General features: G+C 37.2%; 1 protein-coding gene and 1 non-coding gene across 2 annotated transcripts; one reads left to right on the forward strand and one right to left on the reverse strand.

The window, feature by feature from the left end:
• Nucleotides 1-31,775: 31,775 nt before the first annotated feature.
• On the reverse strand, nt 31,776-119,875 carry PPA2 (inorganic pyrophosphatase 2). Its single transcript, XM_049630953.1, has 12 exons — nt 119,665-119,875; nt 106,414-106,478; nt 104,420-104,464; nt 99,774-99,827; nt 98,216-98,335; nt 89,892-89,978; nt 78,327-78,453; nt 59,955-60,082; nt 57,049-57,134; nt 49,223-49,292; nt 33,061-33,097; nt 31,776-31,992 (listed from the first exon to the last, which is right to left on the reverse strand). The coding sequence occupies exons 1-12, from the start codon at nt 119,837-119,839 to the stop codon at nt 31,958-31,960; spliced, it is 1,029 nt and encodes a 342-aa protein (XP_049486910.1). The 5' UTR covers nt 119,840-119,875; the 3' UTR covers nt 31,776-31,957.
• Nucleotides 61,057-61,160, forward strand: LOC125924115 (U6 spliceosomal RNA). The gene has a single exon (XR_007458296.1). It is a non-coding gene; the product is annotated as a U6 spliceosomal RNA (small nuclear RNA).
• Nucleotides 119,876-123,123: the final 3,248 nt, after the last annotated feature.

The raw sequence follows: 123,123 nt of genomic DNA on the forward strand, positions 1-123,123 counted from the left end.
TACACTATACACCAAAATAAATTCAATATGGATTAAAAAGACATATATGTGAGACCTGAAATAATGAAATTCCTAGAAGAAAATATAGGCAACAATTTGATATTGGTTATAGAAACATTTTTATAGATGTCTCCTCAACTAGGGGAAACAAAAGCAAAATTAAACTATTGGGACTACACCAAAATGAAAAACTTTTGTATAGTTGAATCCTTCAACAAAACCAAAAGGCAACCCACTGAACAGAAGATATTTGCAAATAATATATCTGATAAGGGCTTAATATTCAAAATACATGTGGAATTGTACTACTCAACACACAAACATACACACACACAACCCCAAATAATCCAATTAAAAAATGGGCAAAAGACCTTAATAGACATGTTCCCAAAGAAGATATACAATGGCAGACACATGAGAAGAGTCTCAACGTCATTAATCAACAAGGAAATGTAAATCAAAATCACAATGAGATATCACTTCACATCTGTCAGAATGGCTAAAATAAAAAAAGACAAGAAATACGTGTTGGTGAAGGAACACTCATGCACTGTTGGTGGGAATGCAAATTGGTACAGCCACTGTGGAAAACAGTATGGAGGTCCCTCAAAAAATTAAAGAAATACCATATCATCCAGTAATTCCACTACTGGATATAAACCCAAAGAAAATGAACAAACTAATTTGAAAAGATATATTCCCCTCTATATTTATTGCATCATTACTTACAATAGCTAAGATATGGAAACAACCCAGTGTCCATTCATAGATGAATGGTTAAGGAAGGCATGGTAAATATATACAATGGAATATTACTCAGCCATAGAAAAGATTGAGATCTTGCCATTTGCAATAACATAGATAAACCTGGAGGGCATAATGCTAAGTGAAATAAGTCAGACTAAGAAAAGCAAATAGCATATGATTTCACTTATATGTTGAATTTAAGAAAGAAAACAAAGAAAAACAGATTCTTAAATACAGAGAACAAACTGATGATTGCCAAAGGGAAGGTATGCTGGGGGGATGGATAAAATAGATAAAAGGGGTTAAGAATACACTCATTGTGAGGTGCCTGGGTGGCTCAGTTGGTTGAGTGTCTGACTTTGGCTCAGGTCATGATCTCGTGGTTGGGGAGTTCGAGCCCTGCACCATGCTCTGTGCTGGCAGCTCAGAGCCTGGAGCCTGCTTCGGATTCTGTGTCTCCCTCTCTCTGCCCCTTCCCACTCATGCTCTGTCTCTGTTTCTCAAAAGTGAATAAACATTAAATAAATAATTTTTTTAAAAAAGAGTACATTCATTGTGATGAGCACTGAGTAACATATAGAATTATTGAATCATTATATTATATATCTGAAACTAATACACCATTGCATGTTAATTGTACTTTGATTAAAAAACTCAGGCAACTGTCAATCGATGCAGAAAAGGCCTTTAACAAAATCCAGCACCCTTTCTTAATAAAAACCCTCGAGAAAGTCGGGATAGAAGGAACATACTTAAAGATCATAAAAGCCATTTATGAAAAGCCCACAGCTAACATCATCCTCAATGGGGAAAAACTGAGAGCTTTTTCCCTGAGATCAGGAACACGACAGGGATGCCCACTCTCACCGCTGTTGTTTAACATAGTGTTGGAAGTTCTAGCATCAGCAATCAGACAACAAAAGGAAGTCAAAGGCATCCAACTTAGCAAAGATGAAGTCAAGCTTTCACTTTTTGCAGATGACATGATATTATACATGGACAATCCGATAGACTCCACCAAAAGTCTGCTAGAACTGATACATGAATTCAGCAAAGTTGCAGGATACAAAATCAATGTACAGAAATCAGTTGCATTCTTATACACTAACAATGAAGCAACAGAAAGACATATAAACTGATCCCATTCACAATTGCACCAAGAAGCATAAAATACCTAGGAGTAAACCTAACCAAAGATGTAAAAGATCTGTATGCTGAAAACTATAGAAAGCTTATGAAGGTAATTGAAGAAGATATAAAGAAATGGAAAGACATTCCTGCTGATGGATTGGAAGAATAAATATTGTCAAAATGTCAATACTACCCAAAGCTATCTACACATTCAATGCAATCCCAATCAAAATTGCACCAGCATTCTTCTCGAAGCTAGAACAAGCAATCCTAAAATTCATATGGAAACACAAAAGGCCCTGAATAGCCAAAGTAATTCTGAAGAAGAAGACCAAAGCAGGAGGCATCACAATCCCAGACTTTAGCCTCTACTACAAAGCTGTCATCATCAAGACAGCATGGTATTGGCACAAAAACAGACACATAGACCAATGGAATAGAATAGAAACCCCAGAACTAGACCCACAAACGTATGGCCAACTCATCTTTGACAAAGCAGGAAAGAACATCCAATGGAAAAAAGACAGTCTCTTTAACAAATGGTGCTGGGAGAACTGGACAGCAACATGCAGAAGGTTGAAACTAGACCACTTTCTCACACCATTCACAAAAATAAACTCAAAATGGAGAAAGGACTTGAATATGAGACAGGAAACCATCAAAACCCTCGAGGAGAAAGCAGGAAAAGACCTCTCTGACCTCAGCCGTAGCAATCTCTTACTCGACACATCCCCAAAGGCAAGGGAATTAAAAGCAAAAGTGAATTACTGGGACCTTATGAAGATTAAAAGCTTCTGCACAGCAAAGGAAACAACCAACAAAACTAAAAGGCAACCAACGGAATGGGAAAAGATATTTGCAAATGACATATCGGACAAAGGGCTAGTATCCAAAATCTATAAAGAGCTCACCAAACTCCACACCCGAAAAACAAATAACCCAGTGAAGAAATGAGCAGAAAACATGAATAGACACTTCTCTAAAGAAGACATCCGGATGGCCAACAGGCACATGAAAAGATGCTCAACGTCACTCTTTATCAGGGAAATACAAATCAAAACCACACTCAGATATCACCTCATGCCAGTCAGAGTGGCCAAAATGAACAAATCAGGAGACTATAGATGCTGGAGAGGATGTGGAGAAACGGGAACCCTCTTGCATTGTTGGTGTGAATGCAAACTGGTGCAGCCACTCTGGAAAACAGTGTGGAGGTTCCTCAGAAAATTAAAAATAGACCTACCCTATGACCCAGCAATAACACTGCTAGGAATTTACCCAAGGGATACAGGAGTACTGATGCATAGGGGCACTTGTACCCCAATGTTTATAGCGGCACTCTCAACAATAGCCAAATTATGGAAAGAGCCTAAATATCCATCAACTGACGAATGGATAAAGAAATTGTGGTTTATATACACAATGGAGTACTACATGGCAATGAGAAAGAATGAAATATGGCCCTTTGTAGCAACGCGGATGGAACTGGAGAGTGTGATGCTAAGTGAAATAAGCCATACAGAGAAAGACAGATACCATATGGTTTCACTCTTATGTGGATCCTGAGAAACTTAACAGAAACCCATGGGGGAGGGGAAGGAAAAAAAAAAAAAAGAGGTTAGAGTGGGAGAGAGCCAAAGCATAAGAGACTGTTAAAAACTGAGAACAAACTGAGGGTTGATGGGGGGTTGGAGGGAGGGGAGGGTGGGTGATGGGTATTGAGGAGGGCACCTTTTGGGATGAGCACTGGGTGCTGTATGGAAACCAATTTGACAATAAATTTCATATATTGGAAAAAAAAGTAAAAAAATAAATAAATAAATGTCATGGACAGAATAAAAAAAAAAAAAACTCAGGCAACAACAGATGTTGGCGAGGATGTGGAGAAAGAGGATCTCTTTTGCGTTGTTGGTGGGAATGCAAGCTGGTGCAGCCACTCTGGAAAACAGTATGAAGGTTCCTCAAAAAACTAAAAATAGAAGTACCCTAGACCCAGCAATTGCACTACTAGGCATTTATCCACAGGATACAGGAGTGATGTTTCAAAGGGACATATGCACCCCCATTTCTATGGCAGCACTATCAACAATAGCCAAAGTATGTCCATTGATGGCTGAATGGATAAAGAAGATGTGGTATATATATATATATATATATATATATATATATATACACACACATACAATGAGTATTACTTGGCAATCAAAAAGAATGAAATCTTGCCATTTGCAACACGTGGATGGAATTAGGTGGTATTATGCTAAATGAAATTAGCCAGTCAGAGAAAGACAAAAATCATATGACTTCACTCATATGAGGACAGGATTTCTCAGTTGGTGAGTTTGAGCCCTACATCAGGCTCTGTGCTGACAGCATGGAGCCTGGAGCCTGTTTCAGATTCTCTGTCTCCCTCTCTGTCTGCCCCTCCCCTGCTCATGCTCTCACTCTCTCAAAAATAAATAAAACATTAAAAAATTAAAAGTTAAAAAAAAAAGTTGCCAAGAGAGTAGATCTTAAACGTTCTCATCACAAGAAAATAATTGTAACTATGTGTGGTGATGGATGTTAATTAAACTTATTATGGTAATCATATCATAATATATACATATATCAAAACATTATGTTGTATACCTCAAACTAATACAGTGTAATATGCCAATTATATCTCAATTTAACAAATAAGTTAAAAAACGATTATTCATTACATTTTCCAACTAATTATGGTTGATGTAGACAAAAGCTGTTGGCTTTTATATATTTTATAGCCAGTCTTTTAACTTATCTTCTATTGGTACTAATAGTTTTTCAGTTGATTAGTTTCAAATAATAGTCCTACATCTTTAATCTTCTTACATAACTGCAGTTAGGGCAACCAGATAAAAAAAAGGACTAAAAATCATTTGCTCAGTTAAACAACAGATAACTCTCAATTATCTCCCATCCAATATTTTAGAAATATCAATACTAAAAAATTACCTTTGTTTTTCTAAAATTCACATTTAACTGGATACTCTTTACTTTCATTTGCTACATCTAACCAATATAGTTGCATTGCTAGCACAAGAATCATGCCAAATCATAGTGATTATAGCATTGATGGACTTTTTCTGATTTTCCTAGGAATACTCTATAGTATTTCTCTAAGTACTTTAATTATTGCTGATTTTATAAACTCAGCAGGGGTAGGGACCACTCACAAATCTGTAAACTCAGTCCCAGGACAAAGCCTGCCATGTAGTAGCTGTTCAATAGATTCTCGCTCAATGAATGATACGCCTTATTATGTTAGCAAAGTTTGATAAAGACAAAATTAAATAGCTTAAACTTTATTCCTTTGTAAAACTATGTAGGAATGCTTAACTCGAGTGGTAAACAAGATATAAATGCATAATCAGATGTGAAGAAATATAAGAAATCAATAACAATTAGGAGTTTAGGCTCCACAGTCAAACTATGTTTACATATCACCTCCATTTTTTACTGACTGCCTGATTCTGGGCAAGTTTCCTCTGAACCTCAATTGGCATGTCTATAAAATAAGAACAATGACAGCATCTACGTCATAGAGTTAATAGGAGGACAGGTCAGGCACATTCATAGTAAATAATTAGTACAATGCCTGGCAAAGAGCATTGTAGTAAACGCTACCTACTCACGTAAGCTGTTATCATAGCTACTCATTATTGAATACTCAGCAAGGGCTAACACTCTTCTAATTTTTTTACATGTTATTTCATTTTAAATAACAAAAATAGCAACTTTCCTTTAGTAATTCATTCTCCGAAAAAAAAAAAAAAAAGGAAATGTTTAAACTTTTTCAGAAGTCTGTAAGTTGGTAATAAGACTTACAAAAGAGAAGCCCAGTGATTTTCCAATTGTGTTTCTGGAACCAGCAGCATCAGTATTACCATGTGTATCTATTTTCTACTCGATTGCCATTATAACAAATTATCACAAATTTAATGGTCAAAATAACAGAAATTTATTATCTCACAGTTTCTGAAGGTCTGGTGTCGACATAGTGTGGCTCAGCTGGTTCTCTGTTTAGTCTCACAAGGCCAAAATCAAGGTGTCATCAGGACGGTACTTCTTTCTAGAAGTTCTGGGAATGAATCCACTTTCCAGCTCATTCAAGTCATTGCCAGAATTCAGTTCCATGTAAGATGGAGGTCTCTGTTTCCTTAGGTGTTTGGGGCTGTTCTCCGTTTCCAGAAGCCAACCACATCCTTGGCTTGCAGCCCCCTTCCTTCTTCCTCAAAGCAAGCAAGGATGGTGTGAATGTTTCTCATGCTTGAACTTTCTCTGACCTCCCCTTTCACTTTTAAGGGCTCATGTGACTATCTTGGGTCCGCCCAGATAAACCAAGATAATCTCCTATTTTACAGTCATTTGATTAGCAACCTGGATCCCATTTGCAAAGACCATTCCCAGCAGTTCCCAGACTGGTATTTGATTGAATAACCAGGGGATGGGATTCCTGGTGGGACATCTTTAGAGTTGTGCCACCCCACCTGGGAACTTTTAGAAATTCAAATTCTCTGGTTCCAACCCAGCCTTATTGAATCAGGAACTCTCAGAGTGGGATCCACCAATCTGGGTTTTAACAAGCCCTTCAGCTGCTTCTGATTCATGCGCACCAACATTTGAGACCCATTGAGATAAGTGGAAGGGTTAAAGCATATGGTTTGATTTCAAATCTTAAAGCCAAGAAAATCTGTTCTCAATTTTAAAGTGAATCTCTGGAACTTACTTTAATAAATTATTTTAGAATACATGGCCGTATTAATTATATCACCTACTACTGATTCCAGTTTTATTCAATAGTGATGGATCTCAATTTAAGTTTTAATGGATACAAATGAAATTTTTATTTCCCCAAACAAAAAAAATTGTTTGCGTATACCTGCTTATAAGAGTGTGATTTATGGAGGGAAGTCCTTAAGCATGAGGATAATACATAATTAAGAACACATGATGAACCCCATACAGGAGCCTAGCAACCCCTTTACTATTTCTTAACTTCTTCTGAAATATCAGTTCCAATTCTCAGATGAAATGAGATTGATGCAGAAGAAATGGGGTGCAAGGGGCAAAAGGAGGAAAAAACACAAAATGCTCTCTCTAGAAAAATGAGTCTCCAAGTTGGTTTCTCAATTGGCCAGATTGCATGTACAGTTTGCAAATGTAGGCCACAGAGGAATTACTTCCTAGAATATGCTAAACAAACCCTTTTATCCAATATAACTATATTAAAGTTATATTAAATGCTGTAAAGACATTTTTAAATGAAAGAAGAAGAATGTGGCATAAAACATCTTTGCAAATGAAATGGCAAAAGATTGACTCACTGCTCTAGCCTATCATATAATACACTTGCCTAAATTTTAATGACTCATCTTCACTTAATTTTGCTTATAGTCTATAATATTTGGGGTGTGCAGTCACAGTATGTATTAAACTTGACATATAAATCATTATAGACTGTTTCCTTGAACTTCTTTCCGTACACCTTGAAAAATCTACCAAAACTTCAGTGGACTCTAAACATAAAATTGTTTTCTTTTACCATATCTCACACCATAGGTCCAGGTTCTGAATCAAGGTCAAAAGCCACCACATTAGCCTTCTAAGTCCATGATTGTAGTTGAGCTACTCTGTTATACTTGCCGGAGACTGAAGGTTTGTTTAACCCCAAGATTTGTAATATTAATCCCTAATGCCCAATATCACGGTCTTAGAAGGTGGAGACTTTGGGAAGTACTAGGTCACAAGGGTAGAGCCCTCACGAATTGGATTTGTATCCTCATAAAAGAGACCCCCAAACGTGAAAGCACTGAGAAGACAGTCATCTACGAAACAGGACTCTGGCTCTCATCAGACACTGAATTTGCTGGTACCTTGATCTCAGCCTTCCCAGCCTCCAGGTCTCTGAAATAAATTTCTGTTGTTTACAGGCACCCCGTCTGTGGCATTCTGTTAGAACACCCTGAATGGACTAAGACAAAAATGTTTTGTTTTGCTCATGTTTCAGTTTCTTAAATGCCCAAGACAATTCTCCACCACCAGCTCCCAAATCTCAAGAAAGCATTCATGTAAAACTCCCCACAGAATCAACTCTAACTGAGGGCATACATAGTGAGGACTTTGGGAATGAGGGGTCAGAAATATTATGAAATTGTCTAAACACACAATGGAACTTTTAAAAATATCCCCACTAAAAGCAATCTTCCAGCTGAACTTGTCACTTGGAGGGGGAGATTAGTTAAAATTATATAAAATGGTCGTTCCTGCTAACCTTTTCCTCTCCCTTGTGTGTTTCTGAAGCAGAAACAGTTACAATTCTATTTCAAGCTTAAAAAACTAAAAAGGCTCAACCTCATCCTCCTGGCATTGGACCTGGTTTATCACGTCCCCCCGCAGGCGTTTACGCGGGAGTATTGCCGTTAATGTGGCATGTCAGTAAATTGAGACTCTCAGAGTTAAGGGTTAATCAAAATAATTGAGGTGATAGCAGTTAACCCTCAGGAGAATCGGAGTCCTCATCAGGAACTGGCTGTACATGAGAGGGGAAGAAGAAAAAAAAATGTGAAAGCCACGGCTCTTTGAGTAGAAACCTCCAGGTCCCAGCTGGCGCACGGGCTCAATTATCGGCTTTTAGCTTAGTGGAAAGTCAAGCCTCCCCAAGCCCACTGGTGCTCCAGGCATTTTATTGGCTCATTAAATATAGGATTTTGCTTCTCAGCTCCAGCCAAATGTGATGTGCTATCCAAACAGAAAGTATGAAGACAACTGCAGTAGCTGCCATGTGCCCCTCCTTTTCACTTCTCTGCGCTTCTTTTTTTCCACCCACCTCCCATACACATTATTTGATTTATTTTTTTGGTCATTACTTTTTAAGTTTATTTATTTATTTATTTTGAGAGAGAGAGACAGCCAGTGAGGAAGCCAGGGACAGGTAGAGAGAAAGGAGAGAATCCCAAGCAGACTCATTGCTGTCAGCACAGAGCCCCAGGCGGGGTTCCAACTCACGAACCTTGAGATAATGACCTGGGCTAGAAACCAAGAATCAGACATGTAAGGGACTGAGCCACCCAAGCGCCCGAATCACTTTATTACCGTCCCAGGATTCATATACACGTAAACAGCAAGAGGGCTCCACTACAGATTCTGTTCGTTCGTAAAGATGCAAACCTCATTCAGTCACTCAGTAGGTATGCTGTCAGGGTGCATGTGCGATTAAGTCACTCAAATATATTCCCTACCCCAAATGGTTCACAAAGTTGAAAAGGACAGTGAGGAAAATAGACACTGGGGACTTCAATGTTACTAAATAAATATCACTGAAGCAAACTCAAATGTCTAAAAGTCAGAAATCATCCATGAACATGAGAAAACTATGGAGAGCTGCTTCATGAGATTTGGAAAAGTCAAAAAAGAGGTTTGCCTCAACTACTCATCCTAATAAAGAAGGACATATTCTCTAGATTAATCTCATATATAACGAAAGTTTGGCTCATTTTGGAGTGGTGACCTGTTCCACGCATGCCTAGGGTTGGACTTTTAACGCTCAAAATAAGTCAATATAATGGGAGTGGGGAACACTGAAGAAAAACGTACTGAAATTCCTGGAGACGATCCCAGCCGACCCTGGAGGGTCCTTCTTTGCACACTTCCAGATTCTTCCTTTCTCTTTTTGAAGTAAGCAGCTTAGAAAAACTGAAGAAATATATCTAAAAACAATCTGCCACACCATTTGCCACGCACATAATCCTCCCAGATTATTTTTAAAACTAATAAATATTAAAACCATCCAATGGATATAAATGAAGTTGTGGTAACATTGAATGCATTCATATGGTATGGCTGGCGTCCTAAAGTAGTGAAACACTTAACTGATGACACCCCGAGAGCAATCTGGTAACATGTATTAAGAACCAAAAATATGTTTATACCTTTTGGCCGAGGGATCCCACCTCGAAGAATTTATGAAAATGAATAAATAAATAGAAGAAAGAGGCGTACACTGAAATTTATGTAAAAAAACAAACTACCAAGCCCTGTCTGGCTCTGTGCAAAATACTCATCCCACAGAGATGAATGGGAAATTGCCTTCAGTTGCAAACATCAACCCCTTCAGGGTCTAGTGGGGGAAGACAGGGACATAAAAACTTGCAATATGATGGAAAAAATAACCTGAGATATGTTCTAGGTATAGTAGTTACACAGAGGAGGTAGGAGAAGAAATAAAGGGGCATTTATTCCACACATATTGTGTTGTGCTAATTCTGAGCATAGGCAGTAAGTGAAACAGATAGTCCTTGCAGTTTTAAAGGTGATTCGGTCGCTAGTGTGGAACATGAGTTGGGTCAGACCAGGTGTGGGCAGTAAGACCAAATGAGAGTTTACTGTAATAGTTCAGATGAGAAATAAAAACTTGAACCAGGTGAGTGTCAGAGGGGACAGAGAGAACACCAATTCAAAAGGTCTAGTACAGGGGTGCTTGGGTGGCTCAGTCAGTTAAGTGTCTGACTTTGGCTCAGGTCATGATCTCATGGTTAGTGAGTTCAAGCCCCCTGTTGGGCTCCATGCTGACAGCTCGGAGCCTGGAGCCTGTTTAGGACTCTGTGTCTCCCTCTCTCTTTGCCCTTCCCCAGCTCACACTCCCTATCTCTCTGTCAAAAATAAATGAACATTAAAAAAAATTTTTTTAAAGGTCTGGTACAGTAGGCCTTTGACATTCACAAGGGATTTGTCCTTATAAATCCCCGATCTGATGATCATGTCAGTGTCTATAGAAGTGCCTGGCTTTCTCCCAAATAACTTTCCATTTCCATTTAGAGCTTCCTATGCTGTACCTGTCTAAAGACCATAAATTTAATAATTTTAATTTTTCATTAAATCTTTCTTTTCCACTTGAGTAGTTTTGCACTTAAACTGGAAAGCCCATTGAAATTCTTTCACAATGATAAAGTTGGTTATGGTGCTGATCTGAACCACTGCCAAATATGACATGCCACTCACTAATCTATCCAAATGATTTTCTTACATTGTCTGCCTTCTCTTCATTTCTGTCATTAGCAATAAGTAGTTAAGTATTAAGTTCTATATGGAATAATGTTTCACAGGAAGTAAAGTTTTGTTTTTGTCACTGTAAATGCTGGGACAAATGACAACCACAAGCAAGAGGCAGGATGGTTTGGGGGAACAGCTCAGAGCAGTGGTTTGCTTCTACATTTTAGCCTGACATTTAATTCGGCTTCAGGATGTAAGGAAATAATGCTTGTAAAGCACTTGGTAGAGTATCTGGTATAGAGGAAGCATTCAGAACGTGTCAGCAATATAATGTAATTCAAGTCATGCAATTGATTAATTTTGCAGCTAATGAATATGAACCCTCCACCTCAGGCCAAAAGGACTTTAAGTACAATTTCAGAATACATAGAAATCTACAAAAGAAAGGGCTACTCAGGTATCAAAAAGCATATGCTAAAAACTACATATACCGGTACCCTAGGATGCCAAGATCATCACTAAGTGAAAAAAAGTGCAAGCTGGAGATACATATATGGCACGATCTTATCTATGTAATATAAATATACATTTATATATATAATATATATTGTATGTATATATATGTAATATAAATATAAATATATATATATATTCAGGAAAATATCAAATTCTACAACTCAAAGTATTTCTTTTAAAAAAAATTTTTTTTAACGTTTTTATTTATTTTTGAGGCAGAGAGAGACACAGCACGAACGGGGGAGGGGCAGAGAGAGAGGGAAACACAGAATCGGAAGCAGGCTCCAGGCTCTGAGCCATCAGCCCAGAGCCCGACGCGGGGCTCGAACTCGCGGACCGCAAGATCGTGACCTGAGCTGAAGTCGGACGCCCAACCGACTAAGCCACCCAGGCGCCCCAAGTATTTCTTTTTATTTTCAAAATAAAGTGATGAAAAACTTCGCAATTGTTATAGGGAAAATACTCATGTGTTACTTCCAGGATAACATGGTTTATATTGCCTGACAACATTTTTGGAGTCTTTTGCTGGCAACAGAAGCTCTCACGCTGAGCGTGGCTAAGGACGATGGAAAGTGATGTCTCAGTTGTTGTTGAGGGGTTTTACGTTCATACGCCATGAATACGTGTATTCTCAGAGTGTTGTTTTTCTTCTTTTTTAATCTTTTAAGAGTTTACATGTCTGTAAAATGTCATTTAATGCCACTGAGATTCATGCAAATTGAAGTTTTTACCTCCGGTGTAAAAAATAGAGGTTATGACCTACCATGAAAAAATCTGAATGGGTCATCTCTCTGAGGGACTTCTTCACCAGAGGGAAAGTATCAGCACGGCATCACCAATCTGTAAGAGCCAAGTCTGACCCCCCCACCCCAGTAAGATGGAGAATGATTTGGGGCAAGAATGCCTTGAAATGCAAGTGAATATAACTCACCGTTGACAGACTAAGGTCCTGCTACTGTAAGTGGCTTCTAATCAGCAACACAAGCTTCACTGTGGAGCTTAGACTCAGGCTCTATCCCAGACCAACTAGATCAGAATCTACATTTCATCAAGATCACCGGAGGACTTTAAGTGCATTAGAGTTTGAGGATAATGAAGCTTGATTTGGTGGCTTGTTGGGGCACTGTCATTAAAATTTTTCATTAAAAAAATACTTGATACATTAATTTTTTATTATTTACATTACTACAATACGGCTAGTCTAACTACTTGAATATATACCTCTGATGCTCCTGATTTCCTGACAGAAAATTCATTTGTATTTTTTAAAAATGACTCACTAACCATCACTTAATTGAGGGAAGAGATTACTCTAAATGATTTACTTAAAAAAGAGCCCAAGAATAGTGCAAACCACGAGATCACAGGTTTCCTGGGAGGTAGAATCGATCTAATTGGGTGAAACTAGATATGGAGGCAAATGGAAGAGGAATTACTAGGAGTAACTCCTGGGTTTCTGGCTTAAGCATGTGGGTGGAGGCTGAAACCCACTCACGAATGGAAGGTGTAAGTTTGGAAGGAAGAAACCATGAGTTCAATTTTGGGATATGCTGATGCCTGTGGATCTTCCAACTGGAGATGCCTATAAAGCAGCTAGATACACAGGTCAGGCTCAGGGAAGAAGTTGGAGTTGACAAGATAGTGGCCCACTGGTGCAAGGCCTAGGGCAGGCTCGTCCAGCATCAGGATTAAGGTCTGGTTCCTTCCCTCCATCTATTCTCAACCCTAGCCATTTAGTAACAAGGGCACCTCTGATGTTCTCCACAACGTCCATGCAATCCTGAACATGTCGGTGAGATGTGATGTACCCACCATGAAACCCTATGTCTTTACTCCCCAGCGGTGGGTGAGGGTCTTCTAAGTCCACTTGATCAAGGCCATTGAGGCAGGTTTCAGGAAGTCTGCACCAGAGGTGGCCTGGGTCCAAGAAGGACAGATATAGGTTCCCGATATTATCCAGACTGAAGACTGGACTCCTAGCCCAAGTTCTCCAGCCTAAACCCAGAGGTAGCCATAGCCACTTCAGTGACATGCTCAAGATGTGCATTCCTTTTCATAACTTGTGGGCCATGGTTTTCTATGAGATACTCCCTGACAACTGCACTGGCACCCTTGCTTCTAAAATAAATATTGACCTTAGTGGAACCTAAAGTGACCTAAAGTGGAACTTAGCCTCGCGGGGTCAAGTCTGGAAAGTTGCAAGTGAGAACAGACAGAAATGTATTAGGTAATGTCTCCTGCTATGTACTCATTAAAAAATCTTTCAGAGAAAAATTAACTTTTTGCCTTTACTTACATTTTTTTCTTTTGGTTTTTAAAACCTGACAGTCCAGCAAGTGAAGGCATTTCTTTAATTTGGTACAATAATACACTCAAATCATCTCAAAGAGAAACTACCCAGCGTGTTTGGGTTATTGAATTTTTCAAAAAGTTACCTGCTATAACAGTACCAATTATGGACACAAGTTTATTGGGATACTATTTCTTTTATAGACAGCACCACCTTGAGACAACCCAACTGCTGCATGTGCAGGAGAAAAAGTGCATTCATACCTATTTCATAATGTTTCTTTAATTAAGGGATATTTAAATTCTAAAAATAGACAGTCGATTTAAGCAGGAATGAAACAGCACATCTTGGGCCGTAGTTTGTGTTTGGTTCAGCTGAGCTTGGCTTTTTAGGGGACTGACTGCTTCTTTCTCCTTGGATGATACTTTCTCATAGCCCAAGAAGAGGGGCTTGTAAAGAGTAAATACTATTTCAATGTTAAAACAAGGCGCTTGCATTTGGACCCAATGTCTTGCTTCTGGTATTCTATAATCTCATCAAAATCAATGAAGGAAGAAAATGCTATTTAACAAAAAAACTTAGTCAAGAGTCTCATGTCTTTAATATAAATGTGAGGAAAATGTCCATATAATTTAGTCATTCTGATTGGTAGCTTTTTTTTTTTTTTTTTTTTATTTTTTTTTTTTTTTTTCAACGTTTTTTATTTATTTTTGGGACAGAGAGAGACAGAGCATGAACGGGGGAGGGGCAGAGAGAGAGGGAGACACAGAATCGGAAACAGGCTCCAGGCTCCGAGCCATCAGCCCAGAGCCTGATGCGGGGCTCGAACTCACGGACCGCGAGATCGTGACCTGGCTGAAGTCGGACGCTTAACCGACTGCGCCACCCAGGCGCCCCTGATTGGTAGCTTTTCAAATAGCTATCTACTATCAGTAAACATATATGGGAATTTCAAGTGAGACACAGATGAACGGCAGGATGTGAGTGTTTGCTGGGTTGGCAGAACTTGATCAGAGAAACATCAGCTACTGAGGTAGCTCCTCCTCGTAGTGGCGACTTTGTTCAAGAAAGACATTTTTCATAAACCTCACACGACAATGTTTCTGTGAGCTTCCTTCTCTGATGACAAGTACAGGAAAATATGATTTCAAAGATTAAGTGGATGAGATTTTACGGTGCTTGCCTGTCAGCAGTTATCTCACGGGCTCCATTTATTAAGCTACGTGCCAGGCACTATTCTAGATACTTCACTACATTATCTCATTGGATCCTTACATTATCCCTAGAAAGTTAAGTTTCAGTTATAGAGAAGCCTATCATTTTCTTTTTGCTTCCACACCTTTATTATTATGTTCCAGGAAGGGGTTGACCTTCATATGACAAGATCCTGATCCACCAGGTCACAATTGACTAGACCAGAGGTGGACACCTGACAGAAGGTGATCTGTGCCAATCAAATGCATATTGGTAGGAATTTGCAGTTGTATATGGATAAAACCAGCTTAATCTCCGCTGAACATTAGAACCAATAAATGTCCTACCAGGGAGGCCATGTTGAGTACATTTGCAAGTCTTTGGGGGAAATGAAGAATGATACAAAGACCATTTGGTCTTAATTGACTCAGAAGTCACATTGGTGCCAGACTGCATTTAAGTTCCTAGATTCATTTGCTTATGAAGCCCGCCAACTTCCTATCCTTGGGGGTTCATAAGACACCCCATATCCTTACAATTATTTCTCCTTTCTTCTTAAATTACCTTGAGTAGATTTCATTCAATACAACACAGTGGTCTCAAAGAGAGTATTCTTACCCCACTTTGATGATGAGGAAAAAGACTCAGAGAGTTTAAGCACATTGCCCACAATCGTGCAGATGGTAACAAGCAGAACTCAAGCCCAAGTCTGTAGGACTCTTAAGTCTGTGCTTTTCACCACTAGATTAATTCAGATCTCAAAATTTCAGCATACATTGAGGACTGTTAAAGCCGTCTAAATCTACTAAACTAGAGGCTTTGTGATTTTCAGAAGTTATTGCTGTGTCTTCTTGAAGTTTAATATGCAAAACAAATGTTCATTGGAAACAGACAGGCATAGAGTGTCCATATTTTTATCTACATCATTAAGTCAAGGGAAGTGAAACTTCCTGCTTTCTAGCTGAGTTGGCCTTCTTTCAAGGACCCCAATTCTAATTGCTTTTGCAGAATGTGCATACCTCCAGTAAGTTAGACCCATCTTCTCCCATGAACAAATTTCATTTTCTTCTGGTCAATTTTCTATGCACAATTTATCATCACTAGACCATCCTTATTGTTTATCTTCACGGATTGTTTCCCGAAAGAAACTGGCATATATATTTTTTCTCTTTGTAACTAGCCATGAACACAGTTACTCATATAACTTCTGAACAGCCCAGCTTCAGAATCTAGCTATTAGCCCTCCTTTATGGAGAAAGAAACTCACTTAAGTGATCCTATTACCCTTTCTGAGCTCTCTTGGCTCTTATCCTAGGATGTGAGGCCTCACCAATCTATCACCCCATATAACTGCTTGGCTCACAAGAATCTGGACGTGGGCCACTCTGATTCAGTGATTTTGTACATGGTTTAGGTTAAGATGTTTTTATTGTAGTTCAAGCAAAAAACCATCACTTGCTATAAATCCATCAACTTTCGTTACTTTAAATTTGTTACACTCATAATACTATAGCATCAACAAGAATTTTAAAAAAGTATCCAGATGCCCACCATGCTAATAAATCACCTTCCTCAGTTCGTCTACATTCTTTTGTGTTCTGTTTGCATAAATATACACTTTTTGCCCACTTTTAACCATAACAGATGCTTCTTTGTATTTACCTTCCCTTCACCCAACTTGTCAGGAAGCACTTTTCTGTACTGCTAATATTTAAAATTATCATTTGAATGGCCACATCCACCAATGTTAGATGTTAAACACTTCACGCTTCCAGTTACTTCTTTAAATAATTCTAAATCTGGTAACTACCTAGCTTTTTAGGTGACAGGTTCACCGTCATTCTCCTTACCATGAGCATTGTCAGGCATTGACCATATGCGAACAGAAGCCAAAATGGCAACAGGGGAGTTGATCCCAGGATACTCAGTTAATCATTTGCCTGGAAGGGGGTAATATGGGACTATCACTTCGTTGGCAGTAATCTTGGCAGAAGATTTTGAGAGTTTCCTTCATAATTAACTTAGAGTCCAAAAGCAACAGAAAAAGAAGCTGGGGAATCATGGCACTGATGCCTTTTGTCCTAAGGGCAACGCAGTTCAGGAGTGGGTATGCATTTCTAATTGAAATTCATATTTTCCATGAGCATTTAAAGTTGTGTGCCTCCACCTTCTGTCCAAATAGGTCCCAAATATGTTACAGAGAAATCTAGGAAGGTTTCTCCCCTCTGATCACAGCTGAGCCTCAGAAGGACTTGAGGTGTCTCTAGTACTATCAGTGGACATTTTAGTTTTTTTCATCTAGACCCTCAGTCAGTGCTTCTAGAAAGCCTGTGTGCCTCTTTTGGCTAGTAGAAAAGACACAGTGATTTAGGCCTAGAGAAATGTAAATCTAGGCAAGAAAAAAAACCTAGTGTTTATCCTAAAATACACACACACACACACACACACACACACACTTTTCAAAACAAATCAATTCATTTCCTTATCAAACACAAATACTTGCATCCACACAATAATAACAAAAAGGGGTAGGTCAGGGAATAAGAAGTATCCTCTGTTTCTTAATGTGTGTTTGCTGATCATCACTCAGCTTTACCTCCATAAGGGGATTCACTCTCATTTTACATCAAGACTCAGTGTTTAAAAAGCTAAACAATTTGCTACTTTGTTAGTCTGTTGCTGCAAGCTGCAATGTGCTCAATTAACCTGTTCTTTCTTCATCTTCAGAGAAGCTTGTCTCTGATCAGCTCCATTCTTCTGAGTCATACTTCTTTCTGACCTGGAGCCACTACATTCACTGAAGGTCTCCATTCTTGTCTTCCTGAAGCAGCCTGAAATGCCCCTCTTTCCCTGCCTTTTGGTAGTGGCCACGATGATGTCCCTTCCAGCTGTTTCTGAGCTGTTTCCTAAGCTCAAGACTAAGTGACTCAGCCTGGATCAGTAACCTTGCAATTAAAAGATCAGACTATTTGAGTCATAACCAATGTGGATTTAATGCAGTCAATCCCTTTACCCAACAATTCGAATTTAATATAGACACACAGAACATGTGTGCTAAGAAGACATAAAGGAGGAGACACTATTTGCCAAATTCCAAAAAGTTTTAGAAAGACATCTCATTACAAGTGATCTGTTGACAATGGTAGATATGTTTTAAGTTACCAGTGGCAACATCGAAAAGGTTAATTTTAATAAAGAGCTTTAATTAAAAGTAAAAACTAAGTTCAGTGGGCTCTCCCCCACCTCATTCTCCCTGACGACTCCAGCATTCGCACAGCTGGCCACCTACCCCTCCGGCCTGGCCACGGGCCCCATGGCACCCACCACACTGGCTTAGTTTTGCTCTCATTCTCACACACGTCTTCTGTTCCCTTCCCGGTTTCTTCCCATTCCTTCAGGAGGTTCAACACTCCAAATACTTGCAATTATCACCGACACATGGCTTCTTGGTATTAGTTGGGAGTTGCAAGTAATCTAACCTGAACCAGCATAAAAATTTTAAAGATATTTAACTAAAGGTTACAAACTGAGCGAACAAGAACGAACTGAGCCTTAGGAACACCTCGGATCAGGGACTTAAAACACATAGCCTTTATTACCTATTTTGTCTTCTTTTTCTGTACATCATTTTCATTTTCCGCCATGCAGTCTGAATTTACATTTCTTTTGTTACACAGAACAGGAAGACTGGGCTGTAATGTCTTAGTCTCAATTCCAAATCTCTAAGGAAACATAATGATTGGCTCAGCTTGAGGATAGGTCTTGAATAAATCTATTTTAGCAGGGATTCCATCATAGAAAGGCCTGGGTGCTTGCTTGGATGGGTCAACTATGACTGAGTGGTCATAAGAACATGGTATCTCTAATCGTCACCTCCGGACTTAAGCTCCTACCTGAACACATAAAGAATTGCTGGATATTGTCACGTGCTAACACTTCAAATTTCACAAGCCCGAAAGGGACCTCATCATTCCTCACCCAAACAATATGCCACCCTTGCCCCCACCCTCTCTCTTCATCAGTGAAGAGCACCAGTATTCTTCCCACGTCCGTGGCCAAAACCTTGAATCATCCTGTCCCATCTCTATCTCTTTCCTCTCTGGTACAGACATCTGTCCACATAATAGTAATAGCTAATATTGAGTGGACATTTACTGTGTGCATACATTATTGCATTTAATTCTCAAAGCAAACCCACAAGATAGATACTATTGATAAAACTATTTTACAAAGAAAGGAGACTGAGGCTCAAAAGAAAAAAATTAAACAACTTGCCCAAGATCAGACAGCTACTAAGTAATGGTGCTAACAAACAAATTTAAATTAGTTAGACTTCAGAATCAAAGCTTTTAACAACCATGCCATACTATCTCATTGCTTCTGAAACATGCTTGTTACTTAATATTTCTGATATCTCATACCCTACAGATCCCTCTCCAATCACCTTGTGCATCTACACAAATAGCTTTGGCACTTCCATTCCCCTACACCTGGGAGCCTGGAGTCAAATATGAGATGCCCAGACCATCAGCAGTTACAGTGTTCTGTTCCTTGACAGTTGCATGTTAAAATCTCTAATAGCTGTTCAAAGTTTGTTTTAATTTTTTTTAAGCAGTTAAATGTATTACTTGTTCTATCTTCCCTTTAAACCATTTATTCCTCTTATCCTCCATGTTTTTCATGACTTACCAGGAACCTTACAAAAATCCCAAAGCATAAAATGCTTTAGTTGGACATTATTGGTTGCTGACCTATGTGACAGATTTTACCTTTTCCTTGACTGGCTGTCCCTCACTTTGAGACTCCTACTACTATTTCTAAGAAAATCTTTTCCCACAATGTGCCTTAATTTTCGAGAATAATACTTTTCTGGAAATTCAACTCAGTCAAACCTCACAAATTCTTTGCCGGAGTCCATTTTCTCTTGGGACGTGGCGGTATTGAACTCCTGTCATGCACAACCTTCTGTGGGCCTATGTTGAACTTCCACTGGTTATGGTCAGTGGTTGTAGTGGTTATGGTAGGCAGACTTTAAAATGGTGCCCAATGATCCTTGCCTCCTAGTATCTACTCTCTTGTTTAATCCTCTTCCTCAAGTGTAGGCTGAACCCAGTGACTTGCTTCTAACCAATAGGATACGGCATGGTGATGTGATGTCACTTCCATGATTAGGTTACAAAAGACTGTGACAACCAGCTTGCTGGAGCACTATGTCCTTCCTGGTTTGTACATGGAAGAATTAAGCTGCCATGTTGGAGAGGCCCCCATGGTAGGGGACTGAACGTGGCCTCCAAACAATAGCCAGCAAGCACCTCCTAACAATCACGTGAGCCTCCTAACAATCACGTAAGCTTAGAAGCAAATCCTTCCCCAATCCTTAAGATGATCCTGAACTAGAGGACCCAGTTAAGCCCTGTGTGTTCCTGACCCACAGAAGCTGTGAGATGTGTGTTGTTACAGTCTACTAAATGTTGTGATAGTTTATTATGCAGAAACAGATTAGTAAGGTAACAACAGGGCTATTTTTGTTCATTCTCAGAGTGTTTGCAGCCAACGGCTCTCAGTTTGCTTTGCCAGAAACAGAGGAAGAATCAAAATGCAAATCTGAGGCTGTTTTTCCCCTGTCATGCTCCACCATTCAGGAAATGGGAGAAGGCACACCCCGAACACAGTCACGGGACACCTCAATCTAAAAGTAATCTCATGATTGTTATCTCATGTGAGTCTTTCAATATGACTTCTTGCCATGGTCACTCAGCTAACATTCTTTCTCCACCAACTTTTTGATGTAATATTCTTTTGCCGAAGTCCTACACGCTGACAATTTAAATTTCAAAGTGTAAAAATAGAGCATTTACTTCAGAGGTCTTGAATAAGTAAGAGTAGCAGGAAAGATTCTTTTTAAAATATGAAATGATTCTAATATTAATCCCAGAGTTAGTGCAAATCAGGCTGCCACATCACCAAATTACCAGTTGCAGTGAAGAAATTAAAGTTATCAACCCCTTCTTATGATGTTGTCACAACATTGGTGTTAATGACCATGTTCTCTGTGACAGTAAAGAGCAAAAAAGGGTAGCCCCTCCCTCAGGTAGGGGCTGAACGTGAAGTTATTGTACTCCTCTTTGCACCAAGTACAGGAAGATAATTGTTTTTGTGAATTATTTTCCTGAGAGCAGAATTTTTACGCTGATTCTGTCATCAAAGGTTTATGTCCTATTAAAGCAATAGTCAGATTTCTGTTTGTGGAGAAAATAAACACAGATTCATTGTTTCTCCCTTTTTTAGTCCAAGAGGTACCTACACCACACGTATGGGTACACACACCAAAACAGTCAAATACATGTTGTAATAACATAATAATATGCTATAATAACATATAGTAATATATGTTATAATAATGTTTGCCCATTCAAGTGGAGGAAAGGGGGGTAAGAAGCCAAATTCCATTTGCATGTACAAAGTATCTCCTTTCTCAAAGAAATTGGTACTCATCTAAACTGAAATTGCATTCTAAGCCGGCCACATTCATATGCATGTCAGTATCAGCAAATAATTGTTTGTCACAGCCCTCTAACTGTCCAACCCTGAGGCTAGCCCTTCACATTCCTCACATAATATGTTTCTTGTAATAAATTGCAAAGAGCTTTCATGGGGTGGACAATTGGTTAGAAAGGATGAATCTGCACCAGAGAGTATTTGGCCAACATCAATTCCAGCTCCCATGCCACCTGTTTTCTCTGGAATTCTGTCTGTTTTAAATCTTTCATTCAACGCACACTGGAAAAAAGCAGGAAGGAGTGGCAAACCTGATTTGTTGCACTTTTTGTTTTAGGCCATGGGAAAACATCCACCCAAACAGATGCTAATATAAAGACAGTATTTTTGGTGGCGCGGCCGGTTACTCTTCCTGCCATTTGCTCAAAGTACTGACACATTGTGAAAAACCTAAGACGGGCCCACAGTTTCGTGGCCCAGTGTAAACGTTAAGGGGAAAATAGCCATAGATTTGCATTCACCTCTTTCCTGTTCCTAGTATGGCATACTGGGAGCCACTGGCCAGAAACATGCCAAAGATGAGCAAAGAGCTTATTGTCAGACTCATACAGAAAAATTAAACATAATTTCGCCTGAAAAAGTGGCTATGAGTCAATCACAAGTGCTATTTTCCAATTTTCAATAACAATTTGGGCCGTGCTAAAAATCAAATTAGGGTTTGAGAGCCAACCAGGAAGTTCTTATTACAAAAAAGAAATCGCCATATGAAGAATAATGGTTTGTATTAAAACCACAAACATTTTATTTATTTATTTATTCTTTATTTTTATTTTTAAAAAAAATTTTTTAACGTTTATTTATTTTTGAGACAGAGAGAGACAGAGCATGAGCGGGGGATGGTCAGAGAGAGGGAGACACAGAATCCGAAACAGGTTCCAGGCTCCGAGCTGTCAGCACAGAGCCCGACGCGGGGCTCGAACTCCTGGACCGCGAGATCATGACCTGAGCCGAAGTCGGCCGCTCAACCGACTGAGCCACCCAGGCGCCCCCACAAACATTTTAAATAACCATTAGCTGGGAACAGATTTACAGCCAAGAGTGGCAAAATGTTGCATATGTTCATTTCCACAGTCATGACGATTATTTTTAAACACATACCTCATGAAGGGGCAAGTGAATACCTTCCTACTTTAAAGGTGGCAAAGTTCACCGGAAACTATGACAAATACTAAAAGCTAAATCAAAACACCAGCTTGGATGCAGAAGTCTAGTTTCGGGTCAGTCTCCCCACCTGGCCAGCTAGATGGCTGCAGGCAACTAACCCCTCTGGACTCTACTTACCTCATCTTACATGCAAGATTCTCTCCAGTTCCAAACTTTCCATGTTGTAAATCCTCCTTTGGATTCAGAAAAGCAACCTAGAGCCAATAGCTGTCATGCTTTTGGCAGATTGCCGAATTACATGAAATCTATCTGTGAGTGGTTAAGTATATTCTAGAGACAATACTAATACTACTGAAACCTCCATGTATAGTACTTGTTTTGAGGGCCAGGAGGATAGAGGCTGGGGTGGGTATTGATGAAAATCAAATTGTGGTTTGAGAACCTACCAGGATCTTCTAAAATCTTCATGAATAAATTAGCAATTTTAAACTGCTTTAAAAAAGTAAAGGAGAAATCAGAGGAGTAACATTTGATATTGGAGAAAGAAAAGGGAAAGCTAAATTTTCTGTGAGAAAATCATTCCCTGAAATACGGTTTAGGGTAAGTGGAGTTTTAAGTGTGACAGATGCCCTTTAAAACCATTTTTCATGAGAGTTCCTCAGTGAAACTATTTATATTAGATCCACATGGATTGCATTTTTCTAATTTCTCACTATATAGTTTTCTCATTTGTTCTATCCCTCTCAAGATTATTCAGATCTTCAACCATTGTATTCCTCACAACACTTCTATTTTGAAAATCAAAATGTGTTACTTCTACGTTCAAGTTTGGGATGTTTCAAACATGGATGCTATCATCAACAATTACACTGAAACCCATGTAGAAAGGAACAAGAAGTTTGGCCTTGGGGCCCTGAGCCTATTTTTATTTTTAAGTGTTTTATGTTTATTTTTGTCTACTCCACAAAAAAAGCAGCAGTAAACATGTGATGATCAGCCTTTAGTATTTCCACAATTAACGTATTGTTTTTATGTAAGTTAAACTTTTCTTCCCAGAGTATTAGAGGAATCTTATGTAAAAATTCTCAAAATGCCTTAAAAAGTAATAATAGGTAAGATCCCTTTCAGAGAATCTTTCTTTCTGGATATCATTTGTTCATTTGGGAGGGAAAAAAATAACACCAGTCGTTGCTTCTGAAACCACAAAATATTCTAGGCTGCATTAAAAATGTATATAGCACCTCACATCAATCAGAATGGCTAAAATTAACAACTCAGGCAACAACAGACATTGGCGAGGATGCAGAAAAAGAGGATTTCTTTTGCACTGCTGGTGGGAATGCAAACTGGTGCAGCCACTCTGGAAAACAGTATGGAGGTTCCTCAAAAATTTTAATACAGAGCTATCCTACAACCCAGCAATTGCACTACAAGGTTTTTATCCAATACAGGTGTGCTCTTTCAGAGGGGCACATGCAACCCAATGATTATAACAGCACAATTGACAACAGCCAAAGTATGGAAAGAGCCCAAATGTCCATCAACTGATGAGTGGATAAAGAAGATGTGGTATATATATACAATGGATTATACTTGGCAATCAAAAAGAATGAAATCTTGCCATTTGCAACAACATGGATGGAACTAGAGGGTATTACGCTAAGCAAAATTAATCAGAGAAAGACAAATATCACATGACTTCACTCATATGTGGAATTTAAGATACAAAACAGATGAACATAGGGGAAGGGAAGCAAAAATAATATAAAAACAGGGAGGGGTACAAAACAGAAGAGACTTAAATATAGAGAACAAACTGCGGGTTGCTGGAGGGGTTGTGGGTTGGGGGGATGGCTAAATGGGCACGGGCATTGAGGAAGACACTTGGGATGAGCACTAGGTATTATACGTAGGGGATGAATCACTGGATTGTATTCCTGAAATCATTATTGCACTATATGCTAGCTAACTTGGATATAAGTTTTTAAAAATTTAGTAAAAAAAAAAAAAAGTATATGGAATGCATAAAAACGAAGGATCCATTTTTTTCTTTTTCTTTTCTTTTTTTACACTAGGCAGATGTTTACTATATTCATTTGGGGGCTCCACAGCCAAAAAATAAAAAAAATATATCATACAATTTGGAAAGAATTTCAAGAAAAATCTCAATGAAGAGTACAATTTTAGGAACCAAGAATTGCACAACTTGGAACAAAAGAAATTTAATACTTAACTTTATACCTGAGATTTATGAGGAGTTCTCAAAGTACAGTGATCAGGACCATATATATCAAAAGTAAAACAAGCTGGGGCACCTGGGTGACTCAGTCGGTTAAGCGTCCGACTTTGACTCAGGTCATGATTTTGCAGTTTTTGAGTTCAAGCCCCAAATGGGTCCAGCTCAGAGCCTGGACCCAGTTTTGGATTCTGTGTGTCCCCCCTCTCTCCCCTCCTCTGCTCATTCTCTGTGTGTGTGTGTCTCTCTCTCAAAAATAAACAAACATTAAAAAAAATTTTTAATAAAAAAAATAAATCAAGCTAAATCAAAAGCACTATTAGGGTAGATATGTTAAATCTCCTCTTTTGGAGATCCCTAAAAGGAATAGATTCTTATATTTCAAAGATATTACGTGGGGTTTCATAACACAGCAGATATATCTCTCAAAATGCTTTCAACTGCAGTAATGGAACACTGAGTGCAGATGCTAAAGGCCTGTGATTTCCAGGCATCCACTTAACCTCTAAATTTACTTAGTGTAATAAGTATAATGGAAAGATGCTGTGTCAATATAATACAACAGACATGAATTGTTAATGTGCAAAACAAAAATGCCAAAATTGTCATGATACGATCTCTGCCCTGAGTTTGTAATCCAGTAGTAGAGACAGTATGAACAATTCTGATAGAAGCTGGAATGACCCAAATACTGGGAAGGAGGAATAAATCAATAGTGCTAGTCTCCCCTCACAGAGGAGAAAATGATTGATTTCAACACGAGGGTTTGGGAAGGTTTCACGGGAAAGGCAGCATTTAAGCTGGGCTGAGAGGGTAAGAGTGGGCTCGAGAAGCATCGCAATACGACGGAAAGGACATCACGCAGTCTCAGAGCCAAGAGCCCAAGTCCTGGTGCACTTGCGCCTGCCCTGGCACCGGAAGCTTGCGGGAATCTCCCGCACAGATGGGGCCCTGAGCAGGTGCCTTTGCCCACGTCCCTGTTGGTGGGGACAGAATGTGGGAACAGCAAAGTCTACTTGCTGATTTAACTGTGGACTCTCTGATTTTTATCCACCTGTACATAGCAAGGCTCCTGATGTATGAGATTCTGCCCTGAATCCTAGTACTTACGTTCTTCTCCCCAGGTGGGGAGAACGCTTACTGAAGGATGGTAATCCCTGATCTTGCCAACTGCTAAATTCTGGTCGAGGACCACAGAGGCACGTCTGCCATCAGGTGTTAGCTGCTTTGAGTGGATGAGTCTCGCTGTTTGGCACTTTTTCATGATTTCTTTTAAAACTGTACTGGTCCTACTAGATTTTATCCTTTTTTTTTTTTTTTTTTTAAATGTTTTTTTTTTCAATTTTTTTAACATTTATTTACTTTTGAGACAGAGAGAGAGCATGAATGGGGGAGGGTCAGAGAGAGAGGGAGACACAGAATCTGAAACAGGCTCCAGGCTCTGAGCTGTCAGCACAGAGCCCGACGCGGGGCTCGAACTCACAGACCGCGAGATCATGACCTGAGCCGAAGTCAGACGCTTAGCCGACTGAGCCACCCAGGCGCCCCTAGATTTTATCCATTTTTAATGTCGAGTGTTAGTCTTAAAACATTTATTTTACCGGGGTGCCTGGGTGGTTCAGTTGGTTAAGCGGCGGGCTCTTTATTTTGGCTCAGGTCATGATCTCACGGGTTCATGGATTTGAGCCTCGCATCGGGCTCTGCAGAGAGTGCGGAGCCTGCTTGGGATTCTCTCTCTCCCTGTCTCTGCTTCCCCCCACCCCCCCGACGCCGGTTGCTCACCTTCTCTCTCAAAATAAATAAGTTAAAAAAAAAAACAAATATTTATCTTACTTTTCATTTTTAACTTTGGGTAACAGAGATCAAGAAGCAATAACATAATGAAGATAGTCCGATAGTCCTATAGTTAGTCCTGCTTGAAACAAAGAAAGTTAGTAGATTTCACCCCTGCTTCCCCAGTTCACTCAGCATAAATATTTTTAGGGCCCAGGTTTAGATGTTTTTATCTCTTTAAACTTGGATGCAGTATTCAGGATCCAATTTTTGCACCTAAGACTAAAGACATCATATAAGTTGATAAAAACATTAAGATCCAGTAGATAAAATAGGTAAAGAAAATAAACAGAACGTTGATGACACTATTACTAGTCAATATGTAGGAAAAAATTTAAACCTATTTTGAATAACAACAAATATAACAACAACAAAATATCCTATCATAGGAAGGTAGGAAAAAAGAAATTAGAAATCTCATATATTGCCGGTGGCGATAGAACGTGGAATAACACTTATGAAAATCTATCTGGTCCCAAAATGTTCTTATTCTACGATTCTATCTTATGGAACTTATACGAAGAAAATGATCTCAAACAGGGACAATCTGCTTGCCAGTTTACTGGATTACTGTAGAAACCTAAGTGATCTTCCTGTTTCTATCCTTGCCCTGCACTGCCCCCACCCCCTCACTTCCAGCACAGTCTACTTTCAACACAGTGAGTAGTGACCCACTTCTCTGGAGGACCCTTCATGGCTCCTGATTTTATCAGAGTATGAGGCCAAGTCCTTACGTGTACAAGAGCCTGTATACTCTGTCACCTCTGGGTCCTCATCTCTGCTACTCCTGCTGTCCCTCTTGCAAGCCTGCTGTGCACCTGCACAAGGGCTTTTGTTCTTGGTATTCCCTCTGCCTCAGTGCTCTTCCCCCAGACCTCACGTGGGCTCACTTCTGCTTCTCCTCAACCTTTTGCCAGGCTGCCACCTTCCCAGTGTGGCCTGCCCTGACCTACTCAATTTAATATTTCAATTCACCCTCCTACCCCCGAACACAAGCTGGATTGCCAATTCCCCTTACCCTGTTCTTTCTCTTCTACATATGATATAAATTACTACAATGTTCCTGATCTGTCTTCCCCACACAAATGCAAGGCCCACAGGGGCAGGGATTTCTGTATTTATGTTTTGCACTGACATATCCTAAGAACTTGAGACAGTATCTGGCCCATATACAGGTAGTCAATAAATAATGGCTGAATTTTAAAATAGCAAAAAATGAGGAAGCATTTCTAGAAATAGAGGGTTGGCTAATTAAAAAATCATTGTAGTGGGATGCACTCAGGACTGGAGTAATTAACCCCCCTCTAATCTTTCTGTGCGATTCAACCCTTAGGAACCAGGTATTTTACAAGGGGAAACAGCCCTTGATGTATTGGGCATTCTGAAGAAAGAAGAGACGCTCTGACAGCTTTCCTCTTGGGGTGTACCAAGATACCTTTGGAGTCATGGCACTCAGGGTCTGACTGATGGATGCATTGTTGGTCCCGACACAAAGAGAGCTCAATAAATATTTTTTGACTGAAGGAAAGAACAGTTACGCCTTCCTCTCTAGCTGCCCTGGGCTGCTAGCTCCTTTTAAGTTGGGGAATAACCTGAGAAGTGGAGTCTGTTCTCAACAGGTCATCCAAATAGGGTAAATGTCAGGTCAGCTGCAGCAGCCCTGACCTCGGCTGGGGCTCACACGTTTTATAAAGCTCTTGTGTCTTGATGCCACCACGGTCTTCTGCTGCTCCTGTCAGAGCACAGCCACCTGTTGACGGTTTCAACTCCTCAGAGGCCGTCCCATCAGAAGCAGTGGCTCATCTCTCACTGTGCCTCAGGAAGACAGACGGCAGGTGTGGGGCAGGTGTCCAAGTCTTAGGGCATCGGGCTCTCTGCTGTCAGCACAGGGGCTGCTTGGATCCTCTGTTCCCCCTTTTTCTGCCCCTCCCCTGTTCACACTCACTCTCACTCAAAAATAAATAAACATTAAAAAAAAAAGCACAAGGATGATGAAAAAAGATGCTACTCAGAAATTATAGGTGTGATCCACTGTATAAGATAGTAATAAGTAATAAAGATAAATGAGCAGTCACAAGACATACCTTTATCAGGATGCCTGGGTAGCTCAGTCTGTTAAGCATCTGACTTCAGCTCAGGTCATGATCTCAGTTTGTGGGTTCAAGCCCCATGTTGGGCTCTGTTCTGACAGCTGAGAGCCTGGAGCCTGCTTCAGATTCTGTGTCTCCCTGTCTCTCTGCCCCTCTTCCACTTGCACTCTCTCTCTCTCTCTCTCTCTCAAAAATAAATAAACATTAAAAAAAGATGTTTTCTTTACCTATGACAATGCAATGAGCCCTCTTCCGGGGGCTATTAATAAGTACACAAACTGCTAAAAATACATGTAGTTCTTGATGGAGAAATGGATTTTATGAAATTCAATGCACTCCTTCTCTGGAACAGTGGTGTGATATTAAATATAACATGTATAAAGTAATTCTGTATTTAAAAAAAAACATAAAAATTTCAATTTCAGACATTTGTAATAACAGTAAGTTTGAGAACAATGAATCGATAGTCTACCCACTTTTTCATAGCCACGGGAACTGGTTGTGGGTGTTACCTAACCCATCCATGGATCACTTTTGGTTTCCTAATTAGTTTTAGGCAATTTTAACAATGATTCACTCTATTTTTTCCCAGGAGTTTTCCTTTGTAACTATACAGTATAACATCTATTCAATTTACTTGTTCTCTGGGAAAGGGCTGGCGAAGACCAGATTAGCTCATTTGGAAGACACTATGAAATAGCCATTCAATTAATATAACTCTCACCATTATAATGATGACCATGTAGCAATGCAGACATTTGAGAAAAATTAAAATTTAACATTATGTATTTTTTTAAAGTTTTTTAACGTTTATTTATTTTTGAGCGAGAGAGAGAGAGAACATCAAGGAGGGGCAGAGAGAGAGGGAGACACAGAATGCAAAGCAGGCTCCAGGCTCTGAGCTGTCAGCACAGAGCCCGACACGGGGCTCGAACTCACGGATCGTGAGATCACAACCCGAGCCTAAGTCAGACGCCCAACAGACTGAGTCACCCAGACGCCCCTAACATTATGTATTTTTTAAGACCATAACTATGCAAAATCATACACTATGAAGACAATTTTGATCAACCATACTGCAGTGAGCAAGGCTCACTAATCAGGCATCATCTAAGTGTCACGGACTTCCAGGAGAGGAGTAAAGCAGGTGTGAGCTACCCCACCAGACATGGCCTCTCTCTTCCAACTCTTGGGAGATTAATATGCCATATGCCAAGAGCCCAGTAATTTATCCTTTGATAATTTGGCTTATTGTTTACAACTACTGCAGTAATAGTTGTTCCTTATTTTCCCTTTTGGTGTTTTATTATTTCCACAACATAAAAAATCAATGTGTCAATAAATAAAATTAAAAACAACAGATTCCCTCACATTTTTTGATGTCCTTCGAAGAAGTTTACACATTCCCAAAGATGTCTCAGGTGAACATTACTATGTCACCTGGGCTAATCACTTAAACTGTCCACACCTGTTTCCTCATCTGTGACAGGCCATCCCACAGTGGCTGTATGTGAGAAGCAGCATGCACAGCAGGGTGGGAAAACACAGGATTTAATTTTTTTTTTAACGTTTATTTATTTTTGAGAAGAGAGAGAGCATGAGCGGGGGAGGAGAGAGAAAGAGGGAGCCACAGAATCCGAAGCAGGCTCCAGGCTCTGAGCTGTTAGCATAGAGCCCGACGTGGGGCTCGAACTCATGGACTGCAAGATCATGACCTGAGCCGAAATTGGACGCTTAACCGACTGAGCCACCCAGGTGCCCCGGGAAAACACAGGATTTAGAGCCATGTAGTCAAGAGTTCTAATTCTAGCTGTGAACCTTACTGTGTGACCTCAAGCAAGTTATAGAACTTCTCAGAGCCTCAGTATGAAGTGGGCACTTTCCACCTTACAAGGGCATATGCACACAGGGCCCCTAAAACAGCACCTGATACACAACAGACGCTCAAGAAATGGTAGCTATTAGAACAGTGCTTTGTAAACCTCAAAGCACACTGTGCAAATACAGCATGCTCATGATAACAGAAAGGAAGGGGGAGAAAAGATGTGAACAGGATCAGCAAGGGAAGTACAGAACAGGGAGTGTGAGAACACAGATGTGCTTGGGGAGGAGTGAGTGGCATGGCATGGTTGGAGGGTGGGACTCCTGAGGAAATCAGTCTGGTTTTTATTCTCCAGAACATGGAAACCCCATTGAAGGCTTTCCGAGAAAAATATAACTGGACAAGACCTATGCTTTAGGAAAATAACTGGAAATGTGGAGGATGGTATGAAAAGGAGAAAAGCCAGAGGCAGAACAACATGTTGAGGAGACAACAGGGCATGAAGTGGAGCTAGGCCAGTGAGGCTGAGGCAGAGGGCTCGGTTGGGGATGCATGGAGAAAAGCCGGGAAGCTGGTAAATGGAGCCAAGTGACCTGATGGGAAATCCAGCACAGTGTGGGTACAAAGGAATGGAGAGGGAAAAGCAACATTTAGATGATCTTCATCAACAAAGACAGGAGAAGGGAGGTTCAATATGATTCCAAGGGTTTGAGTGGGGGGCTAGGAGAATGTTAATTCCACTGTTGAAGGCCCCGGGAAGATAAGAGTACAGTTCCGGACCAGAGGGGTTGAAGGAATTTGAGAAGACATCCAACAGAGACCCCAGACGACAGACCTGGGTTTCTTTTGTAGATTTGGGTGTCATCACCAGAGGGATGAGAATTGAAACTAAGGTGCCTGAGATTCAGAGAGTTTAGGCCCTCCAAAATATTAAGTTACAGGAAAGAGCTTTCATAAATGTAAACACGTACACAGGACTAGTAAGAGGACACAGGTTGGCTAAAGAAAGGTTCCGCCAGCAACTTGCAAAAAGATAATATGGTGTGAAAATGAGAATAATATCTATACAACTCTATTAACTTACTAAATTTATAAATTCTACATTAACCCATAGAAATAAAGCTAATAAAATGGTTGGGTTCCTTTGGAACCCAGAAATTAGTATAGTCAAAACTCACTGCTTCTAAATTTCTGCTATGAAATTAAACAAAATCTTCTTTTCATACCAATATATATCCCAAATAATTCAAAAATTTCAGTTTATTTACATATTGTATATCTCAAAAGAAGTTGGGAAAAAAAATGAAGTTTTAACAGGAAGTCAGTGAATTCTCATAGCTCTGCTGGTCTCTAGCATTTGGGGAGAGGGAGTCGTGGAGTCCTCGGAGAGTGGAATCTTGATGACAGAACTTCAAATGTTCTAGTCACTTGCCAAGGAAGTGCCATACTTGCTCTGTGTCTGAAATGGTGGAAGGGGGTGTCAGGGAAGGGGTAAACAGCAAGGGAGAGAGGGAGAGATGGAGGGAAGAGAAATTTCAGTTACACCTTGAGGAAGTATTTAGGCAGATAAAAACAATCATGAGCTTGCTATGACACACTTCCCTATTTAAAGTTACTCCCCTTTAAATCCCAAGTTCTCTCATTTGGCTCAAGCCTTATATAAAACTGGGCTAAACACTCCGGAGCCTTCCCATTTTATTTCCTACATTTTTCTGGATCATTTTAGTCTCTACTGAATAACACAGAAGTTAGTGCCCTAGCGTCAGCATGAAAGGTCTAGGGAAAAAACCCTGTATGGTAAAATTTGACTGCTTGTCAAATATCCAAAAAATGGAATAGTATTGCAGAGAAACAATCTGTTAGTTTCCCATATGAGGAATATAGCTTGCTTTCCCATGAAATGTCTATGGATTTGTTCTTTTCTAAACACCGTAGAACTTGACAGAGTAAACAGTTCTCATTTTTCCTCCAATTTTGCAAGCTGAATGCTCTTCTAATGTTTTGTATTAAAACAAAGGGCCAAAAATTTTGCAAAGTTTCAAAGACAAATGATATGTGTCTATGCTTGTATTTTGAAATTTTTACTACAGAACATTTTTACTTGTTTCTCAAAACAGCTTCAAATAATGGCAACAAAAAATAAAGTTATTTTCCATCCTACGATAAACTATGATTTTAAGATATTTATTTAAAATGAATGATTCATTAAAGTGACAAGATAATTAAAAAAATCTTCCAAATTCAGATTACCTGGAGTCTCATTAAATTTATCAGAATTACCTGAAAATTTTCAGTACTTCACCAAAAGTCGCTAACATAATCAAACTACTGTCTAGCCTAAAAGCAGTAAATGTGCTCCTTCTCATTTTTTGAAATTACAAAATAAATGATTTCATTTGAAAATTTTAGTGACTATTTAAAAAGTTATTTTACTTGGTTTATATAACTTTCATTAATCTATTGTGCTTTTTTGTCTGGTTTCCACCACTATAAACACATCTAGCTCAAGAACCAAAATATACCATACCTTCTTCATTACTTTCCTTATTCGGTGACGAGGACACCTGAAAGATAAAGACAGAGATGAATCCCTGTTATGAATATTTAGATGTGGAAACTACACCCAGAACATTTGTTTTGTTTTGTATTTTTATGGAACTATACAACAAAGTTTACAAGCAACGGTTCTCTAACCTGAAAAAAGGAAGTACTTCTCTTTGCCTTTAATTATCACTGCTTCTTCTTTTGGATAAACAAACCACAGACTCAGAGTCAAACAGAAAAAGCATGCTTGAAAATATTTTTCTCATTAACCCATGGGAACTACTGAGAATGTGAAGAGAAGAGAGAGAGGTTTCCTTTCAGTTGTTTCTTTGGCCGAGGACTAGGGGACACAAACCCAACACACACATTCATGGATACGTGAGGCACACACACACATTGTGGAATTTATTTAGCTGTCTTCCAGAGCATTTAAATTAATTTTTCTGTTCATTTCCATGACTGGGCCAAGATTTTTAGAACAGATGCAGTATAATCTGTGATAGACAAGTTTGAAAGAAAAGCTTTTCTGAGATACCAGATTTTTTTCATAATTAAGAACAATACATTTTTTAGTTTTTTTTTTTTTTCTTTCATCTTGTTTTATTGAGAGATTCCCTCATCCACACAGAGGAATGCACAAAGCCCAAGGATAAACATCTATGCAGTCACCACCCAAGTCGAGAAATGGAATAGGCCAGGCCCTTCCCCAGTCATAACCTCTTTTCCCCTAGGGATAATCACTACCCAAATTTTGTAACACATTTCAGATTTCAAATTTAACAATCAACTTCTAATTCTAGTTCTCTGAATTTGCTCATCCTAAGTAGGAAAGATCTGCCTCTAACACTTGAGGTCTGGGGCAAAGGTACAAATGGAAGACCACATACCACACATGGTAATACTTAAAAGTTATAAATCAAGCTAACAAAATGATAAATTGAACATAAAGTATGTTCCATTCTATTATCTTGATAAATATACTTTTGTGATGACTTGGAAGCCTTGCTTGGCATTCTAGACACCTCAGAGACTGCCTGAACATAGCCGAGTAAGGAAGAGAGGCACAGGGCCCTCAGCCCACCCCACTTCTCTTCTTTCCTCAGGCTCCAGTCTGTATTGAGGGCCTCATTTGTGCAAGGGCAGAAACTCCAGGCCACAAACCTACACACTCCCTTCCTCCAAACAGCCACCCACTGGCCCCTGCAGAAATGATGCAAGCAAATGATTCACACAGGAATGAGCACAGAGCTGGGGAAATGCCCACAGAGGCTGTAGTAACAGGCTTGTAGCAACCTGGGCAAAGAATTCCAGGGTCTTGAGTAGCTAGAGGGTGGTATGGAACGGGCCGCTTGGCTCCTGGTGAATGCACAACTATGGTCCCCTGGTCTTGTGGGGAGGGATGTAACTGGATGAAGGCCAAAGCAGGACCCTCTACAAAGCAGAATGCAAAGTAGGGCTCTCCTTGCTTAGGTATAAGGGTACTATTAAGATCAAGTCAGTAAGGAAGAAAAACTTAAATTTCAGCAATATTAAAATAGTCCCTGTAATGATTAATGTGTTACCTTGGAGGGTGTTTTTAGCTGAGATTAACATTTAAATTGGTAAACTCTCAGTGAAGCAGACTGCCCTCTGTAATGTGGGTGGGCCTCAACTAATCAGTTGAAGGTATGAAGAGAACAAAAAGACCAGCCTCCCAAGCAAGAGGAAATTTTCCAGCGAACTGCCTTTGGACTTCCCCTGCATCACTGGCTCCCCTCTTGTCTCCAGCTTGCTGGCCTACTCAGATTTTGGACTTGTTAAGCCTCCATACTCACTTTTTACATATATCTACATATCCTATTGTTTCTTTGGAGAACCTTAATATATTCTCCTGAATCATAAATGGTTTCAAGTTATTTTTCCCTCTACTCTTTACGAAAAAGGCCAATCAAATATGCTTTATTTTCGGTCACAGAAAAATCAGGTAACAATGTAAATAAATAAAGAAGACCTCTGTATAATGTCATGTAAAACCTCCTTGAGATTTCCAAGTACTTCAAAAAAACAAAAATTCTATTCACCTTCCTAGCACAGAGAAAATGCTTAATCATGGTTGGTTTTGAGGATGATAGAACTTATGTAAAAATTGGGTATGAAAGCACCACCACAGTAATAAAAATTATACTGAGAGTAGGCCCTTGGGATTTGATGGCTCTGTTTTACTACACAGATTATAAAACAGAGTAACCTGTTTATTTCTTGGAAATTGGTATGCTCAGTCAACAGTGCAGGACATCTATCACAAAGTTTGTTGGAAAGTTAGCTGTTTATATTTCCTGTTTAGAATGGGCAGCTGTTTCTTGCTGGAGCTGCCAAACATTTCAGGGGAAGAAAACGTATGGTATACATACGTACATCAGAGACATGGAGAGTTTGGTTCCAAACCACTGCAATAAAGCAAATACTGCAATGAAGTGAGTCAAATGAATTTTTTGATTTCCTACTACGTAAGAAAGTATGTTTGCACTATAGTCTATTAAAATACAGTGTGCAATAGCATATCTAAAATAACAATGTACATACCTTAATTTAAAAATTACTGAGAAAAAATGCTAACTATCACCTAGGCTTTCAGCGAGTCAGTCTTTTTGTTGGTGGAAGGACCTGCCCTCACGTTACTGGCTGCTGACTGATCGTGGTGGTGGCTGCCGCAGGTTTGGGTGGCTGTAGCAATTTTTAAAACTAAGACAACAACGAAGTTTGCCACATTGATTGACTCCTCCGTTCACGAACAAGTTCTCTGTAGCATGTGATGCTGTTTGATAGCATATTACCTACAGTAGAACTTCTTTCAAAACAGGAGTCAGTATTCTCAAACCCTGCCCCTGGCTTTATCAACTGAATATATGTAATATTCTAAATCCTTTATTGTCATTTCAACCATCTTTAAAGCATCTTCAGCAGGAACAGATTCCATTCCAAGAAAACACTTTCTTGGCTCATCCATAAAAAGCAACTCATCCATTCAACTTTTATCATGAGATTGTAGCAATTCAGTCACATCTTCAAACTCCACTTATAATTCTAGCTCTCTTGCTATTTCTACCACATCTGTAGTTACTTCCTCCACTGAAGTCTTGAGCCCTCAAAGTCATCCATGAGGGTTGGAATCGACTTCTTCCAAATTATGACTTCTTCCTATGAATCATAATGTATTTAATGATGTCTAGAATGGTGAATCCTTTCCAGGTTTTCAATTTACTTTGCCCAGATCCGTCAGAGGAACCACTTATCTATGGCAGCTACAGCCTTATGAAATTTTTTTTTTAAGTTTTATTTTTGAGAGAGAGACAGCCTGAGTGGAGGAGGGGCAGAAAGACAGAATCCCAAGCAGGTCCCGGGCTGCCAGTGCAGAGCCAGATGTGGGGCTCAAACTCATGAAACTGTGAAATCATGACCCAAGCCGAAACCAAGAGTCGGACACTTAACTGACTGAGCCACCCAGGTCCCGTGAAATGTATTTCTTAAATGTTAAGACTTGAAAGTCGAAATTACTCCTTTGATCCATGCACTGCAGAGTGCATGTTGTGTCAGCAGACACAAAAACAACATGAATCTCACTGTATAGCTCTGTTGGCACTCTTGGGGGACCAGGTGCATTGTCAATGAGATAATACTTTGAAAAGTCTTTTTCTAAACAGTAGGTCTCAACAGTGGGCTAAAATATTCAGCAAACCATATTGTACACAGACGTGCTGTCATTCAGGCTTTGTTGTCCCATTTACAGAACACAGACAGAGTAGATTTAGCCTAATTCTTAAGGGCCGAAGGATGTGGGGGATGGCAATAAAGTCACCAGCTCCATTAGCCTATTCTTTGAAACTCTGAAAGCCAGGCACTGACTTCTCCTCTTTGGCTCTGACAGTTTTAGATGGCAGCACCTTCCAAAAGAAGGCTGTTTGATCCACACTGAAAATCCGTTGTTTAATGTAGCCACTCTCATATTTTAGCTAGACTTTCTGGGTAACATGTTGCAGCTGCCTTTACCTTTAACTTCTGTGTTATGGAGAGGCTTCTTTCCTAAAACCTCATGAAGCCACCCCCGCTAGCTTCCAACTTTTTTTCTGCAGCTTCCTCAGCTCTGAATTTACAAAATTCAGAAAAGTTAGGGCCTTGCCCTGGATCACGCTTTAGCTTAAGGGAATGTTGTGGCTGGTTTGATCTTCTATCCAGACCCCTCAAACTTTCTGTTTCATCAATAAGGCTGTTTTGCTTTATCATTTGGTTGTTCACGGGAGTAGCCTTCAAGAACTTTTCCTTTGTGCTCGCAATTAGGGTAATTTTATGAAACAAGAGGCCTACCTTTCGGCCTGTCTTGGCTTTCAACATGTGCATTCTCCGTGAAGCTTTATTGTTTTTAACTTCTGATTTAAAATGGAAGATGTGCGACTCTTCCTTTCACTGGAACACCTGGAGGCCACTGTAGGGTTATTAATTGGCCTAATTTCAATATTGTGTTTCAGGCAATAGAAAAGCCTCTCTATGGGCCAGATGGGAACAGCCAGACAGTGGAACAGTCAGAACGCAGATAACATTTATCCATTAAGTTCACCATTTCATATGAGTGTGGTTTGTGGCACCCCAAAACAATTACAAGAGTAATATCAGAGTTCACTAATCACAGATCACCATAACAAATGTAATAATAAAAAAGTCTGAAATATTGTGAGAATTACCAAAATATGACACAGACACAAAGTGAGCAAATGCTTTTAGAAAAACGGCACCAATACACTTGCTCAACACAGTTACCACAAACCTCAATATGAGTACGATGTAGTATCTGTGAAGCACAATAAAGTGAACTGCAATAAAAGGAGGTATGCCTGTACAAAATAGAACACTTGGGCAACTCCTCATTAGCCTCAGGAAAGAAATGGACAAACTACTCTAGCAGAAACATCATCCCATTTTATTTTAAAAATAATTTCTGGAATGTTCTTATAACTTCATTCTTTTTAAAAGATCATTTCTACTTTTAAGTAATCTCCACACCCAACATGGGGCTCGAAATCACAAACCCAAGATCAAGAGCCGCATGCTCTACCGACTGAGCCAGCCAGGTGCCCTCTTATTTCTTCATTCTTAAAATATATTTCTTGGTCCGTAAAAATATTCAGTATGCACAAAGCTTTGTATAAAAGAAAACAATCATGACAAGTCTAGAACTCAGAGATAAGAACTATTATAGTTTCAAGGTCATTTTTTTAACCTTTTTCCATGTTAACTCATGCCAAAAGAGAGATGGATATTTAAATTTGAAAACAACAAGGGGTGCATGATACACAGCCACTACTATTTCATTCTTCACCTAGTCAATGGCCTCCTGATTCATAAACATGACAACAAACTACACCTTCTTACAGGAAGTGGAGTAACTAAGAGAAACACCTAAAACTGACCCAATCCCAATTCTGTCAGGTGTCCCCATCACTACATCTTCATGGTTAGAAACATACAAAGGATTTTCAGTTACTTACTGGAAAAATGTGGGCACCCTCTAATAATCCAATACAAATTCTCCACAAAAGAGTATTATTTTATACTCTTATTTCAAAATACTATCTTCTCCCCTTTTCCCACTCCAAAAATACTTCCTCATGAATATTAGTATATTTGATTTCTTTCAAACTAATCTACAGTTTGCATTACCAAAGTATGTCTTTTTCTTTGACCCATCAAAGAAAGCTTACTCTAGCCTCTATCCCTATTCATGCATAAACTATATTTTGAGTTGATACGAACCATTAATAAAACTGCTCTGTACTTAGTGTTTCTCCTTCTAAAAAGCCCACTAGGTCCCTACGAGCATCTTTCACTCCAGGTTACATTTGTTCAAACTGACTAACACGATACACTGATTGAAACAATATAAAATTGTGCTTTTACTATATGAGTTGATATTCTTTCACTTTATTATTATAAGGGTTCAAAATTAAAGGGAAAAAAAGTTCCCGGTTTTTCATTCAGGTATAACAGGGTTTTTGGTTGAATTATATTTCCAAAGTTCATAGGGCAGTTGCTCTACATTAATTTTACTTTTATATTCCTTTTCTGATTTTTGCTTTAGAAATCCAGCAAAATATGACCAATTCTTAGTTATCCAGAGACAAAATGTAGAAGTATTTTAAGTCGTGTAAGTTTATTCTACTGCCTCTCCCTTTCAATAATGTATGCAATTGGCTAGAATCTAACAAAATGGTTGATTTTATTTTAATTTCTCTTGTCCAGGAGCACCTAGGTGGCTCAGTCAGTTGAGCATCCAACCTTGGGATCATGACCTGGGCCGGAATCAAGAGTTGAACACTCAACTGACTGAGCCATCCAAGTGCCCCACTTTTATTTTTTAGAGAGAATATATTTTTAAGTAAAGTAGAAAAATCCCCCTTTTCCTTCTCCTTCCAAGTACTACTCATTGTGCATCCATGAACCATCACCACTGCCATCTCTAAGCTTTGTGTGCTCCAGCTTTACCTGAGACTGCTTTTAGGGGAAACCTGGCCATGTGAAAGCAAAAACAAACACTGCAGCTGCTAAGACTTCTCTGAGAGGCACTCTCTCATCCCAGTTCCAGAAGTTTCTAGTGCCTTCCATCACTCCTATGAGCTAAAGATTCACAGTCTCATGAGATTGGGCCCCTGCAACTGAGCAGGAGTGTGCTTATTCTCCTTGCCCTGAATCCTAGATTCTAAGAATTTTAATCCCCATGGCTACCAGGGTGTAGAGGATCTGAGGCAGGTCTAGGAATTTCTTTAACAAAGAGTGTGGTTCTTTGTCGCCCTACATGTACTGAGTTTGTGTGTGCCACCTCACAAAGTTCTTTTTTTATTCCCCCAGTAAAATGACTAATTTCACCAAATATTTAAAAACCTTACAAATTACCCAATTCAGACATTCCCCAATCCATTTCCTCAGAGAGCAGATTACAAGGAAAGTGCTTAAATAAAAGCATGTGGGAGAATTCTGGGTAAAAATTCCCAGATGGGAAAAGTAGTTAAGTATTAGAATAAGTTGTTATATTGTGGAAACTAATTTCTTCTCTTTCCCTCTCCTCTTCTTCCTGTTTAAGTCTCTGAATATAAGACTAATTCTCATTGAATAATTTATATTAGTCACAATGACTTACAATACCCAACAATGGAATGGGCTATCCCATGAGGGAGTATAACACTGGAAATACTCAAGAGGCTGGAATAGAAGGGATTTTTCTCTATGTGGTCAATTTAACTCGACAACATTAATGCCAAGTAACAGTAAAATCAACGTTTATTGAATACTTTCTGTTTCACATTTTACCTGGATTATCTCATTCAGTTCTCTACACTAACTCTTGTAAGAAAGATATTATTATTAGCTCCATTTTATAAATAAAGAAACCAGCATAAACAAGTTAAATAATTTGCTTTAAGTTACAAGTGACAGACCTGGGATTTGGACCTAGACAGCCTGACTCCAGAACAAACCTTTTTTTTTTCCTGTTAAAAATTTCCTTGGACTAACTCTGACATGAAACAAACTGTGCATACTATATTTATAGCATGTAGTTCTGACACATGTACACACTCATAAAGTCATTATCACAATCAAGATAATAAATATATTCACCATCATCCCCAATTTCTTCCTGTCCCTGTAAGAGAAATTGTAAAATCTTTCCTTCCTGGCTCTCTCCCAAACTCTCCAACCAATGATGTTTTGTGTCATCATACATTAGCATTTACATTTCCTAAAATTGTATAAATGGTATGATATAATATATATATGTATGTCTGCCTTTTTTCACTCAACATTTTTTTTGAAACTCAGCCATGTTATAGCACAGATCAAATATTCATTTCTTTTTATTGCTGAGCAGTATTCCCATGCTTAACATACACTCTGAATATACCACAATTCATCCATCCATTCATCTGTTGATCGACATTTGGGCTGTTTCCAGTTTTTGTCTATTACAAATAAAGCTGATATAAACATTTGTGTATAAGTGTTTTTGTATGGACATATACTTCCATTTCTCTTGGGTAAATATCTAAAAGTGGAATGGCTAGATCATATGGTAGGTAGATATTTAACTTCTCAAGAAAATGCCAAACTGTTTTCCACAGTGGTTGTATCATTTTTCATTCCAACCAGCAGACTATGGAAGTACCTCCACATTCATGTCAACAACTGGGATGGCCAATCTCTTAAATTTTTAGCTATTCTAAAAAGTGTGCATAAGCATGTCACTGTGGTTTTTAATTTGCATTTTCTTAATGATTAGTCAAGTTAAGCATCATCTCATGTGTTTTCAGTATGTCTTCTTTGGTAAAGTGACCATTTGCACATTTCCTTTGGAGGTGAGGGGATGGTTTATTTTCTTATTAATGAATTGTGAGAGTTCTTTATTCTAATACAAGTCCCTTTATCAGGTATATGATTTTCAAATATTTTCTTATACTATGTGGCTTCTTTTCATTCTCTTAAGAGTATTTTTTACAGAACAGAAAACTTTAATTTTGGTGAAATCTAATTTACCATTTTAAAAAATAGGTTATGCTTTTAGTGCCATATCTAAAAAACTTTGCCTAACTACCCAAGATCAAAATAGGTTTATAGTTTTAGGTTTTAAATTTTGGTCTAGGATACATTTTAGACAATTATCATATAAAGTGCAAGGTATGGACTGAAGTGAGGTTTCTTTGGTACCCTATGGAATAACCAACTGTTCAAGTCCTACTTATTTAAAAGATTATCATTTTGAAAATCAGTTGTGCACATACATGTAGGTCTATTTCTGTATTTAATTCCATTCATTTCTTTGTCTAGTTTTACCCCATTACTCAGCTCTCTTGATCATTGTAGTTTTATAAAATATCTTGAAAAAAGGAAATTACTATTCCAACTTTCTTCTTCATAAGGTTGTTTATTCAAGGTCTCTGGTATTTATATATATATGAGTTTATTAATTTGTAAAAAAAAGTGTATTAGAATTTGATGTTGTACTGAATTTATAGATCAAAATTTGAGGAGAACTGACACAACAATGTTGCATCTTCCAACCTATATCTTTCCATTTATTTAGTTCTCCGATTTCTGTTGGCAATGCTTTATAGGTCACAGGTTCTTCACATATTTTTTCCAGTGTTTTCTCTAAGTGTTTCATATTTTTGATGCCATTATAAACAATGTATTTATTTTGTTTCCAATTGTGTATTGCCAGCATATACAAATATAATAGTTTGTTGTATAGTGATCTTGTATCCTGTAACAAACTTGCTAAAGTCACTTATTCTAGTAGCTTTCAGGTAGATTTTATTGAACATTCTACAGAGACATTCACCTCATCTTCCTTTACAAGTTGGATGCCTCTTCCTTCTTTTTAATGCACTGGCTAGAACCTATAATGCTGAATAAAAGTAGTGGGAGCTAACTAGGCCAAGCATTATGCTTATGGAAAGGTTTCTTAAGTACCCATTTAATTTGTTTATGCCTATTTCTTCTTCAGGGAATTTTGGTAGTCAGTGTATTTTGAGGAATCTGTCCATTTCATCAAAGTTGTCAAATTTACTGGTGTAAAGTTTTTCACAGTATTTTCCTTTTATTCTCCGAATGACTGTCACAATCAGCAGTGATGTCACTTGTCTCATTCCTGACAATGAAGACTTGTCTTCTCTCTTTTCTTTCCTGATCATTCTGGCCAAAGATGTATCAATTTTACTGATCATTTAAAAAAAAATAGCTTTTAGTTTTATTAATTTTTTCTATTGTTTTCCTAGGCATACAAATTTTTAAAGCTATGAATACCTCAAACATGCAAAAAATGAAGACATAACACATATCTACTCCCTACACTTTTAAAATAGTAACATTATTTCAGAAACTTTACAACTGAAGTCTTTTTCTCCGTACTCATCAGAAATAAAGATATTTATTTTCCTTCTCAGAAGTAACTTCTAACCACCATGCTAACACTGGTGTTTACTATTCTTATTTATGTTTCTAAAATGTGAAGACCATATCTGTCCGTATTCATTAAAAACATACGGTACTGCCTTGGGTGTTTTGCATACTATGAACTATGTATGCCTTGCTGCAAAAGCTTTTCTGCCCAACACCGCACTTTTAGGTTTTATCCATGTAGTCACATGGTTCTAATTTACCTATTTCACCTATGGCATGGTATTGCACCACAGAAATAAACTATAGTTTATTTACCCAGCTTTTATCCATAGACATTTATTCAGTTTCCAATTTTCCCACATCTGATCATATTAGTGTCTCTAAAGAATGTGTACACAGAAGGGTAATTTCTGATGGTGGATTATAAGTATCTTCAACTTCACTTACAATGACTTAATTGCTCTTCAAAGTGGCTGTACCAATTTATATTCCCATCAAACATATCAACAAGTATGAGAGGTCTCCTTTCCTCACTTGCTTAAAAACACTTGGAAAATAAGACTTCTAATAGTTTGCAAACCTGATAACCATGAAATTGTATTGTGTCTTAGCGTCATCTCATTGATTATTGGTGAGATACAGCAAATTTTTACAGGTTTACTGGCCATTTAAGAATCCTCTTTTGTGACCTGTCCATTAATATTGTTTGCCCATTTTTATCTGACTAGGTTATCTTTTTCTTGTTGATCTGAACAAGTTGTTAAATCTTTTGTCATTTATATGCAAAGATCTTCTCCCAATCAATGGCTTATGTTTTAACTTATTTTATGGTCTCTTATAACTGTTTACAGGGTTTTTTTTTTTTTAACTTCATTTAAATTTATCAATCCCTTCCACGTTATTGCTGGCCCTTTACTATTCCATATAAATTTCAGTATCATCCTGTCAAATTCAATTAAAAACCCAATTAGGATTCTGATTGAAAATAAACTGACTTCATTAACTAATATGGGAGAAATTGCCATTTTCATAATTAACTATTCTTTATAACTGTTATAAGTATATTCGTTTTCTAGTTTTTAACTCGTTACATATACTTTTCTATTTGCACTTTTCCATTGAATCTTGATTTAATATCGATAATTTATATGTTCAACAAAACTGTCAATTCATCTGTTTAGAAAGGTATTGCCAAAAGCATCTGATAGTATTCACATCTGATTATTTAAATATCTCCTATGTCCATAATTCTGTCTGTAATTCTTGATATATTTATTTGTGCTTCTCTTTCATCATTCTTCCTATAATAGTTTTGTTTATATTATTATTCTTTTAAAAATGTTTATTTTTGAGAGAGTGCAAGCAAGGGAGGGGCTGAGGTGGGGGGGCAGAGGATCTGAAGCAGGCTCCTCGCCAACAGCAGTGAGCCAATGTGGGGCTTGAACTCATGAACCATGAAATCATGACATGAGCCAAAGTCAGATGCTCAACCAACTGAGCCACCCAGGTGCCCCTATATTATTATTCTTAAAGAAAGAAACCCGGCTTTTAACTGATCCTTGCCATTATCTGTTTTCTTTCATTAAATATTTGCTCTACTCTGTAATTTCCTTTCTTATAATATTAAAAGATAAGAAAAAGAACAGAGTAACTATTGAGTTCAATGTTTAGTCTCTCAATTTTCTTCATTTCTGCTATATCATTTTACTGCTCTCAAAAACTATTTTTGCTGCATTGCACAAGCTTTGACATATACTGACCCATTTGTCATTCAACTTTAAGTATTTTATAATTTCTTATAATTCATTTCTTTGAGGCATGACTTATTCAGAAGTGGTTTTAGTTTCCAAACATATGGATTTGGATTTCTTTTCTTTTAATATTTTCATAGCTGATTGGTAACTTTACTGTAGACAGAGAATGTTGTCATTTTTTGCAACTTGCTTTGTGGGCTAATACTCAATTTTTAAAAGTGTCCACATGTACTATATATATGGACTGAGTAATAACATATGTCTGTTAGGTTAAGCTTGTAAACTTTGTTTCAATCTTCTCAACATATTTTCAAAAAATATTTACATAAAGGATCCTAAAAACAGTATCTTAAATCCCAGTAGTCAAATAAGCTGTCATTAATAGCAACTAATATTAGATATGAAAGACAAATTACATCATGTATGCATATACATATACAAACACACATCTGTTCCCTATAAATGTTCTGCACCTTGCTCCTGGAAACGAAACGAAGCCCCAATTGCTAGTCACATGGTCCTCAAGAATTGGGAAGGAATCCCATATTTTTTGGCTGTAAAGTCACATAAATGTTAAAAAACGCTTGACACAATATTCCAAAACACACAACTGGATGGTCTTGTGGTTGAACTGTGACAGGACGTTAGTCCTGTTGTCAGAGACCCACGTTGTGGCCTGGACACCCAGTAAGAGGGCAGTGCTCTCTGCCTCTGAAGATCCCCAGTGCAATGAGATCTGCACAACATCCTCATTCTGACACAGCTTGGCCTTTCATGATTGTAATACATTCAAACATCTATATTCATAAACAACATCCCATAATTCTTCTGATCATTTCTATTCTCATCTTCCTCAGAGCCACTACCCTTAAGATCTCTGCCCTAAGCATGGCAAACGACTGCTGTAGATATTTTCCAAGTTGTTTTTCAAATGCTTCCACATAATACTCATCAGGTTGTTGGCTTTTATTTTTTCTTGGTAATAATGACAATATTTTTTCTAACTGATCTGTACATATTGTCAAGTGACTACTTAATGGTCATTTTTTTTTTTTTTTCCTTTTTCGGTCTCAATGCTACTATATTAAATTGTGCTCAATACATATTCACAAGTATATACTTCCTGCAACAGTTCTGTTAATCACTCAAAAGTTTAATCCATGTTTTTTCTTTTTTGTATTTTAAAACTATCCATTCACCAAAGCAGTTAATTTATCCTAAAATATCACCTAATCAACTGATCCTGAATATTCTATCAACATAGATCTTGTTGATTAAACTTGTTAGAATGAGTTCATTCATTCTGAGCCCGCCAATAAACTCTGGAGTTACAATTTGATTCCACACAATTCCAGGACTGCTGTGGTCAGGATATGATGAAGTTTGATGGGTGACTTGAACATCTTAATTTTTTTGAGCAACCAAAGAAAAACTTGGTTTGACATCAGTGCAATGTTCAGTATATAGCAAAATAGAGAGATCTTGGAATATATACCGGAATAATTATGATTCAAACATCTCAGTGTGGTTCTGAAGAGATGAAATGCCAAGTCAAAATGCTTTGACTACAAAGAATTTCATTATTACAAATTAATAAAATCTTCACAAGAAAGTACTATCTAATCTCCTGAATCACTAGATGCTGCTAATAGAGCAATTCTTTGACTTCCACATTTAAAAAAAAATTTTTTTAATGTTTACTTATTTTTGACAGAGAGAGAGAGAGAGAGAGAGAGAGAGAGAGCATGAGCGGGGGAGGGGCAGAGAGAAATGAAGACACAGAATCCGAAGCAGGATCCAGGCTCTGAGCTGTCAGCACAGAGCCCGATGCGGGGCTTGAACTCATAGACCGCGAGATCATGACCTGAGCCGAAGTTGGACACTCAACCAACTGAGCCACCCAAGCGCCCCCTGACTTCCATGTTTTTAATGGTGAAATCCCATATATGATACGCTCCATTAGAGGTAGTGAAGAGAGACTGATTTCTTGCATTTTGATTGTCTACTGTGGTGATCTCAGTGAAAAATCAGTATAGCACTCTCTTTCTTCATTATTATGAAGCACAACAAATTTACCAGACCATGTAATTAAAGCTGGATGTTAATGTTTCTGAATTCTAATCTTGTTCCTCACACCTAACTATCTAGATCACATCCATATCCTCCGATTTTTTTTCCCAAAAGGATTGTTTTCCTACTAATATAGGAAACAATTAAAAAACAGGATGTAAGATAGAAACTTTAATCTTGCAGCTAATTTTAAGATAAGAATCTGTTATATCTATTATTTATAAATCCCAAACTAAAATGCAATTGACTTTGTTTTAATGTTCATTTATTTATTTTGAGAGAGAGTGTGCACTTGAGTGTGAGCAGGACAGAGGCAAAGAGCAAGGGAGAGACAGAATCCCAAGCAGGCTCCTAATTGACCTCAGTTGGTCAAGACCTGAGCCCAAATCAAGTCAGATGCTTCCGACTGAGCCACCCAGGTGCCCTAAAATCTGAGATGAGTGAGGGAGACTCCATGGACAAAGATAAAAAGTTTCTTGTTTTCCTTTATTTTTCTCATTAAAGAAGTATACTGATGAGAACTAAGTTCAGAATGCAATCTGTTTATATACAAAATTGAAAACTTGGAGAAAATAAATTGATATTGTGTCCTGCATTACTACAACGGCTTCCCTCATCTTCCCTTCCCTCACTCCAGTCTATTCTCACCCATGCAGCCCAAGTGATCTTGTCAAAATCTAAGTCAGATCCTATTATCCCTCTGCTTAAAACTAGCTAGTGGTTCCGTATGTGATTCAGAATAAGAAACACATTTCTTAAGATACTCTTTACAGACTATTTTACAGGGTCTTTCATAATAATTTACCACCACTTTCACCCCCAGAAGTAAACATTTCTGATCTCACCTCCTATCTCCCCTGAACTCACTCTATTCCACTAGTCACTGTGGTTCCTTGAGTAGTTCTTAAACATATCAGGCATCCTCTTGTCTCATGACCTTTGGGCCTATGGACTGTGATGCTCTTCCATCGGATGGTAACTCGGCACATTCTCTTACCTTCTACAAATCTTGACTCATGTCTGGCTTCTCCTAGTGAGGCTGTCCCTGTCTCTTTTTAATAACTCCAACTCCAATCTGCTCCTGGAACTTCATCCCCTCTGACCTGCTCATTTCATAATAGCATTTACTACATTCAGACACACTACAGTTGATCCTTGAACAATTAGGGGTTTGAACTGCGCAAGTCCACTTACACATAGATTCTTTTTTTCAATAAATTCAGTACAATACTGTAAATGCATATGTATTTTCCTTATGATTTTCTTAGTAATATTTTCTTTTCTCTGGCTTACTTTATTCTAAGAATACGGTATACAATTCATATAGCATACAAAACGCGTTAACAGACTAATCATGTTATCAGTAAGGCTTCTGGTCAAAAGTAGGCTCTTAGTAGCTAACTTTTTGGGGAGTCAAAAGTTATACATGAATTCTCAAGTATGCAGGGGGGTCAGCACTCCCAATACTCCCATACTGTTCAGGATCATTGTTCAGGATCAATACACAAGTATTTTACTTGTGCATTTATCTATTATCCATTTCCTCAACTAGAATATTAGCTACACAAGGGCAGACATTTTCACATCTTTTCTTTAATGCTGAATCCCCAGTACCTTGGATCTCACTGCACATAGCAGGTACTAATTAAATAGCTGATGAATTAGTGGGGAAAAAAATTCAAAGCAGCCACAGTAGGTAAACGTTTTTTGATGTTCCTGAAGTAAAGATCTAAATTCTCTAGTTTCTAGCTCATAAGTAGTTTAAGATTAAAAAAAGAAAAGCTTAGTTTATAAACCACTCCAGAACACACTTTATACAGCAATATTACTTAATTATCTGAATATGAATTTTCTTATTTAGTGGTCTCTAAATCAAGCCGTTATTTTCCTAATAAATTCAGTTGCCTCCAGGCAGCCTTATCAATGAGACAGACATGTAAAAATCCAAGATATCACCTTAGCTAGAGGGAAAGCTTGTAAGACGGCCTAACTAAATGGAAATAAAGGAAAAACAGTCTTGTTTCATCTTTCTTGAGCCAAAATGCACCTGTTCCCACAGCCAGTTGCAATTTAGACACTAGATGGTGGGTAACTCAAGGGAACAGAATGGTACAAGGAGAGCAAATACATATAAGCAATAAATTGGTGATATTAAGAAGAGTAGCATCATAGTAAATTGGTTAAGTGGTTAATGTACTTTAGAAAACAATTTAAAAACTAAGCTGAAAGATTTTCAGGTTTTTTATTTAAATTCCCTGGATTAAAAAAGATGGATTCTAATGTTATTTTTTAATTTTATATTTCCCAAAAGACTTGATACACTTCATTGCTAGAGTTTTCAGAACTTCTGCTAGACTTCCCCATGACATTTGTAAGATTAAAGGATGCTTTGCCCCTTACCAGTTCAACTATTGATCTCGCTTCCTCTTGAGTACAATGGAAAGGGCTGTCGCATATCTGCACGTTTGTGCTGGTGAGGAAAAGACAATGTTATTATCAATCAGGATAAAAAATGAGCAATTACCAAACAAGAAAACCAACTGCAAATATCCCACACTGGCTGTGTAACTCCAGTTATTTATTTCCAGCCAGTGATAAAGGACCTGAATGAATATAAACTGAGATGTTTGTACATTCTTTCAGGCAGAGTTATAAATATAGTGCTCCCAGCACCGCACATTCCAGAATATGTTTTTCGTTTAAATAGTGCACAGATCTAAATAATCTCCTTGAATATAAAAGACTATACATCACAACTACACTTTACCTTTTGTGAGGAAAAGAAACTTGACCCATGAAATGATGACTCTAAGGAAGAATTTTCCTTTGAGGTGATAAACACTGTTACTGGCTACTGAACGATGCTATGGAATCTTTCTCAGACAGGTGAGGAAAGCTAAGCTAAGAGTCATGACAGGAAAGCACATGATATGAAAACTTGGTTTTCGTACAGGGAGGGAAGGTCAGCGGGGCATAAGACAAGGAAAGGCTCTATGAAATCAAAGCCTTCCCACACAACAGGGAATGCATGCTATCTCCACAAGCATGCTGCCCATTGTGCATTTCCTACTTCCTAGATGAAAGCAAAGGCATCATTCCTCTCAAACATATTAAGACTGATTTTTTAAAATTTCATCAAAGAAATCAGATTAAAATGGATATAGAAAGAAGCAGTAGAGAAGGGAGTTAAAGCCAAAGGAAAAAGTAATTAGCAGATCCCTAAAGAAGAGGAAACACATACACACACTTGTCCCCCAAGTGGACCTAAGAGATATATATTATCGGATACATTTTTATAATGGCTTTGTGAAAAATACATTGGGATATATATGATAAAAAGATCTGCCTAGTTATTTATTTATATAATGTCTGTAATCAGACATTGGGTACATAGCAATTACAGGTAAGTGGTTGTTCTCTTTTCTATCCAGACTCAAAATGTGGGATTTATTTTCATTCTTGGCATGAATAAAATTTGATGCAAGTTTGCATTATCTTTAAGGCTATTTTTTATTCTGTTCTCCACAGCCCATATTTAAGTAAGCTAAAAAATGAAAAAGGGAAGGTGTTATAAGTCAGATATTTCCCTAAAGAATGTCAAAACTAAACTTAAAAGAACAAGGCAAAAAATTAGACACTGTGAAGCCTTAAGTGCTAGTCCTCTGAAGGAAGCATGGTGTATTCTAAACATGCTATATACGATGTTTTTAACGTTAGAACTAAGCCAAAGTAAAACGTACCTTTGGAAATTCTGAAAAATGATGGTAACAGAACAGGGGAGACTTCTCTAAATAGGGCTGCCAGAAAAAATACAGAATCCCCAATTAAATTTGAATTTCAGATAACATCAAACTATTTTTTAGTATGTCTCAAATATTGCATGAGACATTTATATTAAAAAGATGTATTGCTCTGAAATTTAGATTTAACTGGGTGTCTGGTATTTTATGTTAAATTTGATAACCTACTTCTAAAGAAACCCTCTAACTCTTAAATAAAGAGAACAAACTGAAGGCTGCTGGAGGGGTATTGAGTGGAGGGAAGGGCTAGATGGGTCATGGGCATTAAGGAGAGCACTTGCTGGGATGAGCACTGAGTGTTGTAAGTGATGAGTCACTAAAGTCTACTGCTGAAATCATGACTACACTATATGTTAACTGACTTGGATTTAAATAAAACTGAATCTAGAAAAATACAAAAATAAATAAAGTAACCCTCCACTCAACAAAGCAAATCATCAACAGAAACGGCAAAAACAGACAATATTAAAGCCAACTCTGTAAGTTTTTAAAATTTTGAATAACTTTCTAAATATCTCTCATACAGTATCTTGACAAGTAACCAATGGAGCTGAGGAAAGCCAAGAGGCTCTGCCATTTTCGCCTTGGGCAAATGATTAGTATGACTGTTCAATAATGAAATGGAAGGTATACAAACAGACTTGAGAGATTCGTACGAGACAACACAAAGATGAGAGACCATAAACCCTCTTGTTACTTTTTCTCCAACAGGCTCTTAGAGTAGCATTTGGTTAGCTAAAAATAGTGCCAACTTCCTCACCGACATTCTCTTAGTTAAAAAAAGTATATAATCTGGGTTGTAATAGATGTCCCCCAGGAATTAAAATACTTTGAATGTTTGAAGGCATGTTATCAAGAAACATTTTTATTTTTATTTCCTCTAAATTGGCCCCTATATAAAAAGAGTTAACACTGATTCATATTTATTGATTGATTCAAAGAATTTTTTTTATACTATGTGTTAGGGACATTTCTAGATGCTGGGGATACAGTATTGAACCAAAGAGCTCCCGTGGAGGTTAGAATATTAAGGGTTCTTTTTAGCCTTAAAACTATGAATGTGGCCTGCAAGAGAAGCAGTGTAACCACTTGAAGGATGACTAAGCTAGAGGTATCTATTACAAATGAGATTTAAAATAATGACTGAGATGGGGCGCCTGGGTGGCGCCGTCGGTTAAGCGTCCGACTTCAGCCAGGTCACGATCTCGCGGTCCGTGAGTTCGAGCCCCGCGTCAGGCTCTGGGCTGATGGCTCGGAGCCTGGAGCCTGTTTCCGATTCTGTGTCTCCCTCTCTCTCTGCCCCTCCCCCGTTCATGCTCTGTCTCTCTCTGTCCCCAAAATAAATAAAAAACGTTGAAAAAAAAAAATTAAAAAAAAAAAAAAATTAAAAAATAAAATAATGACTGAGAAAAATGTGCTGCTTTCCTTTTTACAGTAAGATACTAAGTATTTTGTTGTAAATTTACACAAATTGTATAGCCTATACGCAATCTTGCTGACCAAAACAAGCAGACATGACATTAGAAGAAAAGATCAGCAATACCAAAAATGCTGTGGATGACAAATCAAACTGCATTTAAAAATAATAAAAAGGTGTACTGATACGTAATCGCGCAAAATAACTGATTACATAAAAAGATACAGAAACAGAAAATTACCTGCACATAATAAGAAGACATATAAAGATGAAATTTACAAGGCCAGAGATATGGAACTTTTTAGTAAAGAGAAAATGATTTTCTTCAAGGCAGACAAAGGCACACACTCATGAGAATCCCCAAAGACAGTGTCCAGGATACAGATCTGTCAAGGCCTTTCATTTTCAAGCAAAGTAGTCAAGAAAAAAAAGAGAAAATTCAATTTAAAGAGATAAGAATGACAATGATTTTGAACCACAACCTCCAGAGTCTATAGAAGAAAACTGACATTGAAGTAAATTTATATACAAAACTATATATATAGCTACCCATATATAGATCAGGTACACCTTCCTCTAGAAAAGTAAAATGAAACAATTTTAAGACCTAAACAATTTGGAAGAACAAATCTATATAAATATAATTATTATATATATTTAATTTAGGTTTATATGTTATTTATATATATAAATTATAATTTATAAATAATAATAAAAATTATATATATATTCATATTCATTCATTCATATATAAATATATATATATATATATATATATATATATATATATATATATATATATTCATTCATTCAGTAAGCATGTTTAAATCACCAGTGGCAAGTCCTGACACTAAGTGCCATGATACAAACTCAATTTACAGCATAAAAAGATAATAACACACTCCAGGTGCTACACAGAGGTGTGTACAGCAGTGATGTGAGGGTACAGGTAATCTTGCCCAAAACAAATAACAACTCTTTGTAGAGGTAGCATCTAAACTGCTCCTTGAAGAATGAGCAGGCATTCATGGAGGAAAAACAGGAGACGGGAGGAAACAGAACATGAGGCTGGAAAAGTAGGTCTAGACATATTAATACATAGAAGAGTAGGATTGGATTCTATGATCAAAGGGAGCCACGAGAAGTTTTTGAGCAAAAAATGACAATCACATTTGTATCTTTCAAATATAATTCTGACAGTACCACAAAGATTTTATTAAACAAGAAAGGAGTTGCAATATAAAACAACTGAGTAAATAAATGACAAGTAACTGAATCAAGTAAGTGAAACTGAATTAATTATTAAATTAAAAACTAAGTTTAAAAAACCCAGATGCTCTAGAAGAGCATCTGAGAATCAGTCAAAATTTGAAAAATTTAGATGGGTCAGAATAGATAATGGTTAATGAAAAAAAATAAACTGGCAAAATGAATAGTACATTTCTGATTTCTTAAAAATAAGGTAAATAAGCCACGGCTGAAGAAAGAGCAAGAGGGGCTGAAGAGTAAAACTCAAATGGCAAAAACCTTTATTTCTCCTGCAACACACTGGAAAGTGACTTTAGGGGAGAGCAGAAATAATGAACTTCTCTGTGTTAAAAGAATGTGTAGCTTTCAGAGTAAATATTAAGCAATGGGAAAAAAAAACCCCAAAATAACAACCAAACCTCTTGTGAAGAAGAGGATTACTCAGAGTATCAATTATAGAATTTAATAAATGCAGGGATCTTGGAAGCAGAAGAGTAGCACTAGATTTGAAAACAACAAACATCTGTTGGTTTTAAAATATTAGGGGCGCCTGGGTGGCGCAGTCGGTTAAGCGTCCGACTTCAGCCAGGTCACGATCTCGCGGTCCGTGAGTTCGAGCCCCGCGTCAGGCTCTGGGCTGACGGCTCAGAGCCTGGAGCCTGTTTCCGATTCTGTGTCTCCCTCTCTCTCTGCCCCTCCCCCGTTCATGCTCTGTCTCTCTCTGTCCCAAAAATAAATTAAAAAAAAAAAAAAAAATTAGTCAACAATTTGCTCCAAGAGGTATTCACTGAGTGGCTAGCACATGTCAGGCATTAGGAATAGAAAGATGAATAAGGTATCCTTCTTCATGTGCTTTTGAGGAAGCTACGTGCTAGAGGAGGAGACAAATTAATAAACCACGCAGTTAAGAACTGGTAAGCGTAATAACAAAAGGACACAGGGAAGCAAGGAATGCACAGTATAATGGCAGCTTGGCTACGAGGGAAAGCTTCCCAGAGAAAGTGAAGTCAAAACTAAATCTTAAAAAGATGAGGAAGTTAGCTAGTTCAAGAAATGAGAAGATAATTATGGCAAAGGTAACAGCATGAGGAATGGCCTAGAGGTCAACCAGAGCATGGTGTCTGTGGAGTGACAAGTGGTTCTAAGTTGTTGGAACATGAAAGTAAGAGGCAAGAAGTGATAGAAAATGAGGCCAGACAGAGAGCAGGGACCAAATCCTAGACTAGGCCTCGTTTGCTCTTCTATGAGAAGTTGAGACTTTATGCTTTTTAAGCAGAGAGGCTTATCAGAAGCACCTAGGTAGGGAGATTTAAAACATTCAGATTCTTAGACACTACTCATCAGAGACCCTAATTTACTAGGTTTAAAGGAGATGAATGCATCTGAATTTTCCAAGTTTTCCTAGTTAATTATTACGCACTATATAGTGACAGAAATGCTGGGATAACAAAATATGGGCCTACACTCAACTGAGTAGGGAAAATAGGCTGAAAAAGACAGGGGGAGCTTGCTAATCAGTAACAGTGTACATTTTAAGGAATTAAGAGGAAGAAGCAACTCATTAAGACAGGACATAAAAGCTACTATGAATACATTTTTACAATCAAGTGGTGATAAAAATAAGAAAAAAAAATGGCCAAAATAAATTAAAATTTGAAGATTTTAACTTTAAATTACCTACATGAATAAAATTTATACCCAGAAATGTACACCCTGAAAATTTTTAAGCTAAAAGAAGATTTATTTTGTTGTATTCTCTGAAAAGACAGAAGTAGAATATAGCTGGCAAGAACATTAAGCCTGGTATCTGGCTTAAATGATGGCTCTCCCACTCAGCGTGACCTTAGATCACTTAATCTCTACGTGGTTTCAATCTCATCATGTATAAAATGGAGACAATGATACACATCTTACAGGATCCTTGTATTAGGTAACACATACTAAACACTTCGAACTTGCAAAATAGTACAAAGTTCAATAAATGTCAACTCCTGTTGTTAACGTAATCCTTATCATCACCTAGGAGGCTACAGCAAAATGACTCCAGAGAGTAGAAATAAAATTACCCTCAGAGAAAAGGTAATTAGTCTCAGCACAGAAGGAATGACATCAAGCTACAGAAAAACTAACCAGAGGTAATCTCTACCTGTGTAGCTGAGGAACCTGGAAAACACACAGGCCCTTAAAGGACTGCAAAAACTTTTCCAAAAGTACCATGAGGAAGAAGATGAAAGCAAACAGTGAGCAAATACTTCTTCGGACAGTGAGAGACCCTTTTTACAGGAGCTCACCACATGAATGTCTGACTTAGAATATCATAAAGAATAGCTCAGTCTACTAATTACTAGGATAGTCACGACTAGAAGACATTCACTTATACCCAGTTTTGTTAATAAATTGTACTACTTAAATTAGAAATAATCACTTGATTTTAAGACTCTGCTAAAAAAAAAGGAGTGATCTGCCTAAGTGGTTAAGAAGAAAGAAAGGAGAAAATCAAGGAGTTGACAATGTTACTCGAGCTTACAAAGAAACACAACCTGAAGGTTAATGCCTAAGCATTTGTGTCATAGGCAAGATGAGTCTCTTGATGACATAGATAAAATATATCTTGAGACTAATTCTTTACTCCATGTGATTACTGTATTCTAATGATTTCTTTAATGTCTCTCTTGATTCCCAGACTTCATGCTCCGAAAGGGCAGAGACTCTATTTATTGTAGTCACAGTAATAGTCCTGGAACCAGCACACTCCCTGGTCGCAGATCTTCAAATCAGTGTTTGTTGAGTGAATGGCTTCCCAATTTCTCCTGATTTGGAGAAGGGGACAGTGGAGTTGGGTACTCTACAGAATGACACGTGTGTTTGCTTTCTGTAGTTAGGCTTGCCAAAAGTCAGTTGTTTTTGTTTCTAAACCTGTTTATAAGAGCTGTCTTTATTACTATTTCATAATTTAAGCAGTAATTATGCTTACTGAAAAAGAGGATGTGGAAAGAGAACTGATTCTATGAATACTATGCAGGCCCTAAAAACTAGTAAGGCTAAAAAGCCTCAATAAAGGTGACTCACTATAATAACTTGGTGTCAAAGTAGATGTGGGTAAGAAAACTGTAAAAAGGTTAGAAAAAAGAACCTTAAAAACCTATGAAGGTTTTTCACTGTAAGGAGTTTAAGAATTAGAGGATCTTATCTTGGTTTTCTATTCTATATTACACTAGATTATATATATAATCTATATGGAACTTACATAGAAAAGGTCTTCGCCCTATATCCAAAGATGAGTGAGTACACATTTTAAATGTTTTAAAATAAAATGTTTGAGTTACATCTGTTACTGTTGTTTGATTCCCTGTAATCAATCAGCTAGTGACCCAGATCATGATGGATAAAAAGGCTTTGTACTATTTCATCAAGAAATGATGTGGTGTTTACACATAAACAACCATGTCTGCACATTGAAAAATCGCTATTTATTCCCTCTTTGCACATATCACAATGTATTATAATTAAATGCCTGTTTACTCAACAATATCCCCCACTAAACTATAAATCTTTTGGGAAAAGGGGCCATGTCAATTCCCAGTTTCATGGTGTCCACCCAGCACTTGGTAATGCTTTCCATATTGGTGTTTCATGAGTATTCTTTAAATGAAAAAAAATTGTAATTCTCTTTTTAAAAAAATCAAATTGAATAGCATTATATGGATGTTTAGTATCAATTAATAATAAAATAACATTACATAGAAAAGACAAATCCTTACCAATTTATAGCCCCTCCATCACACTTCTTCATAAGCAAAGCTTTCCAACATTCATGAGTAGATTTAATAACTTCAAGAGCAAAGGCCTAATTCCAAACCAAAAACAGATATAAAGATCACATCACCATACTAACATGGAACTATTATCACTATGACAGCTAATTTCTAAGAACATGAGCTCTGGAGTCAAGCAAACCTGAATATAAATACTGGCATCCTTATTCACCAGCTGTGTGACTTTTGAGCAAGTTACTTAATCTCACTAAGTCTTAACTTCTTCATCTATAAATGGAAGGTAATAGAGATATTGTAATTTAGGGTTGGCAAACTAGGGCCTATGGGCCAAATTTAGCTCACGAAAACACCATTTTTATAAATGAAGGTGTTTTTTTTTTTTAATGTTTACTTCTGAGACAGAGAAGGAGGGAGGGAAGGAGGGAGGGAGAAAGAGAGAAAGAGAGAGAGAGAGAGCATGCGCGAGTGAGCGAGTGCGGGGAGGGGCAGAAAGAGAGGAAGACACAGAATCCAAAGCAGGCTCCAGGTTCTGAGCTGTCTACACAGATCCTGACATGGGACTCGAACTCACGAACAGCAAGATCATGACCTGAGCTGAAGTCGGAAGCTTAACCGACTGAGCCACCCAGGCGCCCCTGTAAATGAAGTTTTATTGAACACAATCATTCATCTGTGCGTGGTTTAAGACTGCCTTAGCACCACAATGGCAGAGGTTAAGAACTTGTGACAAAGACCATATGGCCTACAAAGTCAAGATGCCACACCTAATCCAAAAGGCCTAGCTATTGAAAGGATAAATAAGTTGTATGCAAAGTGCTTAGTCTAGTCCCTTGCTTATAAGGTAACCATACACCTATTAACTTCATCATCATCAAAACTATAGTCTAACTGCATAAACATGTTCTAAAGAACATCCACTGTCTAGAGGTGGTAAACCTCCTTAACATTTTCAATTATTTTTTCTTAGTATAAACTTAAATGGTGTCCGAAAATGCAAAACCAATGAAACACACACACCTCTTGCTAGATATCTATCTAGCAAAACCATCTAAAGGAACACTTGTTCTGTTATTCCAAAGCAGCAAATTCTTTTGATTTTTTTCTCCTTGCTATTTTTTCTTAAGGAGAGTCCTTAGATATTAACTAATTTTACTAGCTATTTTCTCCTTCAATTACAACTAAACATATTACAGTAAGAAATGAAGAAATTAAAGAATCTTTGGAACCAAGATGTAATAATAAGGAGAAATCTTCTGAAAAAGAAAAAAAAAGTTTTCTCAGGTCTATTGTCATGTGACATGAAGGAGAATGGCTAAATGAGGTGATATGGGGAGTCCCCTTTAACATATGGTACAAAAAAGCCAATTTGTTGTCAGGATAACACAAGGAAAGATTTTTAACCAAATCATTTGGGTAATTATGATTATTTAGAATCACTTTTCCAGCACTTGCTTAAAGGAGTCAGAAGGAAAAATCTAGATAGCACAGGAGTCACCTTTTCAAACATGTTAAGGAGATGCAACTTAATTTTCCTGAGTTAGGCACTACATTTTAAACAGAAGTGGTAAAAAGCAATGCCTAAAAATGATTATTTTCTGAAACCAGGTTTATAAATAATCTAGTCTTCATTCAGAAAAGAATTCACATTTATCAAAATCAAGCAAAAAAACAAAAACAAACAAAATAAAAACCACCCAAACCATACTCTGAGGCAATAAGGAGCCATAAAAAGTTCAAACAAATTATAACATATTATAACATATTTTTAGAGGAAAAAGACAAAAATTAATTTATCTTATAAATCTTAAATATTTATTTTTAAGAGTATTTAATTGAAAATAATAGTTTTATATCTACATTTAATAAGTCTTAGACAAAGCCCTCAAGATGTTAAGGGTTCTTTCGACGTGCCTTTTAAAAAATACTAGGTTAAGCAATAAATTCTTATATAACAAGATATTTATTATAATTTGTAAGTTTCCATTAACATGGCTTACCTTACTTACAAAACATGTTTTACTTATTAGTATCCACTTAACTGTTGGTGTGTACTGTGTGTAATTTATATGGTGGTAAAAACTTTATTTTTTTTTAATTTTTTTTAATGTTCTTTATTTATTTTTGAGACAGAGAGAGACAGAGCATGAGCAGCAGAGGGGCAGAGAGAGGGAGAGTCACAGAATCTGAAGCAGGCTCCAGGCTCTGAGCTGTCAGCACAAAGCCCGACGTGGGGCTCAAACTCACGGAGTGTGAGATCATGACCGGAGCTGAAGTCGGATGCTCAACCGACTGAGCCACCCAGGCGCCCCAATGGTGGTAAAAACTTTAAAAAAAATATATTCCATGCCTTAGACTTAACATCCTTAGCCTATTTTCTCCATTTGTATCACATGAGAGACACTTCATGGTAACTTTGTGGTATTCCAACAGAAAAACTCTATTACAGTAGGATAATTTAAGTGCTTTCTTAACTGTTAAACAGCTTAAGTCAGTCATGGTAGAATGAACACTTAGAAGAGAAGCCTCTTGGGATTTACATTAATGGTAAGTTAACTTTCTCCTCTCCACAATAGTAAATGGAAGGTGGTTTGTCATACGTAATATGCAGACTGAGACTGATCATGGAAACCCTTCATTTTCTGAGATGAAGGAGATATCAACAGATAAAGAGATGAATCCAGATATTTATCAAGACTTACTGCTTCACTTAGACACCTCCTGAAAAAAATCCTTTAAAATAAATTTGACAAAATAACGTCCTGAAGTATTCGAGTCAGTATAAAGCATTATCATGTTATATACAAATATTCACATAAGAAACCCCCAAAGGTGAAAGAAGTATTGTACAAGTATCACAAGGCATATTTTAAAATAAAGATTATCATCTTCACCTTGTTTCTGAATTCTCCATTAAAAGCAAACTGGTTTTCTGGTTTTCCTTCTGGCACCTTATAAAATCTGAGCCAATTAAGCGTAGCTTCCAAGTAACCTGGTTTGTACTTCTTAACATCATCAATATCTGCAAGTGAAGAAACAAAATACTTTGTTAAAAACTGAAATTCATTCCTATTAGTGGTAGAGCACTGGACTGAGGGAGTCCACCTTTGTTGCTAGCTAGCAGCATAATCATCATGTATCAAACCGCCTCTGGACTTGAGGGTTTCTTTCATATGTAAAACACTACTCCTTCATTCTACAAACATTTCTTAAGACCTCCAGATGCTATGTTAGGTACAGGGTATAAGCAGATGAAGACAACAAAGTTATTTTCCTCAAGGAGCTCAGAGATTCCAATTAAAGGAAACAGACAACAAATAGCAATGAAGTGAGATTAAGTGAGATATACTTAAGGATTGACGTCATTCTGTGAGCAATGGAGAGTTTAGAGTAAGGTAAGTTACATCAGGATCTGTGTTTCAGAAATATTAAGCTAAAGGAATACGGAAGATAAAGAGAGGGCAGTCCCCAGAAGAAAAGATACTAAAGTCACATGAGAAGGGTTACACACACACACACACACACACACACACACACACACCAAATACTGAGTTTTGTTTTGTTTTTTTGAGAGAGCACAAGCGGGGGAGAACGGCAGAGGGAGGAGAGAATCTTCAGTAGGTTCCACACTTAGAGTGGAGCCCAACGTGGGGCTCAGTCTCACAAAAGTGAGATCATAACCTGAGCCAAAATAAAGAGGCAGACCCTTAACCAACTGAGCCCCCAGATGCTCCAGTAAGTTTCCCATTATGTGTCAGGCATTGTTCTAAGTAGTGAAATATAACAGTAAACAGAAATAAGCCCTTTCTCTCACAGTTTATACAATAGGAAGAAACAGACAACAAATAAAGAATATACAAAGGTAAGTGGTGAAAAGTCTGATGAAAAATAAAGTAGAATATGAAAGAGAATGCAAACAGGGCAATTTTAAACAAAGTGATATCTAGATGGTTCAGTTTTTACATTCATTTTCTATAATGATTTTCAGAATTTATTTTTAGTTCTACTGAAAACAGCTTAAAAATTGGAATGATAAGAAAAGATTAACATGGGCCCTGCACAAGGATGTGACACAAATTCGTGAAGCATTCTATATTTAAAAAACAAACAAACAAACTTAACCATCACATTCTGAGCATATTTAGTATATTCATTTAAATATAACTGGAAACAGTACCATATTAATAACAGACTCCTCCCCAAAAGAGGTCTCCAAGAAATGTATCCGTTCCAATAAATACCAATTCAAAAAATATGGGAAATAACTAAATGAAAGAAGTCTTTACTCACCACCAGACTGTGACTTACGGGAAACAATATAAAATGACATGGTAGCACTCGAGAAATTAGAAAGGTATAACTAAAAGTAGAAGATGACACCATGCATTCGGATAATTTAAAGATCACTTAGTTTCAGACTAGCTCATCCAACCTTGTGGGAATCCCCAAGCACTAGGCATGATAGGGAAAAGTAAGCATTTTGCAGGCATGAGGTAGACAGGACTCCTGCCTTTTGCCTGTTCTGAAAAGGTTTGGTAAGAGTTACATATGCCTCCAGAAGCCAGATGTTTTGCTTAAGTGAAGTAAGTGTGGTAAAGCATGTAAAAATGGCAGAAACCATGGCAAACAAAAGACTGCGTATATTGCCTAAGGCATTCAAATTTAAAATTTTATAACACGTCAATGGGCCACACATCTATCTAGGGTAATTCTGGGACAAACAGCAGAAATATTGTAACTAAGGGAACAAATAATCACTTGAAACTGAACACAGGGCACACCTGCTCTATTAATCACAGTAAATACATATTTATTAAGTGGTGTAAGATGTTTAGGATAATGAAGTCTAAAGATTAAGATATTTTTAGTAGTATACATTGTATCCTGAGTCATAGAGTTCTTTGTCATGCCCAAAATAGAACACTCAGTACTTATTTCACCTAATGCACATTGATTCCTCTTTAAATTCTGACTTTCTACTTATCTAATTAAAAGTGCTTCTTTCTAAAGTGAGCTTTCTATTGATCATTTTCCTACATTCTATATTTTTGCAAAATCTCTCCTAAATTAACTACTACTACTGAGTTCTTCCAATGCATTGTCTTCTTAAAGGGAAAGGAAATCTTTTAGTTCACTGAAGGTGAACAACCAGAAATGTAATTTAATCAATGTCCAAAATAAATCATTTTCTATTACTTAAATTTGATTTATGACTTTATCATTGTACCTTACCAAATCTACCGTTCTCTGTCCCAATGCATAGACTTTTTTTTTTTTTTTTTAAGGTAAATGTTTTTAACTCAGTGACTTTAAAGGAAAAGCTTAAGGAGAAGCCAGTATCTATCTTGGCTTAGGTGGCTTTCTCTTCAGATATTATGAAGCGAACTTGGTAAAGACACCAATAACAAAAACCCCAACAATTTAATAACGCCCAATAAAACTCTGCAGACATAAGCGAAATGTTTCTATTCTCAATTAGAACCTGGAATAAAAGCTGTATTCTCTCTCTCTCTCTCTCTCTCTCTCTCTCTCTCTCTCTCTCACACACACACACACACACACACACACACACACACAAAAATCAAAATGAGCAACATTCAGAAAATCTATCAACAGCAAATACCTCAAGCCAAAAATCTTATATCAATACCAATAGTCAATTCAATTACTCTTCTGAAAATATGAAAAATTACACCTATAATCTAGAAACTGATTTACAGTCTATAAAAAACTCAGTTGTTCTTTATAAAACTGAGAAGAGTAAGTATATTCATATTAAACATAAGAAAACTACAACTAAGAAAATGTACAAGATTTCCCAAAATTTATCCAACACATTCATGGTAGAATTAATATTATAAATATAAGTCTTCCATGAATTCTTTTCTTCTATACTGTACAGCTATATTGTCACTGGTTTTATTTATATTAAAAGAAAAGGAAGCAAACCCTGAGAAACTTAACAACAGAAAACAAACTGAGGGTTGTTGGAGGGGAGATGAGTGGGAGAAGGGCTAAATGGGTGATGGATATTTTTTTTTAAATTTTTTAACATTTATTCATTTTTGAAAGACAAAGTGCAAACAGAAGAGGGTCGGAGAGAGAGGGAGACACAGAATCTGAAGCAGGCTCCAGGCTCCAAGCTGTCAGCAAAGAGCCCGATGCAGGGCTCGAACGCACAAACCACGAGATCATGACCTGAGCAGAAGTCGGAAGCCTAACCGACTGAGCCACCCAGGCACCCCTGGGTGATGGATATTAAGGGGGACACTTGTGATGAGTACTTCGTGTTATATGTAAGTGATGAATCACTAAATTCAATTCCTGAAACCAATTTTACCATATATGTTAACTAGACTCTAAATAAACATTTGAAATGTATTAAATAAGTAAATAAATGAATGAATGAATGAATGAATGAAAGTGTAGATGTATTTTTTAGTTTTCTTTTTTTTAAATTTTTTTAATGTTTATTTATTTTTGAGAGAGAGACGGCAGGGAGGGGGGAGGGAAGGACAGAGAGACATGGAGACACAGAATTGGAAGCAAGCTCCAGGCTCTGAGCTGTTGCACAGAGCCCTATGCAGGTCTCCAACCCACAAACCGTGAGATCATGACCTGAGCCAAAGTCGGAGGCTCAACTGACTGAGCCACCCAGGTGCCCCTTTAGTTTTCCTTTATTGTGGTAAAATATACATAAGGTAAAACTTGCTGTTTAATGTACGATTCAGTGGCATTAAGTACATCCACAATATTGTATAACCATTACTATTCTCCATTTCCAGATTCCATTTTCATTAGATATATTTTTTTAGAATATATATTAAGAAAAGGAATTCTCTAGTAATGATTTATACCCATTCTTGGAATTAACTTCTTATGGAAGTTTCTACTATAGTTATACAATGCATTTTCTTTTAATATTTATTTATTTGAGCGAGAGAGCACATGCACACAGGTGCACGTGAGTGGGGGAGGGGCAGAGAGCAAGAATCCCTGATAGCGAGAAGCCCTACACCAGGCCTGAAGTCAGGAACCTGAGTTCATGACGTAAGTCAAAACCAAGAAGAGTCAAACACTTAACCAACAGAGCCACCCAGGTGCCCCACAGTGTATTTTCAAGATGAACTAACCCAACAATAAAATCAGAATAATCTAAAAGAGTTCTATTATATAGTCAATTAATTTATTTCAGTTTGTTTTTAACTACAAATCAAGCTCTTTTAAAAAACTGAGATCTACCGTATCAACTCCCTGAATGATTAACAAAGACTTTCCACTTCCGTAAAATATTTTAACTGCTGTCCATAGTGGTCTGTATGTTGAGTCTGGCAGAAAACTCTGGAAAGAAGTCCACACTTTGCTTCTACCAGTTAAGTTTTAGCTTTATCATGAATCAGGTATGTTTATTCCCAAAGCACTTATGCCAACCGTATCGGTGGTTGTAATTATGAGATTTATAAAATATTATATAAGGCAATGATTTTACCAGTATAAAAAAATTATTTCTATAAAACTGACTTGAATGTTTTGAAAGAATTCAATAAAACAGTTTGCTAAACATATCTGCTGTCAAATTAGGCCTGAGTAAAAAAATAGTTAAAGATGAGGAAAAAAAAACATACAAATCTACAATTATGCATGCAGATTGCTCTGCATAGTGAGGAAAGAGGATTTTAGATATGAAAGGTCAGGGACAGCCTCTGATAAAACTTTAGTAAATTGTTATTTTTTTAATGTTTGTTTACTTATTTTGAGAGAGAGAGAGAGAGAGAGAGAGAGAGAGAGAACACAAGCAGGGACAGAGGCAGAGAGAGAGGGAGAGAAAACCCCAACCAGGCTCCATGCTCATTGTGGAGCCCAATGCAGGGCTCGATCTCACAACTGTGAAATCATGACCTGAGCGCAAATCAAGAGAAGGATGCTTAACCGATTGAGCCACCCAGGCACCCCAAGTTTTAGTAAATTCTGGGATGAAGTGTGGGAGCAACTCATTCAAATATCTAGAAGAGGAGAAGTCCTGGGAAGAAGATAGGAAGTGCCAATAATCTGAGGTATGATTGTGCTTAAAATGGTTAAGGAAGACAGTAAGAAAGCACTGTGTTTAGAGCAGAGTGAAGAAAGAATGTTAGGAGATGAGATTAGAGAAGCAAGCAGCCACAGGCCAGTCACAAGGGACTCTAAGGGCCATCCTTTTACTTTGAGATAAGAAGCCATTAGAGGGTTCTGGACCAAACAGTACAGATTAGGAAGATTGCTCTTTCTGCTGTGTAGGGAAAAGATCATAAAGGAAGAAGTGGAGTCAGGAAATCCAGTCTTTGTAGATGAAAATACAATGAGGGCCAAGATAAATGGTAGCTGTATAGAGGTAGTGACAAATGGTCAATTTTGGATATTTTTAGAAAGCAGAACTAAAAGGAATTACCAAAGAAAAAAGTTAAAAACAAAACCCAGTAAAGATCAGACCTATATAAAATTTAAAGTATCAAAGAATGAAAAAGGAATAGCTGGCAATATTAAGTAACGATTTAAATTATAGTACAATCAATTAAGCAGTCACCTAAATATTTATCACTGTAGTTTTTTTTTTTAAGTTTCATAAAAAGGTGTCAAATGGCCGACTAATAGTGTACAGCCATTATTTACTTTATAACAAAGTGGTTTCCAAACTTGAAAATTTAATTAGAAAAGATTAAATCGAGTTTCCTTAAGAGAATTTTTATGTTAAAACTGGAGATATAAAATTTATAAACAATCATAGTTCTATATAAATTCACTAGAAAATTTATAATTTCTTTATTAAATATTAGCTTTAAGGAAAAACAGAGAATAATGATAAAATATAATGACAAATTTTAAAGTTCAATTTGGCTTCTCCAAATCTAGTACTCTCCAGTTTAATTTAGTTTTCCTTGACTAATTTTGATTTAGGAATTTACAAAAGCAAAGAAATTAATCTAAAAATATCTTAGTCAAAGCCTATCGTTCCATCTCTGTAAACATTAGAGGATCATAATAACACTTTACATTTTTTAAAAGCAATCTTTGTGACTTAGCTTTTCCTTCATCGGAGACAGTGGTATACCTTCCATGTAATTAGGTTTCTTCTCCATATAAACCAATTCATTTGTTTTTAAAACCTAAAAGAATGTCACAAATTGTGATCTATTAAGCAAAAAAGAAAAAGAAAGTGGTTTGTGAATTAAAGTTTCTCCTGTTCTTTTTTAATTAAAGATACACTCTTACAGCAGGGGGAGATTCTAGTCACTTCTATTTTACCCAGACTTCAGAAATAAATGATATAAAAGAGGTGAAAACTCAAACTGGTAAGGTTCATTTTATACATACCGCCCATCAAGAATGAAAAAGAAATACCTAAGGTATGAGATCTTTTTAATCTAGAGATACATTAAAGCACTAATGGGCCTAAAAAATGATTGTGAATTAAAAAAAAACAAAATATCAAGAAATTTTAAGCATGAGAAAATTATGACAACACACTTGGTAAGCAAATACAATAAATCTACAGATTAACAATAAAACATTTTAAATAACTCTCTTGTCTTCCAAGAAAGAACCATACCCAGTCCCTTCAACTTTTTGTATAATTAAAAATAGAATATTGAAAAAAAAAAGAAAAATATACTCTTTTGTTATTTATTTAACAAAAAACTTTTTGGTCCAAAAGAAAATAAAAACTCTAAGAATACTCAGAGAACAATGAAAATAAGAACACTCAAAATTTATAAGAAGAAATTAGGTAAATTAGGAAAAACATCCCATTTGGAATCAGCACTAAGTTCAAATTCCAGTTTTGGAATTCATATACTGCATCACCTTGGGAAAGGACATTATTTTGTATATTTTCTTCCATAAAATGTAGAAAATCTAAGCTGTTGTAAGGATTAAATAAAGCAATATATTAAAAATCATTTAATAAAAATAAGGGATCATTCTTAAGAAATATTAATTGTCATCCCTCCACTCCCCTAAAACCTTTTCCATGGAATGTAGACAAAGTTATATTCACAGGCAAACCTAGGTCCTTACATGCTTTCATCTCTCAAAAATAAATAATTAATAATTTAGAAAATTAATAATTATTAATTAATAATTAGATAATTAATAATAATTATTATTAATAATAATAAATAATTAATAATTTAGAAAATTACTGAACATTCTTACATTAATACTGACAGTTATTTTATGTTTAATGTGTATGACTCTACTGAGAAATCAATGCAGCCAGGCACAGATATACACAATATAAAATGCACTAAAAATAACATGAAAGGGATGTGGATATACATGCACACACATACACATGCATACTTAATACTAACAGTTTTCTATAAACACATCTATTCTTATGGTAAAGATGGGGCCTCAAATGCATTTGTAATTAATTTCTTTTTTTAATTTATTTTTTATTTTTTATTTTATTTTTTTTTTTAACGTTTATTTATTTTTGAGACAAAGAGAGACAAAGCATGAACGGGGGAGGGGCAGAGAGAGAGGGAGACACAGAATCGGAAGCAGGCTCCGAGCCATCAGCCCAGAGCCCGACGCGGGGCTCGAACTCACGGACCGCGAGATCGTGACCTGAGCTGAAGGCGGATGCTCAACCGACTGAGCCACCCAGGCGCCCCTGTAATTAATTTCTTATGACAAATGCATTTACCTTTCTTTCTAGTTCTCATAAAGCGTTTTCACTTCTATTGTGTTTAAATTAAACTTAAATAACCATTTTTTAAAAACATTTGGAACAGAAAGGAAGCAAATACATAAATAAAATTCCTTTATTTCTGAAATGAGACTCACTCAATTCAAGTATATTAACCAAATTATCAATAATTAAAAACAATGCCCAACTTTATGAAGCATTTCTCTTCACAGAAAACAGAAACCTCGGTCAAAGATAAGCACTGATTTCATGTTTCAACATACCAATACCAATACCAATTGGTATTGGTTAACCAATACCAAGATAAAGAACATAAAAAGAGAAAACCAAAAATACTCAAAAACAAGATAAGCACCCTGTAGACTCAATATGGGACAAAAATGCCTGTTAGGCAAAAGCAAGATGGCCATATGATTTATTGCACATACTAGAATATTTCTGAGACTCCTAATCAAGAGGAAAAACAGCCAACAGAAATCAATCCTGAGACAACCCATGCAAATGAGGGTTTTAAAGTAGTTGTTACAAATATGTTCAAGGACTTTTAAAAAATATGGTTATGATTCATGAACATGTGGAAATCTCAGTTAAGGAAGAAAAAAAAAGCCTACAAAACTATTAGAACAAAAGAACCAAATGAGGAAGTAAATGAAAAGTCAGATGGGTTTAATAGCAGCATTTGGATATGGCAAAAAAAAAAAAAAAAAATCACAGTAGAAAATAAAACAACAGAAATTATCCTGTCTGAAGAACAATAAGGAATAAAGACTGAAAAGACATAAAGAGAGCTTTAGTGAACTGTGAGACAATAAAAAGTGGTTAAAAATATGTATTAGGAGTCTCAAAAGGAAGGTGAGAGAGAATGGGATGAAAAAAAAATGGCAAATAATTATGCAAATGTGTAAAAACACGAACGTACAGGTCTACAAAGTTCAGTATATTCTAAGCAGGATAAATATAAAAGAAAGGATACTACTTAGTATATCAGAGAAAAATTGCTGAAAATCAAAAATGAGAAAATCTTTAAAATAGTCTGAGAAAAACAACATATACTCTGGGTAACAACACATTAACTGCTGACTTCTCTTCAGAAACAGTGGAGACCAAAACAAAATGGAACATCTTTGTAAAGGTCCCTTTAACTCAAAATTCTATATCCAGTGAAACTATACTTCCAAAAAACAGGTCAGAAAAGACAATATCAGATCAATGAAATGGAGAGAATTCATCACCAGCAGAACTACACTGCAAAAAAATGCTGAAGTCGGGGAGCCTGGGTGGCTTAGTTGGTTGAGGTCTTGATTTTGGCTCAGGTCATGATCCCAGGGTTGTGGGACTGAGCCCCGCATTGGGGCTCAGCACAGAGCCTCCTTAAAATTCTCTCCCTCTGTCTCTCTCTCTAAAAATTTTTAAAAAATAATAAGCTATAAAAAAATGCTAAAGCATTCAAGTTGAAGGTAAAGGACACCAAATGGCAACTACAGATCTTCTGTTTCTGTTTTCTGTAATAAAATATATGGGTATGGACAAGGCAAATATGTGGGTAAATGTAAATGAATACGTGTGTGTGCGCGCACGCTTCTCCTAATTTCTTAAAAAAATTTTTTTTAATGTTTTTATTTATTTTTGACAGAAAGAGAGAAAGAGAGAGAGAGAGAGAGAGAGCGAGCATGAGCGGGGGAGGAGCAGAGAGAGAGGAAGACACAGAATCCCAAGCAGGCTCCAGGCTCTGAGCTGTCAGCATAGAGCCCCACGCGGGGCTCGAACTCACGGACTGTGAGATCATGACCTGAGCTGAAGTTGGATGCTTAACCGACTGAGCCACCCAGGTGCCCCACTTCTCGTAATTTCTTTAGAAGACATTTTATTATTTAAGACAATACGAAACAAAAGCACAAAGAATGGATGGAGGTTCTGGGAGCAACGGGCTCTCTCCTACAACTGCGGGTGGAAGCGCAAAGTGACACAGCCACTTTGGTAAACAGTGTCACAGGTTCTCATGATATTAAGCATACAATTACCATCTGACCCAGTAACCCTATTCCTAGATATATCCCTAAGAGAAATGAAAACCTATGTTCACACAAGAACTTGTATATAACTGTTCACAGCAACTTTATTTGTATCAGCCCGACTGGAAGGAAACCCAAATTTTCATTCAGTACATCAATAAACTGTGGTGTTATCTATACAACAGAACACTATTCAGCAATCAAATGAAACAAAGCATACTGATTACACACAATATGCAGGAATCTCCAAAGCATTATGCAAAGAATAGATATGTACACATAACAGAAATGTACACACGACTCTAAAGAAACAGAATAGCAGTTGTTGAAAAACTCCAGAATTTTAAGTATAAATATTTTCTCCCTCTAAAATAAGCTATTGTAATGGAAAAATTAGTATTAAAAACTTAGACACGAACCTAACATAGAATATAACAAGATCTTCTTAGTAATCTGTAGAAAAAAATTAAAATGCTGTCGTTATCTGGATTATTTCCACCAGGCTACAACACAAAGGGAGGGTAGCATATCATCAGCTGTGGATTTTTTGTTTTTATTTTTAGATAAAAACCAGTAACATAAATGTAATGCCGTATCTCTTTGCTCATATTATTTAAAAGGAAGAAGATACTAGAAAATGGCCACATGCTTGAAATTTTGTCCAAAGGCGGCAAAAAGAAAAAGGAAAAGGTAAAAAAAAAAAAAAGAGTTTCCAATTCTATGGGATTTAACCAAAGGAAATAATGCACAAAGCTCTCACTCCAGCACTATAGCTGCTGCTCTCACAGAGCTAAATATGTGCACAACGGGCCTCAAACAAAATCTGTGGGAAGCAAGAACATAACGTTTTTAACGATATCTTACAAGCATTCACAAGAAACAACAGCTCCATTCCACAACACTCATTATATTTTCTGCATCACAAATAGAGGCTCTAGCTCAGAATTAATAGTTTGAATACTTTCAGTTTACTCAGATCTCTAAAAGATTTTGTTTTCCACACTGGTCTGCACATCCATGCTTCATAGTACACAGTCTGATGAACTTAGTAACCCTCATTTTATTGACCTTTCCTTCTCCATTACCCTTTTCTACTAATTCTACTCTTATCAACACCTGTACTAAAAATATACATTAATATCATGAAAAATAATGGAAATTAACACACAACAAAATAAGAAATACCAAACAAGGTAATTCTACACAAAGGCCTATTTGAAACCTCCTGGAAAAGACCTTGGTAGATTTTCTTCCCCCAAAATACAAATATTCATTGCCATTTCACAAGAAACTTTATGACCAGTAAAGTGAAAATCATTCGGGTGCCTTAAACACAGCAGAAATTCAAATAATGTTTCTAACCTGATCTTAACTGGAAGCATTTAACAGAATGGCTAAAAACTCAGGTTTGGGGTCAGACAGACAGACCTCCAATGAAGTTCCAGCTCCATCATCTAAGAGCTACCCTAGAAAACTTAAAAATGTGCCATGTCCCCAAGAAATCTACTTTGTAATCCTTTAATTTAAACTGTGTTTCCTTCAGCACTATCTTTGAAGACAATTTATTCAGGTCTTTCCACTTTAAAGGAAAGCTGAAAATAATGAATTAAAAATATTTCAGGGGCACCTGGGTGGCTCGGTCGGTTAAGAGTCTGGCTTGGTTTCTGCTCAGGACGTGATCACACGACATGATCTCAGATTTGTAAGGTTAAACCCCGCATCAGGCTCTGCACTGACAGTGTGGAGCCTGCTTGGAATGCTCTCTCCCTCTCTCTCTTTGCTCTTTCCTCTCATTCTCTCTCAAAATAAGTAAACATTTAAAGCAAAAATAAAAATATTTCCTAGAACAACCAAAATTTATGAGATGGGAAAAATGCTAGGGATCATTTACCGATTAGAGGATAAATTCTGCACCTTTAGAGTTGGGGACAGTAAAGCTTCCAGAGCTTATAAGACTTTCCCAAGGTCAGCTAACTAACAAACACAAGAGAGGATTTTAGAATTTAGGCCTCCCGTACCCTTCACCATACCACAAGAGTATCACTGAAACCTAAAAAACACTGGAAGAGGTCAAGGTTTAAAAAAGAAGCAAAATATTCCCAGTGATGTAATTCTATTCTTAATTATAGTACATTTTACTCAATTTGTCCCTGTTCCTCAAACTACCTCTTCCCACACCCCATCCTACACACCCATGCCTATTGAAGTACCTATTAGTGAAATCAAAGGAATGAAGATCAAAAAAACCATCCTTTTACTGGGACCTCTAATCATAATTAACTCACTGATGCCTACATTATTTAAGAGCAAAGGGTCAGCACTCCCAGAAAGTAACACTGTCCAAGGCCACAGATACATTCAACTACCCCAGTATTTTTCAGAGGAGTGGTGGGATGCAGTGAACAGCACAGGCTCTGGAGACCAACTGGATTCCAGTGGCTCCATGTATGACTTTAGACAAGTTACTAACCAAGAATCCCCCCTCCCTAGTGCCTCAGTTCCTTAATCTGAAAAAAAGGTAGGGGAGACACTATCACATTTTGCCTGAGCTTATGTAAATAAGCTAAACAGATATTCCAAAAGAAACACTCAGCATAATTACTAAACATGCAGTAGTTGTTACAGAAATGTGAGAGCATTTAGGATGACAGTGGTGATATACCAGCCCCCTTCCGGGCCAACGAGCCCGTGCACACAAAAGCAAACTGAACTCTATTCTTGCTGGTTCTAAAGGATAACACAAATATTTTCCTTTAAGATTTCTATGCTATTCTCTATTTTTTTCTCCCTAAATAACAGTATTAAATTGTGTTTTAAAAAGTAAGGAAATCAAACACCATGTAAATTTCCTTATTTTTAAGATCATAATTGCATAGGTGTTCATTCAGCAAATGAAAATTTGAGTCAAAGAGATTTGGTTTTCACATGTTTATAACTGCCTTGAAAGACACTGAAGAACTATACAGTTTTATATGACTTTTAAATTTCTCTAAAAGTAAGCTGAAATTCTACATATATGAAATACAGATAAATTCTGATACTTCTAAGATCAGTACAGTGCTGGCCTTTGAAAAAGTCCCCAAAAGTCCTCATTTTCAATAATTCCCTTTTTACTCATGTAATTTATTCATCCCAGAATGTATCTAAACCAATATAATTGTTCTGATTTCAATTTTTGTTTTCTAATTTTTTGTTTTTAAAAACTGCAAAATCACTGCACAAGCAACAGTTTAAAAATAGAACAGACAATTGTTTTCATTTATTTAAAGATCAAACAAAAAAATCTTTAACAGTCTGCAAGTTGAAGTAGCTTGTAGGCCTAAATTACCTCCTATGAGGTTACTTCACCTGACATAAGGTCCTCAGGCATCACTGGCATTCTGAAGAGGTCCAAACATCTGTCTGGTGAGTATGTGAAGCTCTACATTATAGAAGGTGGTTAATTTAACCCAAGGAGAAATTACACATGCCCTCGCATTTCAATTTTCTTAAAAAGCTCTGAACTTGGTTATTTCATAACCAAGCACTATTATCCCTAATGGCCAAGGCATTCTCTAGTAACAACTTAGGAGCCCTGGGAGTCTTATTAACTCTTTCAGGCCATTAAGGTACCATTAAGAGCATTAGAGCCTGGAACCTAATTACAGGGTATTAAAAGGTCTTAGTGCTCTCCAGGTGTTAATGAGCCAGCCAAAGTGACTGATTTTCTACCAGGGAACACAAGAAATTTGTTTTTAAATGTTATTTAGACTTTTCTTTTTGGAGTTTCACCATGGCTATTTCTGTTTCAGAAGAAAAACCTGGAAGATTTAAATAATAAGATTAAAATTACAGAAATACAGCCAGCAATCACAGTTTCTAACTGAAATACGTTCTCTGATGCAATGGCTAGTTTTAGTTCAGTCATGTCAAAGTTAAAAACTACAAAATATTAGAACAGGTCATTACAGTCTGCACATATGTTCATCTGGATCAAAGAAGTGATTTCGTAATACAACAACCCTAAAACCTCCTTGTAGAATTGTAATAATTCTCCAAAAAATTTTAAAAATATGTATGGAAATAAAGAAGAACATAGTGTCAGTAAATTAAACCAGACTTCTTTTTTTCAAAAAAGAAAACAGGTACTGATCATGTCAAAAAACAGCTTCTTTTTTCTTAAGGTAGTGGAAATTAATGAGGGATTTATTTTTTAAATGTCTGAACAACACTGAAAATGAACAAAAATTTCTTTATAAATTTCTGTATTACAAACATCCTCAGAAAACTACCGAATTGATAAAAATTATAGATAGCTATCCCTTCCCCTACATGATTTTAACCTTTCTTCCTATTGATCTAATAAAAATTCCAAGAAGTAAAGACAACAAATATTTACACTTTATTTACAAGTTATATATTTTACAATAAATATTTACACTTTATTTACAAGTTATAAAATCACTTACTCCTTTGTGATAAAATCCCAACTTATACACAGTAATTTTTTTAAGTTATTGCATTAGGTATTTTAAAGTTATTTAAGTAGAAAGTGACCCCCAAAAAGACCTTTCTGACATGTATGGACTCAGAATCAATCTCCCAACCACTTCATGTAAAAATTTTTGGAAAATGTACACCAGCCAACAATGAAAACGAAAAAGAGGACATGAAAGAATCTAAGAAAAAACAGAACTATTAACCCAGGGCAATGAGAAGAAACCCCGTGATGATCGCTGTGCAGCAAGCTATTCTCTTGTGTCCATAATTAATATGATAAAGGAGGTGAATAATAGTATTATTCACATAAACACTATGAATGCTATTTGTTATTTTTCAATTTTCAGACTCAAGAGACAAAATATGAAAAACAGTTAAAGAACAGAATTCAAATATGATAAAATTAGCCACTGTGGAGCTACTGTACAGGCCAGAGAAACTGGTCTGAAAAGGACAGGGAAGTAGTGCAGAAACTTCCATGTCCTGGTTTTGTACTGGGCAACCACAATTTATTGTTCAAAAGTAATGAAGTGATAAATAATGCCCAAAGTATAATAATTAGAGCTATTAACATAATTGAAGAAGAAATACAGTAACATAATTTAAAAATGTATAAGAAATTAAATTCCTAAGTTTTTGAAGCAGCAACTTGAGTCAAAAGGAAAGACAAAATTAAGAAATACAATGCTTGAGTAGAGAAGCGACTGTGCAGGGGAACTAAAAACATACAAGGAAGAAGATACGAGAAGTCAGACTGGCGTGAGAAGTGGGAAGGAGAACTGTACTTTTTATTTTGTATTTTTACATTTCTGAGTTTTTATTTCCAAGCATATGATTATTTTTATAATTAAAAATGCCATCCAAAACACTGTGTTTGTGATTCTGGAAGGTCAGATGTGGAAGGGACACATAATGAAATGTTTAAATGTTGCTTAATTTATGATTAAATATTGTTAATTTTCAAAGATGTAGAGAGAGAACAGCAACAAACCTGATTATCCGTTAGCTAGTATTTATTTAATCATATGGGTCCAAATACACGCTTTTATCTTACTGAAATAAAATCACAAGTTGTTATAATAGGTATTTCATCTAATCTAGAAATCAAGAAATTGATTCCTTTATTTGTTTGTAAGGTCTCCTCTCTCCTGCCAAAGGTCAATTTTTAATCTGGAACATATAAAATAAGCCACATGCTTACAATACTTAGGCTCTTACTGAACTACACAGTAGGTACCTTGAGAAGATAAATTATTATAATAGAAGACTATTAAATATCATAATCAAATCATATGAACTGTTTTTGTTTTGTTTTGTTTTTTTAATTCCTTCACAAATTTAGGAAGTTTTCCACCCCTGCAATTACAGAGCATCTCTCAGTTCTCATCCCCTCTAATGCCCCACTTTAGTAGGTGGTAATGAAAACACAAACAACAAACACACCAGGCTAAATAATGAAGAAAAAAAAGTAAAATTAAGAATGACTTCTGTCAGGGGCACCTGAGTGGCTCAGCTGGTTGAGCATCCAACTCTTGGTTTTGGATCAGGTCATGATCTCTAGTTCATGGGTTCAAGCACCACATCGGGCTCCATGCTGACCATGTGGAGCCTACTTGGGATTCTCTATGTCCCTTCCCCCCGCTTCTCTTTCTCTCTAATAAATAAATAAAACTTTAAAAAAAAAAGAATGATTTCTGTCAATTAACATTTGCTCGAGCAGCAGGACAACAAAATCTGTCTTTTGTCTGAAATAGTTGAGAGAACAGCTGGATCATGTTTGAGAGATACAACAAGTATACATAAAAACTTGAGCTTAAATTAAAAATAATTAATTAATAATTATTATGACTCTGCCACATAGAGTCATCTAGTATTCCATGATTTATAATTTAAAAAAGTTCTACTATGATTTCTTCAGCCTTTGTGCCTGTATCTATTTTTTTCTTGGGTCACTATAAAAAGATGAGAGAAAAGAAAATTCAATACAGATATGTAGAATATATCACAATAAGGTGAAGGCAAAAGGAATTAAGAATAAAACATTTCAAACTCTTAAAACTATAGAATAACTTACTCTACAAAATCTACATATATGATTACTTAAGGTACTACCCAGAGTGAACAATATGCAAATATCCTTAAAGTAAATAATATCCATTTCCCCCCCCATATTCCTTACTCATTCAGGAAATAAATACAAAACACAATGTCAGCACATCATTTCAGAGCAAAATATGTCAATAGTACTCAACAAGTTCTTGTAATTATTCTGGTCTGATGTCACCCAACCTAAATAAGCTTCAGTATTCCTTCCGGTGTGTCTTTTTGTACAAACATACACAAAAAGAATTTAGAAGATGCCAAAGTGCAAAGTCATCTCCATTCAGGAAACAAATAGAATTAAAGTAAAGAAAGAGAACTTTTCATTCTAACCCTTAGCAAACTCAAGAGAAACATGAGGTACTTATTAGCCTTATGTAATCTTGTTTCAGTAATACTGCTAGTTACAAAAACCACGAATTACTACAATCAAGTATTAACTGCTTAGTACGATATTATAGATAGACAATGGACTTTATAATCAGACAGAAATGAGTTCAAATCATAGTTCTACTATGTAATGGATGTGCAAACTTGAGCAAATTATTTAAATCCCTAGAGCACCTTTTAAATTAAGAATAATAATATGTACTAGAACAGGTACAAGTGCTTGGCATATGATGAGAGTTCACAAAGTTAAATCACTTCTGGAACAGAACTGGGCTAAAGAATAGTTTATTCCACCTAACACATAGTTTCCTTCAGGCACTCAGCCTCTCCAGTGTATAGGGGGCATCCCTTAGCAGAGATTCATAACTTCAGTATGTCATATCACCAATCAGTTAGTTACATGGTTTGTTTTGACTGGCTGTTGCACCATTATTTTATCAGTTCTCATTTGAGGAGCAGTTAATGCATTAAAGAATGTTTAACAGTGTATTTTGCTTCTCTTACATACATATATATGAGAAATATACTAAAGAAACCCAGGACAAAATAAAAGACAGACAAGAAATATACATGGTTATGAACTAAAGCCTCATATTTTAATTGTAGTTTTAGGTTTTAGTTTTGCCTCTGAGGTTATTTGTACTTCACCTTATCAGATCCTTTCCTTTCTCAATTACGCTCAAGAATGGCATAAAATCTCTTGCTGTTCCATGTGCAAGAAAAGGTTTTAAATGCACATAAAATAAGAGAGGTTAACACTTAAGTGTTAATGAGTTCCCATCTATTCAGAAATGGCATATTTTCTAACCGAGGCCTAGAAGAAACCAGGAACGCGGAAAGAATGAAACTGAAAGAAAAAAGGCTAGAAAAATAGGGGGAAAAATAGAGAATAATAACAGTGGCCATATATTCAACACTTGATATGACAGCCAGATGCTTTAAGTGAATCATCTCTTACTGTGGACAAGCTCACAAGTAGATATAATTATCTCCCTTAATGGGTGACCAAACTGAAATTCACAAAGGTTAGATAATCTACCCCAAATCACTCAGAAAGTAGCACAGCCAGAACTCAAACTGAGGTGTGTCTGACTCCAAAGAAAGTCCACTCTTTATCATAGCAAGCTATTTCTAGAACTTAAATTTCTAGGACATCAAAATTTTGTCAAAGGACAGTTATCTTTCCCTCCATTTTTGCAACACAGGACAAAAACTAGATACAGAAACAGCGTATGTCCTTGATGAACATGCCTTCCTTAGTTTTCTACTTACTCAGATGAACAAGAGAAATTTAAGCAAAAAAAAAGGAAGGAAGGAGGGAGGGAACCTACAGACTGTATTTCTTAGTCTGAGGTACCACCTGTCTATCTAGCCTTTTCTCTTTCTTGTTCTTCCTAGCAATATGACACAACTCAGATACAATCATAATAGATTCTCCTTTATAATCTGTGGATGAAGGGAATAAAAAAATAAAACACATAACTTTCAATATTTAACTTTCAAATATACACATTCTGTTTTACATGAGCCCCCTTTAGATGCTAAGAATTTGAATGACATACTGATTTACTTCTGATTCTGGAAAGTTACAGACTTACCATGAAACTTTGAGGCTTCAGGGTCATTCACATTGATAGCAATTATTTTCCAGTCTGTTTCACCCTGGTCAATAAGAGCCAAAATTCCAAGGATCTTCACACGAATAACCTCTCCACAAGAAAGAACCTTTAAAGAGAAAAGAAATTCAGCATTTTCAAGGCTTTGGAGAAATTTACTCATATATCAGAAAATACATTAAAAGCATTACAGAATGAAAATTAATAAAGCTTTAATAATTAAAGATAATATAAAAATAGTCTATAAAGCCTATTATGATATCCCTTTTAAAATTAAGTATCTTGATTCCTTTTTAGAAACTAAAGTTATTTAGAGATCTTGAAATTTAATGTACTAGGCCTAGAAACTCCTACTAAACAGAAAATAAACCCATGCATATCATTACATAGTATAAACCTGAATTTTGCTGCTTGGGGATAAAATAGAAAGCTGAGAATCCTCTTAAAATGCTGTTTTGCAAAACACATTTATCAGTTACAAGTGAAAAGTAAATTTTTAACATATTAGAATACAGCCTTAAGATAATGAATGACACTGGAAGAATTAATATGTTAAAAATACAGATAAAACAGGTTTCATAAAATGCCTTAACAAGATTTTAAAGGAAACCAAGAAATTGCATGATGTTGAAGCAGATGTTCCATGCATTAAAGAAAGTTATTTCAGTGGTTCCTTCAAAGTTGCCAATGCCAAGTTTATATGCATGCATCCTTCCTATATCCTGTTGGCCCTACAGAATTTCACTGCAAGCTAAAATTTGAACACATGCTTCAGAACAAATTCCTTCATGATTCAAAATGCAGCTTTACATTTGGAAAGCAAGGTACGCAAAAGAAAGTCACTTTTGTGTCTTGAAATTTGAGAAGGAAAAAAACCCAGATCTGAAACCATAAAGTCAAATAAGTCCTTTCAGAACATTTGCAAAATGAATCTAAAATCTTAATATAAATCTACAGGAATTTGTAATTAGTTACAACCTAATTACACACAACAGATTAGTACGATTTTATAAAGTAAACTGAAATCTCACTTGTAGGGCAATATGCACAATTATATTAACCAGACTCTCATATGTCTACGCTCTATTAAGTACCCATCACTATGTTAAACACTATGTATCTAAAAAAACCCCTGTTCTCAAAGTTTTCCGATCTTGCTGGGGAGACTTACACACCTCATGCCAGGAGATCCTTTATAAAACAAAAGTGTTCAAATTTGAAGTTATCACATAATTACTAGTGTAAGGCTGGCCACACTGGTTAGCTCAGTTATAAATTAGATTATTGATTCTTGACCAGAGGTAATTTTGCCCTCTTGAGACTATCTGACATTGTCTGGAGATAATTTTCATTGTCAAAAACAGGGAGGTATTACTAGCATCTAATGGGAAGAAGCCAGGGATACTGAACAGGACAGTCCACTGTAACAGAATTATCCATCCAAAATGTCAATGGTGCCAATAGAGGACCCTGCAGAAGCTGTTGGTGGCAGGGGGAATTCCGAGGAATCATATAGTTTTAAAAAGCACCTTGTAGGGGAGGAGTCAAGATGGTGGAGGAGTAGGGATACCAGAATTTCCCTCATCCCTCAAAGGCAGTACTATTGAGGTCAGAATACTTGGAATTCCAGGAATCCAGGCTACAAACTGACAGAGGCATCTCCAGGGGTATACGGAGACAGCTTGGTGGGACAGAGCCTTATAGTTTCTGATTTGATTTTTGGTCAATTCTTATTATATATATATATATATATATATATATATATATATATTCTTTTTCTTTTTTTCTCTGTTCTGGTTGTTTGTTTAATCAGGCATTTTTACTCTGTTCTTTTTACACCTTTTCTGTATCTCCTTCTTCTTTATTTTCCTCTTTCTCTTTGTGGATTAAACCCTATAGTTTCTTTGATTCTCTGCCTGGTCTTTTTCTCCACTCCTATAGATCTCTCTCTGTTTGGGATACGGTTTCTCTTCCCCCCATCCTTCTCATTTCCAAGTTTACTTCAACAAACCAATCAAAGCACACCTGGTGGATGATCCAATCCACCACTACAAGGAGTGAGATAAAGCAGCCAAGACACAGGAACAGAGTGCACGTAACACACTCCAAAAACCCCTTCTGAACTGCCAGGCCCTGAACAGTGTATGACCCCTTTTTAATACAGTAGTACTCACAGGTACAGGACACATAACAAGCTATTAAAACATGTAAAGGACATAAAACTAGCTAAAATGACAAAATCAAAGAATTCTCAAAAGAAATTCCAGGAAGAACTGACAGCCAGAGAATTGCTCAAAACAGATACAATATATCTGATCAAGAATTTATAATAATAGTCGTAAAACTAATAGCTGGGCTTGAAAAAAGCACAAGAGACAGGAGAGAATCTATTGCTGCAGGGATCAAGGACCTAAGAAATAGTCACGATGAATTAAGAAATGCTGTAAATGAGGTGCGAAATAAACTAGACACAGGGACAGCAAGGATGGGACAAGCAGAGGAAAGAATAGGTGAAATAGAAGATAAAATTATGGAAAATGGGGAAGCTGACAAAAGGAAAGGAAGGAAATTACTAGACCACGAGAAGAGAATTAGAGACCTAAGAGATTCAATGCAATGAAATAATATCCATATTACAGGAGTTCCAGAAGAAGAAGAAGAAGAAAGAGAAAGGGACAGAAGGTTTATTTGAACAAATTATAGCTGATGGGGCGCCTGGGTGGCTCAGTCGGTTAAGCGTCTGACTTTAACTCAGGTCACGATCTCGTGGTCCATGAGTTCGAGCCCTGTGTTGGGCTCTGGGCTGATGGCTCAGAGCCTGGAGCCTGCTTCAGATTCTGTGTCTCCCTCTCTCTCTGCCCCTCCCCCGTTCATGCTCTGTCCCTCTCTGTCTCAAAAATAAATAAACGTTAAAAAATAAAAATAAAAAAAATGAACAAATTATAGCTGAGAACTTCCCTAATCTGGGGAGGGAAACAGGCATCCAAGTCCAGGAGGCACAGAGAACTCCCTTTAAAATCAATAAAAACAGGTCAACACCATGACATATCATAGTGAAACTGGCAAAACAAGGATAAAGAGAGAATTCTGAAAGCAGTTAAGGAGAAATGGGCCTTAACCTATAAGCGTAGACACATAAGGGTAGTAGCAGATCTGTCCAATGAAACTTGACAGGCCAGAAAGGAAAGGCAGGGAATGTTCAATGAGCTGAACAGGAAAAATATGCAGCCAAGAATCCTTCATCCAGAGGTGCCTGGGTGGCTCACTCAGTTAAGCATCTGACCTCAGCTTAGGTCATGATCTCACAGCTTGTGGTTCAAGCCCCACATCGGGCTCTGTGCTGACAGCTCAGAGCCTGGAGCTTGCTTCGGACTCTGTGTCTCCCTCTCTCTCTTTCTGCTCCTCCCCCACTCACACACTGTCTCATTCTCCCTCAAAAATAAATAAAAACATTTTTAAAAATGTTTAAAAAAAGAATCCTTTATCAAGCAAGGCTGTCATTCAGAATAGAAGGAGAGATAAAGGCTTTCCCATACAAACAAAAACTAAAGGAGTTCATGACCATTAAGCCAGCCCTGAAAGTGATCCGAAGGGGTGCCCTGCGAGTGGAAAGCAGCAAAGCAACAAAGACTACAAAGCAGCAGAAACATAATCACAAGCATGAAACCTACAAATAGAATAATGACACTAAATCCATATCTTTCAATAATCACTCTGAATGTAAATGGACTAAATGCTCAATCAAAAGACAGAGGGTATCAGAATGGATAAAAAACCAAGATCCATCTATATGCTGCCTATAAAAGACTCATTTTAGACCTGAGGACACCTGCGGATTGAAAGTGAAGGGATGGAAAACCATCTATCATGTTACGGGATGTCAAAAGAAAGCCAGAGTAGCCATACTTATATTAGACAAACTAGATTTCAAAACAAAGACTGTAACAAGAGATGAAGAATTATATTAATTATATTTAATTATATATTAAATATATAACTATATTTTATCATAATTAAGGTGTCTATCCATAAAGAAGAGGATCAATTATAAATGTTTATGCCCCCAATGTGAAAGCACCCAAATATATGAATCCACTAATCACAAACATAAATAAATTTACAGGTAACAATACTGTGATTATTGGGGACTATTTACTATATTTGCTCTATTTACGTCAATGGATAGATCATCCAGGCAGAAAATCAGTTAAAAAACAATGGCTCTGAATGACACACTGGAACAGATGGACTTAGCAGATATATTCAGATCTTTTCATCCAAAAGCAGCAGAATACACATTCTTCTCAAGTGCACATGGAACATTCTCCAAAACAGATCACATATTGGGTCACAAAACAGCCCTCAACAAATATAAAAGGACTGAGATCATACCATGCATATTTTCCAATCACAATGCTATGAAACTTGAAATCAACAAAACACAAAATTTGGAAAGCCTCCAAATACACAGAGGTTAAAGAGCATCCTACTAAATAATCAATGGGTCAACCAGGAATTTAAGAAGAACTTAAAAAATATATGGAAGCAAATGAAAATGAAAACACAACAGTCCAAACCCTTTGGGATGCAGCAAAAGAAGTCCTAAGAGGAAAATACATTGCAATCCAGGCCCATCTCAAGAAGCAAGAAAAATCCCCAATACAGAATCTAACCTCACACCTAAGGGAACTAGAAACAGAGCAGCAAAGAAACCCCAAAGCCAGCAGAAGAAGAGAAATAATGATTAGAGCAGAAATAAACAATATAGAATCCAAAAAAACAGTACAACACATCAATGAATCTAAAAGCTGGTTTTCTGAAAGAATAAACAAAACTGATAAACCCCTGGCCAGACTTCTCAAAAAGAAAAGAGAGAGGACCCAAATAGATAAACTCACAAATGAAAGAGGAGAGATCACAACCAATACCACAGAAATACAAACAATTATTAGAGAATACTATGAAAAATTATATGCCAACAAACTGGACAATCTGGAAGAAATGGACAAACTCCTAGATATCCACACACTACCACAACTTAAATGGGAAGAAACAGAAAACTTGGACAGACCCATAACCGGTGAAGAAATCGAATCCATTATCAAAAATTTCCCAACAAAATAAGGGTCCTGCACCAGACGGCTTTCCAGGGGAATTCTACCAGACATTTAAAGCAGAGTTAAGTTCTCGCAAGCTGTTCCAAAAATAGAAACGGAAGGAACACTTCCAGACTCATTCTACGAAGCCAGCATTACCCTGATTCCCAAACTGCACAAAGACCCCACTAAAAAGGAGAATTACAGGCCAATATCTCTGATGAACATGAATATGAAAATTCTCAACAAGATACTAGAAAATCAAATTCAACACTATATTAAAAGAATTATTCACTATGATCAAGTGGGATTCATTCCTGGGCTGCATGGCTGGTTCAATATTCACAAATCAATCAATGTGATACATCACATTAACAGAAGAAAAGGATAAGAACCATATGATCCTGTCAACAGATGCAGAAAAGCATTTGACAAAATACAGCATCCTTTCTTAATAAAACCCTCAAGAAATTTGAGATAGAAGGAACATACCTTAATACCATAAAAGCCATATATGAAAAGGCCCACAGCGAATATCATCCTCAATGGGGAAAAACTGAGAGCTTTCCCTCTGAGATCAGGAGCACAATAGGGATATCCACTCTCACCACTGTTGTTTAACATAGTGTTGGAAGTTCTAGCATCAGCAATCAGACAACAAAATGAAATAAAAGGCATCCAAACTGGCAAAGAAGTCAAACTTTCACTTTTCATAGATGACATAATACCCTATATGGAAAACCCAAAAGGCTCCACCAAAAACTGCTAGAACTGATACCTGAATTCAGCAAAGTCACATATACAATTGCACAAAGAACCATAAAATACTTAGGAATAAACCTAACCAAAGAGATAAAAGATCTGCACGCTGAAAACTATAGACAGCTTAGTGAAGAAATTGAAGACGACAAAGAAATGGAAAAGCATTCCATGCTCATGGACTAGAATAACAAATACTGCTAAAATGTCGATACCACCCAAAGCAGTCTATACATTCAATGCAATCCCAATCAGAATAGCACCAGCATTCTTCTCAGAGCTAGAACAAACAATCCTAAAATTTGTATGGAACCAAAAAGACCACATGAATAGCTAAAGTAATGTTGAAAAACAAAACCAAAGCTGGAGGCATCACAATCCGAGACTTTAGCCTCTACTACAAAGCTGTAATCATCAAGACAGTGTGGTATCAAGACAGACACATAGAGCAACGTAATAGAATAGAGAACCCAGAATTGGACCCATAAATGTATGGATAACTAATCTTCGACAAAGTAGGAAAGAGTATCCAATGGAAAAAAGACAGTCTCTTTAGTAAATGGTGCTGAGAGAGCTGGACAGCAACACGCAGCAGAATGAACCTGAACCACTTTCTTACACCATACACAAAAACAAACTCAAAATGGATGAAAGACCTGAATGTGAGACAGGAAACCATCAAAATCTTGGAAGAGAAAAAAGGCAACAACCTCTTTGACCTCACCTGCAGCAACTTCTTACTTGACATGTCTCCGAAGGCAAAGGAAATAAAAGCAAAAACAAACTATTAGGACCTCATCAAGATAAAAAGCTTCTGCACTGCAAAGGAAACAATCAACAAAACTAAAAGGTAACCAATGGAATAGGAAAAGATATTTACAAATGACGTATCAGATAAAGGGTTAGTATCCAAAATCTATAAAGAATTTACCAAACTCAACACCAGAAAAACAAATAATCTAGTAAAGAAATGGGCAGAAGACCTGAATAGACGCTTTTCCAAAGAAGACATGCAGATGGCCAACAGACACATGAAAAAATGCTCAACATCACTCATCATCAGGGAAATACAAATCAAAACCACACCGAGATACCACCCCACACAGGTCAGAATGGTTAAAAGTAACAACTCAGGAAACAACAGATGTTGGCGAGGATGTGGAGAAATGGGAACCCTCTTGCATTGTTGGTGGGAATGGAAACTGGTACAGCCACTTTGGAAAACAGTGTGGATGTTCCTCAAAAAAAAAAAAATAGAATTACCCTATGACCCAGTAATAGCACTACTTCAAATTTACCCAAAGGATACAGGAGTGCTGATTCATAGGGGCATATGTACCCCAAATGTTTATAGCAGCGCTATCAACAATAGCCAAATTATGAAAAGAGCCGAAATGTCCATCGACTGATGAATGGATAAGGAAGATGTGGTTTTATATATACAATGGAATACTACTCGGCAATGAGAAAGAATGAAATCTTGCCATTCACAACAATGTGGATGGAACTGGAGGGTATTATGTTAAGTGAAATAAGTCAATCAGAGAAAAGACAGATAGCATATGTTTTCACTCTTATGTGGGATTTGAGAAACAACAGAAAACCATGGGGGAAGGGAAGGGGAAAAAATAATTTCAAACAGAGAGGAAGGCAAACCATAAATGACTCTTAAATACAGAGAACAAACCGAGGGTTGATGGGGGGTGTGTAAGGGGGAAGGGGAAAATGGGTGATGGACATTGAGAAGGGCACTTGTTGGGATGAGCACTGGGTGTTGTATATAAATGATGAATCACAGGAATCTACCCCCAAAACCAAAAGCACAATATATACACTGTACGTTAGCTAACTTGGCAATAAATTCTCTTGAAAGAAAGAAAGAAAGAAAGAAAGAAAGAAAGAAAGAAAGAAAATAAAAGAAGCTTGATTGATTAGGAAAAAAATTTAAAGATAGCACATTGTAAACTGTTTATTTTTATTCACAAAAATTAATCTACTTTGAAATTTCATATAATGTAAGAGCAGATCTGAGATGTTTCTGGTTACACCAGCAAACAGGAAACATGTCTTGGGATTATCAAGTTTCATCAGAATGATACATGCTCTCTAATCTCATAAGCAACAGAAAGGGATTGGACAAACCACTGCCTTGCTATAATACCTTTAAAGACTAGAAAGGAAACTGTCAATCAAACCAAAAACTGAGAATAAGATATTTAAGAACAAATGGTAAAATTCTTATGAATCCTCCATAACTCAATTCATTCTAAATCAATTCAACAAATTTATGCAGTAGTGTTAGACACCAAATGAATAATACATGATCTCTCAAGGAACTGCAACAGCCTTAAAATTTTCTGTATCCTGTGGCTCTAACTCTATTATCAACTTCCAGGACTCTGCTCCCTTTCCTTTTGTCCATTTACAGTGTGGTGTTCAAAGATGCTTTCCACTATGATGTTCCTTACAGATGATTTAAGGACTCTTTGCATACCCAGACACAAAAGAAAGGAGCACCATACCGACATAGACTTAGTCTTCATTTTTTGTAAGTGTTTATTTATTTATTTTGAGAGAGGGAGAAACAGCATGGGTGGGGAGGGGCAGAAAGAGAGGGATAGAGAGAATTCCAAGCAGGCTGCATGCTGTCAGTGCAGAGCCTGATGCAGGGTTTGAACTCACAAACCATGAGATCAGGACCTGAGCCAAAATCAAGAGTCAGATGTTTAACTGACTGAGCCACCCAGATGCCCCAAGACCTATTCTTTAGATGGTGATTAACACTTACTTCATATTTACTATTGTTTCAGGTCTCATTAACTAAAGGAATACACTGGCTGTAAGATAAAACCTATTTTCCCAGTTCCATTATAAAACTATCAGTCTACCCTTCCAAGGAAATCAATGTCTCCAGCAGAGCCTGTTACTAATTCTTGCAGTTCTTGTAGTTCATTCTTGAAAAATGAGTTGAGATTCTCAAACAATGTAGGTGTGCCACAAAGCTTTTAGGAAGAATCAGATGGGAATTATTATCAACCTTTCTAGCTCTTATGGAAAGATTTCAAAACATAGGATTTTTAAGTCATAAATACTATGAAGCTGAATTCTTTCTCCATCATTCGTAAAGGTGTTTGGCAAATTACTTCACACAATGTTTTAGGACTTGGTTTCTCAACAGTGAAATGGAGATCCTATCACTTATTCCTTGAAGTAAAGAGCAAAAGATATAACACATTCATGAACTAGAATGTAAGAGTCTTCTACAGATAATATTTTTTCTCTCTGGGCTCTACCTGTATTTATCAGCTCACACTTGTCAACTGCTAACTTCTCAAGGGCCTGGTATGAGCAGAATAGAACAGTGGTCTACCACAAAAGTTCTGTGCTGATTCCAAATTTGAAGGAGGTAAAACTTCAGCTGGACCCAATCAATACAAGAAAACCATGGCAAGTAAAACGGCTTAAAGCCTGTTATCCTGTGTTTCTACTGTAGTATAATGAATTATGACAAACCTAAAGGTTTAAAACAGTTTAAATTTATTATCTCACAGTATTCATGAGTTAGAAGTCCAAGCACAACATGGCTAGATTCTCTGCTTACTGCCTGACAAAGACGAAATCAAGGTGCTGCACAGGCTGAGCTCCGATCTGAAGGTTCTAAAACTGAATCCACATAAAGTTGGTTCCTTGTAGTTGTACAAATGAGGACCCCATTAACTTGTTGGATGTCAACTAGGGACCACTCACTGCAACTAGAAGTCAACTGCATTCCTTTTCATGTGCCCCCTTCTCCATGTTCAAACCAGCAATGGCACATCAGTACTTCTCACACTTTGAACCTCTGAGTTCTTCTCCCACCGGTAAGAGAAAGCTCCTTACTTTTAAGGGCTCATTTAATTACACTGGGTCTGCACGGGAAATCCAGGATAATCCTACTTGAAAGTAAACTGTGCTATATAAAATAATATTATCAAGGGAGTGCTATATTACCATATTCACAGATTCTAGGGATTAGGGCAGACAGCTTTGAGAGGCCAGTCTAAAAACCCTGCCCCCCATATCCAGTTGTCCCAAAAGAAATGAAAAAAGGAAAAGCTATAGTCAGGAAAGGCTTTAACTTTATTAACTGTATAACAGAAAATAAACTGGAAAAAATGTCTAACAAAATGAAAATGTTTATATGTTTATCCCAAGAGGAAGAAAACATGGAAAAGATAAAAAAAACAAAATGAATTATTGGGACAGCAGGATTGTGAGGGAAGGTTTATGCTTGATTTCATTTCCATTAACATAACTACAATTTTCTTGAACAATAAATATTACCAAAGGAAAAAAAAAAGTCCTAAATGTTGAAGGAATTTGGGTCAAAGATAAAAACAAAACCAGGCAAAAACAAAGATTCTGTTCCCTTGGAAGGAAAATAAAGGTAGATCCAATTAAAGGAAAAGAGCTGGACAAAGGCATGACCCTCAGGCCAACCAATACCTAAGAATTAAGGAGCCTGAAAAAGAAATCAAGAAGAAAACAGAATTAGAGCACAACCAAGATATTATGACACAAAGTCCAGTGAGGAGACTGTTTCAAGAAGAAAGACAAAGTTAACAGTATAAAATGCTAAGGGAAATTCAAGACAGACAAAACCTATGAAACAGGCCTGCTAGATTTGGCTAAAAGAAAGTTAGCAGGGACCTTTGTGAGAGTAGTTTCACAGAAATAACGGGGGATGGAAACAATTCTGAAGCAGGCTAAAGATTAAGTGGAAAGTAGCAGATGAAGATGAGTGTTGAAAACTCTTTTTATGAGTCTTCATGTGAGGGGGAAGAAGCCAATAAAGAAAGAGAAGTTGTGAATACAGAACAGAGAAGGGATAAGAAAACTCACTCAAGAGGCAGGAAGGGGCAGGATCTAGAGCACAGGTAGAAGCCCAGGTCTCACATAAGAAAGACAGTTCTCACAGTAAGAGAAGAAAGGGAAGAAATAATGTGTGTGGACCCAGGTAGTTTGGTTGTCTAAGAAGGGTAAGGGAGCTCTTATATGCTGGTTTCTAGGGGCTCTACAAAATTTAAAGACAAAATGTTCTGCCTTTAAGTGAGAACGAAGTGTTAGCCGTTGAATGTCTGCAGAGAACAACAAATATTAGCAAGAAATGCGATAGAAGAATAGACCCAAAACACACAGAATTCTAGAAGTAGCAGCAACCTATGAAACTGTAGGTTTTATTCTCCTTCAGTAGGTCTTGGCAACCTGGAAGCAGACACAAAAACAAGAGTACCAGCTGGCTTTACTCAGTATTACATTTCCTGTCTGGATAATGGTAAGGAAGCTAAAGACAAGACTCAGCAAACATTTTCTGTAAAAACTCAGATAGTCGTTATTTTTAGACTTTGTGGATGGCACGATCTCTGCTACCACTCCCCAACTTTGGTACAAAAGCAGCCATACACAATGCGTAAGTGAATGGGCATAATGTGTTACTAATAAAAACAGGTGGTGCCCTATATTTGACTTGCCATGGCTGCACAGTTGACCAACCCCTAGTGTAGGAGAAAGAAATAAAGATACAAAAAGGGACTCGTATCAGAGGGATCAATAGGCTAGAACTTAGAAGAGCTGAAGAACTAAAGAGAACTGAAATTCTACAGCAGGAATAAACTAGAACATATATTAGAATAGCATTGTCTAGAAAACAAACCTTTGAGCCTATTTCACAAACATCAATAGGGTCATTATCTCCACAGCAGTCTGTACTATTATCCTTTCGACAGGGATCTTCCCAAGTCTAAAAAAAAAAAAGGGAGAAGTGAGGCAAAAATATAGGTTAATACTCATTAAAATGTATCTCAATTTTTCCACATGATCAAAGTTTTGCAGTCGTAATCCAAAGGAAACATTTTCAGAAACTACACAAGCTCCATGCCAACATGCCAGTAAAACCTTAAACATCATAATAATTAAGACATTTACAGTATTTCCTCCCTCCTGCCTCTCATTTTTCTGTGTAATCACATCTGAAAATACAAACATACTCTTCTTCCAAGTTGAGTCAGCATGTAAATTCATGCTCACTTTTCAAGTTTCAGTTCAGAGATTTCCACCGTCTATGCCATTTCCACTGGCTGCCTAAACTGTTGCTTCCATCATTCACTGCTTCCTTTGAGATGGTAACAGCACTGAGTCTAGCTTTCCGTGTTTGAAAATACACTTCCTATTCTTTAAATGACTTCTACTAGGGAAAAAAAAACCAAAAACCAGCTTTGCCTTCATAAACTAAAGAACAAGATAGTATCTACACCAAATAAAAGAAAAATCTATTTTTGTCTCATTTCATTTCAGTTAAAAAAAATCCTCTATTTTGCCATCAAATCTCAAGACCTTGACAAAAACACAAAAAACTGTCAACTCTATAGTTTACTTAAAAGATATACCTTGTTGGTTACAAAATATACACATGGGCATTTTTATAAATGCACACCACTAACAGAAATTTGTTATCAAATTTAAGTATCTCCTAGGCACAATCCTTCCCAAAGAGCCTCATAATTACCTAATTCTAAATGGAAATGTGGAAGCTCCCCAAAATTATTTTCCTCAGATTTACATTACAAGATACGCAGAGACTGTGTTACCTCAGGACTGTTATCTAGAGATAATTTCAGATTATCCAAGCTTGGTTCTTCTAATTTTATAAAGATAATTTTAAAAATATACCCTTATTTATAGCTAAACCCTAGATAAACTCCAATATTTTCCTTCTGGTGCTAATTATATTTAGGAATAAATTGAACCCACTCTTACCAAAAAAAAAAAAAAAAAAAATCAGTAAACCAAGATGTCACTACCCCATATACTAATATTACTAGCAAAATATAAGAAGAACTGACATAAACACACTGGTTCTAGGTGAGAGGCACTTTCTGCATGATACACACAACCACCCCCCCACACACACACATGTTAACTTCATTTTACAGATAAGTAAACTGAAGCATAAAGAATTTAAGTTTGCCCAAGCTCACATTTTCTAAATGGTGGCAATGGGATGAGACTCAAGGTATTAATTATTAGGCTATGATGCCCAAGTTTCAATGGCAACTGATCGGCAATTACTTTCAGATAAAACCTTATTCTATTTCATGGTTCTCTTCTTTTAAATACCTGTTCTTACTCTCAGAATCTCCCAAGTAGGCATCCATTCACACAGTCAATATTTACTGAGTACCTACTCTGGGCCAGGAGTTAGGAACAGAGATGAATAGGACACAGTCAATATCCTGAAGAATGTCATGTTAATAAATGGTACAGCATTTGTCATAAATGCTATAAAATTAATCTTAATGTGCTGGAGAAACCAAGATGGGACTGAACTATAACTGAAATCAGAAAAGCCAGAAGCAGAAGCAGAAAAATATCTGAAAGGTTCTTCCTTCCTAATGCAGGAATCCTCTCTTGAACCTCCTTTAACTTCACTCCCACTCTCAGGCAACAAATGTGATAAGCTAAAGTCACTCTGACCTAGATTCTAGTCCTACTTCAGTCACATACTACCTTGGCCAGAACATCCAGACCTGTTTCCTCACCTATTAAAAAAATGGCTAGAGACAACTGCTAGATACATCTCAGTCCTGAGTTCTATGATTGTTAGTTTAGTGGTTATTCATAATCTACATGAATACTACCAGTGAATAGGAAGTTCACAAATTCATGAGATAACTTAGCTCATTTTGATCAGCTTTAATTTTAAGAAATTCTCTCCATGAACTGAGACAAAAATAGTCTTCACATAAGTTTGTACTCCATATGGTTTTAGTAAGTCTTTCCATTTGTTAATTGGTTGGTCTATATTCCTCTCAGAACTCAACTTTCTATATTATCTATCAATTTATTTCTCCTGTTGAGGAAATAAGTACATAAGTGCAAGCTCTACAATCTTGTCACTTCTAAGGCAAGTTCTTCATGATTTCGTTTACAGCAAAACACCAGACTGGTTCATTCTATTTCCAGTCCTGTCTTTAACGCTTTATATGCACAGGCCTCAGTTTTTATTACAAAAAGAGATTCACACTAAATGGTTTCTAACTTAACTTTAATATATAGTATAATTTTAAGTAATCACCAGGAGAAGAAATCTTGACAAATTTAAAACTTTGATGACGCCCTCTTGTGGAGTCCTAACTGTATAACTAGGCAGAGAAACAACTAAAAAAACCCTCAATATCCACAAGAGGAAATTCCAAATCTTAGTATTTGCTTCCCAAAAGTTAAGATTAGCATTCAGAACGTAGAAATAACTTCCACAACTAAATAAGAAAAAGGGCAACTCAATACAAAATGGGTTAAAGACAAGAATAGGTAATTTAAAGAGAAAACATGAATGACTTATAAATATATGAAAAGATACCTAGTCTGATCAGAAAAATAAAAATTAAAACCATTAACAAGACACTGTGTCAAAAACCTAAAAATCTAATAATGCAAAATATAGTTGACCCTTGAACAACGTAGGGGTTAGGGATGCTAAACCCCTGCACAGCTGGAAATCTGACTGTAACCTTTGTCTTCCCCAAAACTTAACTACTAACAATCTACTATTGATCAGAAACCTTACCAATTACATAAACAATTAATACATTTTATATTTTATATGAACTATATACCATATTCTTAAAGTAAACTAGAGAAAAGAAAGTGTTATCAAGAAAATCATAATAAAGAGAAAATACATTTATAACACTGTACTATAAAAACTCTGTATATAAGTGGATTCAAACCCATGCAGTTCAAACTCATGTCGTTTAAGGATCAACTGTACTGGTAAGAATGTAAGGCACCTGGAACCCCATATACTGCTAACAGGTGTGTACACTGTAACAATGTCTTTTGTAAACAGTTGACAATACCTAGTAAAATAAGTGTGCAACACATAGTAGGCAATCTGACTTATAGGTATATACCTACCAGTACATACGTATGTATACCACCTATATAGAAAAATGTTAGCATGGACCCAAGAAAAACATTAAAAAAATGAGAAACTATCAGCAGAAATATAAATAATGTTAATCTCATAAAAAAGATGACTATAAAGCTATGAAAATAAATAAATCAAAATACAAAGATTATTGATCTAGCCTAAAATAAACCTTTCTCAACCTTGTGCAGGTGTTTGGTATCATTACTTACAATCTATAAATATTAATCAATACATCTGTAGTCACCATGCTCTGGGCCTTAGGTCGAAACATAACTGACTTGTACAGAGCTGTACATACAGGTGCTTCTTGAGAGCTACTTCCTGGTTAATCAGGATTCCTATAACCAGATCAAAGGAAGTAGGATCTACCTCGCCACTATCTATTTTAATAGATTCGATCTGAAGCAAAAGCCTCTATGAGATGTTTTACTATTAGCAGCTACTATCAGCAGCAACAGTGTCGACATTGAAATAATATTCTTGAAAACTATGGAACTAAAACATTTGCTTTGATTATCCCATTCAATACTGACAATAACCTTCTGGGGTGGGTGGTATGATGACAGAGATGTACAAATAGGCCTAAAGAGATTGAGTCACTGGTTCCAGGTTATAAAACTAATAGGTGGTACTAATCGATACTTGGGGTCAATAAACCACATTCATAATGAAATATGAATAATAAACACAACAGCATTACATTAATACTGAAGAAATCTTGGGGATGAGGGAAGGGGTGGGCAAAACGGGTGAAAGGGAATGGGAGGTACAGGCTTCCAGTTATGCAATGAGTAAGTCACAGAGATGAAAGGTAGAGCACAGGGATAGATCAGTGGTATTGTAACTGCATTATATGGTGACAGACGGTAGCTGCACTTGTGGTGAGCACAGCATAACCTACAGAGTTGTCCAATCACTATGCTGTACAGCGGAAAGTAACATAACAGTGTGTATCAACTATACTTCAACTAAAAAATATTGTTGTTTATTTAAAAAAATTACAGAAAGCTAAAATTTCATGATTCTAGTCCTTTAACATTACCCAGTCCACTAACATTAACAGGTCTTCTAAATATTCACTCAGAAGATATAAAATTGGAATAATCCATTATACATGGAAATATAACTGGGAGAAAACAAAGCAAGCTTCTGCTCAGGCCAAACTCAACCTTTGGGGACGGCACTACTGCCAGCGAGGGAGAAGTTATCAAGGTTCAACAGATCTGAACTAACCACAGCACACTGATGAATCACCAGTAAGTAAGAGAGACTCCTACTTAAACAATACAGCTTAATGTTCTTCCAAGCACGGTTGGCTTGGTAACTGCTCTTAACACACATCCTGCTGTTACAAGACAAAGCATAAGAAAACGGCAAAATCCAATACCATACAAGCTTATGAAACAAATGCAACACACACAATGAATTCATTACCCTTTCTCAAATATTTATTAATCACCTACTCTGTGCCAGGCACTAAGCTAAGCAGTTAGTTGGAAAATGTCAATGTACAACACAGAAAGAATCCCTATCCTCCTGGAGTCTGCATTCTAGCTGGAAGAAATTAACAACAAATATAATAAATAACTAAATCATGGAACGTGTTAGAAGTTGGTAGGTTCTATAGAAAAGGGAAAAAATAAAGTATGAAGCAGAACAAAAATTCAGGAGGCAGGGTTAAAATTCTAAAGGATCATCAGGGCAGACATCATGAAGAAGGTCATTTATGAGCAAACGTTTAAGGAGGTAAGCCATGTGGGGTGCCTGGGTGGCTCAGTCGGTTGAGCGTCTGACTTCAGCTCAGGTCATGATCTCATGGTTCATGGGTTCGAGCCCCACGTCGGGCTCTGTGCCGACAGTTTGGAGCCTGGAGCCTGCTTCAGATTCTGTGTCTTCCTCTCTCTCTCTCTCTCTCTGCCTCTCCCCTGCTCACACTCTGTCAATCTCTCGCTCAAAAAAATAAACATAAAAAAAAAAAAAAAAAAAAGCCATGTGTGTACCTGAGAAAGAGTGTTCCAAGCCAGAGGACACAATAAATGTGAAGGCCTGAGGCACAAGTGTGCCTGGGGAACAAGAGGAATTGTGCAAGGCCAGTGTAAGAGTGAGGGAGCTGGAGGAGAAGGATGGGAAGCTGGAGATGAAATAAAAAAATGTAAACAGGATCAGGGGCTGGCTATCATTTTAAAAGATTAATTCTGTCTTGGCACTGACAATGAAGCAAAAAGATATTAGATACAATTATCCCGTCCCATCAACACTTGGTCTAATTTCAATTTTGTATAAACATTAATCAATTTAGGGGTGCCTCCATGGCTCAGTCAATTAAGTGTCTCACTCTTCATTTCAGCTCAGGACGAGATCCCATAGTGAGTTCGAGCCCTCCATTGGGCTCTGTGCTGACAATGTGGAGCCTGCTTGGGATTCTCTCTCTCTCCCCCTCTGTCTGCCCCTCTCCTGCTCATATTCTCTCTGAAAAATAAACTTAAAAAAAAAAAAACATTAATCAACTTAGTTATTTTTGTTTGGTAAGTAACTTCAATGCAATTGACAGTATATTCTTTTGCTAAAGACTAACACACTCTTTTGGATTTGGGTTTAAAAAGATAGTAAAAATTTCCAGTTAAAAATGGCAGAGAGTGTAATACAGGTCTATTCTTCCTCACTTCCATTCTAGCCACACTGGCCTTTTTTCCTGTTATTCAACACAGTAGGCCTACTCCTACCTTGGGACCTTTACAACTTGCTGCTTCTTGCTGGATTACCCTAGGGGTCCATACTACTTGTCCCCTTACTTCCTTGAGGTCTTCACTCAACACCTACTCACTGAGGCCTTCCCCCTATCTAACACTGCAACAATCCCAATATATTATAGCCCCATTCTCTGCTTTATCGTTCTCCAACACACTTATCACCATCTGACACACTGTACATTTTATTACTTTTTTTTGCCTTGTCACTCTGTCCAGAATAAAAGACCCAGAAGGATCTTTGTCATTCTGATTACTACTTTAACTCCAGTACTGACAACACTGCCTCGCAACATCAGGCGCTCAAAAAACATGTACCGAATGAATGAACAGCTCTGTGAAGGCTTGGTGTAGAAACAAGAGAAATTGGAAACACTGAAGGAGTCGCTGTGGTAAAATGGAAGCAAGAAAAGACAACTGTTGCAAAACGAGGCTGGAGCACAAAGCAGAGGCCAGATTGATTAGGCAGGGTGGAAGAGCCATGTTAAGAATATCATGTTTTATCCTTTTGGCAATATGAAACCACCAAAAAGGTTCTTAGAGGAGGAAAACATTAGCAGATTTAAGTTTTAAAATGTTATCTTGGATGCTGGATGGAGTATTAAATTTCAGTAGGCAATAGTTCAGGATGCATTAAGAGACTGCCACAGTCTAATTCTGTTATAATTAAAGTAGAGCTACTGTACCTAACAGACTAACATAATCGAAGGTAGAAGCATCTTGAAAATTCAAACATATCTGGAGGAGTAAAAAAATTTGTCAGGACTTTAGATAAACTACAAAAGCTCATAATTAGTAGATGATTAGTAGCAGTTATTATGCTCTATGGGGAACCAGTGGTTCAGTTGCTGATTACCCCCATGAGATTGAATTCCTTCAGAAGAAAGATCATATAATAAAAGTACCAGTAGATGTAATAATGTGATCCCTATCCATCTGGCACTCTTCTAAGATGAACGTGCGATAACTCACTTACCCTCAACATGACCATACGCAATAGGTATTTTATCATCTCTATTTAACAGGTAAAGAAAGTGAGGCACAGAACGACACAGTAAGTTACCCAAAATCATATTACTATTACATGGCAATATGGCTCCAAAACCCACATCCTCAGTCACGTATTTTGCTGCCTTCATTAATATATATTTGCTGCCTTATATTAATATATCATTTTTCTTTGTATACCCAACACCCATACACTGCTTAGCACATAAATACTTAATAAATGTTTAATGAAACATTAACATGTTTCTTTGTTAATGCCTACTTTGTCTCTGTTTTTGTCTTTCTCTAATTCAAATGCTTCTCTGGCCTTCCCCTCATCCATATATCCTCTCCCACAGACAGTATCCCCTAAGCTTAACAAATTTTTTTTTTTTACCCTTTTACTGCTAGGTCAAACCGAATGTCTACTTAGGCACCTGGGGAGTCAGAACACCTGCCTTCATGGTTTCAACAGGCCAGACGTTCTTTTTCTTAGTACATCATTTTAGAAAGGCTTGTTTTAACCAAGAACGTATCCATGTGGGTGGTCTAAATGCATCAAAGGCAGGCTGACTCTTTAGAAAACAATTTTCTTTTTTCTTCCCCTGTAAATATTTATTCTACAAGGGCAGCTGGTTTTTTGAGTTGGATAAAGCAAGTCTCCCTTTTTTTAAACTCCCTTTTTTCCCTATTTCTCCAAAATAATTTGTAATTTCATGTAAAGTATTAAAATTAATAGATAAAATAAAAATAGAAAGCTTAAATATCCAGATAGATGGTCTAATATAGATGGCTCTTATAATCATACAGACAAATACTTCCCTATATCCACTAAGCCTAGACAAAATTTTCATTCTATATACTCCGAGTTTCACTCACTAAATAATTTGGAAGGAGATATCATTTTCCAGGAGTGAGGAAACACGAAAAGAAAACAAAATGGGAAAAAAAAGGATGCTATCACATATGAAGGTATATAAAAGCATAACTTGTCACATTCAAAGAAATGACTGAAGATAAAGCAGATAAAACATTTTTCACTGACTCTTAATAGCCAAGCCCAGCAAAGGAAATATGTTCAAAATGCCAAATATGAGTGTTCTATATCCCTAACTCCAAGAACTTGAGTATAGACATATATATAGTTTGAAAAAAATTTATAGATACAATGAAACTCCCCATTAAAAAATTTTAAATTTACAAATCTGTCAAACTGACACGTCCTCAGAACCAATTTAACTTCAAGTAGTCCACAGGATTTACAAGAAAATTTTTTCAGAAGACAGAGAAGTTTTATTACAAGAATGTTACCTGAGGGAGGGCACCATAATTCCATATATAACCCTTGTGAGGGAAGACATTCGCCACATAGCGTAGCTTGCCATCCTTTGTATCTTGTTTAATGGGATTCAATGGCTCCTTCGTGGCAATCTACACACATCATGGAAAAAAGGGGGAAGGAGAATGAGAAATGATTAATCCTATATTCAAATTGTATGTTTTAAATCTGGTATTATCAGGTTAAATATTTATATTCTAACTTACTGGTCAAAGACACTGTAAAATAAGCTAAGCCAGCTCTTATTTCTAATTTACAGTGTTGTGTAAGAAAAAACATCTGGAAAGGAAACATCCCATTATAGACTTAGGTATTCTATTATTTATGCATTCATTTCTAATACAAATAACAGAATGACTGAAATGGCAAGAGGATAAAGATAAACCTACTTGCTGTTTTGTTTTTGTTTTTTTAATTACTAAAAATTAGTGAAAATACTAATTTTGGGCATCTTATCATCAATCTTATGATAAAAAGGTTAACTTAAAGTAATTTTCACCAAGTAATTTCATTTGTTTTCTTTCTATCAAACATACTCAAACTGCCTTGTAAAAAAAAAAAAAAATCTATCCTATAAAGAATAACTGAAGCCATTTTTTAGTGAATAAACACTGCTTAAATTAGGTAGATTCTCAGATTCTTGATCCTATACCTGAGGTAGAAAATAGCCAGAATTCTGAAACATTCTGAAGGAAGACCAAAAAAGAACCTATTATTTTTACTTTTCCCTATCAAAATATTAACCAAAGCAATGCTAGTAATTAGTGACAATTCTCTAAATATAAATTCTGAAAAATACATACCTACATAATAATCTTTAATTAAAATACTTTAAATAGTATTTGCCATTGCATCCAAAGCTATAGGAAAAGACTTAAATAATGAAAGAAACTAAGGGCCACAAATTAAATTTCACTCAGAACTTTAAGGGATCTTACCTAACTGAAGATGGAACAATAAAATTCTGAAAAGCAAAAGGGAAGTTCTTGATAGGTTCATGCCTCATGAAAAGATAGAAAAGAAAAAAAAAAAAAAAAAGGTAACCAGGGGAATAGCAGACACTCTTAGTGCTCATTGATCAAGAGTTGGCCAATAAAATGTTTTCGTTCCTGGTAGAGTAAAATCTAAAGGACAATTAAGTCCTTACAAACTAAACTTGCCATGATTCCCAAATAAGTATACTTCAACTGTATCTATGAACAAAAATATATCTCAGAATCTGTTTAAATAAACCTTGAAAAGATTTGTTATTTTCAAAGACAGAAGAGTCAAAGAAAATTAAATAAATATGTGTATAACAAACTAGAATGGCAAAAATAGAAAACACGTGCTTCAAAGTAAAAATTCAGCTCTATTTTGCTTTTAGAAATGAGATTCAAAGTTCACAAAAGTGTTTTCAATTGTTTGTATCATAAAGTAGTTTGTCAACCATGCGAAATTCAAAAATATTATGCCAAACAACTTGAAACAAAGTTTTTATATCATTATTACTTATAATTTCCATTTGATATTAATAGAAAATATTCATACCTCCATTTTAGCATTTGTCCACCGAGGTACTTCTACAACCATATTAAACAAAGTCTGCAGTTAAAAAAAAACAACAACAAAAAACAAAGAGAGATCGTTTTTTAAATTTTACCTATCCTTTATCACTCACCTCTTGTGTGATGATGATTTAGTTTCTTTCCCTACAAAAATGTGTGCAGACTGTATCATACATCTGCATATGCCGTAAATTTCTTCTGAAAAATTAGAGAAGCTGTCTAAAACACAGCAGAATTTAAGCCATCATGTCACTTGAACACTGCTGCAGTGTCAGAAGTTGCTATATTTCTGGAAATACCTTCACAGTATAGTGACACAACTAGAATGGGGTCAGGAAACCAGTTTCAAGTTTTATTTTCCCACTAAAACAGGAGTGATAGACAGGGTCCATCATGTGAGTTGAATGTCTCACTTTTCCAATCTGCAAAGTAAGTGTAAATACTCTGTCCTACTCACCACCTACGTAAGGTTGTTATAAAGATCAATTATGTAATTTAAATGAAAATACAAAAAAATTATAAAATATTTTGAAAATCACAAAGCACTATTTAAATTCAAGTTACAATGATCATAATGTGAAATTAAGGATATCTGCGTAGGTACGTATCAAGTTTACAAGGAGAAACGCCTTTCTACACTTAGTTTGCTTATCTAGTGATCTCTGGTTCCCTAAAGTTACAAAAGGACTACTACTTCTTTTTATCATGTTTGAATTTTGCACTGTTTAAAGCAAATCAGATTATAGGTCAATGGTTAGCAAAAATAATTTCCCACAATACTTAGGAATACAAGGCTATAATTTCCTGCAGTTTGGGCCTTATAAAGAGAAAGTCTCAAGGGTAAGGTTGCCTTGCATGCCATTTTGATATCAGTAACTAACAGCTTACCATAGCACAGTAATGGTTTAAAACAGTGTTACACCAACTGTGGCCAAGAACCAGAGCTAACTGCAAGCTGACTGTTATAGGTTCATTTAGAAACATTTACAGCAATTTGATGCAGTAATTTTTAGGTCTGTTGAACCCTGAATTACACTTTTCTTTAATTACACTTTTCTAATAATAATTGTATTTTTTAAAAGTATCGGTTCACAACAGATTAGAAATAAACCAAAAAACTAACCCTTTAGTATAGATCATTTGAGAAAGCAGTGATTAAATATACTTCCTCTCAATTGTGCCACACATCAAAATCACCAGGAGAGATTTTATCAATTAAAAAAAAAAGCTTCCTAGAGCCCCACCCCCCACATACCCACTTATTTGAATTCAATGGTTTTGAGGCAGGGCACTGCTTATTTTTCAAAGCTCTCCAAGCAATTTTAATATGTAGTCAGAGTGGAGAACTTCTGGTTTGCAGCATTGCTAAACAGTATCTGAGGGCTTTCCAAGTGAAACACAAATGCTATTATTAATTCAAAGGATGCCATTTACACAACTAAGTATAAATTTAAATTGAGCCGCAAAAAACAATGATGGTTGTTCAATTTTTCTAGGTAAGACTAAAGTTTACCAATGACAGAGCTGCATATCCATAATGAGATGAAGAACAAAGCCAAGAATGAATTCTCAACAATTGCTCCTTAGAAGTATGTCTCATACCTATCTTAGCAACCTCATACACAGTCTTGCTGTTCTGTTTCATTTTCTATGCTCTTTCATGAGGTATCCCAGCACCTGTTTAAATATGTCCCAAGTAGCTGTTAAAAAGAAAAACCTAAGTAAATGGCAGATGTTCACATAATTTATTCATCCTTGAAAGCCTGGCTATAAGAGGACAAAGGCATACAGATGAATACTCAGAGGTGATAGAGAAGACCAGGCTAGTGGCAATTGTTTTACACAATGACACTTACCAAAACCACTCAGAGACTTGAATTAGGCCAAAAGAACAAAAGATAAGGTTTGAATCTTAAGCCTGCAAACCATCTCCCCTCATCATTTGTTCTGATCTCTAAAGAACAAATTTCCAGTCTGCTTTTCTTCTTTCCAGATAAAATGCATATAATCTATAATTTTTCAAAGCCAGTGTTAGTTGGGTTATCCTAAGACTACTGTTAATTATAAACCAGTAACAGTCTACTGACACCTAGTACAAAATCACAAAGACACAAGGGGACACATTTCCACCGAGAAAGTTGGGTATGAGCTAGGACCATTTACCTCCTTCAGTTATCTCCTCCATTTTTCCCTGCTATTTTTGTTGCAAAAACCAAAAAGATAACTAATAAGATACGAAAAAAGTCAGTAAATTTTATATGCCTTTGGGAAAAATGGGAGGAAATCACCCTTCTTTTCTCTTTCCAACTCTTAAAAGATCAAATAAATTTTCGTTTTGATACTAAAAGCAAAGGCAACAAAAGCAAAAATAAACAAGTGATACCATCAGAATAAACTTCTTCATAGCAAAGAAAGCCATTAACAACATAAAAAGACAATCTAGAAATGGGAAAATACGTATTTGTAAACCATGTATCTGATAAGGATTAATATCTGAAACATAACTCCTGCAACACAACAGGAAAAGACCAATCTGATTAAAAGATGCGCAGAGGAATTGGACAGTTTTCCAAGAGACACACAGTCAACAGGGACATGAAAAGGTGCTCAACATCACAATTATCAGAGAATGAGATATCACCTCACACCTGCTGGAATGGCTGTCACCAAAAAGGTAAGAAATAACAAGTGTTGGTGAGAATGTGGAAAAAGGGGAACACTCTGCACTGTTGGTGGGATGTAAATTGCTGCAGCCACTACAGAAAACAGTATGGCAGTTTTCCAAAAAATTAAAACAGAGCTATTGTATGATCCAGCAATCCCACTTCTGGGTATTTATCCGAGAAAAAAAAGAAAACAGGTATTAGAAAGATACCTGCACCCCCATATTCACTGCAGCATTACTTACAATAGCGCCAAGATAAGGAAACAACCTAAGTGTCCATCAATGAATGAACAGATAAAGAAGATGTGCTTAATATATACAGTGGAATATTATCCAGCCATGGGAAAGAAGGAAACCTGCCATTTGCGACAACAATGGGTAGACTGTTAGGGCATTATGCTCATTGACATAAGCCAGACAGAGAAAGACAAATACTGCATTTTACCACTTATATGGAATTCTTATATATGGAACCTTATATATGGAATTCTTTAAAAAAAAAGGGGGGGGGGCAGCCTAATTCATAGAAACAGAGAGTAGAAAAGTGGCTGCCAAGGGCTTGGGGTTGGGAAAAATCGTTCAGAATTATAAATAAATAAACACACAAACCACAAACAGACTCAAATCAGGCAGTCTCTGACAAATGAACCATGTTCTAAGAATTAAATTTTAAGTTGGCTATATGCTCTCAGAATACATTTTCCCCAATGAGAAAACTATTTCCAGGTTGATACATAAAGCCTCTAGGAAACTATAAAGCCTCGAACCCCTCAATGTCTATTCACCCAACATCTAGGGCAGTGGTTCTCAAACTTCAGTACGTGTAAAATGCCCTGAAACACTGGTTAAATATGTGGACTAACTAGTCTCCATCAAGCAGAGATTCTGGTGTAGTAGATATGTAATTAAGGCCTGGATCTGAAGTTTTAACAAGTGTTCTACATTATTCCAATGTATGTGGTTTAAGGACCATTTTAACAAACACCAGTTTAAGAGAATACAAGATGGACGGCAGGCAATGGTGGTGGGGACTGAACAACACCCAGAGCTATTTGTGGAAGTAGATTCAAAGGCTGGGGTCATGAGTTTCAGTTGAAATAGAGAAAAAAAAGATGGAAATAAAGTTGAAGGGAAAAGAAGGCTGAGGAAGGTGATAGGAAAGGCTGTCTGGCATCAGTAAGATAAAAAGGCATCAACAACATGAGATGAGATGACAGACATCAGTCAGACGTTCTGGGCCTAAGTCAACAACTATTGAAGGTTTGACAGTCACATATTTAAAAGATATATTTAGAACATGTTTATTCTAGCATATAGGCGGTCTTTTTTCCTCCTCTATCCCCAAAAAGATTTGTCCCTGCATTCTAAAACAGCCTCTCAAACCACCTTTTTCCTTATAATAAAAAAAATGACAAAGTGACCAATTTTCATAAAGTACCTTTACTTTAGACTATCTACCATGATAAGTAACTTGCTACTAAAACCTGGGTTCTGTTCCTGACTCTCTCTGGTTTTTCACTTATAAGATGAAATGTTAAGGGGATTCCTAGAATAGTCAGATTCATAAATAGAAAATGGAATAGTAGTTACCAGGGGCTGGGTGAAGGAGGGAACGGAGAGTCACTGTTCAGTGGGCAGAGTTTCAGTTTGAGAAGAAATTCTGGAGATGAACAGTGGTGATGACTGCACATGCGGAAGTACCTAATTACACTGAACTGTACACTTTAAAAAGTGTGCAATAAAGAAAACGGTAAATTTGATTTTATAAACAAGAAAAAGAAATGAAATGGTAAGATCATCCCTAGCTGCCATACACACATATTGGAAGAATAAAAACATCAGAACGCACACAAAAATCTTCATAGAGGGGAAAAGTTTAGAAGCACTTTACAAATGCAAACAATCATCGAGGTCTTTAACAGACAACAGAAGTGATTCACAAAAATAAAAACCTTTAGATATACCTCATATTCATCATTTCGTGCTCTCTTTGTAGGAATGCCATTTTCCTATAAAAGAAAAGATGGTATTTGTGATTGTAATATCTCATCAAAGAATACAACTGCACTGCAAAGCAATCCAAGTAAGCCTACTACAGAAATATTCCACTACAGAAGCTGTCCAGACACCGGGTTCGAGAACTACCGAATGCCCAGTTTCTTTTCTCTTAGCATTTGCATCCCCAGTGCATGAGCATCAAGGTGTTTCATAAAATAAATTATTAGAAAAGCTAAATCTCTTTCAAGTATATTTTCCTAGTTTTTATAAAAATAAGCAAAGGCTCTGTTTGGTCTTAAAGGAAAGACTGTCAGTCTCCCGTGATTACACTTAAAACAGTCATTTCATTATTGAAATGAAACTCTAGGGAGCATGACTAACAAGCCATGAAAGTACTCAGCTACACCTCCTGCCTGTAAATTCCACAAAGGTGTGATTACTACGCCTCCATCAAGCACTTTTAAATTAAAAAAGACTATATGATGAGTTGGGAAGAAAAATTACTCCATTCACAAATGCTCACACTTACATGTAACCTTTATACACCAAAAAAACAAAAACAAACAAAAAACACCAAAGAAGGAAACAAAACAGAAAAATGACTATCCCAAGTAGGCCCTGAAACATTATTTCTGTTCCTAAAACAACCACCTCCCAAAGTACAAGGTGCAACAGTTCTAATCATTAGAGGGTGATCTAATCAATAACTATCTAATATTGATCTAATCAATAACTAATCAATAGTTGAGGATGGGAGAAACTTATGTACACAACCACTGTATGTACCAATCCCCACGTGCCCAGAATTCACAGGTGTATCCTGTTCTATGTTAGTCCTGCCCTATTCTCAACTTTCTCATATTCCCCAAAACCCATTCTCCTTAGGCAGAATATCATGCCGACTGGAATGTTTCTAGTTCACTCTTTGTTCCACCTCCACCCCTACCTACTGCCTGATTCCACAAAATATTATCATTTTGTTAGGTGAACAGATTTTGTCATGGTACACCCACACATGAAGCAGCACCCACCAATCACTCCTTTCATTATCCTGTTCTAGTTTTACAGCACTTAACATTCTCTGATTGACTTGTTTCCTGGTTGTCCACCTCCTTCCATCGAGTGGGAACTATATCTCCTATCTATCTTACTCACTGCTGCAACCCTAGTGCCTGGAATGCCATCTAGCTCATAATAAGCCTGCAAGAACTATTTACTGAAAGAAGAAATTAGTAAGTGAATAAATAAATGCATGCACTTTTGGCCAAAAGCAAGCAGTGGTGTTGGGAGACAGGAGATATTTGGGTTGGACTGTTCACCGGCCAAAACAAAACACATGGACACACATACAGTAAAATGGAGTTCTTTCTGCCCTCTCTTTGCCTTCTTTCTCTCTCCAGATTATATGACCTCCTGTCTTGCAGCTGAATACTACTTAGAAGTAATGAGCTGGAATGATTGCACAAGAGCAATTAAGAATACAACCTTTGGAGTTAGAGCACCTAAATTCATATCCCACTTCCCACAATAGATGATAGATTTGTGACCAGGGGCAAGGTACTGAACCTCATTAGCAAAATAAGGGTAATAACAGTAGCCCTAGCTGTACTCAGATAATGCAACTCAAGCTCTGAGCACAGTGCTTGGATAAGCACTATGAGCATTCAATAAATCTTCACTATTATTCTCCCTGCAGCCATCTTATTGACAGTCCAGTCCTCTGAAGGGCTGGAAGGCAGCACCAATCCCACATCAGTGTTCCATAACCTTCCTCCTGGAATGATCCTATTCTCACACTAATTCTAATTCATGAAGGAGGCTTACAATCCTGTTGTGATAACTCTGTTATCCTTCTTGACTTCCAACCCACATTCTTTCCTTTCAAAATGCTTCTAAAAAGTATTTTGTGGTGATACTAGAAGTACATGTTGTCACCCCCAAAACAAGTTAAAAACTATACCTCTGTAGAGTCCACCCTCAGAGGAATATCATGAAAGGGGGAAATGTAGTCACCAGCTACATTCTCTGCAAAGGAAAAACAAAAAACAAAAATAAAAATACAGAATTAAAGCAATGGACTATCCTGTTCTTCAGAGCAATTATATCCTTATCCACTTTTAAACCTAAAAGGAGTTTTTAAAGTTTTTTCGAAATTAACTTTAACTCCCAATTTAAAGTTTAATTCAACTTTTAAAACTTGCCCCAATATGATGACCACAGAGACTACATACCAAGTAATCCACATTTGGTTTACTGACATAATTTACAGTTGACCCTTGAACAACATAAGTTTGAACTGCTTAGGTACAGATTTTTTTTGATATAATACTGTAAATATATTTTCTCTCCTTTATGATTTTCTTAGTAACATTTTCTTTTCTCTAGCTTACTTTATTGTAAGAATACAGTATATGATACATGTAACATACAAAATGTGTGTTAATCTACTACTTGTGTTATGAGTAAGGCTACCAGTCAATATAAGCTATTAGAAGTTAAGTTTCTGAGGGGCGCCTGGGTGGTTCAGTCGGTTAAGCGTCCGACTTCGGCTCAGGTCATGATCTTGCGGTCCGTGGGCCCGAGCCCCGCGTCAGGCTCTGGGCTGATGGCTCAGAGTCTGGAGCCTGCTTCCGATTCTGTGTCTCCCTCTCTCTCTGCCCCTCCCCCCTTCATGCTCTGTCTCTGTCTCAAAAATAAATCAACGTTAAAAAAAAAAAAAAAAGTCAAATTTTTGAAGAGTCAAAAGTTATACATGGATTTTCAACTGTGAAGTGGGCAGGTGCCCCTAACCCTGCATTGTTCAAGGATCAACTGTACTTCTCTCTCTAGCTTAACACATCCAAAGCAGAAAATGTCTAAAATTGACTAAAGCCCCAAATATGAAATATCTCACTTGTGAACAGATACTCATTAATAAGTGACTGGATAAAAACTGATGTCACTTTTCCAAAGAGTAATCTAACAGAATTCCCAATTTCTGTCTATTATCCTATGAACAGGATGTAAAGATCCTACCCAATTAAAAGAAAAGAACAAATCATTTGTTTCCACTCAGTGATAAGAATGTTTATATTAAGGTAAGCTTAAAACAAAAACAAACTTTAATAATAGAAACTGTCTTATCTTCACTGCATATAAAAATGCATATTTTAAAAGCTGGGCTTAATACAGCCATAAAAATTTTTCAGTTTATAATTACCTAAGTCAGGGTATGTTTTATTTCTGCCCTGCTACCTCTTTGGCATAATTTTCAAATTTAGACTTTAAAAAAAAAATTTAACAAAATAAAACATGAACTGGCTGACAGCCTAATAGCAATGAGTATACTCAGCTCCCAAATCTTGGGTTTCCAAGTACTATTCTCCAGTAAAAAGAACTAGGACTTCTTAAAGAAGAGGCGGATTCTAAGGCTGGGACAAAAACTATACAAGATGAACCCAATGGATCCTGTAGGACCAGAAATCAACCAAGTGCTCAAAGAAACAAAAGGTTGGCTGTATGTCGAAAGGAAATGGAGCCAATCTACAAGAGCTCCCAAAGGTCAAAGGTGGAACAAACTGAGGAACAAATAACAGAGTATTCAATCACAAACCAAATTATTAAGTAAATAATACAAGAGACCCACTAATGCAAATAAATGATTGTTTAAATAAATAAATGAGGGAGAACAGACAAACATTTCTTACAAAAAATTCCAAGAAATATATACATATAGATGTCGCCCCTCCAAGAAGGAAAGCTTACCCTGCTCTCCCAGAGTGCAGACTAAACTTAATGACTGACTCACTTCAACATAGAAAGGGAAAAACAATAACATTACAGTAGAGAACTCTGGCAAGAAGTACCCTTAACCGAGTGATCAAAGTTGACATCACCAGGGAAAAGTCATGTTAATAACATGTACCTCCGGATACGCTGTGATGAGAAGGGTATGTACTTCACTTGTATTTTTCCCCCCAAACCCATAACCCCACTTTCATCACAAGAACGACAGCAGATACATCCAAACTGAGGGACGTTTTACACAATACTAACCAATACTGTTTAAGAGTCTCAAACTCATAAAACAAATAAGGAAATACTGAGAAATTGTTAGATTGGGGAGAATATAAGGAAATACAATAACTAAGTATAATGTGTACCCTGAACTGGATTCTGTAAGAAAAAAATGACATTAGTGGGAAAACTAGTCATATCCAAATAAAATCTGGAGTTCACAGTTGGTACCAATGTTGGTTTCTTAGTTTTAAAAAATGTACACTGTTAATGAAAGATATTAACATTTGGGGAAAGTTGGTAAGAGATATACTGGAATTCTGTACTATCTTTGCAACTCTGCCAAATCTGAAATTATTTCACAATAAAATTTAAATAAACAAAAACAAGCTGTGGCGTCAGCCCACTAAAGTGAGAAGCATAGAATTTAACAATGGCCCTCACTCCACCAAAACTGCATTTCTTCTTCTCATGCTTCACAGGCTTTCCTTAGCACTTATTACTAAAGTTCTTGCAGGAAGGAGTTTCTGTTGTTTGTTTTCATTTGTTCTGTTATGCTCTCTCCTCAGTCCCCAGCATCCAGAAAGTACCCAGCACTTAGTAGGCATTCAATAAATACATCTCTATTACGATTTCATTTTTCCCTCCAAAAAGTTCATGTAATTTTTCTTTTCCCACTCTAGGAACAAGGGAGTTGTGCATGAAAGATCATGTACAAGGTAGGATAAAGTTGACTAAGAGTACATAAGTGACAAAGTATATGAAAAGCTTGCCATGACCTATAAAGCTCTTTTCATTAGTTAAAAAAGATGCATCTTAAAAAAATTCTTTTCCATACCAGATCAAACGTCAAATTCTCTGCCTGAATTTAAAATCCTCTATGAGTAACACAAGAAACGAAATTATCAGTTTGCTGCATGATTATTTACTTTTCTATAAGTAACACAGATACTTAAATGGGTCACCTTTATTTTCTATTAAAATAAATTATGGCAGTGAAAACTGAAAATGATACAGACACTTTGGAAAACAGTGTGGCAATTTCTTATAAAGTTAAATATTTGACCCAGAAATCCTACTGTTAAGCACTTGACCGAGAGAAATGAAAACTTATGTTCACATGAAAACCTGTAAGTGAATGTTTATAGGTGGCTTTATTCAAAATCAAAACTGGAAGCAAACTAAATGTACAAATAGTAAACAGATAAACTCTGCTACACCCATATAATGGGTGTTTTACTCAATGATATATTAGTCCCAAATAAAAAAGAATGAACTATTGCCAAGTGAAAGAAGCTAGACTCAAACCATTCCATTTAGATGACATTCTGGAAAAGGCAAAACTATAGGGATAAAGAGCAGATCAGTGACTGCCAGGGCTTGAGGGTGCAGGGTAAGGGGGCTAAAGAGAGACCACAAGGAAACTATTTCGGGGTAACGAACTGTTCTATGCCTTGACTATGACAGTGTTTAAATGAATCTATATTTTATCAAAACTCAGAACTGTTCACACAAAAAAAGTGAACTAATGTATGCAATTTAAAAAATACGGAGCAAAAAAAATCGGTTAAGGAAAGTATGTATTAAAGTATAAATAAAGGGCGCCTGGGTGGCTCAGTCAGTTAAGCATCCAACTTCAGCTCAGGTCTGATCCCACCATTCGTGAGTTTGAGCCCCGCATCTGTGCTGACAGCTCAGAGCCTGGAGCCTGCTTCAGATTCTGTGTCTCCCTCTCTCTCTGCCCCTCTCCTGCTCATGTGCGCGCTCACTGTCTCTCTCTCTCAAAAATAAATAATCATTAAAAAAATTATTTTTTTAATTTAAAAAAAGTATAAATGGAAGCTCTTGTTCCAATGAGCAATCAGTCTGTAATTCTTCACTTTAAGTCACAAAGATAAGACAGTTTTGAGAAAAATGCAATCCTTTAGCAGATTATATCAATAATTACATTTGAGACCTATCACTGTGATGGGAATTAACAATAATCCCAGCTCTAAGAATTCAGGATGTTGCACAGACCAGGGAACTTCATTATTAAAATTAAGGAAGTATAGGAAATTTGACAAAATAGCTGGGCTGCCTTTGTAATTAAGAGTGAAAAATACCTCTAGCACACTGATTTGGTGTTAAATTTCTCTAGAGCTCCAATGCTCTTGTTAACTGGGGACAAGCCCCAACAAACTAAGATTTAAGATGAATGCATGTTACTCAAGTCTGAGCGAAAAATGGGACTAGCCTAAGCTGTGATTGCTAAAAGCTAAAGATTTGTGAAGTGTGCTTAGGTACCTATCTCTTTAAATTGCAATCTAAATGTTATATTCAGGGGTGCCTGAGTGGCTCAGTCGGTTAAGCATCCAACTCTGGATTCCGCTCAGGTCATGCATGATCTCACAGTTCGAGAGATCAAGTCCTGCACTATCAGCACAGAGCCTGGTTGGGATTTTCTCTCTCCTTCTCTCTCTGTCCCTCTCCTGCACAAGCACACGTGTGTGCTGTCAAAAAATAAAAAAATACGGATGCCTGGATGGGTCAGTTGGTTAAGCATCCGACTTCAGCTCAGGTTATGATCTCACAGCTTGTGAGTTCAAGCCTCACATCAGGCTCTGTGCTGACAGCTCAGAGCCTAGAGCCTGCTTTGGATTCTATTTCCCTCTCTCTTTACCCCTCTCCCACTCATTCTCTCTCTCTCTCTCTCTCTCTCTCAAAAATAAGCATTAAAAATTTTTAAAAAAATAAACTTTTAAAAACAAACATCATATTCAAACACTATGGTAATGCCAATACATATGTTTAAGTGGTATCTAATTGGCATCTTGGAACGTAAAAAGAGTTATTAGTGAATGAGTGGTCTCAGATAACCATACCTACTGGAAGCCATTTGGATCACGAAACAGTATAAATAAAAATGTACTAATGAAGAAAAAAGAATAAAAGAATTACACACACTAAAATAAAAATAAAATATGGCTTTAAATGTCAGATAATGATAATGCTTTGATGAGCAATACACCAGTAAATTCACACAGAGCAATGAATACAGAGATCAAGATCCTGACTTCTAGTTAGTGAGCTTGATAAAGTCACTCAATTTCTCTGAAACTTAATTTTCTCAATTTTTTCAATTGAGCAATGTACAATTTGTACGTAAAAGGTAATGTACTAGATGCTGGAATACAAACGTGCTAAAAGTGAGCTATATCCACAGCCAAGAAAGGGAATGCACTAAATCATCTACATAAGCATTATCCAGTAAGTGCAAAGACAAAGGTCCTCTTGGCATCATTATCAGAAAGCTAATCACTGACCTAATGCACAAAGGAACGAGAACCCATTAAAAGTTTTCTAAGGTCAGTGCTATGTTAGTATGCTCCATATAGAGTATGAAGAATCTCTAAAGGTAGATTTATTTTTTTTTAAGCTTATTTATTTATTTTTGAGAGGGCAAGAGAGCAAAGTGGAGAAGAGGCAGAGAGAGAGAGGGAGACACCTAAAGCAGGCTCCAGGTTCTGAGCTGTCAGCACAGAGCCCGATGCAAGCCTCAAACCCATGACCTGAGCCGAAGTCAGAAGCTCAACTGACTGAGCCACCCAGGAGCCCCTAAAAAGTAGACTTAAAGATAGGTAGAATCTATCCTGATCCTCTCTATACAACAAAAAGGGTAATCTATATTATACATACGCGCCATAGAGAGATGTGGTATATGCAGCAAGCACTGTGGCAATGTATGGCACTTTGTAAAGGTAACAGAACTGAGGCACAGTACAGACAGCCCTTTCTCAGAGCCTCAGAATAATAAATTAGTAATAAATCTTGAGTGAGAACTTCATTATATGAAGTTCAGACTGGTTGTTTCTTTAGATTTAAAACCGAGTTGTTGCTATCAGTTTGCCTTTTAAATACCTATTTTGTTGTTTAAACAAAGCAATGCATGTACATCGTTAAAAAAATGACATCAGGGGGCGCCGGGTGGCTCAGTCGGTTGAGCATCGGACTTCAGCTCGGGTCATGATCTCGCGGTTTGTGAGTTCGAGCCCCGCGTCAGGCTCTGTGCTGACAGCTCAGAACCTGGAGCCTGCTTCCGATTCTGTGTCCCCCTCTCTCTCCACCCCACCCCTGCTTGTGCTCTGTCTCTGTCTTTCAAAAAATGAATAAACATAAAAAAATTAAAATTAAAAAAAAAATGACATCAGTACCCACCTCTCTCTAATTCAGATCCACTTTTAGAACAACCTACTTTCACCTCTTTAACTTACCTTAGGTCTAGTGATTATCTACATCTCCCCAAATAATATATTTGTATGATAATTTGTTACTTTACCAATTTTAGAGATTATCTACTGTTTCCAATGCTAAGAGAAAATTTTGTTTCATTTGACCCCAACGTATTCCTCTTAAATTCTCTACTGACCAATCTTAACACACTATAGCTTGATTCCAATGTTCCACCAAACACAGTATTTCTTGACCCTACTAACTGGCTTTTTACCTCCTTCTCCTCATTCTTCTTTCTCTCTCCTAATTTCTATCTTCTGCATTTTCATTTTTTCTTCATTTCAAGGTGGTAAATGTTCTACAATCACACTGAATTTTCTGTGCTTTTCCTATTAGTGTATTTCCAAAATTTTTCTAATCATAGGAAAAACTTGGGAGTGCTTGTTTAAAAAAAAAAAGTCTTTGGACCCCCCATACCTAGGGAACCAGAATCTTTTTTCAAAAAAATTTTTAATGTTTTATTTATTTCTTTTGAGAGAGAGAAAGACAGAGAGCAAGCAAGGGGCGGGCAGAGAGAGAGGGAGACACAGAATCCAAAGCAGGCTCCAGGCTCTGAGCCGTCAACACAGTGCCAGATGCGGAGCAGCTTGAATCCACGTACTGTGAGATCATGACCTGAGCTGAAGTCAGAGGCTTAACTGACTGAGCCACCCAGGAGACCCGGGAATCAGAATCTTTTTTTTTTTTTTTAACGTTTATTCATATTTTGAGAGACAGAGCGTGAGTGGGGGAGGGGCAGAGAGAGAGAGGGAGACAGAATCTAAAGAAGGCTCCAGGCTCTGAACTGACAGCACAGAGCCCGACGCGGGGATGGAACTCATAGACCGTTAGATCATGACCTGAGCTGAAGTCGAACGCTTAACCGACTGAGCCAACCAGGCGGCCCCCGGGGAATCAGAATCTTAAGAAGAGATCTGGATATCTAGATTTTTAGCAAGCACCCGCAAATAATTCTTACACTGAAGTAAGTTTGAGAAGCATTGTCTATGTGCTGATTTTTGGCCAAGTATAGTGTTACAGTTAAATTTCCTTTCCTGTTTGGCTTCTATTTTGACTTGTGCTTCTAATTATGTTTCTCCCATTGTCAGTCATAATCATATCTATAAATTATTCAAATGCCTCACAGATTCCACAGAGACTATGGAATTCTCTCTTTACACAGTTCCCTTTGAAATCGCTATCCTCTTGGTGCAACACGGACTGAATGTTTTTTTGGCACCCTAAGATTTTGCTTCTTTGGTCTCCAGCTCAGCTCTGTTTTCTGGACCCCATGCACTCATCCATCTTTTTTGGTTTACTTACTTGTTTTGCTGGAGCTTATCCCTAATTTGTGTTCTGTAAGAAAGGATGCATACAAGGTAAATTTCCCAAGTCCTTAAATGTCTGAAATATCTTTATTTGGTCTTCAGTCTAGATTAATGTTGTCTGGATAAATTGTAGGGGGAAAATTCTTCTCTCTCAGAATTTTTAAGGCACTACTCCAGTCTTTAAGCATTCATTTATGCTGGTAAGTCACATACCAGTTTGATTATCATTCCTTTGCAGGTGACCTGTTCTCCCTCCCTCCTCTGTCCCCAGCCCCAGGACTTTCAGAATCTTCTTTATAAAAGCCTCAGTTTTCTGAGATTTTATAATGCGTCTGGGACTAGGAATGCTTAGGTCCTTAAATTCTTAGATCTCTTCTGTTATCTATCCCTTTGTAATTACCCCTCCATTCCTTCTGACACTTGTCAGAAGTGTTGGTTGGGGTCGGTAGGAGCCTAAGTGCTAGAATGTAGAAGGCTCTGCTGGGGCAATACCATCAGGTTGTTCTACTTCCCTCCAAACACTTTCTTCAATTTCTGTAGAGGAAGCCAGCCAATCCCACAAGTCCTAAACCTGCATGGTAAGCATCTGTGTGCTATTCCATAATAAAACTTATATCGACCCCTCGATAAGTGCCACATCCCACCCACAACCACTCTGAGGTTCTGCAAGGAGCCTGGCTTCTTCTTAAACTACAGACCCTTGACACATATACTTAAGCTGGGATTTCATACATGCTGTTTCATCAATAACCACAGTTACATCTATTTTTCATGTTCCATAAATATTTTGAAATCTCCCGCTCTGATGAGTCCTTCTTATTTGTTGTTTTAGGGTTATCCTTTTTTATTCACTATCAATTCAATAGGAAATTTATTAGAGGGAAAATCCAACAAACAACTTGTAGTCACCCTACCATCCTGTCTTGATATTTCACTTTGTCAAAAATCAGACAGCATCCCTGAGCATAAACTAATGAATTCTTTCAGGCCCATCAATATACATACACTTGACATCGCCAATGTCAAAACTTTCCCTTCAACTAGACTGAATTGAGATTTTATTCTATTATTTTGTAAATTACCTATGTTTTTCTCTCATAACACCAAGTTGTATCAGGATCAAAGTTTATTAATGGTATTAGTAAGTTTATTAATGGTATTAGTAAATGAGAAAATGGAATGGAATGCAAAACCGGTATTTGGTTACATGTACATATACAAAATAGCTACATGGATGCCAAGTACCAACAAACTATTACATATTATTACTAAAAGCATTTCTAGAGACTTACTGGAAGCTTTAACAATGAAGAATACCAAGTACAAATAATTCTTCAATATTCACACAATAACCATAATGTTCTACATGTTCTACACAGAATTCAAATTCCATGGTATGAGCCAACTTAAAAAAAAAGGTTACAAAACTCATATATTTAAGACTCAAACACACATTGTGTGGATTATTCACAGAAAATTTTAGTAAGTTCAAATGTATGGTACATTCAACTGCAGATTCTATCACCTACCACTCAAATGATGTACTTAAAAGAAAACCAGTAGTAATTTTAACTTAAGCACATAGTTACTATAAATGATAAAATAAATTCATTCATTGTTAAAGAACTGCATGATTCATTCTCATGCTAAATAAAGCAATGTGAATTACCTACAGCATTGTTTCTCTAAATAAACCAGTCACTTGCTCCCTACTATCCCATAGTAACAAAAGTGCAAACTATGAAAAGCATAGCTTCTACTCATCTTTTGAGAAAATGTAAAAAACCTGAAATATTGAATTTTCAAGTTATTAGCAAAACAAAAACATACAGACTATCAAAGGAACATTGACATGCAGTGCTTATCTTTGGTCCCATATAAACAAGTCTAACTTCATCATGATTTCACAATTAATTCAAAAGACTGCAGGGCAGTATCCATTAAAACTGAGGCCTAGGAATTAATACATCGAGACATATTCAAAAGATTCAATTTTATCTGCATCCTGTTGTTTTCACCCTTCACAGATTATGACAAGAATTTTGGTCTTATATCTTGAACTCAAAAAAAAAAAAAAGGAAATAACATAAGTTAAATATTTACCATATGCCATGTGTGCGACACTGATCATATTTACACATTTAACTACCACAGCAGTTCTATAATATTATTAGCATTATCCCCATTTTGCTGATGGAGAAATTGAGCTGAGGCCCAAGACCATTAAGACATGCCTATTAGTGTAGAATTGTTTCTTTGATACACACATGCTTTGGGAAGTTTCAGAAATCATCTCACCCAGTGCTTCCCCAACTTAATTCCATAAAACTCTGGAGTCACTATGATATTAACAAATGTGATGAGAAATAAGGGCTCTAGGAGTCAAAATTTTAGGACAAGTTACTTCACATCAGAACTTCCCAGAACTTTAATACGCACACTGTGACTCTCCAAGATGGTGATAAAACGGGAAGTGTTCTGCTCATTTATTAAACCATGAAGCCCTCTGTTTAAAGAAACCTAATAATAAACTATGGTACATCTGTGCTCAACTCAGCACAGTTTGGGAAATGATCTAGTCCAATTTCCTCTTTCTATAGTTTAAAAAAATGAATTACAGATAAGTTAAATGACTCACTCAAGGCCACACAGAAAGTTAATAAAGGGACAGGGCTGGCACCAAAGGGGCCTGGTATTCCCTGCAAGATCCCTTTTCCTCTACATCATTCTGTCTCACTTCACTACTGTTTCTAAAAAGTCCACACTAATTAAAAAGGAAAAAACAAAGAAAGTATTAAAGTTATCATTTATTCTGATTCTTCTGAATAGCAGTAAAGAGAAAGCATTTGCAGATATGAAGCTCAAAAATGGTCTACCTCCCAATGCAGTAGTATTTCAGGGAATTGGGATATATTTGGAAATGTGGGAAATGATTCCACTGTAATAATGCTGAATAACACTTTTCAGCCAAGTGTTTATTTTTTTTAATGCTTTTTTTTTTTTGAGAGAGAGAGAGACAGAGCATGAGTTGGGGAGGGGCAGAGAGAGAGAGAGGGAGACACAAAATCCCAAGCAGGCTCCAGGTTCTGAGCTGTCAGCTCATAGTCTGACATGGGGCTTGAACCCACGAACCACGAGATCATGACCTGAGCCGAAGTAAGACGCTTAACAGAATGAGCCACCCAGGCGCCCCTCATATTTTTCTTTGAAGTCACGTACAACTACACTCTACTACTGCATATAGACACTGCCAGAGTTCAAAATACCCAATCTGAGACCATCCTTAAAAGGAGCAATGTGTTCACTGTTTTCCTCGTACTCCCTCACACTGAAGGGGTTTCCTTTCACTTTTCCTACCCCTGCCAGCAAGCAGTACACAGTTCTGGGCCAAGGATGCCATCTGGTGTTTTGGTTCAGGAACTGTTTAACCCCACATAACCTTCCAATTACAACCTCACCACCTGGCCCCTCCCCCAAACCACCCTTCCTTCCAATTCTTGCACATTTACCTCAGGAAACCTTTTTTCTTGTTTTCTGTCATTTATCCTAACTGGGTAAAAAAGATATCTCTGGCGTTCTAGTTAAGGACAACTCATGAGTCTGAAATACACTTGTAGCTAGAGAAACCAACCATGGTGAGTGGCCAATTCCGCCCTGGAGATGGCCTAATAGAGGCCCTGTCCAAGAGAGAATGTCAGAATATCTAATATTGATCCAACACCTTCAATCAATGAATGGCAGCACCAACAAGGACCTTGAAGATCAAACGCTAGGTCAACTGCATTATTTTACAACTAAAGACACTGGCCCTGTATGAAATGAAGCAATCACCTGCCCAAATAACAGGAAGTGAGAGCTCATACCGCAAAGTCAGGATTAAGGACTCTCTATTCCAAAGCCAGGGGTCAGTCAACTATGTCATATACTCTAGGCTCCTCAAGATATTTTTTCTCAGCCAACATGCAAGTAAAATATTTTTCAGTGTCTTTATATTTTCCTTAATTACTATATAATATAATAATGTAATATATTGGTATTATGACTCTCATGAAAGCAGGGCCCATAATGAAAATCTCCCCAGTGCCATGTCTAACAGTGTCTAGCACACTTCATAAATACACACTGACGTTTTTGGTCTACTATTAACTGTACTTCTTGCAAATCTAGAATAATTTTACCATGCCATGTATGTTAGACAAGCTTTTATCTACTCAAAAACCTAAATGCCATTTCATAACACTCTTTCAATAGAAAACGGTGCCCAAAGTCATCACATCATACATAACCTTTGGGAACACATCCATTCAGAAACTTGGGACTTCTTGTTAAGGGTTCCTCTCCACCTGATCAGTCTTGACTAAACAAGGATGTAAAAAAAATATGTACCAAAGAGGAAAAAAGCAACCAATTTTGAAGAATATGGGTATTTCACTATCAGTTGCATCATAATCCTAAGAGTATACAAATTCAGTTTCCTTTTCCATAAAATACCCTTCGACGCTAAGTTCAGTTAAGGATACGTGTAAACATTTTATAAATTACATGTATCAATAATGAGACAAGTATTATTAATAATAATTTATATTCTATACACTCTGACTAATCACTACATACACTTCACCATGTAATCTTTACAGCCCTGTTTCACAGATAAGACAAAAAACAAGGCGTAGCAAAGTCAGAAACTCATCAGAGGTCACAGAGCCAAGAGCTGAAAAATCCAGGATTCGGGCTTAAATCTGAAAGCCTCCAAAGCTGGTGCTCCTACGAGATGGGCGATCAGGCAAGGCCGACTTCACAGAAAGAGTACTCCTACCCTTAGGGCTCTGAAATCAATGAGGCATGAAAGCAACTCGACCAACCTCGCTATTTTCACGTTATTGCTAACCTACACGGTGCAACGTGGGGCTGCAAAGAAAAATGAGAATAACGGGAACCGGGGTCATTTTCCGACTTGGCCGGCCAGCTCAGCGCCCGCAATTCGTGTCGCCCTCTGGGGCTTGTTCAATGTGAGGAGGACACTGGCTACCCTGAGGCCCACTAGGCTCTTGACGCAGCACAGCATTCAAAGTGCCAACCTGTGAGTATAAATTCATGCTTCTGAGACAAGATCCTTGGCCAGAGTCGCCCCAGAAAAAGACCCACGGGACGAGGCACTTCCAAAGTTCTGCCTGCCTCTCCAACTGCAGGCGGCCCTCCCCGGGAGGAGGAGCTTGATTACGCGCCCGAGAAAGCCGTCCAGAGGGCGGATTCTGCGCTTCCCTCCCACGACTAAATTACGTTGAGCCCGGAATGGCGGCAGGGACTCGCCTAAGGCTGCGCGGCCGCAGCGGGGTACCGCGGGCGCCCCTGCGCGCTCCGCGCCCGGCTCGGAGAGGGCGGTTGGCCGCGCCCAGGGCGACTCGGCGCTGCGCCGCCGGCTGCCCTGCGTCTCTGCGCTCCGCATTTGGGGGTTGGGTTCACCGTCCCCTTCGCTGGCTGCTCCGTGGCTCTGCGCGGGCCCCCGCGTGCGGGCAGGCGGCCTGGGCCGCTCGGCCACCCAAAGGAAGGAGGGAGGAGGCCGCGCGGACCATACAGGCTCCAGCCCGAGCCTCCTCTAGGCGCGCCGTCCGCGGGAGTCCCCGCGAGCTACTTACTGAAGAAGAGGCGGTAATCGGGGGTGTAGGGCTGGCCGCGCTCCTCCGTGCGGTAGAGGGCCATGGCGCGGTGCGGCCCGGGCCCTGTACTCGTAACCGGGGGCAAGCGGGCAGCAGCTGGGGCCCACGCGCGCCAGCCCCAACCCGTGCGCAGGAGCGGCAGCAGCACGCGCATGGCGTAGACGGCGGTCCGGCTCTGCGCTGGGCGGTGCTGGGGTCCTGGCAGAGCCTCGCGCCGGCGTCCCCTACTGGCCGGAGTCAACACTCTGGCCCCGGGTCTGGATCTGGATCCCCCACCCCAGCCAATCTCTGGTTGGAGAAACGGGAGAAATGGGAGTGCCCAGCAAATTGCAGTAAGGTACACTGTATATGAGCAGTGAGGTCAGGGTTCAAAGGTAAACAAGACAGCGTCCAGCACCCCTGAGGAGCTCATGGTCACTTATTAATGTGTATATGCGTTCGTGCCTTCACCAATCCAGTCAATATTTACTGTCATAATATTATCTTTATTATAATGAAATATTGAGTGATAATTATGTGCCAGGTGCTGCTCTAGATGATGTCCAATGTAGGGGACAAGCATCACACACACAAAAACATCGTAAGAATGATCAGACCTCCTTGTGAAGATTTGACCTTGACACTGACTTCTAGAGCAAAAAAAAAACATTAACTTCTTCTGTGCAAAGATGTTTGTATCATCAATGCTATCTCCTGCATGAAGCCTTTCCTATTTAACCAAACTAAAGGTGATTTAGCCTTTCTTTTTCTTATATTTTCACTTCTACAGTGGCACTTGGTACTGTACCCAGGTCTTTGTAAACATATTTCACCCTGACCAACCCACTGGATTGTTAATGTGCTAAACACTTAGGAATTAAGATTTAGCATCCTTGCTGGTTGTGGCAGCATGCCCTGCATAAAATAATGGCTCCTCTGTCGTGGCGGTAAATTGCTCCTGGAAGTCCCTTTTTACCAAATTTTTCTATTAGCATATGAAATTCTAGTTATTCACTTTCCAGAAAAACTTGTGAAAACAGTTGTTGCTAAGTAGTATCTCCACTTCACATTCTTTCCCCATCTCAATTCAGATGAGCTTCCTCCACCTTCTTAAGATCATCAATGTCCTCCTTCTCAATATAAAGTTCAATTCTCACAAATCAAAGAGAGAATCCAGAAGAAAGCAGTAAAAAATTTTTTTTCATTAGAAATTAAAACTTAATGTTAAATATCTGTTATTCAGTTAAAAGTGAAAGCAAAAAGTAGCAATTTTACAGAAAGAGGCAAAAAAATGCATTTAAGATCTTTGTGAAAACTAAGTGAAATGGTTTTAATGAAAAGAGAAGGCATTTTTAAAATCATCTCTTAAAGCACTGTAATAAAAATTGGCTTCTAAGTGAACTGTTCCTGTGCTCAATGAATACATAAATTCATGAAAAATATAATTCTAACTTAAAATCACGCCTCTTACAAGACAAACATCTTTGCACAGATTGTTAATTAAGTTACATTGATTAAGTCATGATTATGGATCTGATTCCAGTCTAAACTAGTTTTTTTTTCCTCTGTTCTATAGCTACAAGTACATCCCCTGGTTCTCAATGTTAACAAGATAGACAAGATTTTTAAAAAATTGGCTGAAACAAACCTTTACTTACAAAATTCTGTAGGCAGAAATGTTACCAAGATGGCTCTATAGCTATCATGTAACTTTATAGAGAGAGAATAATACTTCTATCTAGATGGTGGTCGGGATTTTGATCAACATAAATGTCTGGAGGTAGGTGAAACAGAGCTCTCCCATATTAGAGACCCAAGTTACTTCTATTTCGTTGCTCTTCTGTGTTTGGTTTCCATTGCTAAGGTCACCCTAATAGTTTAAAATGACTACTACAGCTCCAGCCATCACATCTTCATTTCACCTAGTAAGAAAGGAGGAAAAAAAACAAAAACAAAAAGAAGGGTGTGCCCCTTCCCCTAAGAACACATCCCAAAAACTATATATACTACTTTTACTTGCATTGCATTGAGCAGCACTTAGTCTACGGGCCACAACTAACTATAAACTAGGAACCTTTTTTCTGGGTCATCAGAGGCCTGGATACAAAGTAGGAGCCATACTACTACAGACGAAGGGAAAAATGAATAATGGAGGACAAACTTCAGTCTGCCACAAATGTCATTTTCTTTCCCAACAGTCCAACTTCCTTGGAAAGGTCTGTGGGAATTCTACACATTTCTACTGCGACTGTGAACTGAGTTCACATTCTTCGCTACTGAGCACCTGAGTTCTTTCAATATCACAAGAATTATTTCAGGACAGTTAAAATTACAAGACTGGTCTACCCAATTTCCAGAAAGGATCTCTAGAAGATATTGTTAATAACCATTTAGATTCTCTACTTAGATTGTAGATCATAAAATGTTTTTGTCAACAGTGGTGGCTTTGTAATGTGTCAGCTTCCTTAAGCTAATCTGTAGGGCGGGCTCTCCCGTAAAAGGTCGGGGCGGGGAGTTTCTTTTGTGCATACATCACAGTGGCTGTATAATTTTATTGTTTCCTCATGTAGAAAAAAAAGCTTAACTGTTCTATTAACTTTTGAAGTTCAGATGTTTCAACAAGACAAACCCCACTGAGACAAAATTGTGGGCTATTTTCTAATGGTCTATAGATTCTCAGAATAAGATTAAACCCCACAGAATATTCTGGAGCTTAAGTAGCTCCAGTTAGAGTTGTCAGAGTAGAACCAAAATCACTGGGCCTTTATACTCCAGTAATTGGATATGGGCTTCCCTGGAAAGGGTATGACATGGGCAAAGCAGCTAAGGCCATCCCTAAGAAGGCTTGACAACTAAAGTGAAAGACTTTTGTTAAAGATGGTACAAAACCAGTGTTTTCCACAGCTGTGAAACTGTGCTAGAGATAGGAGTTGGAGCTAGAGAAAAATGAGATAGTGATCCCAGTTCTGTTTTTGCTTTTAGCATTGGTAAGTGTAATACAAAATCTAACTTGGATAGAGTTGTCATTTTCTGAAATGCTGAATTATCCTAATGGGAAATAAAAGAATTTTGGAATTGTGGAGTAGTCATTTATGTGTGATATTTTGTAAAAGCAGCATATGTCTCTCAAATTCATTATTATCCTTACCTATAACAGGTAAATAAACAGATTTAAAAATGTACTAGTTGCCATTGCTCATGCTTGCGAGCCAATCAAAATATGACAGGGGCCCCTGGATGGCTCAGTATGTTAAGCATCCGACTCTTGGTTTCAGCTCAGGTCATTATCTCATGGTTGGTGAGTTCAAGCCCTGCATTGGGCTCTGTGCTGACAGTGTGGAGCCTGCTTGGGATTCCCTCTCTCTCTCTCTCTCTCTCTCCTCTCTCTCTCTCTGTCCCTCCCCTACACATGCTCTCTCTCTCTCTCTCTCTGTCCCTCCCCTACACATGCTCTCTCTC

Source organism: Panthera uncia, chromosome B1 (assembly GCF_023721935.1).
Source record: "Panthera uncia isolate 11264 chromosome B1, Puncia_PCG_1.0, whole genome shotgun sequence".
NCBI classification, from domain to species: domain Eukaryota; kingdom Metazoa; phylum Chordata; class Mammalia; order Carnivora; family Felidae; genus Panthera; species Panthera uncia.

Excerpts from the sequence above, each read along its gene's own strand:
- PPA2 (XM_049630953.1), bottom strand. The coding sequence starts at position 119,839 with ATGCGCGTGCTGCTGCCGCTCCTGCGCACGGGTTGGGGCTGGCGCGCG. Across the intron at positions 99,828-104,419 it reads CACGAAATGATGAATATGAG|ACTTTGTTTAATATGGTTGT; the intron begins GTATATCTAAAG and ends TTTTAACTGCAG. Across the intron at positions 57,135-59,954 it reads ATGGAGAATTCAGAAACAAG|GCCTTTGCTCTTGAAGTTAT; the intron begins GTGAAGATGATA and ends GTTTGGAATTAG.